Source organism: Populus trichocarpa, chromosome 7 (genome assembly GCF_000002775.5).
Source record: "Populus trichocarpa isolate Nisqually-1 chromosome 7, P.trichocarpa_v4.1, whole genome shotgun sequence".
Classification (NCBI taxonomy): Eukaryota; Viridiplantae; Streptophyta; class Magnoliopsida; order Malpighiales; family Salicaceae; genus Populus; species Populus trichocarpa.
In genome coordinates, this window is record NC_037291.2 from 214,948 (window position 1) to 322,899 (window position 107,952).

Below are 107,952 nucleotides of genomic sequence, written 5' to 3' on the forward strand. Positions count from 1 at the left end.
ACATTTTCAAAAAAAAAAAACAAATAAAATAAGAGGGAGTGGGAGCTGGTATATTGGAGGTGACACCAATCAGAGACAGGCACTGGCGATGACGAGGGAACCTAGGAACGGTCAAGAAATGAGCATGGAGGAGTGAGCGATTGAAGCCAGTTAAGAGTGTGATTTTGGGTATTAATTAGATAAGTTGATAAAGAAGTTCACGTTGTTTTTGTGTTTTAAAAGTGTTTTTAAAAATTAAATTTTTTTAATATTTTAAAATGATATGTTAATTTTAAAAATAATTTTTAAAAATAAAAAATATTATTTTAATATATTTTTAAATAAAAAATAATTTAAAAAACAACCTCAACAATATTTACCATCAGTCTAATCAATAATCAATAATAGAAGTAACTAACAAGTGGCAATTGCTTGTCGACGTTTCTTGGGTTAGAAAACAAATGTTACGGGGCCCACATCTCTTTTTTTAATCATTTTTGGAATTGCGTATCGCTTTTGATCATCGTTATCATCATTGGATACACGTACTGTTTGCATTAATATTTCAAGAGTGTTTTTAAAAATAAATTTAAAAAATAAAAAAATATTATTTTAAAAAAATCTAAGAAAATATCTGAATCGAGTACAGTCCAGCGATGTAAGAAACTGTGATGTTTTCACGTGAAGAAGACCTTGGATCTATCTAGCTATTTGATTTACCGAGACCGACCATGTCATGGCAGGAATACACGTGGTCTGATAACTTTAAATGTAACCATGGTTGTTAAATCTAGAATATCGTAACGGGTTGATTTAGAATTTAGATCGGTTTAAATAAATAAAAATATAATATAATTTATTGGCCTGTTTTAAAATTTAAGTTGATCCATTGACCCGATTAAAATCTAATCGTCAACATGTTATTTATTTCTTGAATTTTTTTATAAAAAAAAAATATTGATTTGATTCTTTTAATTTTTTATATTTATGGATCGGCTATGTGTTTTATTTAATATAATGAATTCATGGAAGATCGGAAAGGCCACGTAGTAATTCGCTTGCCTGGCGCCCTCGGTCAAGGAGGAATACTTTTATCGTCGTCGTGGGAGATTCACCGGTGGTGTTAAGGTCAAACCATGAATTTATTTTGTCTGCTGTAAATCGTACATCACAGTACTGCATGCCGTAGGGTTTCCAAAAATAGTTTAATTTACGAAAGGAAAACAATACCTTAGTTTATTTTTGCAGTGTTTTCAAGAATTAAAATTTATATTCTAAATCTTGCTAAACGGGTAATAATTTATATTACATACCTTTATATAATTTAATCTATTTTACATTTATAAATTCTAATTCTTTATAACACGAAGGATAAGTGTAAAACAACTAAATTAATTATAAAATGAGCGAAGTAATTTTACTTTATAAAAATATATTTTTAAATTAAATCAATTTGAATAAAACACAAGTTACATACAACTTCCTAATCACTCCAATCTTATTTGTCTAGACTATAAGATTTTTATAATTCTTTTATCGTAGGTTTTAAACTACAATTTCTTAATTTAAAGATTATTTTTTCATGAATGATTTATGGTAAGAATAAGTCAAGAACAAATGCATGTAGTATACACTACGTAATAATATAATTAAATAAAAAAATTGACTCAATTTTATAACAATTTTTTAATTTAAATTATAAGTTATTTATAATCAAACATGCTGATGACCTTATTTAATTAAAAGTTTTAAAAAATAGCTTAAATCAATCTGCAAAAATCATGTTTAATATAACCACAACTTATAACTATAAGGGATTTAACTTAGTGTATGTCGCTTATAGGTGTGGTGGTTTTTTTCAGAGGTACAAATATAATCCTCTTAAAACACAAACTACACCTCACAAAAATAAAAAAAAAATATATTTTTTATATGAATACCGTAAAAAAAATCAACCATACCTTCAAACCAAATATCCCCTTGATAATCAGCGACAATTGCTATTTTTTTAAAAAACAATTAAATCTTGAACCTAATATCTAGAATAATTTATTAAGCCTTTCTAAATATACAAGAAATTAATATAGAAAGCATGTTTTTAAAAGGTACTAAAAAAAACCTTAATTTCGATTGCCATACAATCTGCCCCAATATATCTTTATTCAGCAAAAATAAAAAATAAAAAAAAATCACATATTGCTTAGTTACTGGACAGACAGATTTTTTTGCACTCATGGAAAAAGTAAAAAGGATAGCAACAAAGTGGTAAGAAGTGAAAATGGCAGATGTCAATGGGAAGTAGACGAGGATGAGATAGGTGAGTCCAACAAAGGGGGAAGCAGTAAAAGATAGAGCGACACACGAAGTACAAAACACAACAACACAGTGAAATCAAGAGGATGGTGATGAGCTCAGCTAAGCCTCACAAAAAGTTTCTAATTTTAGATGATGGAATAAAGATCCCACAGGCACAGGTAAACCCCACTTCAGAAAAGACAGACCACCAGGATTCACCTGCCATTGGTGCGTGTATCTCACTCACTCCCACGGCCTGTGAACCTCTGTAATCTCCACAAGGCAATCAATCATCATCTCAACTTGTTGTTTCTTTCTCCACTTAAAAACTGATTCCCCGCAGCCAAATCTCTCTCAAATACTTCACCCCTGCCTCCAGTTTCTTTAGGATTCTAGTTTAGCCTGTGTTTTGTATCCTTTTTTTCTCTCCCTAGGACAGAATACAACGTTAGATTCAAAGCGCCTTAACATTGTTGTTTGTATATCTGTCAGTCCGTCTTAATTTCTTCCTTCAGCAAGCATAACGAAAACAGGAGAGAAAAAAAGATCCCATAATCTCAGGTGATTTTTTGATGAACGTTTCTTTTTCTTGCTTGTGACATAGATGGATGCATGGAATCTTACCACCTGCTTTTGAGGATTCTTTGTCTGATTTCTTCTACGTGTATGACTCACTATCATGACATTTTGTCTTTCAACTCTGTCTTTGTGAGTTTTTTTCTTGCTTATTAATTGGTGCCCTTTTGAATTCCTTTTCTGTTATATGAGTTTAATTCTATTTGGGTTTCTCTCATTTTGAGTGTTTATGCTTTTTTTATTTTGGTTTTTGAGTTATTGTTTTAGAAGAAGAAATCTTTTCTTATCTTTAGTGGTGTGAGAAAGTTGGGGGTCTGTTTTATTGATACATGTCTATCAGGTTAATATTTAGGTCTGTCCTTTTATCTTAACTAAATAAGAAATATAAAATAATTTTAAAGCTTTTGGTATATGCTGACATGGTGGAGAAGAAGGTGGCGGTTTTGCTCAGAGTCGCAGTTAAAAACTGTGTTGGAGCTTGGTGAGTTGGTTCCTACGTGCTTGTTTAGTGGCAGTTGTCATGGGATTTAAGCTTTAACAGATACCGATAACGATACAGGTTGTCGTTGCTGTGTTTGCTACAATCTGAAATGAAATTTAACAAAAAAAAGTGTTTTATGCTGGTGAAGAGGCAAAGTAAAACTAGCGACTGTCTTTGAGCTGGGAAGTCTGCTGGTGGTGGCTGAGTTGGTTGGGGGTGGGGCTAATGCTCTTCACTTTATAGGCTGGCAGTGGTAGTAGCCGAGGCGCCTTGATTATGCTGGTGGCAGGGGCCAAGCAACACCGGTCACTGTAGCCAATGCTACAGTGACCGGTGTCTGTTTTATTCATCTGTCAGTCGTGTGCTGTTACAAATGTCCAGGTAACAGGCTCGTGTTTGTCAAAGTGAGGAATCATTAACATCTCCAATTTTCAAGCAAATTAAAGCAAGGACTTGGAGTATGTTGTCCTTAACTATTATCACAAATTGGTTTTAATAGAGACATTCTCAAAGGATTTGGAATGTGTCCATACAAAATCCTTTGGAGAACCCTTTCTAGTTTTTTTCTGCAACCAGTTTATGGACCGTGCTGGTGCTGGAGATGCTTACATTAGTGTGACAAGAATCCTTATGGAGGGAGGATGTCTGAAAAGGACATGATACTTGAGATACCTTAGTTGTGGATGTGTAATCATAGAACTCAGGACAGCAGAAAAGCCGAGATTGCTCTGCTGCTTAGTTTTTTTCTTCCTATTCAGTCTTAATTCCTTGTCTAATGTAGTACCAATATACTTGGTTGTTTTAGTTTAGGGTTCTGGTAGGAGTTCACAATGACAAATAATTTCCGATGCTTAGAAGTCTTATGGTGGGCTCCTATAATGAGTCTGTTGTTGGTCTTTGATGTACAGGTGATTCTAGATATTATTTCGTGATGGAACTGTACTATGCCCTGTAACTTGGAGGCAGCTTGGGCATGCTGTACTTGCTAATTACTGATGTGGCTATTTTGTCCGTGTTTAAATTACTGTTCTATAACTATGCTATATAATCGATTGCCCATCAAATAACAATTCAGAACTCTATAAATGTCTCTGCTAAGCTAGGAAAAATGGATTCTCATGGGTTTTTAACAGTCTAGTGGCTGCATTGTTTTATAACTTGTATACAGTTTTTTTGTTCTAGTGTTGATCGATGCACTGCTTGTCTGGTTTGCAGGTTTCTCAGCAGAAAATTGTTTGCTATTGATTTAGCTAGAGACTTCATGGAGATGCATCCACTTCAAGATCTGTGTGGATCATGTGGCTTAACTGCCTGTAAAATTTAGCAGATAACTGATTGGCAGATCTTGTTACTGGAATGAGCTTACAATCATAAACATACGATTTCTGAAGCTAATTTTTGTTACAGAAATGTAACACCCCAGTGCTGATCGAAGAGAGAAAAGTGTTCCGGACATAAACATTACTAAAATTCCAACCCTGCATCTCTAGTTCTATCGTTTCCATCCGTAAAGCTTTTCTCCCGGATTGTGGGGTATGGTATATGATTGTTTGAAAGGTAGATGAAGTTTGGGCTATCATCATGAATCAGCATGCTGTCGTATCGGTAACAAAAAGTGAGACAAGTAAAGGAGTCACACAGCCATTTTGCACAACCTTATTTCCAATCCAGAATTCTTCTAGCAGCAAATCAGATTGTCAAACTTCATTGACAGGTGAATCTTCTTCTCCACGCCCATCCCCGTTGATACGGACAGAATCTCTCGGTTCTCCAAGTAAAATGCAACTTTCTACAGCCCAACATCAAATGTGTTGTCTGAAATTTGGACCAGACAGCCCTCTTTCCCCTACTTCCCATGTCCAAAGTTCTAAGAGCACATTTCAACGCTCTTCTGTCTTCTGTACAAGTTTATACCTGTCATCTTCATCGATCTCTGAAACTAATCGACAGCTTGGAAATTTGCCGTTTCTCCCACATCCTCCAACATACAGCCACTCCGTTTCTGCCACTGATTCAACAAAATCTCCTCTGCTTTTCAGTGAGGATTTAAGCAATCAGTGCGACGAGGAGCATTCAGATGCTTTTATGAAAGACTTTCTTAATTTGTCTGGAAATGCTTCTGAGGGTAGTTTTCATGGTATGAACTATACAGGTGGCAATTTAGAACTAACAGAGCAATTGGAGCTGCAATTTTTGTCTGACGAACTTGAAATAGCTATCACAGACCATGGAGAAAACCCCGGGCTTGATGTAAGTGGATTATAGCAATCATCAATCAGATTCTGGTTATGTTGAATGCACTGAAAGTACTTTTATTGTACTGTAATTGTATCGTCAACCAGAGGAATCATCTATATTTTAAGGGTCTATTTTCTTTCCAAACTTCACACACCTTAAAGTTGATAAGATAGGACCAAAAAAGAAATTCTCGAGGTGTTTGTACTCATTATAGTTAGAATTGAATAGATTGAGTATTCCCCCTATCAATATCTTAAATCAATATTGGGTTCTGTTGGTTGACTACATGCTTTTCTGCTAATTAAAGAAAAATGGATGACTTAAGATGAGATTTTCTGCAGTTTTAAAAAATAAATAAATAGATTTTCTCTTTTTTATGCAAGTTCTCCGAATTGAATGCAGCAAACAGGGTCCTTTTTTACTTTTTTTACATTTAGACACGCCTATGATGGACTGCTGCATCATCTTCTACTAACTTATGCCTCTCTTTGGATCTGTTTTCTAGGAAATATATGGAACTCATGAAACTTCATCAAAACCAGCCACAGGATTCGCATGCAACCAGGATTCTCCTTCCGTTGACGCACTTTCAAGCCACCCTTCCCCTGGTTCATCCACTGCACACAAGCCAAGGATGAGATGGACGCCTGAGCTTCACGAACGCTTTGTAGAGGCTGTCAATAAGCTTGATGGGGCTGAAAGTGAGTAACCTGTGTTGCCTATTCTACCAAAAGATTTAGGCTTTGTTCTTTTCATTCAAAGGTCTCTATTGTGATAGGAGGCTTGAACCACTGAATTATTTGAACCATGACAACACCTCAACGGGCTCTTTGGATTTATTTTTATATATAAGGTTTCATTGTTGCTTTAAAATGTAGAGGCTACTCCAAAGGGTGTGTTAAAGCTTATGAACGTTAAAGGTTTGACCATCTATCATGTGAAAAGCCACTTACAGGTATTCAATCTATGTTATATTTAGACTTGTCCATCCAATCTGAATTAGTCATTGTGAACTTAGTTGCGCATGCTTTAATTGTAAAGTTTTTTACCTTCCCTTGTTGTTTTTTGTTTTTCAGAAATACCGACTTGCCAAGTATTTGCCGGAAAAGAAGGAAGGTGATGAATCCATAATCTTACAGAAGTCATGCTTATCATTGCCATCATCATCATTACCAAAATCCTCTTAAGGAATAACTCAATATGTGCATGATTCTGTGCCATTGTTGATTATGTGCTATAGTTAAATGGCAATTTTTGTGGGTTCTTTGATCTGTTTTTGCTTTTATATATGCATGCAAGGATAATTATTTTTTTTTTCCAATTTTCTTTCTGAATTGTTGAGATTTCCCCCCTTTCTGTACAGAGAAGAAAGCTTCTTGCTCTGAAGAAAAGAAAGTGGCTTCAATCAACATTGACGGTGATGTGAAGAAAAAAGGGTTAGTACTAGTCTATTTTGCCTTATCAATTTCACGTGGACATCTTGGCATTTTGTTCTGTCAAACAATGTGTAGAAATTTTACCCTCTTTTCATGTCTAGGACAATTCAAATCACTGAAGCTCTTCGCATGCAAATGGAAGTCCAGAAGCAGCTACATGAACAACTTGAGGTATGTTATGCACCTCACTTGTGACTACCGTTTGGTTTCTATCTTCTTTCTCTCTTAGGTGATCCCATAAATATACTTTATTCTCTGTGGTCCTGGGACTATCCATTCTTCTTTCCTCGTTGTCAGGACAACACTGAAATAATCGCTTGATTACTTTTGGGGAAAGCTTTGGGTTGAGGCCATTACCTCATTGTAGTTGTTCATCCTTCCCTTCCCGAACCTCTTCCTTGTTTGCTTTTGTCCTCCCTTCCCTCATACGAGCAGATCAATATTCCCTGTTGTAAACTAATTCTTGTAGTGTCATGTCTGAGTTTTCATTGTAAACTTACTTTGATGGCGAAAATAACTTATTTGTTTTGTTTTAATGAAGAATCGGATCTCAAACTAGAATATACAGGACAATATAAATGCAGCTTTAAGGCAATTTCTCGAACAAGATTTTGACCTGGGCTGGGGATAAGTTTGCTTTTACCTTTATTCATACAAGCAGATCAGTCCTCTTTGTGGTGTATGGATTTGTTCTCATAATTTCCATAGACATGCATTGAATGCAGATCTTTGATCTTCCCCTTTGGGATAACTTGTTCTTTGTTCCTATATTCTTTACGCAGGTACAGAGAACTCTGCAGTTACGGATAGAGGAACATGCTAGGTATTTGCAAAAGATAATAGAGCAGCAGAATGCTGGCAGTGCCTTACTTTCTCCCAAAAGCTTGTCAGCATCAACCAATCCACCTAAAGATTCTGAGCTGCCACCTCCTTCCCCGTCAGCTGTTGCTGAGTCTAAAACTGACTTGTCATCACCCCTGCCTTCATCAAAGCATAAAGCAGCTGACAGTGATAATTTTGAAAAACAAACATCCGAGAAAAGGATCCGTCTTGAAGAAAAGTCAGAATCAGCATCAGAAGATGCCGTGGTTGAAGATCCTCCTGTATAACAACATTGGCCTTGCTGCGGCTACCAGTACTTGGTGGTCTCTATTGTTCGGAAGTTTCCAAGATAATACAAGTCTTGTAGGCCTTCAATCCCTTGTAAAATAGTATAATTGAATTGAGAGTTGCTTGATTTGTATCTCTTGACATTTTAGCTGTTTGAATCAAACGAAAAACTAGCATTTCGAATTGCTGGAGCCTGTTAGATATCCCTGGTTGCTGCCATGGTAACTTTGAGCGCTAACTATTATGGGTTGTAATATGTTTCTCGCATAAACGCAATCTGTTGCTTTTTTTTTTTTCCTATTTTGAACATGGTTTTTTTAGTTGATTATAGATAATTTGATATTTTAATAAATATAAAATATAATTTTAAAATTAAAAGTAGCTATCGTATGCAACATATACATCAACATGTGAGATACACTCATATTTTTCGGGCGGCACATGAGAGGTTGCACCTGGCTCTAGGGATAAGTAAAAAAACCGAAAAACTGATTAAACTGAGAAAACTAGAAAAAAAATAATTGAAAAAACCGAATCGAAAAAAAATACTGATTAAAATTTTGAAAAAACCGGCCGGTTCGGTTCGGTTTCGGTTTTATAAGCAGAAAACCGAAAAAACCGAAACCGGAAAAAAAACCCAAGCCAAACCGAAAAAATCGAGCCAAAACCGAGAAAAACCGGTTGCAAACCGGTTTTTGCCCTAAAAACCGAACCGAACCGAAACCGATCGGTTTGACCCGGTTTCAGTTTTTTTTTTAAAAAATTCAGTTTGGTTGTTTTTTTTGATAAAAACCAAACCGAACCGAAAATAATCACCCCTACCTAGATCTTTCAAGTAGTGGAGTGTGTTTTGATAGAAGATAGAAAGTGTGGCTCAAGCTATTTTCTTCTCCTTTTTTTTTTTTTTATTATTATTGTTTCAAGTTTTGTATTTGCCCTTCTAAAAACTAAATGTATCTTTTTAGTTTGTATTTATATCAATTTTAATTTTCATCATTTTGATTGCTATTTATTTTGCTTATAATGTTTTTAAAAGTTGATTTTATTTTTCATTTCTCAACATTTGAATTCATTTAATTTTTGTATTCAATTTGATAATCATTCTTTTGATTACTATTATTTTATTTTATTTTATTTTATCTTTTTCTTGATTTATTTTAGTTTTTCAATTCCATCCCTCATTGTTTTATTTCATTTATTTTTTATATTATATTTGGTTCTAGTTTTTTTTATTGCTATTTATTTTGTTTTTTTAATCATTTTCAAGATTGATTTTTTTTTTCAATTTCATCACTCGATACTTGGATGATTGAGAATTTTGATTTTTTTTTTCAATTTCATCACTCGATACTTGGATGATTGAGAATTTTGCTTCATGATTTTTTTATGTTTGCTTTATATGGAATAATCTCAGTCTTATTACCTACGTCACGAGTTTCAAAGATTAACTTGATTTGACTTCGGTTTTTTTTAGCTTTTTTTTTTTAAATTATTTTTTTTTCAATTTTATCTATCGACATTAGGTTATTGGACCTTGAGTTTAGTGATTTTTTTTACTTTCCTTTCAATTTTATCCCGATCTCATATCTCGGGTCATGGGTTAATCAAGTTAACCCGGATCAATTCGAGTTTTTTTGACATTTTTTAATTGATTTTTTACCAGTTTCGCCTTTATTTAGTTTACTTGAAAGCTGACCTCTATTGTTTTATTCAATTTCTTTCATATATGATTATTTTAGTTTCATGACGAGGTTACGAATTTAGCATGCCGACTCCAATCGATTTATTTTATTCCTTTTTAAAATTTATTTTCTGATTGGTCTGTTCTTCAGTGCTTAATTTGCTCGTAATTGAGCTTTAATCTATTTTTTTTTAAGAATATTTTGTTCTTATTTAATTTTTATTTTATTATCAAATAAAATATTGATATATTTTAATAATATTTAGATGATATTTTTCAAAAAAAATCTAATCTAGCTTGTGGTGTCATGCGGGCAACGCCTCGGGCCACCTATTTATGTACGATATGGGCTTGATGCTGCTGGAGGCTTGATGTGTCTATTATCATTGCAGGCTTTCTCACAGGCACTACTTTCTGGTAAGTTTCCCACCATTTTGAAGTGAACTAGTTCCTTCCATACCGAGCTTCATACAAGTCATTCGGACCTAACTTTTTAGTTCGGTGCTAATCCCATGCAACTGAAAAGAAAAAAAAGAGAAAGCAATCGAACCATTGCATCTAATTTTGTTAGCTGTGGCTGATCCTTGTCAATCCTGCACCTATATAATGCTAGTGCCATCTCGGAAACAGGGACTGCTAGGGGATGCGGGTGGCAATATCGTATCAAAAGGGAATCAAATGAAGATCTCTCAACATCATCACTAATTTTTAATTCTCCTTGGACATAAATAATGCAGGCAGGCAACCAAGGGAAGGGATGGGATCCTTGAGGGGTCATTTCTCAATGGATGTTAGTATTGCTTTAGTTATTTAATTACTCTTGTGAAACTACTGGTTCCAATTAGTACGTTGCCTGCAGAAACGTTATCTTTTGGGTTTAACTATCTTGAGTTCCTCCTAGCAGTTTTGTTCCTTCTCATGATTCAGTTTCATTGTCTAAGAATATCGTTTCTGATTTCTGAGGCCATTGGGATACAAAGCCAGCCTCACCAACAAGGTAGGAAGGGAGAACTAGCTTATAATGAGATGAACTGGTAAGAAAAAATATGTACCAAAACAAAAGATATATCAGGTCTGTAACTGTATAAACATGATTATTCAACCACCCTGTTAATTCTAGCTATGTTTTATTTATGTATATTGCATAGTAAAGGGCCTTATTTTAGCATTTCTTTCAAAAAGTAGTGTCGCTTGTGCTGTTTGTTACACACGGCACCTGCCAATTGCCATGATCAAACCGCAGCGCCTCCAAATGGCAACACCTCATCAGCACCTCCATCAACTGGTCTGGTGGCGCGTTAATCTTATTCGAGTGGAGTTGGGTTAGGGCTTAATGACAGAACATAATTCAACATAGATTCAAGCACGTGTCTTCAATGCCCTCGGGATTCTCAGTCGAAACCATTTTACAGTTACAGACTAGAGAACACGCAGAAATGAGAGAGAGAGAAGCTGCAAATGAAAGAAAAGCCGACTGAGTGATAGATTCTTGGAGATAAATTCTCAGTCTTCCTTCTTTGTGAGTATTTCCCACTCTCTTAGCTTTCGAAGTCTGGACTCTAAAAGGTACCTTTTTTTTTCCCACTCTCTCTGTTGTTTTGGTCTCTTGAATGTGTAAAACCATGCTGTTTCTTCTCATTTGTACATATTTTCTGGTGGGTAAGCTTTAATCTTAGTTATTGTTAGCCCCAAAAGGCTTTTTTCTTCTACTTTCACTCTCTGATGTGTAAAGTTTAGGCCTTTATGTCTAAAGATGAAAATTTTCTTCTTTGGTCTAAATTCTTATGTGCTTTACCAAATGGGCTTTACTTGACAGGTCTATTGATTTCTGCAATTGTATTCCCTTGAGTTGTTTTGTGTGGATTTGCAGCGGAAGCTTGCTGAGAACACTTTGCACATATTGAGGGCTCTCTGCTAAATTCAGATTGTGCAATTTTAAGAATTTCCTTCTTCTCTTAAATTTAGCGTGATGACTGCTGGTGAAGTGTCCATTAATATTCATGATCATGGTGCTGCTCTTGATGAGAAAAAGAAAAGAGTTCAATGCAATTACTGTGGTAAAGTACTGAGTGGTTTCTCCCGTCTTAAGTACCACGTAGGAGGTATACGAGGGGATGTAGTGCCATGTGAAAAGGTCGCTGAAAATGTGAGGGAATCATTCAGAAGCATGTTGTTAGAAAATAAAAGAGCGAGTCGTGACAATGAAGTTCAGAATCTGTATCCCCCAGATCTCCCTTGGAAGAGATATTGCTCCCCTGACTTGAATGCTGCTAAGCGTAAGAAGCGGGATGCCAATCAAACCACAGGTTGTGGGAGTGGAATGCATGCAGAGATGCACTCTGTGGTAGAAGATGATATGACTGAACATGTTTCAGTTAATAATAGAAGAAGAGCCATGAGTAGTGGACCAAAGGAAAATGTAATGTCAAGGCAAGCTCAAAGATGCATTGGCAGATTCTTTTACGAAACGGGTTTTGATTTCAGTGCTTCCACTTTGCCTAGCTTCCAGAGAATGATAAATGCCACTCTTGATGATGGTCATTCAGAGTATAAGGTTCCTTCTTTACAAGATTTGAAAGGGTGGATCCTCCATGATGAAGTAGAGGAGATAAAAACATATGTGAACGAGATTAGTCATTCATGGGCAAGCACTGGGTGCAGTGTTTTGCTGGATGGATGGGTTGATGAGAAGGGTCGCAACCTGGTTAGTTTTGTTGTGGAATGCCCTGGGGGTCCAACTTATCTCCGCTCAGCTGATGTTTCAGCTATCATTGATGATGTGAATGCCTTACAGTTGTTGCTGGAAGGAGTTATTGAGGAGGTTGGGATTGACAACGTAGTTCAAATTGTAGCTTTTTCTACAGTAGGCTGGGTGGGGGCTGTAGGCGAGCAGTTTATGCAAAGATATTGGTGTGTGTTCTGGTGTGTGAGTGCATCTCATTGCATTGAGCTCATGCTGGAAAAAATCGGGGCAATGGATTCCATCAGAAGAACACTGGAAAAGGCAAAGATCATTACGAAGTTCATCTATGGACATAAAAAAGTTTTGAAACTTATGAGAAATCATATAGATGACTACGACTTGATAAAGCCCTCCAAGATGAAGTTGGCTATGCCTTTCTTCACCTTGGAGAATATTCTATCAGAAAAGAAGAACTTGGAGGAAATGTTTGATTCATTTGAGTGGAAGACCTCAGTCTGGTCTTCCACTGTGGAGGGAATGCGAGTGGCTCATCTGGTTGGGGATCACTCTTTCTGGAGTGGAGCTGAGATGGCCTCAAAAGCAACCGTGCCACTGCTGCGTGTTCTTTGCTTGGTTAATGAGGGAGATAAACCGCAAGTGGGATTCATATATGAAACCATGGATCAAGTAAAAGAGACAATTAAAAAGGAATTCAAAAACAAGAAATCAGATTATACACCTTTTTGGACAGCAATAGATGACATCTGGGATACGCGTCTCCATAGCCCTCTACATGCAGCTGGTTATTATTTGAACCCATGTCTGTTCTATTCATCTGATTTCTACAGTGACCCAGAGGTTACATTTGGGCTGTTATGTTGCGTTGTTCGTATGGTGGCAGACCAGCGCACTCAACTAAAAATAACATTTCAGCTTGACGAGTATAGACATGCTAGAGGTGCTTTTCAAGAGGGAAAAGCAATTGTCAAAAGAACCAATATTTCTCCAGGTAAAGGCTATTCCTTCGTTTTGTTTCCTTTTACCCCCTTCCCTCTAATCTTGATTGCTTCATTGAGGTGGCCATGAACTAAGTTTTTAACTTCGACGCCCCTGTAAATTTGAATGCAGCTCAATGGTGGTGTACCTATGGGAAACAATGTCCTGAGCTGCAAAGATTTGCCGTCAGAATTCTGAGCCAAACCTGTGATGGCGCATCTAGGTATGGCCTGAAGAGGAGTATGGCTGAGAAGCTCCTCACGGATAGAAGGAACCCTATCGAGCAACAAAGACTGAGGGACTTAACGTTCGTTCATTACAACTTGCAGGTGCAAAACAAGCGATCTGGTTTCAGAAGCGATGTTATTAGTGAAGAGATTGATCCAATGGATGACCGGGTTGTGGACGAAGCACCACAGGAGGTTGTGCCTGAAAATGGTGACCGTGGATTGATGGACTCAGATGGCAGTGAAGCTGAAGGACATTGTGGAATTCAAGCAAAGGAGGAGCCCATTGAAGATGCATGACCACAAAAATGTAGTGGTAGCTCTCTCGTTTTTTGTTTTTTTGGCTCTTGTATGGGATAGAACCATCATATCCTTTTTGTAATAAGCCTTCTGTTTCTGAAGTCTTTATATCTAAATATAATGTAGGATGTTTATATTTTTTTCTTCTCCTCCGTTTTTTTCCACTAATTAATTTTGATGGCATGGAATACATTATATAAGAGAAATACTGTCTTAATGGTTCCAAAACCAATGAAATTAGAACTGATTGAAATATTGTATTAAAATAAGAGAATATTGAGTTCTTAATCCCTATGAATTGTCCACCAGAAGGCAATTGTCCCCACCATGCAAATATAAAAGTTCAAGCTATTTATTATTTGATTATCATCACATCTCTTTTCAATTGCTAATTCAACAATGGCCCAACTTTTATTCAAAAAATTTCTAGATGCCCTTCACAAAATGACAATTAAGGCTTGAGATTTTGGTTCGTATTTGCAAATGCCACGCTCCTGTATTGCATATTTGTGATGCTTTCTTGCAAAACCGTGCACTTAGTTTCTCCCTTCGCAACTTCTCTAATGAGGATCTATAATCTTTCAAGCATTACTCAATGACATAATTTATATCACGCATGGTTTAGCCTTGTAGAAGTAAATGGTGACTCATGGTTGGTTCTTGGATTCCTTTTTTCCCTTCTTTTTCTTGGATCATCTTTTTCCCAACATACCTATTTGTTTATTTGGATCATCTGTTGTGCCATGTAATTGTTCTGTGTGTTGTTTGTAATCCTTGACTTCCTTGGTGCCGCATGAAACTAAGCTCCTAGAAGACAACCTGGCTGTTCCTGAGTTCTCCATCCATCTCTTCCAACTTTGCTTCAAGTGGAGATGAGTTTGTTGATTCAGATGGCCATGCAAACAGTCGTCCGCGTAGCAGACCTGCTGCGTTTCAAAATTCACCTGCGACAGATTCCAAGCTGCTTGCAGTTCCTACAGCAGGCGTTAAGCAAGAGTTCAGACGCCCACTTGGATGGTTCATAAAGCGGTAAAGGCATGGATTCTCTTGTGAAACAGATATCCCATCTCTCCCAGAAGCAGTACTAATCACAATAAATAGTTAATTAGTATCTTGTACTAACCAATAAGTTGATGATAAATTGTTCTTCCATTTGTCCTTTCTTGAGCACGAGATATGCTGTTAAAGTTTCTTATATTTATGAGTAAATGCGGGACTCTCTTGAGCCAGTGCTGTTGTTCACGAAGCCTCTGGTTCCAGTAAAGTTGGCAGCTGCGGGCATTGTACCACCTGTAGATTCTTCAATGAAGGATGATACATCGACGCCGCCTTGTAGATTCCATGGATTAAGGCCCTTCAATCAAAGAAGTCGAAGAACCTCTGGCAACATTAACCAAAACCATCTCAACCTCAACTTGTTTGTGCCCATGTTGCCAGGCTACACAAAAACCCACAACTATGTGTCAGAAATATTTGATTTGATTAAAATATTTTTAGTTTTTATTAATTAATGACTAAAATATAAATTTTAATATCTTTTCCAAAATCGAAATTTAAATGCCTATTTTTATGGAAAAAGCTAACGAGCGCTCCTGGAATGCTGCTAAACATTATCTAAATACATTTATTGTGCTTCATTTTATTGGTGGATTATGATTAAAAAAGGAATAAAAAACAAATACTTGAATAAAAACAAATGATATTGTTTATAAATATTCAATAGGTTTTAATTTATATGGTAATATCTTAAGGCGTTGACGATAAATTCTATAACAAAAGTGATGATTAATTTAAAGATATAATAGCGTGTTTGAAGTGTAATTGCGGTTGTTTTTTAAAATGCTTTTCACTTAGAAAAGTATGCTAATAATATTTTTTTTATTTTTTAAAATTATTTTTGAGACCAGCATATCAAAATAATTTAAAAACATAAAAAACATATTAATTTAAAAAAAATTAATTTCTTTTAAAAATATTTTTGAAATGAAGTGACAAACAAACCCAAATCATTTGCCAGATCCTATTTTTATTTATTTTCCATACGAAGCTAATTATCAGTAGCTGTATTACCTTTTCTATAATTAATTATCCTTCATTAATCAATTATTACCTTTCTATGATTTCATGTCTTCTCTCTATTCTCTCTCCACATAAAATATTAGGATAATTATTAAACCTTCTTTGAATAAAATTCTTATCTAAAAAACCCATCAATATATTTTTTTAATTACCCATCTAGCCCCGAATTAAAATATTCATTTTAAAAAATACAGAAATATTTAATGATTTTATGTAGAAAATATTTTATAAGATTATATATCTCTAATGTTACATTTTCAATTTTTATGCTATGTATACAGTTGTGTTTTATAATATAAATTATACTTAAATATATGATTCAATAATCTTTTTTTTTTCTTTAAACTAATCAAATACAACTACAACTAGAAAAAAAAAGTGTCTTCTTAAATAATTGTCTGAATAATGGTTGCAATTTGAAGGGAAACCAATTATTATATATTATATAATATTATTGTGTGTCTATATATATATATATATATATATATATATATGTTAGTTAGCCAAGACTCCATGAAACCTAACAAGAAATGGTTTCAAGATGAAGGAGAAAATGGAATGAGTCTATTAATAATAAAAAAAGAAAAAAACATTAGAGCTTTTGCTTTTATTTTAGGGTGCCTTTTAAATTTAAAAATACATCAAATTACTTTTTTTAAAATATTTTTAATTTATTTATATAAAAAATATAAAATATAAAAGAATATTTTCAAATGAAAAATATTTTAAAAAACACTTTATATTACCATCTCAAACATACTCTAAATACTATAAAACCTAACAAGAAATGGTTTCAAGATGAAGGAGAAAATGGAATGAGTCTATTAATAATAAAAAAAGAAAAAAACATTAGAGCTTTTGCTTTTTATTTTTGGGTGCCTTTTAAATTTAAAAATTACTTTTTTTAAAATATTTTTAATTTATTAATATAAAAAATATAAAATATAAAAAATATTTTCAAATAAAAAATATTTTGAAAAACAATTTATATTACAATCTCAAACATACTCTAAATACTATAAAAAATCAGGAATAAATGGATTTTTATTAATAATTACTTTGCTCGATTTATATTTTTTTAAAAATTCTTCAAATTTAAAAGGATTATAAATACAATAATGTAAAAGAATGAACGCATCAAACTAATCATATGATTTCATATTTACTGATTATATTTCTTGACTCAATCGATATAATCTCATAAATCATGCATCGTTTCCCTCCCATGGAAAATAAGCAAAGGCACACGGCAGAAAAATGATACAAAGTCAAAGTATTAGATTAGAAAGAAGAAGTTAATGATTCCATGTTTTTTTTTTAAATTTAATTTTTTTTATTTTTTTTTATTTTTAAATTATGCTAATATTAAAAATAATTTTTAAAAAATAAAAAATATCTCATCTAAATATTTTTTTTTAATTAACATCAATATCTAGATTAACATTCGAATACTTTAATTAATCCAATAAATTTTAAAATTAATAATCATATAAATATCGATTGCCAATCTTGTTAGCTGATCCAAACATTCTTGAACATATGAAAAAGAAGTGTAGTGAAAATTAAAGATAAATGGAGGGGCACTAACGTCACTTCCCACCATCATGGTTTATCCTCTAGACCACAAGAGTTCCTGTCTTCTTTAATTAAATAAACTCCCATTTTTATTTCTTTCTTCTATTTTCGCAACCCTAAAAAACAGAAGAAAAACAAACCCTCTGTGCCGGGTGTCGTCTGTCTCTCTTCATCGCTTCTTAAAAAAAAAAAGAAAAAGAAAAAGAAAAAGGAAAAAGAAAAGAAAGAAAATTCAACTCAGCCTGCCTTTCTTCCTTCCTCGCCCAAACGAACGAAAAACCAAACTGAATCTCTGTCCATGTCCATGTCCATGTCCATGTTTTGGTGTCTTGTCTTGTCTTATTATTATTATTTTTGAATTAAATCAATAATCTTAATTCTCCGATTGATTGATTTCCATCTTCGTCCTTCGTTCTTTAAAAAAACTAAAATTAAAACTAAAAAAAAATTCGAATTTGTCGCGCGATTGGACGATCAGTTATCGAGTTCCAATTCGAAGGTTAAAGCTTCGCTTTGCTTGCGATCTCTCTCCCTCTTTCCGTCAATTTCAGGTTTGCTAGGGTTTCTAAAATTTGATCGATTCGATTCAATTACCTAATTGTTTAATTGTTTTAGGGTTTTTCTTGCTTACCATTTCAATTCACTTTCTATTCATTCAATTTTCTATCTTCAATTCAATTCACTTTGCTTATTATTATTATTTTTAAAAATCAATTCCATCAAATTACCCTAATTTCAATTTCATCATTTTTATGTGATCAATCAATGTAGTGAGTAGTGGGCGATTCAAAGTAGTGATTTTTTCTTTCTTTTTTAATGTTTTAAAGTCGTTTCCTTTTTGATTTGTTGTTTTGTTTGTTTGGCTGTTGCAGTTGGAGAGCATGATAATTACAAGTAGTAGTGGTTGTAGTAAAAGTAATAGTCAGTTATTGGTGTAAAAAAAAGGAGAAGGAGATGAATGTGCAAGCGCATCTGTCCGGGCAAATCTCCGGGCAGGTTCAGAATCAGTTACAGCCCCAGCAAAATGGGAATCAACAGATGCAGAATTTATCAGCTCCTACCACTGGAGGTGTTGCTGCTGCCGGTGCTCATTCTGTTAATGTATACAATGCTGAACCTGAGCTTCATAGATATCGCTTGTATATGCAACAAAAAATGTAAGACTGTCAGTTTCACCTTTACTTCCCATATTAGTTCAACTTGAGCTATTTCAGTAATATCTGAATTTGATTGCTATTGATGTATATGTTCATGTCCGTTGTATTTGCTATTTATAGAAGCATGGTTTAACACACTAAGCTCTGTTTGGTAATGTGTTTTGCTTGGAAAAAGCATTATGTTTCTCAAAAGCGAAAGCACCTGCACCGCTTTACCAAACACTTATGGCTATTGAGATATAGGAAATGACAATTCTAGTTTTTTATTCTAGTACCCAACTTTACATCTATACCCTTTTATTATTATTTTTTTTTATCTCCGAGATGGGAATATCCATGCCTTCTATTACTGACCCTTTTCCTTTATTTTTTACTGTCTTTCTAGATTTTCAATTATATTGCAGAAGCAGTCTCAGCCGGTTGGCGATCAACAGAAACAAAGGTTTAAGGAATTCGCCAAACGATTAGAGGAGGGTCTATTTAAAGCTGCTCAGACAAAGGTTTTTCTCATTCTCTATCTAACCCTTTATTTATGCGTGTATTTAGACTGTTATTTTTGTGTCCCCATTGTCGAGTCCAGAGATATAACTTCATGCTACTTCTTGTAAGAAAGAGGATAAATTGATCACTGAAATAGTGTTCTACTCAAAAAGGCTGAATTTTTGTATCCTAAGAATTGCCTTAAATGTAAACCGCTATACGATTTTTATACAAATTTGCTGGATTTCATTCCTTGATTGTTCTTCAGTTTTTTTTTTCTTTCTTTCAATTTACACTGCAATCAAATCTTTGTTGTAGGATGATTATTTGAACATGAATACCCTAGAGAGTCGTCTGAGTAGTCTGCTCAAGCGCCCCCCTGCGAATAGTCAAAACCAACGGCATCCACAGCTCGTTAATTCTTCCTCATCCATTGGTACCATGATACCAACTCCTGGTATGTCAAATAGTGGGAATTCGAATATGATGACTTCTTCTGTAGATACCATGATGATCTCTTCCAGTGGATGTGATAGCATAGCACCTATAGCTGCCAACACAGGGGGCCTGTTGCCATCTAGTGGCATGCACAATGGTTCCTTTGGTAGACCAGATGGTAATTTGAAGCCTTGTGGCACCTGTAATCTTCCTTGTTAATTGTTGCTTTGTTTACTTTGCGCGACCATGTCACACAATCTATGCTTGCAGGAAATCTGTCTAATGGCTATCAGCAGTCACCCGCCAATTTTTCCATTAGTTCTGGTGGAAATATGTCATCTATGGGTGTGCAAAGAATGGAAAGCCAAATGATTCCAACTCCTGGATTTAGCAACAACAACAACAACAACAACAACAACAACAATCAGTCTTACATGAATGTGGAATCTTCTAATATCAGTGGTGGTTTTTCGACTGCTGACTCTGCCATGGTATCACAGACACAGCAGCCAAAGCAGTACATTGGCAGTCAGAACAGTCGCATACTGGCGAATTTTGGCAGCCAAATGGGTAGCAATATTAGGACTGGTTTGCAGCAGAAATCTTATGGATTTGCAAATGGGCCCTAAATGGTGGTATGGGGATGATGGGGAATAATATACCGCTTGCTAATGAGCCTGGTACCTCTGAGGGCTATATGACTTCCACACATTATGTGAATTCGCCTAAACCATTGCCACAGCAGTTTGATCAACATCAGCGACAACTAATGCAAGGTAACCTTCCTCTCCACTTCATCCTCATTTTGAAGTTTTATCATGTCATAGTAACTTCAGAAATTGTTATTTATTTATTTTTTTAATCTTTTTTTTTTGGAAAAAAGAAACATCTAATGGCAGATGAATCTCTTACCAGGTGATGGATATGGGATGAGTAATGCTGATTCTCTTGGATCTGGAAACATATATGGTGCTGTAACATCTGTTGGATCAATGATGAATGCCCAGTCTATGTCCAAAACTAACTCTTCTCTTGTAAATAATCAGTCTAATTTGCATGCCCTGCATCAAGCTGGACATATAAAGCTTCAATCACTTGATCAGTCTGAAAAGATGAATTTCCAGTCTTCACTTCAACAGCAGCAACTTCAACAACATCCTCACCAACAGCAACAACTTCAGCAGCATCCTCATCAATTTCAACAGCAGCAACTTGTTCAACAGCAACGTTTACAGAAGCAGCAAAGTCAGCAGCATCAGCATCTGCTGAACAATGATGCTTTTGGTCAGTCTCTGCTCATATCTGATCCTAGCAGTCAAGTAAAGCGTGAGCCTGGAATGGAGCACCATAATGATGTTTTGCACTCACAAACCTCAGACCACTTCCAAATATCTGAATTGCAAAACCAATTCCAGCAAAATGTGCTTGGAGACCATTCTAGGAATGCGCAGAATCCCCCTCATCCAGACCGACAGCATGACATGAGCTCATCATTGACACAAAATTCACAGCAAATGCAACAGATGTTGCATCCACATCAGTTGGTTTCAGAGTCTCAAAATAATTTTAATGGCCTTTCTGTTGGGACACAATCAGATTCAGCATTGCCAGGTCAATGGTATCCACAATCTCAGGACCGGACTCGCATGCCAGGGAGCAATTCACATGAGCAGCATGTCCAAGAGGATTTCCTCCAGAGAATATCCGGGCAAGGTGAAGCTCAGTGTAATAATTTAGCTTCAGAAGGATCCATTGTCAGCCAAACAGTACCTCCTAGAAGCACATCAGAGCCCCAAAATTCAAATGGTGTCACCTATAGATCTGGAAACGCTAACCGTGACCGGCAATTTAGAAATCAACAGAAGTGGCTTTTGTTCTTGCGGCATGCCCGGCGATGTCCTGCCCCAGAAGGTCAATGTCCTGACCCCAACTGCACTACTGTCCAAAAGCTGTTGAGGCACATGGACAGATGCAACTCCACTCCATGCTCATATCCCCGATGCCAGCATACCAGGATATTGATTCATCACTTTAAGCACTGCAGAGATTCAGGTTGCCCTGTTTGTATTCCTGTTAGAAATTATCTAGAGGCACAAATAAAGATACAAATGAAGGCCCGCACTCTTCCAGCCTTAGATTCTGGTTTGCCAAGCAAAGGCAGTGATACTGGAGACAATGCAGCCCGATTGATTTCAAGAACTCCATCAATTGTTGAAAGCTCTGAAAATCTACAACCTTCTCTAAAACGCATGAAGATTGAGCAATCTTCCCAAACTCTTAAACCTGAGATTGAAGTTTCTGTCATATCAGCATCTGCAGTCAGTGATGCTCATATAACCCTGGATGTCCAGCACCAAGATCACAAGCATGGTGATAATTGTCCGCTGGTTAAGTCTGAGTACATGGAAGTGAAGTTGGAAGTACCTGCAATTTCTAGACAAGGAAGTCCTAGTAATAGTGAGATGAAAAAGGATAACGTGGATGATGTCAGCAGCCAAATGCCTGCAGATGAATCCATGGTACATGATGAGCCTGCCAGTTTAGCTAAGCAGGACAACGTTAAAGTTGAGAAAGAAGCTCATCTACTTAAGCAAGAAAATGCTACGCACCCTGCTGAAAATGCAGCTGGAACCAAGTCTGGGAAGCCAAAAATAAAGGGGGTATCATTGACTGAACTGTTCACGCCTGAACAAGTGAGGGAGCATATTATAGGCCTCAGGCAGTGGGTTGGCCAGGTAAGCTTATGCATCTGTTTTTATTCTTCTCATTCCATTCTTTCGAACTTCATCATTGGGATGATCTCTACAGTAAATAGCGTTTTCCCAGACAAGTGTGATATTTTTGTTTAAGCATGAAGCTAGAAGCTACATTACAAAGCTATAATTACCTTCCCGCTATATTTTATGGTGTATTTTAATATTCAGATCTTTAATCTGTCTTCCCATTTTGTCAATGGGAACTGTACTGTTCAGGAATATTTGGTCCTGAATGCTGTCGAGAACTTAGTTATGTTTATGTCTATGTTCATAGTGAATGAGTCTAAGCTCTTTGTATTTACTCAATGTGTGATCTTTTTGAAATTTCTTGTTTTCTGCTTCATGTGCTACAAACCTTCTGTTTTGCCCACAAACTTTTCATAACCAAATATTTGATCTAACCTACAGGATCTTGTACTGTTAGTAATATGGTTCTCTTTTGCATGTACAAGGGATTTAAAATTACCATCTGTGCCGAGTAAATATATTGGTTGGATGATAACAGTTTTTGTTTTTCACTTTGATTTGTACAGAGTAAGTCAAAGGCAGAAAAGAATCAAGCAATGGAGCATTCAATGAGTGAGAACTCTTGTCAATTGTGTGCAGTTGAAAAGCTTACTTTTGAACCACCACCAATATACTGTACACCCTGTGGTGCTCGCATTAAGCGGAATGCAATGTTTTATACTATGGGAGCTGGTGATACACGACACTATTTCTGTATTCCATGCTATAATGAGGCTCGTGGGGACACTATTGTTGCTGATGGGAATGCTATTCCAAAGGCAAGACTCGAGAAGAAGAAAAATGATGAGGAGACTGAAGAATGGGTGCGTTTATCTTTTGTCTTGTATCTGTCCTCCTGCTACATGACAGTCTCAAACAATTGCTTTTACAATGTACTCTTTGATTCTTGTGCAGTGGGTTCAATGTGACAAATGTGAAGCTTGGCAACACCAAATTTGTGCTTTATTTAATGGTAGAAGGAATGATGGTGGGCAAGCTGAATATACTTGCCCTAATTGCTACATAACAGAGGTTGAAAGAGGAGAGCGCAAGCCTTTACCACAAAGTGCAGTTCTGGGGGCTAAAGATCTACCTAGAACAATACTCAGTGATCATATAGAGCAGAGGTTATTTAGGACACTGAAGCAGGAAAGACAGGATAGGGCCAGGGCACAGGGGAAAAGTTTTGATGATGTGAGTTACACATCATGCTGTGTCCCGTGATGTTTCTTCTAGTAGCTGATTTTTAAAATCAACTGAGTTTATTTTTATACTGCTAACATATGGACTAGTAATAATGAAATTATGATTGCAGTGCATGTTATATTGAAAGAAGTTTAACTTAAATAGGTATGCTTATGAAATTGTCGTGGTTTATACTTTGTTTCTGATAAAAAAAAAATGAGCATGCAAGAAGATTGTTACACCAAGAGTAAAGAGAATCTTGATTTTGGTGCAAGTACTTCATCAGATTTCTATTTGAGTTCCCATGCTCCAATTATTTTTTATATGAATTCCTATACTCTTAAAAAATGACCATGGAGTCCTATATTCTTAAAGACCATTAATGCATGGCTGTTGGTGCAATCTAATTTCTTTTACCAATCTGTATCTTAGGTTCCTGGAGCAGAATCACTTGTAGTCCGAGTTGTTTCATCAGTTGACAAAAAGTTGGAAGTGAAGCAGCGATTTCTTGAGATATTTCGGGAGGAGAATTATCCAACTGAATTCCCGTATAAGTCTAAGGTTTGCAGGATACCATGTTTGAGTTAAATGTACAGGCATAAGCTTCAGAAAAGCATTGGGTGTTAGTATTGCAGAAATTATTCACTGAAAATTTTCTTTCAGGTAGTTTTGCTGTTTCAGAAGATTGAAGGTGTTGAGGTATGCCTATTTGGCATGTATGTTCAAGAATTCGGATCAGAAGCTCACTTTCCAAATCAGCGTCGTGTCTATCTTTCATATCTGGATTCTGTGAAGTACTTCAGACCTGAGATTAAAGCAGTGACTGGAGAGGCTCTCCGTACATTTGTTTACCATGAAATTTTGGTTAGTTTTAATTAGTTATTTATCTTATTTTCAAATGATCTGAGGATATGAACAGTTCATTTAGTTAGGAATTGTAATTGGAGTTGTTGGCTATTATCCTGTTTTATTCCACAGATTGGATACCTTGAATACTGCAAGAAAAGGGGTTTTACAAGCTGCTACATATGGGCTTGCCCTCCGTTAAAGGGTGAGGATTATATATTGTATTGCCATCCAGAAATCCAGAAAACACCAAAATCTGACAAGCTCCGGGAATGGTGAGCAAAATACTTTCTAACTAGAGATTCCATAGGTTGTTTTACTATTTTTCCTGACTTTTTAGTGTGCTTCACTGAATGTCTATTTCTTTACAGGTATTTAGTGATGTTACGAAAAGCAGCCAAGGAAAATGTTGTTGTTGACCTCACTAATTTGTATGACCATTTCTTCATATCTACTGGTGAATGTAAGGCAAAGGTCACAGCAGCTAGGCTACCCTACTTTGATGGGGATTATTGGCCTGGTGCTGCAGAGGATTTAATCTATCAGCTTAATCAAGATGAAGATGGGAGAAAACAAAATAAGAAGGGAAGTACCAAAAAGACCATTACAAAAAGGGCTCTAAAAGCATCTGGCCAGGCAGATCTTTCTGGTAATGCATCGAAGGATCTGCTACTGATGCATAAAGTAATTCCTATCCTCTATATCTTACAGCTTAATATCATTTTCCAATCAACTGCTGTTTATCATATGTTATTGTATGTGTTACTCTACAATTCCTGCTACCAGACCCTTGGAGCTTGTTATGATGTTCTTATATTAAGCAATTATAATTGATTTTCTTCTTACAAAACTCTATCTCCAGCTTGGTGAGACAATTTGCCCTATGAAGGAAGACTTTATCATGGTTCACTTGCAGCCTTGCTGTTCTCATTGTTGTATTCTTATGGTATTGGGCACCCATTGGGTTTGCAACCAGTGCAAAAACTTTCAGATTTGTGACAAGTAAGAATCTTCAATCTTCACCTGCATTACTGTCTGGTGAAAAATTTATGTAAAATTATTGCATTTTTTTTGTGTAACAGTAAACAAGAATCTACTGTAACTACTTAAATGAATAAATGCAGATTTAGAGTAGCATAATTCCTCATAAGCTCTCTCTATATATGTATACAAGCTATTTAAGGGCTTAGTAAACAACCTTTCTTTGAAAGGCGTTGGTACAAGTGATTTGGAAATCTACTTATGTGTGTGTTACAACTTAACATGAAGGAAATTAGGGGTCTAGGGTTTTCAATTGAAGAGAGTCTTCTCTGTTTTCAATTGATGGCTCTTAAAAAAGTGCTTTACATTTCCTAATTATATGTTCTTTTAGTGATTTTAAAACTACCGATTTCCGTGCTTGTGTTTCCTAAGGTGTTATGAAGTAGAACAGAAACGTGAAGAAAGAGAGCGACATCCCATCAACCAAAGGGAAAAACATGCATTCTATCATGTAAGCTGCTTGGTCCTAGAAACACTTTTATTCAATGTATATTAAAAGGTCCTTATTTGAAGCTCAGTTTTGGTGCTGAGTAGAAGCATTTTCCTTTTCTTTAACTATGAAACAACACTGTTAAATTCTGCAGGTTGAAATCACTGATGTACCTGCTGACACAAAGGATAAAGATGAAATTCTCGAGAGTGAATTTTTTGACACGAGACAGGCATTTTTGAGTCTTTGTCAAGGAAACCATTATCAATATGACACTTTACGCCGGGCTAAACATTCCTCAATGATGGTCCTTTACCATCTCCATAATCCAACTGCTCCTGCATTTGTGACAACATGCAATATATGTCATCTTGACATCGAAACGGGTCAAGGTTGGCGTTGTGAGGTTTGCCCTGATTATGATGTATGCAATTCTTGTTATCAGAAGGATGGGGGTATGGATCATCCTCATAAGTTGACGAATCATCCATCCCTGGCAGAGCGCGATGCACAGAACAAGGAAGCTAGGCAACAGAGGGTTCTGCAGGTACAATACATTTTCTCTGTTCTTTTTTATACCTTTGACTCTTATCTTGAAAATATAATTGCATGTTCTCGGTAAATCTTGCTGCTTCATCATTTGTTAATTTGTTATATATAAAGACCTGTGAACCTGTTGCTTTACTTAATTATATGAAAAGAGTAATGGAATATGCTGTGAAGTTTTTGTGCATTTTCACGTACCTATTTACAAGTGATTGCAATTTTTCTACTCTTAATAAATTATGTAGACTTCCCTACGCCATCAAATGGTCTATATATTATTTCACGAAGTTACTGCTACTCTTGGTTGGTTCACAACCTAAAGAATCTAAACCAAGAAAGTTCCTGACCTCATCTATGTGTTATGAGCATTTTCTTTCACAAATTGTTCTGTGGAAATATATGAGAAGTTATGGAATTGATAATTCCTCAATGTTCAAGAATCAATGTTAGGATGACTATTTTGAAACTTGATGATTTAACACTACATTTTTTCATCAGCATCTGTACCAAGCCAATAGGATCTAATGTAATTGTTTATTTGACATTGCAGCTAAGGAAAATGCTTGATCTTCTGGTACATGCATCACAATGCCGTTCTCCACATTGCCAATATCCTAATTGTCGCAAGGTGAAAGGTCTTTTCCGGCATGGGATACAGTGCAAAACTCGTGCATCTGGAGGCTGTGTCCTGTGTAAAAAGATGTGGTATCTCCTTCAACTTCATGCTCGGGCATGCAAAGAATCAGAATGCCATGTTCCACGCTGCAGGTTTATGCATCAACCTTATCTTAAAATCTTTAACTTCGTTGGGGTGATATTATATTATAAATTCTCATATATGCATGCGTTTTTCCAGGGACTTGAAAGAACATTTGAGGAGACTTCAGCAGCAGTCTGATTCACGACGAAGGGCTGCTGTGATGGAGATGATGAGGCAGAGAGCTGCTGAGGTTGCTGGCAATACTGGGTAACCTTTTTGTATATAATATGGTTGTTTTTGGAGAAAAGGGGGCAATAGATGAAGTGCTGCTTTGAGGGTGCACCCTGCTTGAAAGGAGGCAGTGACCGAAAATTTTCCAATATAGGTGGTGGTTCATAAGGGGAAAAATATACAATAGTACAACATATTGGTTTATCATCACAGCTGTTAGGGAATGATTCTTTTATTCATGCTTGGATGACTCTTACTTTCATTTCCCTGTGGAGAAAGCAAGTGAAATTCACTGGACTTGAAAGTTTTCCCAGTTCAGCAGCAGCAACAGCTAACTATTTCCCTGCGTCAGAATATATAGGAGTACTGATGCGTGTTAGTCAGTGGCCCAATTTGGTGATTCTTTCATTTTATAATCGATGTATTTTGTTTATGCCATTCTTGTTGGCGAGTGTACTGTACTATGTAATTGTTCTAATCTATTTAAAATGCTTTTCTTACAAAGGAATTGGGGGGGCGGAGATTAGCTTCAAAATCACTAGTCTCCTCTTCTGCTCACCATTTACATGCTTATCCCTTGTTTTCCCCTTGATAGTTCAGATACTTGACCTCCCTTTACTTTTTGGAAGAAGTAGAATTCTCCAATTCTTTATTTACTTTCCTTTTTGGTTATTTCCATTCTGATTTAGCTGCAGTACTGACAAGGGCTCTTATGCATTTATTGGCCCATCAACAGCTGACGTTTCACTCTCTGCAAGCTAAGGCCATTTGAGAAAATTCGTTAAAAAAGAAAGTCACTCGAGAAAAGCAATTCAATGAAATAATGAAGGGAAATGCTAGCAGTTGGATACGAAGTGCCTAAAGGAATGGGAGGGAATTGGGATGTGAACGTGGCAGATTTGGTAGCTCTAAGTGCAGCTGCTGGAAAACCTCGAATAATATCCCGTGGCCTTTATCCTTTCTTTCTTCTTGTCATTTGTCCTTGTGATTTGCCTCAAATATGAAACAGCAAGCAACCATTAATCTTTTTTGACTTCCTCTCTTCCTAATTTATCATCATTCTCGTCACAATTATCCACTCGTATCAAGAATTAAGAAGAAAAGATGAGAGCAGCAAGTGCGAGTCCAACAACAAATGCAAGTGCCAGTTTAAGGAACACCAATCACTTCAATTTCACATCTCTCCCTCTCTCATCCGTGAAGAACAACAACAACAAGAAGATCACATTAGTAGTGGTGAGAGCCATCCAGGACAGGAAAGAGGGTGTGAATGAATATAACAAGGAAAGCACAGCAAAGCAGCAGCAACCTCTGAGTTTGGAGGATGTGAACCCAGTTGGACTCGGAAGGAAGTCGAGGCAGATATTTGATGAGGTGTGGAGGAAGTTCTCAGGGTTGGGGCAGATATCAAGAACAACACGTGCAGATGACAAGGAAGCTCTTGATGCATTGCTCATCAGAGAAGGTCCCATGTGCGAGTTTGCTATCCCTGGTGCCCAGAACACCACTGTTCTTGTTGTTGGTGCCACCAGTCGCATTGGCCGCATTGTTGTTAGGAAACTTATGCTCAGGGGTTACACTGTCAAGGTCTTTTTTCTCCTTTCTTTCTTTAATTCTTTAATTATCATTACTTTTGGGTTTAATATTCCTGATTCCTTGATTCTTGGTGTATGAATTATTTAATGCAGGCTCTGGTGAGGAAGGCAGATGAAGAAGTGTTGTACAAGCTTCCAAGGTCAGTGGAGATAATGATAGGGGATGTGGGTGATCCCTCAACCCTCAAGGAAGCAGTGGAAGGCTGCAACAAAATTATATATTGTGCTACTGCTCGTTCTTCCATCACTGGAGATCTTTTCAGAGTTGATCACCAAGGGGTTTCTAACCTCACCAAAGCCCTTCAGGTAATGACTCAAATTCATTTTTCAACTGAATTGAAATTCCCTTGTCATGTCTATTATCAATTACACAAAACAAAATTGCAGGACTATAACAACAAACTAGCACAACTACGAGCTGGAAAAAGCAGCAAAAGCAAGCTCTTGCTCGCAAAGTTCAAATCTGCACATTCATTGAATGGCTGGGAAGTCCGTCAAGGAACTTACTTCCAGGATGCAGTTGCTTCAAAGTATGATGCAGGAATGGATGCTAAATTTGAGTTCACCGAGGCTGGAGAAGCAGTTTTTTCAGGTGAAATATGTTTTGACCTAGTTGAGAGACTGCATTTTCCCTTTACATGTAGTGAAGTGTTGTGTCCTTTCTTTAACTCTGTTATTCATGTTGCCTATAGGGTATGTTTTCACTAGGGGAGGCTATGTTGAAATTTCAAAAAAGCTATCACTTCCTCTGGGTTACACTCTTGACAGGTACATGATACATAAATATTAATAGCCCCTTTTATCACTAGAAGCTTGCTAGATTTCCTGTTAGCTTATTCTTTTGCATCCACCTTGAATGCTTATCCCGCTCCTAAGATAAAATTTTCCTTGATGTTAGGTATGAAGGTCTAGTGCTCTGTGTTGGTGGAAATGGAAGATCTTATGTTTTAATACTCGAAGCTGGTCCTTCAGCTGATGCAACTCAATGCAATTTGTATTTTGCAAGAATTAGCACCAAAGTAGGATTTTGCAGGGTAAGCATCTCTCGTACCTTACTCAAGAAGCAATAGGTTTTTTAGTGCTATACAGACCCAGTTTCCATTTTCTTCTTTTAGCAGCTTCTGTTTTGTGTAAATGACAGGTAAGAGTGCCATTTTCTTCTTTCCGCCCAGTAAAACCAGATTATCCACCACTGGATCCATTTCTTGTACACACAATGACCCTCCGCTTTGAGCCCCGACGACAGGTTTGTCTATCAGTAGATTGTGAAACTACTAAAGAAATATCATGCTCTTTCATTTTAGAATGCAAAGTTAAATTAGTAGCATGAGATTTCTTCTTCCATTTGCTTTAATTGGCTGTGGTTGTGAGATGATGGTTGTTTTATTTATTTGCCTTGGGCCTTGATCTCTTGATCCCAGGTTGGATTTTGATTGACTGAGCTGGGTGAGATGCCATTCATAATTATTAAGATTGCCCAAAACTAGATAAAAAAATTGTTAAAGCAACCATGAAACAAGATTTCGTGGAACATCATGATGAACTAGCTATAACTGTTATGAGTAACTATTACACAGAAATCCCTTTTCCATTGAGGAGAATTCTTCATTTTTAAAATTCCTCTGGAAACATGCTGAAATACTTGACAGGTTCGAGAATTTACATTTTGGTTTTCGCTACATAATTGGTTAAGAAGTTGCTTGAGAATTCAGTCTAAAAGCTTAAGCCATAGGCCAACAGATACACTTACATACTTCGTGCACGACTAGTATGTGTTAACAATGTCATCTTTGCTAGTTATGGCTTCCTTTTCAAGTCCTATGACATTGTTATATTTCCTTCACGGAATTGTTTATTAGTATGACTCTGAGCATTGTTATCACTATGATTTGGTTTTACCATTACAATAATTTTTTTATAGTGAATGTTCTAGTTCTTTTGTTTTTTTTTTTTGCAAGAATTGGAACATTGCTGTTAGATTTTCTATTTCTTGCATGGATTGAAAAATTGGGTTTTCCAAAAAAGATGCTGTCTAAAGGATTTTTTATGGTGTGGTTTACAAGTGAGCACCTTGTGGAGTTGCATTTTTTTTTGTCCAGCTATGCTGATTCTATTCAATGCGCAGAGACCTGTTGAAGGACCTGCAGGAGTGAAGCAAGACCTGAGAAGCTTTAAGCTTATATTGGAATATATAAAAGCATTGCCTGTAAGTGCTGCTGTCTGCTGCTCGAAAAACATTTAGATAATCTTTTCTGTTCTAAGAGATATACATGGGGAGTGAAGTTTTTCCCTATTTATTAATACTATTATAAACGTTGTGCAGACTGGGCAAGAAACAGACTTCATCTTAGTTTCATGTACAGGATTAGGTGTAGAACCCACAAGAAGGGAGCAAGTTCTGAAGGCCAAGAGGGTTAGCACTATTTTCTGATCTTGTTCTTTCTGTTTCTTTTCTTGCCTAGTCACGTTTGTGATCAAACATTTCCAGGCCGGGGAAGACTCACTGAGGAGATCAGGACTTGGATACACAATCATTCGCCCTGGTCCCCTAAAGGTAAATCTAACATTCATTTGCCACTGCGTGAGGGAAAGAGGAAGAAAAATAAAAAGACAGCAGTGGATGATTGGCTGCTTTTGAGATCAATAGTACCGGCATTGCTGATATACTTTTTCTTGGTAGCTTAATGTTGATATCCTACAACCTCGTAACTCAATATCAAAATACCTAGTGGTACTTTGACATCGTGCCTAAAGTTTTCCTAAAGAAATCTCAGTGGACAATTACTGGTAGTTATCGAAGTAAAATTTATAATGAATAGTTATTCAAGTTGCTTTATCTTTAGCAAATTAGATGTTTGAACCGTCCTAGCCCAGCCTCAACATTGACAAACATAATGAAAGGTTACTTTTCGCAGGAGGAGCCAGGTGGTCAACGTGCACTCATATTTGATCAAGGAAACAGGATTTCTCAAGTGAGAATTAATTACCCTTCTGCATAAAAGAGTACATTATTGAACTTAAAAGGCCCATTTGTGTACGCAGCCAACCACGTTTCAATCTTCGGCTGGCATCAAAAAGCACAAAAAATGATGTTTTTTTGCAGCCAATGGCAGTTTGAAACGCGGTTGGGCACATAGACAAACACACACTTCAAGACCCTAATAAGTTTCCCTGGATCAGGGAATTAGCTGTGTTGACGTGGCTGATATCTGCGTGAAGGCATTGCATGATTCGACCGCAAGAAACAAGAGCTTTGATGTGGGTAACATTCAGTTTAGGTTTGATATTTGCTAAAGTGAGATGGAATACTGAATTCTGATTGTGCAGGTCTGTTATGAATACGTCTCTGAACAAGGGAGGGAGCTCTATGAACTTGTAAGGAACATATAACTATAAATCATAATAGCTTTTTAATGCCAGAAAATAAAACTATCACACACACGCACACGTACTTTTTTTCCTGGGAGAGAATTTAACGATAACATGTGTATTTCTTGTGCAGGTGGCACATTTACCTGACAAAGCAAACAACTATTTGACACCAGCACTGTCTGTCTTGGAGAAGAACACTTGATTGAATATGCTCCATCCAAGGAAATACCATACCAGTTCCATACTTGCTCCCAGTCTTGAGGATTTTTTTTTCTTGTCCAACATCTGTTTACTTGTAATAAAAACATATCCATTTCTGTTTCCTTTGCTATGATTCGTGACTGACTGCCATAACAGTTTTCTTACTGTATATTCGTGTATAGACCCGGCAGATATAGTAAAATGTATATTTCAGGGCTAAATGATGTGCAAGCTGATGATCTTGATTGATAAAGCAATGCAAAAACATTGATGGTTCATTTGATGGATAGGGTAGATAATGCACAAAATAAATATCCCGATTTCTGACAGAATCATCGACTACTCAGATTTTGTGAAAAAAAACTTGTTCAAGTAATAGTTTGCTGACCAGGGAGGGGAAGGGTCAGTTAACTGGACAGGTAAGCTTGGCTTGTTTCTGTGCACTACAAAACTTAAACCGGCCGGTAAACCCTAGTGAAATGGAACAGGAACATGTTATATATTCTGTAGCCATGTTATGAAATGGGGTTAACTCAAGTCAGTCTTGCTTTACATGACTTTTAACTAACAAGACACAAAATAGACAAAGTGGAATTAATGGCAGGAGGATCAGTGCCATTTCCAGGCCACAGAAATTTTGACAGGTGGATCCGACGGGGACACAGGATTAGTGTTGAGAAAGCACCCCACATAGCCAACACTATCTTATATTGTAATTGTAAGTTGTAGATAAGGAAAATTTGAGACGGCTTGGCTTAGAAGTGGATGGTCTCATCAAAATTGACTGTATGTGTATGTGCATCAAGATCAGAAGGGTAGCTAGTTAGCATAATGCTAATTTATGCCCCAAGTCCAGTGGTTTTTAATACAACAAGCACATCATCCTATATTCTTGCCGGAGCTGTCAAAAGCAGTAGCAATATAAACAAGAGCACAGGCTATATCACCAGAGGCAGCAGCAGATTCAGCATGACCATTACGAGCTTGTTTGCTGCTGGCGCAGTTTTAGCCTCAGCAGCTGCAGGAGCAAGTATTGAGGCACCCCAACAACAACAACAACAACAAGCAGAGACAGAGACTCTATCAAACATACCACAAACACTGTCAGGTGGGGAGTGTGCATCAGTATCTCCTAAGGATTGCAAGAAGGCTAGGATCCAACGGCCCAAGTCAAGGAAAGCAGAGTCATGCACTATCAAGTGTGTCACCACTTGTATCCGGGGCGGTGAAGGCTCCCCTGGAGAAGGCCCTCTCAATGTTAGAAGGTTTGTTCTACTTAGTTTTCGATTACTGTAAAGAATTTACTTACCTACTGCTTGACATTTTAGGTTAAAATAGTTTCAATCTTTTGCAGGCCTATAGTGGTTTTCAAGCAAGGATTCCGAAGCCGTAATTACTGGTAAATGCTGAACATAACAATGAATATTTTAATTTGTTCTTGTTTAACCTCTAACAGTAATACAATACACATTTAGTAGAGTTTTATTGAATTGATTAAAATTAACTTTTGATTTTGCATTCTTTCAAGTAGTAGCATTTTTTATGTGTCTTCCCTGTTGTGCAGTTTGGTGGAGTGCTCCGATATTTGTAATTTGATCGGAGATGCAGATGATGGACCTTAATTTGTAAATTCCTTTCTCTCAATTTGAAATACACTCGAGTCTTCTTCTTTTTCTTTCAATATACAGAGGTAGAACTAGAAGCTTATGTTCATGTTTCATATTTATGTTCATTCAAGCTCTCTATCTCAATTTCAACAAAAGATGTTTAGGTTAATCTAGATGTATCATCTTCCTTACTATTTAGGAAGATTTCTTGAGTTTGAATGACATAATAGCAGTTTTTCTTGAAGATATTGCAAATGACACAATAATTTAGGAACTAGCGAAAATCAATATGAAAATTGGAAGTGGAATCACCTGTTCATTTTCAATCCGGCTGAGTTAAGGGAAGAAGAGTGTCACGACCCGGTTCCCGGATCCATGACCGGCATATAGGCAAGGTTCCCCTCCAAGGTTCCATACCTATGCGAACCCAAACTTACATACAAACTTCTCATAACTCAATCAGAGTTCAACACAACAGTAACAGCAAAATCAACTTCATAATATAATTGAATTGTCTTAATGCAAGAGTTTATATAAGTTCAGAGTTTTGGAGCACTAACTAGACATAAAGGGAAAGCAACCAAAAAAACAGGTTCTGAAGGTCCAACAAAAGTGACCTGCTATCAAGCTATAAGCCTGAAAAGGATAAATAATGAGATGGTGAGTTCAACAACTCAGTGAGTAGATAACGTTCAATATACATACCCGAGGTAATACAATAATGAGAAATATATATACAAGTATGACTTTAGGTTCTTATGGAAGTGTTCTCAAATTGGCCATAACAAGAAGATCATATGGTAAAACTCGTCAGAAAATCAAAATGCAATGAGCATGAGGCTCCGTACTGTGGGATGATCAGTCCACACAGGTTGATGACTCCCCCGACCAACTAGGGTTCAGATACGATGTGCACAAAGACTAACACTACCCTGTTAGCATGGGTATTCTAACTGACATACCATAGGTTCATAATCATAATCAAACAGACATATTCATATCTCAAGGCTCAACTCATGACATTAATCAAATGAGGAGCTATCAATTCAGAAGTCAATTTAAAATATATATTGGTTTATATCAAGAATTCAGATTCAACAATTGATCATGCTTTATCATAACAAGGATAATAATCAACATATATATTATCAAGAAGCATGATCCAATTCATATTAACAAATCAAATATTTATAATATTTCTCATGCATATGAAAAATTATCCACTCACCTGACTCAAAGCAAACAACACTCAAAAGCTGATACCGAAGGAAATCTTACTTACGTCCCACCGGTAGAATATCAGGATTATCTGAATACAAAGAGGACATATTCAAGAATGACTCAAAAGAGCATATAACCTATTTAATACACTTATCTAACGGTACATTCCATAACCCTATATGTTTTTGAACTAACTAGTTATTTTTTCTAAAAACCCAAAATTTAACGGTTTTCCCGAAATCTAATCCATAATAAAACAAATAATAAAATTTGTAATAATTCACTAAATAACCCTCAATTATTCATCAAACCAATCTGAAAAAGCTAATATTACAACTAGGGACCAATATGTAATTTATCATATTTTTAAGGGTCAAATTGTAACTTTGTCAAATTGGAGGACCAAACTAAAATTGTCATAAATCCATGACTATACTGAAATTATGACCATAATTAATCCTCATTTATGTCCAGAATATCTCATTATGCTCGAGGGACCATTCTTGAATTTTACCAAATTTTTAGGGTCAAATTGTAATTTTTGTCAAATTGAAGGACTAAATTGAAAGTGTTAAAATTTCATAACTATACAGGAATTCTGCCCATAATTCATCTTTTATTCTGTTCAGAATCTCGGAATAGGCTACAGGGACCAATCTGTAAAGTTTTCAAAGTTTAGGGACTAAACTGTAATTTCCACAAATTGAGGGACCAAATTGAATTTTCATCATCTTCAACCTCCAACCCAGAATTTCAACAGAAAACCTACTGTTCTCTCCAAATTTCTAACACAAATTCACCGTTCAAACAAAACCATAACTCAAAATCATCATTTTTATCTTCAATCTCTCAAATTCAACTTAACAATCCATTACCCACAACAATCAACCTTATAACATTCAATTTAATTCATCAATTAAACCCAAAACACAAATTTTCATAACCCTAACATTCATCAAAACTGAAATTAAAGCTAAAGAAAACATATTATACACATTTAAGCATAATCTTACCCTTTTTACTTATTTCCTCCAACTCCTTTCTATCTCCCTTCTAATTTCCCTCTTTTCTCTTCTTCTTCTTCTTCCTCCCTTTCTCTCCTGCCGGTTTGCTCTCTTAATTTCAGATCTCTCTCTCTCTCTTTTACTTCCTATTTATATTTATCAAGTTTTGTTGAATTACCACACTACCCCTCATTTAATTATACTTACTCTTTAAGCCTCCAAGGGCTTTGTTGCCATTTCCTCTCTCTTTAATTCAAAACGTTACAAAGAGTTTGGCATGCAGGTCAACCAAGTTGCTCATTGCCTCACCACACCCTGTATATAAGAGGTGGAAGACATTGATTCTATCACAGAGTCCTTATTAAAGACTTCAAATTTCTAAAAATTTGTCAGTCTTTTTGGTTTTTTTCGCACTTGCGGGTGCGCGTAACAAAAAATCAGGATAGAGAACTTGCCATCTAACTGTTTGGTTTATAGTCACTAAAAGATTTAAGTAGACTAGTCTTATATGAAAATTTAAGGTAAAAGACTGGTTGTGGTTAGAGAAGGTATTAACACTTCCAGTGCATCCTACTTGAGGTAGGCTGTATTATGTGGTCTATAGCTCAGAATAAGGATTTATTCTAACAAATAAATCTGACATTTCAAATTTATTATAAGCTCGTATGTCCAAATAAATTCTTATGGGAAGAATTCATGTAGGTGTCTTGACAGAGTTTACCTATCCTGGAAGGCGAAAGAGTTTTCTACAACTCATATATTATGATAAAAAATACTCCCAATTAAGATTGATGAATACCCAAAATAATTTTAAAAATTTTCTAGTTAATTTCTGATATTTAAATATCAGCTTACTTGTAGGTCTAATATTTATACTAGAATGTTGATAATTAATTTTCAGTAATTAAATTTTTTAGGGTTATTGAAATATTAGCCAAATCCTTAAGGAATTTTATGACCTTGTTATAAATTCCACAAAAAATACAAAGAAATATAAAAATTTTCTAAAACAATGCTAAAAACATTTTTTCCCTCTTTTTTTATAAATAAAATGCAATTTTTGTAGGGATTGAGCTGCATGTAATAAGTAAAAATTATTTTTTTTGGTCATATGCAATTAAAACATTGGATTAATTAATTTTTAATTTTTTCTTTTTTTAACAATTATTTAACACAAAAAAAATGCAAACACACACACACACACACCCTTTTCTTCACTAATTACTCACACATAAAAAAATTACACATGTTTACAAACCATCAAGAATTCAAATTATAACAATAATTTAAAAACACGCTAAAAATTCAAAAATTAGCAAAATGGTCCTCCTAAGGGTTGGAAAACAAATGGAGATATTGTTGGAAACATAGGAAGCACACTGGAAGATTATGGGATAGTCAAAACAATGGCGATGCGCGGGTCTCACGCGCCAGCGCCATTGGCGGTGTGTGCAGGTAATGCTTCGCTGTCTTGGGAAGCGCGTGATGGCATGGATTAGGAAGCTCTTCCTCCCCTCTTCACTCCTATACTGATGGTCTAACAAAAAGGAACCTGTAAAAGAAGAAACAAACACAACAAACTTCAATTCTTTTTTCCTTCTTTTCTCTTTTTTAGATCTGCTTATCTCTCATTATTTTTTCTTCAAATGATCATTGCCGCTGCCAACTCAGGTGGAGCATCGTGTGTGGAGAGGGCTAGTTCGGTGGTTGTTGATAGGTCATCGATTCATAGTTGGAAAGAGAGAAGAAACCATTGGCGGTGGTATTCATAGCGGCGATGCTGCTGGAGCTAGCATTGTTGGATTTGTTGTTGGCGGAGGTTGCTGTGATGTTGAGGAGCTGATGCTTGCTGGTGGAGGAATGTGGTCGACGGTGATGGTGGGTTGATTTGTTGTGGCTTCAAATGGATAAATGAGAGGAGAACACCATGAGTTAAAGGTTTGCACAATAGGGGGCTATTCACGATGGTTGTGAGTTGTGGTAAAGAGGATAAATGGCTATTAGTAGCTCACACTAGAGGTTGGCAGTCGTGGGTTGCTAAAGAAGATGGTGGAGGAGACACCAATTTTGTGTGCCTGGTGTTGTTGAGCTTTTTTCTGACGCTGCTCCTCTACTGGCATTGTGGAGAGAAAAAAATAAGGGTCACAAATTGAAGTTGCTGGTGATGGCTTTAAGGTTAGATTGTCGCTGGTTTTGGTTTAAGAGAGGAAGGAAACGGGTCTATGGAAGTGTAGTTTTTTACTTGTGTAACTGCAGGCTAGGTTGAGGTATAATAGGGCTTGGGTTTTTTTGGTGTATGTGGGGATTTGAAGAGTGTGTGAGCTAGATAAAGTTTTTTTTTGGTATTTTTTTGTTAGTTTTTTATCCTCTCTCCTAAATATTCCCCCTTTTTTGTGTGTGTATAACCATCTATTTATTGATATTTTTTTTTGTCTTTTCCCCTCAATTGCTTGGTCCCCAAGCAATCTAAATTTTCTTTGGTATCTTATTTTCTTCATTTTCACTTCTGGTCCCTTTGCTTATTTATTATATTTTTTTTATTCTTATTCTTTTGTATTTTGATTTTTTTTAAAAGGACAACATCAACGTTAACTCAAAAAGCACGTTAACAACTAAACATATTGAAAGTAGATTTTATTTTTTTTAATTTTAAATTCTTTGAAAAAGACATTGAAAATGATGCAATATGCCAGAACATGTTTTTTTAGGTTTTTGTTGTTTTTTTTTTTGAAAAATTTCAAAAACAAAATGGTCAAAAATTAGGTTGCAACAATTTTGATGATGAAACCAAACAAACAAATAAACAACAACAACAACCATTATCCAGATAGCCAAAGGACAATATGAAGAGTGTATTGCTGCCTCCAACAATCTAGTAGATAAAATGACAAGAAACCTAAAAAATGATGTACTTCTAACTAATGTTGATTAATGTGTGGAGAAGATTAACCATAATCGTCCATTTTATATGGAAAGCAACGTGAATAATTCCTTTTGATGAGTCAAAATATTTGGTTAAGATTTTTATAAATAGAATTTTTTTTAAAAAAATCAAATGGGTCTAACCCAATCTTAAAGAGAAGAAATCTAAGTACTCAAGCTTGACTGACTACCAAGTCCAAGTTCTTTGAGTAACATATTTGCCAAATCCATTTTTGTTTTTTAAGATTTTTTATATTTATAAAAATCTATAACAAAAAATATTGACTCATCAATTACATGGATAAAAATGAGATCAGGGGCTTGTTAATTAATAATTAACTTGAGCCTTGATAATGACTTTAGTGAAGCAAATGAGGAAGAAGTTAGTGATACATAAGGTTCCTTTTGTTGAATGCCTTTATCTTTTTCATATTGTTCATGATTGGATTCTCCCTTTTCCTTAGCCTCTTTTGCAGCCTCATCCACCATTTGCATACATGTACATAAACGTTAAACCATCTTCTAAAAACACGTGTGTGTGTGTGTGTGTGTAGACATTCATTAAGATTATGATTCAACTGCCGAAGAAGTTAATATAGTAATAAAACAAGAATTCGAGAGACTTGTAGTAGAAAGATTAATGATCATGATTAATGCACTTACATTTGTAGTGACGGCAGACAAGAGTAAATAAGGCATAATATCAATAATATGAGTCTTGATGTGATTCAAGGCATCCTTGGTGAGGCCATGAGCAGCAAAAGTTGCATCTTTAACTACAATCTTCAATAAGTGACGAGTAGTTTCCAAGGCATCAGCTGGGACTGTAGCAACACTCAACTTCTCCAATAACCTCTTATTTACCACTCCAAAATGTCTTTTGTATCTGCACTGTTTGAGAAATTAGTGTAGTAGAAGCTTATGGACAACAATGCAAAATAACAAAACTAAAAAACAAGAAGAAAATTTGAGAGGAAGGAATATTTCATTAAGTTTTTTCTCTTCTATACACATTTTCTTTCTATTACACTTATGCTCTATGCTTCTGATTACAAGCGTATTTATAGATCTAAAGTCCTAGACAATTAAGGAATTATAAGAAGCAAAGGAAATCCTATCCTGAATAGGAAAATTAATTCTGCCGACTTAATCGGTTGACCGGTTCTTAACCAGTAGATCGATTCATTTAATTTAACTGGTCGATCATTTCTTAACCGATAGACCAATTCCTCTATTTTTTAGAAAAACTAGAAATCATGTTTATGTTTAACATCCCCTCTTAAACTTGATTTCACATATCTCTTAACATATCTCTCAGTTTGGCAAAAACATCATGTTTGAGTGGTTTAGTCAAAATGTCTGTGACTTGGTCTTGGGTGTTCACATACTTGACTTTAACTTTCTTATTTGTAATGCAATCTCATAGGTAATGAAATCTTATGTCGATGTGCTTACTTCTATCATGAAACACAAGATTCTTTGCTAAGGCAATGACTGATGAGTTATTCATATAAATTTCTATAGGCTTCTCTTGTGACATTCATAATTTTTTCAATAATATTTTTAGCTATATAGGATGAAAAACACATGTTGTAACAACTATTTATTCAGCTTCACAAGTTGATAATATGATTATAGATTTCTTTTTTGAACTCAATGTGAATGTTGTGTCTCTAATATAGAAGACAAAACCTATAATGTTTTTTTTATCATCCAAATCTCCATCCAAATCATTATCACTATAATATACAAGATCAAATTTGTTAGAGTAACCATAGAATAAACCAAAATCTATGGTACCTTTGATATATTAAAGAATTCACTTCAAAGCTTTGAGATGTGTCATAGTTGGTATCTCTATGAATATGCTCATAAGTCCTTATCCAAAGAGAATATCCGAACAAATACATGTCAAATATCTCAAACTCTCAACTAGGCTCTTGAATATTATAGAGTTTATCTTCTCTCCTTCATCATTATTTGACATATTTACTCTACACTCAATTAGAGTGTTCATTTTTACATAATTCTCCATCTTGAACTTCTTGAGAATATTTTTTGCAAACTTCTTTTGACTCATAAAGATTCCATCCTCTCTTTGTTTGATCTTAATCCCTAGGTAAAAGGTCAAGACCAATATCTGTCATCTCAAACTCCTTAAACATTGATTGTTTGAAGTCTCCAAACATCTTTGGATTATTGCCTGTAAAGATCAAGTCAAATACAAGCGTATAATAAGAGTATCACCACTCTCTTTTATCTTCATATAGATAGCATATTCATGGGGGCATTTTACAAACCCATTCTTCAAGAAACAACTATCAATTCGACTATACCAAGCTCTAACCCATGGGTTGCTTCAATCTATACAAGGTTTTGCTCAACTTTAATATATTGTCTTCATGTCCCTTCACTTCATAACTCATGGGTTGCTCAATGTAGACCTCATCTTCAAGAAAGCAATTTAGAAAGGCTGACTTGACATCCATTTGGTAGATCTTTCATTTATGTTAGGCAGCTGTGGTGATTATTAATCAAATGACCTCTAATCTAGCAACTGAGACAGAAACTTCATCATAGTCAATCCCTCGCTTTTGATTATAGATTTTTGTTACCGATCTCGTTTTATACCTCTCCATTTCTTTAGCATTCTTTTTTTTATATAGATCCACTTGAGACCTATTAACTTCTTTTTATTTGGTTTATAACCAACTTTCAAGTGTCATTTTCCTCAATTAATGCAATCTTCTAATTCATAGCAATTCTTTACTTTTCATCTTTTATTGCCTTTTCAAATATTATAGATTCACATGTGGTAAGATGACAATATAGAGTTAAATTATCATATATTGGATTGGTTACCTCATATAAGTCATCAAAGCTACTCATCTTTCTTGGTGGACTAGGTGAGGGGTGCTACTATTTGAACTTCAACTAGAAGAAGAAGATAAAGGTGAAGTTGAGTTCATTGGTGATTGTGGAGGTGTAACTAATTCTTAATTATCGTCATCCCTCTCTTTATCTTCATCAAAAACTAGTAAAAAATCATACTTCTCACCATCTTCTACCTTCCAATTCCATGCTCATTCTTCATCAAATTCGACACCCTTACTAATAACTATCTTTTCTTCATTGGGGTTGTAAAGCTTGTATTATTTGGACTTTTGATAATCATCCATAAAAATCATCCTTTTGCTTTTGTCATCTAGTTTGGTTATTGCTTGATCATTTACATGCATATAACCAATGCTCTCAAACACCTTCAAGTGAGTAGCATTTGGCTTTCTTCCATTCCATGTCTCTTATGAAGTCATGCCATTCAAGGCTTTCGTAAGACACCTATTTGACAAGTAAACATCACAATCTATAGCTTCATCTCAATACTTCTTTGGCATCGTTTTGGTTTTGAGTATGTTTTTTGTTATATTAAGGATGTTATCATGCTTCTATTCTTTCTTTCCATCATGCCATTTTGTTGTGAAGATCTAAACATCGCTAAGAAATTTTTTTTGATATCATGATCTTCACAAAACTAATTAAACTTATTAGAACAAAATTCACCCCTTATCTGTCCTAAGTGATTTTATAGAATAACAACCTTTTTTTCCCAATTAATGTCTTCTTAAAATAGTTAAATACATTAGACTTTTGTTTTAAGAAATATACCTATATTCTTCTACTATGATCATCAATAAAAAAGTAGAAAATATCAATTTTTACCGAATGAGCATTGTTGAATAGGACCACATACATTTGCATATATCTCTTGTAAGGGTTGACTTGCTCTAGATGTAGACTACTTTAGAAAGCTCTTACAGAATTGTTTGCCCATTAAACATCCTTTACACAATTGATTTGGATGTTCAATAAATGATAGACCTTTTAACATATCTTTTTGCTCTATTTTCAAGCTGTCAAAGTTTACATACCCAAGTCTCATATGTCAAAGCAAGTCTCATCTTTCACACATGCTTTTAAGCATTTAGGCACATCCATCTCTATGTTTAGCAAAAATATTTTGTTCTGTCATGGTTACTTTTGCAATCATAGTTTCATAAGTATTAAGTAATGTCAAAATACGATCTTTCATCTTAATCTTATAACCCTTCTCCAATAATTATCTCAAACTCAATATATTGATTTTTACAGTTGGGACATAATAAACATCACCAATAAATTGATGACTATTATTTTTCAATTTAATAAGAATCGTACTGTCCCTTTGATGAAAACCTTTGAATGATCCATGAAGGTTACATTACCTTTAATTCATTCATCAAGCTATATAAACTTGTTTTTATCTCCACACATGTGATTGATGGCACTATTTTCTAGATACCACATGTGTTTTTTAGGTTGCATTTATTCATCATGGACTAGTAATAAGATGGCTTCTTTCTCCTCTTCTATAACAAGATTGACATTCTTTTCAACCATTTTGGTTGGATTCCAACAATCCCTGATATAATGACCTATCTTTTCATAGTTGTAACATTTAGCTTTTTTTTTCTTTTTGTCAAACTTGGGTCTCAAATTGTGACCTGTCCAACTCAGATGTCTGACCAAGCTGGGCGTATCAGCCGAAAGACCTTGTGACCCGTCCAATTTTTTTTTGAAATTACACCCCTTTTTGTATGTATACAATGGGGTATTTCTTCCTTTTCCAAGGATTCATGAGAGAAGTGTTCAGATATTACTAGATAGGTCTAGACGAATTGCATTCACATAGGTGGATCACTTTGTCTATCTTTTATAAGTTCTGTAGGCTCGTTAGAATCAAGCCTTTAGTCAATGACTTCAGAAGTTGCTGACATCGATGATGACAACATGTGTTGGTTTTTCACCTTCACCAACAGACCCACAAGAGCCATGAAGGGAACTCTATGTGGGAAGCCTATGCAAGTTAAAAAATAGAGGGGGAGATGACCGATAATGAGGTAACGTGAACCAGTCAACCCCAAAGGTGGTGTCGCAGGGGTGTGAGCCGACGCGACGTCAACTAGCGACGGCTGAGGCTTTTTGTCGTGCCTCCTGTGTGAGGTGTTGTGTGTTGGAAATGGTTTTTGGATTTAATCATAAAATTATGATTAATGTTTAGGAGTCGCCACCTAGTATTATGGTCACTAGGAACCTATGATCTGCAAGAGTCTGAGTAAGAGACTGGTTGTGCAAGGGGAAGACGCATCACCCCCAGTGCACCCTACCTAAAGTAAGCTGCATTGTTGTTTGATTGTTTTTTCTAAGTCGGGTTTCTATTCGTTGGTCTTTTCTAAGGTTCAAGGCAGATCTCTCTTAATGAGAAAGTCTCTACCTTATTGGGTTAAATCCTAACCATGCTAAAGTCTGAATTTTAGCATTGCATTTATTTACACCTTGTATCTTTAATACCTGAGGGTATACTTTATCGTGTAATTTTACACCCCACAAACATTAAAGTCTACATTTGGACCTTAAAAAAATTGGAAAAAGGTTTTTGATACTTTGGTCAAACCCTAATGGATGATCATAAACTGGTTATGATATCTATTTTTTTGGATTTTCAAAACATGAGAAAGATGCAATCTTTTAATGAAAATATGCTTGGGAAATTTTTAGGACTTGGTTGTATGCATGAAAACAATATATGTATATGTATATATATAGGGAAATTGATTTAAAAGTTTTTGAGATTTTTTTTTGAAAATGTTTTGAAATTTTTTTTTTGAAATATTTCAGAGAAAACCAGGTATTTTAATACCGGATTTGTATTTTATAGTGTAAATATACAACCCGATATTATGCAAAATTGGTAGAAAAATATTTGAGAAAATCACAATTTTTTCAAAGGATTTTTGAATTTTTTTTGAAAATTTTTGTTTTTTTAAAGAAATATAATAATATAATATAATATAATATATATTATATAATAGGAAATATGTGGGCTGGGCCGAAATCCCCATAAAATTGGCTCTTTTAGGGGTGAGCCGGACCAACCCAATCACTTGGGCTGGGTTGGAATAGGTCCAGCCCATCCCAAAGATTATTATGTGCAGAACGTGAATAGTAGTTCACGTTCTGCATGCAGTCGAAATGGTTGCAGAAATGGAGGTCGATGAAGGAGCGGCTCACTTGACAAAGAAGTCTCGGCTGTGATCAGGAGGTTTAGCTGATGGTTTCGGTGGCGTCGCTGGGAGGAACGGTGGCCAAAGTCGATCACGAGGGAAGGAAGAAGGATTTTGCAGAGGTGAGAGAGAGGAAGAAACAGTGATTGTTTCAGGAGTAGGGATGGTCGGCTTGTGGTTGGGCTAGCTACCTGTGGTGGAGCTAGTGGTGCAGAAGCTGGTGGTGGCTGGAAAGGCGGGGAGAGAGAGGGAGAGAAAAACTATAGAAACGGGGGCAGTGGGGCTGGTTTTTGGCCGACTTTGGACCCTATTTTCTCCTCCCTTAGGTCATCAACGAAGCCTCTATTTATAGGAGGTCGAAGAGGGTAATCTCATCTACACCGGGGTAAAATTTCAGCCCTTGATTTGGTTGGGAAGGAACCCAACCGTTGGTTCAAAGTAGCCTCCCTGAGTTGTCAAATTTGCAGGAAAAGGCTGTCTGAGTTAACCTCTTTACGTTGTCGCCGGTGTCGCCGTGCTGTCATTCATCCTGAAATGTTCACATGGGGTTGTAGGGATCCTTTTTGTGCAAGTTTTGTTCGATTTGATGGAGAAATCAAGCATTAAATTCACCTGCAAATAAGGCTCCCACGCTGTTTTTTCGGGTAAAATGGGGAAGACAATGAACAATGATTAGACGACGCGTCGTCTGATCCTCTTATTTTTTTTAAAATACTCAAAACGGCGCCGTTTTGGATTGAATTAGGGATTTTAACTGATTTTCAATTTAGTCCTCCAACTTTCAATTGGTTTCAAATGAACCCCTAATTGACCCTAAACTTTTGATTTAATACAATTAGGTCCCTGCAGAACTTCAACTTCAACCCTGGATTTACGCGTCTTTCGCAATTTGGTCCTTGGTCTTGGATTTATGCAATTTAACCCCTAAATGACCATTAAACTTTCAAATTCTTTAATTTCACCCCCAGTTTTTGTCAATTAAGCCCTTATAGTGTGGTGCCTTTCTCAGATTGGTCCTTGGCTGCGAATTTCTTCAATTTAGCCCCTAATTGACCCCAAAACTTCAATTTTCTTGCAATTTGGCCCCTAATTTCAATCAATTAACTTGGTAAAAATTAAATTTGATCTCTTAAAATTTCAATCTTCTCAATTAAGCCCAAATTAGGCTTCCAAACTTAATTTTTCACCAATTAAGCCCCAAATAAAATTAATTTGACCCATTTAAAGTATAATTAAGTCATTGCACTTAATTAAATTCTTCAATTAGACCCAAATTAATTCTTAAACATAATTAAAATTCAATTTGGCCCATGATTAAATCAAATTGGCCTATTAAAAATTTAATTATATCCTTGGACTTAATTTTTATGCAAATTCATCCAATAATCATTTAATTTGACCTTGAATTTGCATTTTCTCCATTTTTGGGCATAATGGGGTACAATTAAGCTTTAAAATTTCCTTCAAAAATTACAGCTTGATTTCCCGACCTACTTTCTCCACATTGTCAACCTTTATTTTATTTTTTATTTTTATTTTGAAAAAAAAATTGATTTTTGGGGAATAACCCAGAAATGGGTTATGACAGGTGGAATGGAATAAATTTAAGGTTTTTCTTATTATTGAAGGGTTCCTTCCCCTTATGTAAATCTCAAGCCTCGTCTGAGCTTGGACGAGGAGAAAATTTGTTACGTTGTCCTAGACTTTGACTAAGTATAAAGTCAATAGGAAACTAAATGATATTATTAGGCTGCTTTGCGAAGTATATAGCTTTTTTATTCTTTTATTTCTTTATTGATAAGTTTATTACTAACTTTTTTTTTCTTTTTATAGGGCTAACAACTGAATGAGAGGGAGAAACTCCAGCAAGGTTTGTAGTTCATTAAAAAAGTCTTCGTTGTTTGTCATGATTGGAGGCAGGGCTGAAGAAGTGATGGAGGATTACCCCATCATTGTTGATGAACTCTCTATTCTTGAGTAAACAGCAGTGGGAGTCAAAAATCTCGTAGAAAAATAAAGTTGGGGGTAGTCGTTTTCCACTATCTAGGGGTCAAGTAGATTTTACTCCTCCTAAAGTGATAATGGGCACTGCCATAAGCTTTAAGAGGATTAGGGTTTCCACCCCTGTGGCATTTCCTCTGCTTTAACTCCTAGCTCTATCAGCAGAGGCTGCAACAACTAGGCCTTCTACTCAAATTGTTCCTGATGGAGCTGAGTCTGAAAATGCTTTTGCTATTTTTGCTCTTGGCTTAACTCCCTTCAATTTTTCTATCTTGACTGCAAAGGAGAGGCAACTTATGAAGGTTATTATTAGTAGAAGTTCAGGCATTTGAGAGGTTCGCCTTGAGGTGGTGAGACTGCTGGAAATGATTCTCATCATCCCATCAGATATCTCAATGATGTTTGATGAAGGCTATAACCATCATTTGGATTTAACTTGTCAAATGGTGTTTAATGTAAGGAACCTTCTCGTTCACTGTGACTATTATTCCTAACACTTTTTTTTTGGCAGATTTTCATGATGTGTGCCCATCCTAGAAGGCATTGGGTGACTGAGAGGAATCATGTAAGGGGGGACATTGCCATAGACAAGGTGAACCAAGTTGAAAAACCATACTAACTTAAGATGATCAAATTACTGCATAGCTTTTCCTTCTTATTGAAGAGTTGTTGAAGTTCTAATAGAACATGTGTGCCAACAACTATAGAAAGGCTCATGAAATGTCCCATTCCAGGAGTATTTTAATTATCTATCTTTAATGGTGATTGAGGACGTCAATAAACCAATTTTGGAAGAACTATCAGTGACTTTTTGATTAGTTTTCCACAGACAATGTCATTGAGGATGTTCAGAAATTCCAAGTAGCTTAAGAATAAGGCTTATGTGTTGGATAATCAATTATTACTTGGTTCTAGCAATCTGATTCATTCTTGTTTACCAAAGTGGCTAGCAGTTGGTGCTTGATACTTGTAAAAGATTCCCTTTTGTGGGTTCAGGAACTCTCTGATGCTTAAATAATTTTTTTTAAAGAAAATACCATGATATTTTAGAGAGATACTCTAAAAATAAACATGCAATAGAGAAGAGAGATTAAGAACCTCATTTTCTAATGATCTAATGGGTCTTTATAGCTCATCCTCACCTTTTTCTTGATCACATTCCCACTTCCACTTGATTAAAGGAAAAATATCTTTATATGTTTAGGTTCAGTGTTTGACTAAGTCTAGAGGTGTTGAATCTGACAGATTGCCAAACTCATGCATGCTTGGGCTTAACTAAGAGTGTTGGGTCTGACAGTTCGTCATATACATACTTGCTTGAGTTTAATGTTTGGATGAGTTTAGAAATGTTGGATTATCACGTAATCTCTGGTTCCTCTAAATGAGAATCCAAATAAACAAAAATAAAGACAAAACATGTTGATGCAGTTAACAAAAATATATGTCTTAATATAATGAATAAATATATGTTTTTTTTTATAGAAAATCATTGTTAGTATTCATTTAAATATTATTTTGTTTTGTTCTGTTTTAGTTTTTTTTATTTTTTTTAATATAATGAATAAATATATTCCTTGAATACTTTATTTTAGCATGACACCATCACCATCCTCTCTGCCAAGCAAAAAAAGAAAATTTAACGTTCGCGTCTCGATCTTCGATATATATTTCAAATTCACTATTTCTAGTAAAATTCGTTAATTTGAACCACACCATATTCAAACCGTTCTCTGTCCAGATGCCCCGCAGCAGTTACCCCCACCAAACTTAATGTTGATTTGATGGGTTTGTGCAAGGAAGGAAAGGTCAGGAAGCCACAAAGTTCATGGGTGGTGATCAAAATGTATCTGCTGAATGTGGGCTTTTTGTTGCTCTTTTGGATTCCTCTGCGAATTTGAAGCGCTTGATCTGGGTAAAAAGGCAAATGGGTTGTTGAAACGCTCGCTTTCGCTTTCGATGTTCAATTGAATAATCAAATGGTTGAAAAGTATGGCGCACGCGTGTTTGATAGAATGAGTGAAAGAAACAAGAGGTCTTTGTAATCGTGAATAAAAGCATATGCCGATTGTGATAAATTGGAAGAACATCCGATCTATCTATGTCCAACTTACTAAACATCCTCACTCTGTTAGTATTAGATGCCCAACTGACCATATTGCGTCAGTTTTGATATTCTCTAGTCTCACGATTTGAAGATTCAAGCATTAACTTAAAAGAACTAAAGAGATAGTGTATTCTTATTAAAAAAAGAAAAAAAGAAAAAAAAATAGTGGTGCACTATGAGACTCGTAATTAATATTAAATATTTGAATTACCATATTAAATAATTATTTGAATTAGAATTTAAATTGTTAAATAAAATTTAAAAATAATAGTTTATACTAATCAAAAGCTTGTACGAATTACCAATGATGCATATATGTTGTTGAATAGTATACCAGCTTTGATTTTTCTTTGTGGAATTATTGTCGGTTACTTTTCCAATGATGCATGCATTTAATTCATTTTTTCCAGACCAGACGGAAAGTATACCACTATAATGTAGAAATAGAGGTAATTACTGCAAATTAAAAAAAAAGACATGTTGGTATGGATCAACATGTTTTATTTTTATTTTTATTTATTTGGATTCCAAATCAACCCAGCATCTTTATCTCTGAGTCCAAGTCAAGTATTGAATCCAAACATGTATGAATCTAGTGATTTGTCAGACCCAACACTTTTGAACTAAGCCAAATATTGAGCCCACACGTATATATAGATATTTTCTCTCTGATAAAGTTAGAAATATTTTTCCTCAGATTAAGTCATGGATATTTTTCTCTTTGACATAGAAGAGGTTGGAATGCGCTCAAGAAAAAGGTGAGTATGAGCTATAAAGACCTATTGAATCCTTAGAAGAGAGGGTTTTCAATCTCCATTATCTACTGTATATTAATTTTCAGAGTCTCTCTCTAAAATATCATTGTCTTTTGTAAATTCCTTGGAAAAAGAAATGGGGTTAAATTAAGATTTATAAAAAAAATAAATTTTTATATCAAAAGTGAAAAAAAAAACATATTATACTTAAGGAGGGGTAAAAGGGTAAATTATCATAGAAAAGAGTATAAAAAGAGTGGGGATTTTCTTCTCTTCAAGCCGTCAGCTACGAACAAAGGAGAAGGGAGGGAATTTTCAATTTTTCTCACCAAAAATCTTAGAGAAAACCAAGGGATTTAGGGAAGAATTGAGGGAAACACATACACACACATGTAAACACTTGATTAAGAAGGAAAGAGAAGCAAAATAATTAAGAAGAGGGGTTGCACATTCATGGCAGCAAGGAAGAAAAAAAAAGGATTAAAAAAAATTTGACTGGTTGAGATTCGAAGACTTGAATAACATTTGGTAAGGAATTCTGGATATACTCTAGTAATTTCATGCAATTTGAATAACATTTGAGGTAGAAATCATGAATTTTAGATTAAGATTTATAGAAAATTTTTTGGGAAAATGCAAATTGACTATGAATTTATCAAATTTAGTTAGATTAGGTTGTATTGAGTGTTAAATTTAGTAGAATTGATGAAGAAAAATATAGGGTCCTTAAGAACCCAAGTGGCCAGCCAAAGAGGAAAGTTAGGCTCGTGATATATAATTGCATGTAATTAAGTGAAATTGTTGTGAACTCATATATATTTATATGGGGAAATGATTTATGAAATAATTAAATTATAATTTGAAATTTTGATTGAAATGTGACAGTGTAGTCAGAGATTTTGTTAACATGAATGTTACGTAAATTGACTTTAGATGCTTGAATAAAGATTTAAAATTTAAAGGAGCATGAAGGCTTTTAGAGAATTGGAATTAATGATATTGCAATATATATATATATATATATATATATATATATATATATATATATTTGGAAATGATAATTTATTTGGTAATGAATATAAGAAGGAAATTTGATATACCTGTTGATACAAAAGAGGTTTCGTGAGCTGTGCTGCAACACAGAGGCACTTCAAAATCTTTGATAGTAAGTAGGTGTTCCATACCTTAACATTTTCTTTTGTAAGATTATCGTTATAATATGTTCAATATGTTTTGTTATTTTATTTTTAATAAGTAAAACATATAATGGAAGAAAGTAATTTTCTAGTGATGGGATTAATATTCGGTAAAGGAAAATGAAATTAATTTTGGTGAAGGGATTAATGACTGGTAAGGGGCTGAAGAAATTAGTCCTGGTGAAGAGATTAATACATGGTAAGGGGCAGAAGAATTAAGACCGTGATAAATCTATAGAAAAAAAAAATAAAAAAGTAATAATTATGAAACTCAATTCTCAATTAACCTAATGTTGAAGCATTAAATTGAAAAAAAATCTAATAAAAAAAAGAATAAAAAAAACAACTTGAGTTAACCCGAGTTAACATATCAAACATGTGTCAGGAGATTGGGATAACCCTATATAAAGCAAATCAAAACAAATTATAAAATCTAATTTCCAATCAATCCAATGTTGAAGCATGAACTTAAAAATGTCCAATTAAAAAGAACAAAAAAATCAAAATCAACTTGGCTAACCCACAAAACACGTGACCCAAGTCATGAGGTCGCGATAACCCCATAGGAAAAAAAATTTAAAAAAAATATGTAGATCAATTCTCAATCAATCCAATGTTGAAAGATAAAGTTGAGAAAAAAACAATTAAAAAAACAATAAAAAATTACTTGAGTCAACACAACTAGCTCATTACCCAAGTCATAAGACCAAAACGCAAATCAAAATAAATTATAAAGTCTAATACTCAATAAACCCAATGTTAAGAAAAAAATTTAAGAAATAATCCTAAAAACATTTAAGGATAAAAGTGAAAAAAAAACCTTGTCATTTCACTCTTCATTGCTATAGTAAAATCTCAAGCACTAATTTTATATATGTTAATAATCTTCTCTTTCTCTCTAGGAATGTGAATGAAAATGGTGAAAACCAAGAAAAATGCTAACTCTTAACCTTATATAGGTTAGCCAACATGGCCAACCATCTTTAACTGATTGGATGATTCAACTCAATTATCTCTTGACCCATACAACACCAATAAGAGACGTGATAAAGAGATTGTGGGAATTCAAAATTTTTAAAAGGCATCAATCCTTAGCCTTCATTTACTTTCTAGATTATTTTTTTACTTTAGCACTTTAAAAGAAAACGGATAAAATAACACAATATAAAAAATATTTAGAAAAGTAGCACAATTTAAAGAGTTATAAATGACATTTGTGACTTATGAACCACAAGTTTCATCTGTGACTCTCTCCAAAGTTAAAAATAGGCTGACACATTTTACAATAAAGAGAGAACACAGAGGAGAGAAAGAAAAGCAAGAAAAGAAAGAAAAAGACCCTGAATACACATTGAAACTCCAATAACAACACCATTGGTATCATTGGAAGGATATCGATAAGACAAATCCAACGACAAGAATGCCACGAACGGTGACTTGAGTGGGCCACACGAGTAGTCTAAAGTGTCGGGGCTTATTTTTCTTTGGACAGCTTGTATGGAACATTCCTGTCACTGTTTGTGACCTTCTTTGATGTCGTTGGATTCGTCTCATTGAGATCTTCTCAACAGTACTAGCAGTGTCATCATCAGAGCTTCGATGTGCCTCTGGGTTCTTTTTATATATTTTTTCTACCTTTTTCTCTCCCCCCTCTCTTCATAAATTACAAGAGGAGAGAAAGAAAAAACAAAGAAATAAAAAAAGACCTCAGAGGCACACCAAAGTTTTGACAATGAGACAACCAATATTGTTGGAAAGATCTCAACGAGATGAATCCAACGACATCAAGGAAGGTCACCAATGGTGACTGGAGTGTGCTACACAAGCTGTTCGAAGACAAATGAGCTCTGGCATATTTGGATGACCCGTGTGGCCCACTCCAATCACTGTTCATAACCTTCTTTAACGTTGTTGGATTCGTCTCGTTGATATCTTTCCAACAGTACCAGTGGTATCGCTTTAGTGTGTCTTCAAGGTCTTTTTATTTCTTTCTTTCCTTATTTTTCTCTCTCACCTCTCACTTATTTCTTTATTGTAAAATGTATTAGTGTATTTTTAATTTTGGAGAGAGTCGTAGATGACAGTTATGACTTACGAGTCGAAGATGCCATTTGCGACTCTCTAAACTATGCTACTTTTCTAAATATTTTTTGTATTATGCTATTTTATCCCTTTTTTTATGTGCTGAAAACCAAAAAAAATTTCATTTTCTGCACATGAATTGTCATATGATCTCAAACCTCAAAGCTTACCACCATAATCACACATTTGGTGAAATAAGATGATAAGACAGTTAAAAGGGATACATGTGAAAAGACTAATAAGGTCCACCCTTCCTATAAAGAGTTTTTTTTTTTCTTTTTAAGTTAGAACATTAACTTAAAAGTTTTGGCAGAATAATACTATTTGAAAAAGATTTGATGAAATAGTATACTTTCACCTTGTCGCACTTAAGAATAGTGATATTTAATAAATGTCGCTATTCTTAAACGTGACAACTATCTTGTCACCCTTTTAAAGCGCGACAACTTAACATGTATCCTCACTAACAAGCCTTTGGTTCAACCGATCGGTTGGTTGATCCCAGTTGTATGAATCGATCGACCGTTTCACATAAAAACCATAATATACATATGTTTTATGAGTCAAAATATATATCTTTGTCTAACTTGTGGACTCAAAAAAAGACTCCAATTAAAATCTAAAAAAGTTATTGTTCATTCAATACTTTTCCTCAGTTTTTCAGTGTCAATGATGCAGTCAGACTTGGGATAACAGGTAATTTTGAACAATTTAATGTAGATCTGTCACAACCAAATGAGGATCTCCGCAGATAGATTATGTAGATGGCCTAGTATATGCATTTATGAACCAGTGAGATAAGTTTAGGTCTAAGAGTAACTGGGTCTAGTCGTGCCAGACTAGAATGATGGCCCAAGAAAACTATAACTTTTCATCTGATCATTATCATTGAATCACTCTTAAATTTTTACAGAAATTTTTTGAGGCTATTTTCATCGTAGGACTTACTTTGTAAGTGCTTCGGTTATCCTGACCCATGTTATGCCTTTCTGACCCGGTCTCTTATGCCTTCCAGCTCATAACAACTTTAGAAAGAACATATATAGTGTTTGAGAGATTTCTAACAACCTCATCACTTTAATTAAATGGGTGTTTAAGAGTGTGGTAGTGGTTGTTTTTTAAAGTGTTTTTTGCTCATAAATGTATCAAAATAATTTTTTTTATTTTAAAAAAAAATTATTTTTGACATCAGCACATCAAAATAATCTGAAAATATAAAAAAATATATTAATTTGAAGCAAAGAAAAAAATAAAAAAATTTAAATTTTTTTAAAAATATATTTTAAACACAAAAATAAACAGCCATTAGGATTTCATATAATCATCCATCTAGAGGTATGTTATCTATGTATGATATATGGGAATTAGCCAATATGGCACCCAAATTAATAAGTGGCAGTACCGAGTTAGTTGCTAAACATTCTTTAATTAATAATTTTTGTAAAAACATACTTTATTTTCTTTTTTTATATATAATAATAAATTTATTCATCAACCCAAACTAAAGATCTATTTGGGTTTTAAAAAGTTATAAATTATAGTTTTTGAAAAAAACACATGGAAAAAGCTGTTGAATCAACTTTCAAAGTATTACTAGACGTTTAAAAACCACAAGCAAAACCAGATTTTTTTTTTCTTACAGGGTACCTTCTGAGCAACTACTCCAATATTTGCCTATAAATATTACGCCTATCTCAACTCCCTAAACCATCTCTCAAACACTCCTAGAACTAGAATACCCACAAGCTAGCTATCATTCACCTTTCTTTCTTGCTCTCTATATACTATTATATATATTATTTCTTATAGCTAGCAAGCTAAGGAAACAAATATACATAGAAATATATGGGTGCTACTGGAGGAGATGATCATCAGGCGGCCGGCATGTTCTCAGTGACCGTGACCGAGAAGGAGGTGGTGGCAGCAGTGCTACCACTGCACGAACATTGGCTGCCACTCTCCAACCTTGACTTGCTTCTTCCTCCACTTGATGTGGGTGTTTTCTTTTGTTACAAGAGACCAACGTCGTCGACCTTGACGATCAGCTCATCCTCACCAGCTACTAATTCTTACAATTTTCGGTCCATGGTTGGTGTTCTGAAAAAGGCCATGGCCCAAGTTCTGGTGTCTTACTACGCCTTTGCCGGAGAGGTTGTGGCTAACTCTGTGGGTGAGCCTGAGCTGCTGTGCAACAACCGAGGCGTGGACTTTTTTGAAGCAGTTGCAGATATTGAGCTTATGGACCTCAATTTGTATAACCCTGATGATAGCATTGAGGGGAAGCTCGTGCCCAGAAAGAAGAATGGGGTCCTTGCTGTCCAGGTCTGTTCTATACGTACACACGCCTCTACTTTTTGTTTCTGTCGGATATGTTGGATTCTTTTTATAATTGACTTGTACTTTTTTTTTTTTGAAGATATAATTTATAAGAAAAGAACCTCACTTCCATATATAATCCAGGAAACTATGCATAAATTACTAAAACTGCTCTTTGTTGATGCGTATAACATCAACCGTGAGTAAGTTGTTTTCTACCATAAATTAAAACATAATTTCGATCCTTTTATGTTCTTAAGAAAACACAATCGCTCATGTTTCAAATCTCATTATTAATGTTGAAATCAATGATTTAATTTTGAAAGAAATAAAATATTAAGGAGTTAAGTTGTTTTTGTTTTTATGTATTAAATTATGATTATTCAATGATTCAGATTCTATAAACATGATGGACGTCATAGATATCGTTTAATTACTTTCTTTTTTAGCATAAAAAGTTATATTCTTTTAGATTGCATTTGTTTTTTTTTTTTTTTTGAAATAGAAAAAACAAAGTCAATGAGAATAAAAAAGCATGATTATATTATGTTTCAATTCTCATAAAAACACAAAACTAGTTAGCGCTTGGTTTGCCTGGTAAACCTGGACCTTGACATGCCTAAGTCTCCGGAGATGGATCCGGCATGGTCGAGTCATCGCGTCACGACAAGCGATAAAGAATAAAAAAAAAATTATAATTGAACAGTGGACATATTAATTGCACAATGCTCCATATGTGTGTGGTTTTGCAAATTAAAGGTTTCTTCGCTGCAAATTTGCAGACCATTCATGAAAAGCAAAATTCTAACGGTAAAGAAGGGGGGAATTTGTATATTTCATTTGAGCTTGCTGCGCGCAAAGGTTCACGCAGACATTGACATACAGGGCTCTAGAAATTTATGCGCTTTAACCTCACGAACTAATTACATTACAAACTATATATATTTTCAGGCAACACAACTGAAATGTGGCGGTTTAGTGGTGGCGTGCACGTTTGATCATCGCATTGCAGATGCCTACTCGGCCAACATGTTTTTGGTGTCATGGGCAGAGACAGCTCAATCTAAACCAATATCACTGCTTCCATCGTTCAGAAGATCCTTGCTAAACCCAAGACGACCTAGTTGCGTGGACGCTTCTTTGGACAACATGTACGTGCCCGTCTCCACACTGTCACCTCCCAAAGAGCCTGCACCTGATGCTGATCAACTCGTAAGTCGCATATACTATGTGAAAGCAGATGACCTAAATCAACTACAATCCCTTGCTAGCTCCAAAGGGAACAAGAGGACAAAAATGGAATCATTTAGTGGATTCTTGTGGCAATTGGTTGCCAAGTATTGTGCTATAAAAGATGATGATGATGATGATGATAACATTAACAATGCCTGCAAGAAGATATCAAAAATGGGCATCGTTGTGGATGGAAGGACTAGGTTAAGTAGTGATCTTGAAAGAGGGGATGTAATGGAAGCATACTTTGGAAATGTGCTATCCATCCCCTATGGTGGCAAGACAGTCCGTGAACTAATTGAAAATCCATTGAGTTGGGTTGCAAATGAGGTCCATGATTTCTTGGAAAATGCAGTGACCAAGGAGCATTTCTTAGGGCTGATTGATTGGGTGGAGGCTCGGAGGCCAGAGCCAGCTGTGGCCAAGATATATTGTGGTGGTGGTGATAGCGACGGGCCGGCTTTCGTCGTCTCCTCCGGGCAAAGATTCCCGGTCTCGAAGGTGGATTTCGGCTGGGGTGTGCCTCTTTTCGGGTCGTATCATTTTCCGTGGGGTGGAACTGCTGGGTACGTGATGCCCATGCCAAATCCAGCAGGTAATGGTGATTGGATGGTGTACATGCACCTGTTCAGAGGGCAGCTGGAGTTCATCGAGACAGAAGCTTCCAATTTCCTTAGGCCCTTGACTTGCAATTATCTACGTTGCCTATCTGCATCATCAAACTAGCTAGATAGCAGCTATCGATCTGGCTACGATGTTGTAATTAATTATTATTACCATGCTTGGATGGATTGTGCTCCCTGCCTGAATTCAATATCACCACCCGTTGGCTTTCTTAATTTGTCACTAAATTTATATATAGCTATTTAATATTTGCCTTATTTTTCAGCTAATTCTAAGGGATCGATGGTCAAGTAATTAAAAAGCTTTATCCATTCTTTAATTTATTAAATATATCTAAGAAATCTCATTAAATATATCTTGATTGATGTGAATAATGTATTTTTAAAAGTATTCAAGAAAAAACTAATTCCAACTAGTATAAAAACTAGCTTCAAAAAACACCTAATTAATTTATCATCGATAAATTTTTTAATGCCAACAATTTGGGTTGGCCCGATCGATGCGTGAGTGTGTCTATATACATGGACGCGTCTGATCAATAAACTATGTGTATACACACACACACACACACACTACCTAGCTATACGTAACCTTAATTTATCTTCAATTTGTTAATATAACAAATCAAAGCAGTCTGGCTCGGATATTTTAGATCTCTCTAGAAGAAAAGGAAGAGCATAAATATATTTAATTATTATTTGGACACTCCTCAGATCCCTCAAACTCCAAATTAATCATTACTTGTAACTTCGATCACAATCAACAACCTAAAGAAACGCCGGCATATCATTTACATGTGTGTCTAATATTTTATATAGTTATTGGTTAGGATTTATACGTACTATAATATAATATAATATAATATGAACATGCATGATTGATATAATATTTTGTGAATGTATAGCTTTTCTTTTGAGGGAAAAGAAAGAGATAGGGATATCTATCTATATTAATATTAATTTGTGAGATTTGTGAATATATATACTAATTTATGTTCTTGGAAACCTATCATCATACTTCACAAATTAGCAAGGTTTTTTTTATTGTTTTAATTAAGTAGAGTACTAACTTGCTAGATGATAGTCTGCCATCTAGTTGAGCTGTTGTTGTCGCAGCCAATATTACTTTTCTTTTTTCTTTTATCTTTTCAATGTAATCAGCAATGGATGAGATCAACTAGCTAGTTAAAGAATTGTACTGAATAACAATGCTCGAGCTGCCTCTATATATATATATATAAGTGAGAATCTTTGATAATTAATTAATTCTCTTTGATCTTTCCTTCAAGATCCAACATCCCATTTGGAAAATAATTACATGAAAAGAAAGTCGGTCCTTTGGTTTTTAATCTTTTATATTGTTTTATTATCTTACACAGACGACATCTATATATATAGTTTTTCTAACCATAGGAAAGATATTCATATGTTGTATTAATTATTGCTAGTTTACAGGAAATTAAACACATTGAAAAATAGTAATAAAAACTGGACAGAACGGAGTTTGGCTTGACGCTAATGCATGCAATAGTTATTGATAAGTTCGCAAGAAATTAGATAAGAAAAAACAGCGTGATGGAAATTAATTAATATTATATATAATTAATTAGGTGAACATAACTAGAGTCAGATCTCGTCAACAATCCGTTGAAATTAATATGTGGATAATAAAAATAATTGGACCCCTCAAAAAATAATCTTCTTTTGTGGGTTGGATTCACCAAACCATAGTTTAAAGCTAGCGTCACACGCACCAATAAGGCACTGCCAGGACTTAATTTGAAACAAAATATATAATGACTGCTAGTCGTCCACCATATCCACCTCGTGACCTCTTACAGACCAATTCATCAGTTTGGATGGAAGATGATGATGAGCATAACTTGTCTCCAAAACAAACAAACTACTATATATAATTTAATCAAATATTATATTCCCATACATATATAGTGAGCAAAGAAATCGAGATAGAATTAATCCTTGGCCACACACAAAAATATTTGTTTTTATTATATATCAAGTAAAAAATTGTGTAAGAATTATATATATATATACTGTGGAAGAATTAGTATAATTCTTAATTGGATGCCCTGCCGAAACCTTCTTGAAGTAATGTCTACAAGTTCCAACGCCCACATCAATCCTTCAAGATGGTGTTCATTAATGGCAGAACCCAATTGGCCAGAGGAACGATAATTAGCTATCTGCAGAGCCTAGGTTTTGAATAATATTCAATGGATGATATTGTGGTGTGATCTTTGTGGCAGTTATTACACAAGTTTTCTTAAAGTCAGCACAAGTGATGTCTTTAGTGCAACTACCCGGTCCTTCCAAACGTCTTTTTTTATATGCATGGTAGACAAACATGCACGCTAGCTCTCTTTTACTAGACTCACGGAGTAAAACAAAGGAGTAGTTGATCGTAATGACAAATATTAGGAAATGTATGAAAGAGAAGACTGAATGGTTTTATTATCATTGAATGTCGACGTTGGCTATATAATAGCCTTACATAACAGATTAATTAACTAGAAATGTGCAGCCCACGATTTAACAACTCCTGTAAACATGGTAAGATTAAATCAAATAATAACAGCACAGTAGGGATTTATTTAGAGATCAAATCAACATTGCCTCCCTTAAACTGAATGCTATAAGCATCAGTTTATATCATTCTCAAAACAAACTCCTAATTAATAATGCTCGCAGCTTCAAAAAAACATCTAGTTTGAGTGGTTTTTTCATTATATCAGCTATTTGATCTTGTGTGTTGCAGTAAATTAATTCCACAGTACCAGCCTTAGTAAGCTCCCGAAGAAAATGAAAACACACGTCGATATGCTTACTACGACCATGCATTACTAGATTTTTCAAAAGCTTGATTACGGAACTACTATCGCCATGAATAATTAATTTCCAGAACATGGTAAGACTAAATCAAATAATAACAGCACCCTTCACCGTAGAGATTTATTTAGACTAAGCAATAATGTACCAAATCAACACGGAAGAGCAGCAGCCGCCACCAACGACAGCAGCAATAATAATTTGACTCTTAAGTACTTTTACAAAGATTTAAGTTGATTTTTCCCTGGTTGATCGTCTACTTCTGACCTGTTCCATTCCCGATATTTTTCTGTGGGTGTCAATAACACACACACACACACACACACAGAGTAGGGCATAAGAAGGAGCCTTTGGCAAGAGAAAAACGAAAGAGAATGAATATAATCTTAGTGATCTTAGTGTATATTCATGGTATCTGAGAGGTACGCGCCACTGCATGCATTCAATATACATAAGAGTAGTGTGGCATTGAAGAAAATCAACTTCCACTGACAACATATCTAAACCGCCATCCATGCTTTCATTAGAAGATAATTAAGCTTGATTGATATTATCTTCTTTTTTTTCTTTTTTTATAAAAATCGATGTATTATTGAATTGTTGTCATGACTTGTGCGCGCCTTTTAATAGCGTATTTGTCAATAATTCAATCTCTTTTGTTTTTTTAAAGTGTTTGTCAAGTATTTATCTTGACAGAGATGAGAGGGCATGGAAAACTTGAGACCATATTAATTAATTAATTACTAGCTGGTCTTGCAGGTGAGGTGGTCATGACTACTTGTGCTTTTGACTTGTGCGTTTGGAAATGCAGTTCCACCTGTTCCACCTCTCATATTATAATTTGCTTGTAATTAAGAAGTTCATGTATTTAGGTTGACAGGTTTTCTGGGCATGCATGGACAAAAAGGTTAAAGTAATTCATGATCAAGACTTGTACAGACAAAAGTATTCGAAAAAACGCATGACAAGACTTGTACAGACAAAAGTATTCGAAAAAACGCATGATATATATATATATATATATATATATCTGACCTAGCGATACAGTAAAAGAATTATTGGAGTTTTTCAAGTTCTAATATTATAATTTTAAATTATAAAGAAAATCCCAGAATTAGAATTTCTCTATAAATTACTGGATAATCAATCTATTTTAATCTCTTCTAAAAAATAAATCAGGTAATTCTATTAATTTATACTATTCCTAGACCTAAATCCTAATACAAAAATGATTTATTATTTAGCATTACAACTCCTGGAGTAAATAAAACAAGTAAAATAAAAAATAAAAGTAATAGAACGCAGATTCATTGCATCATGGATTGCAACAATATTATAATGGCTAATTTACTTTTTTTCTTATGCTTAGAATTGTCAAGATCCTCCACCTGAGAAAAACTCAACCTCAAGTTCACAATTAAAAGGTCAAACCCTTACATTATAAAAAAATAAATAGTTAGAATAGAATAGAAGTAGCATGTCTTTACTTGTTAACTTTGAAATCTAATTTATGGTGTGAAAAAGCTAAAGAAAAATTCATATCTATTATTTTACTTTTATTTATATTAAGTCTATTTAGAGTCCCTTCACACATTCATCTACTTCAAATTTAACCTCTTCATCAGATGTTAGTCGAGGGGCATCTAGCATTAGAATCTTCAATATGATAGGCTAACTTTGAAATTTCAAAGCTAGAAAACTTTTGTATCTAATTCTTCATTTTTTACTCTCTCTAGTTCATCACCTTGCAGGACAGCTTCTGCTTCCATCATCTCGTCATTCTAAAAAAACATTGTTTTATACTACATCATTATTCAAACTCACGAGCTTTGTTTATTGATCTTAAATAACCATTGATCATTCTTGAATGATGTTTAATCGCTGACCAAACTAGCTCCATTTGTAAGACATAATGTTAAATATTCATGGTTGTTGTCTCATCATAAAATAAAATTCTTCTATTGCATGGAATTGCTTTATTCTTGACTTGAATAATTGCCTCCTCAAGCTACATCTCCTTTAGGTTTTGCCACTTGCTATTTGAGAAGGTTGAACATAAAGAAATATAAAATCTATTTGTAATAATCTTGTACAAATTCTAAAATTAATAATTTTCTCATAATTTATCATGATGGAAGTACAAGCATACCATCACGAACTCTATCGTCTACGAACTCTATCGTCTAGAATATCATACCATTAATTTTCATCAATATAAATATATATCCTGTAGATTTTATATTATGATAACTAGAAATCTTATTTGATAGAAAATAAGCTTCCAACTCTATCGACCATCTAGTAATTATTTTCTTTGAAAAACTCTCGTCAAAGAAAGGTATTTCATAAAAATTAGGAATGTGTTTACGAAAAAAGTGACTATGAGTTAAGTTTTTAGTGCTTCTTGGTCTATTGTAAACATCAATGCCTATATAGGTTTGCATGAATATATTCAAGGTTTGGTTCACTTCGAGATAAGTCTTTATGAACATCCATCATAGGTTTGCATGAATAGATTCAAGGTTTGGCTCACTTCGAGATAAGTCTTTATGAACGTCCATCATCTCATCATGATCCTTGTTTGTGCTTTCCCTTGAAAGTTGATCAAACCAATCAAATTCATATGATAGGATTCTGCACGTTACCTTTCAAGCCTTCATAATGCTCTATATAGCCACTGCTCCTTCAACGCAAGGTGGGAGGATGTTGCCAGTATCCTTGTCTATCAAATTGGTAAACTTGTTTTAATATCAATTGACATAGCATAGAGTAAAAGAAAGAACAAGAATATCTCAAACCCTATGATTACAACCCTAAATTGTAAAGAAAACTCTTTATTGAAAAGTTCCGGATAAATTTTTGAATAATTAATTTGTTTTAAACTTTTCTAAAAAATAAACCCTATTTATAACCTAAATCCTTATTAAAAAAATGATTTTTTTATTGAAAGTTACATGGTTAATAGAATTCATCAGGATTTCTAAATGAGATTAAAAAATTTAACTAAAAAATATAAATCAAATCTTTATAGAATCCATCTAGTATAGAATGTAAAGGCAGCCCAATAGCTTGCTAGACCCCAGAAGTTGAAATTTCCTGGACTTATCATGTAAGGCCGGGATTGCATGATTTTCCTGCTACAATTCTGTTAACCACATCTTTTCAGTTTGAAATCAAAACTTCGAGTATTTAGTGCAGCACATCATACACTAGCAGCAACTAAAAGTCAACCTGTCTTGAATTTGTGTTTCTGTTGTCGCCAGGGGTGTGTGTGTGTGTGTGTGTGTGTAATCTCATTCCTTTTCTTTTACATATATTATTTGTTGAATGTATAAGTGAATAATAAATATCTCGTAATGGTTAGAAGTGAGAAAAAGTAGATGCTGCTGTATATCAGATGCACGGGACTGCGTAGTCGACTTTCAAAGACAGTGTTCGTTGCTGACTGTTGTATGTTGGCTTTAATGAAACACACACACACTTTTATTCCTTTTCTGAATGCAAGTTGATGGTGATATTCTAGTGTGTGCGCTTAACATGGCAGCCAGATGTGGGCTGTGTTTGCTAGGTGCTGGTTTCCCATTGATCTTTGACAGACGCAGAGTACCCATAAAAAATTGTGCTACACCAGGCCAAGGGATAGCAGGTTTGTAAGCAAGAACCATTCAGAAAAACTGCTTCCATCCTCACTGTTATCAAGAAAGGTCGCGTCATTAACAAGGGGGTGCAACCTAATTATGTTAGCAACATTTGGAACCTAACATTAATCCTGTATTGAATTTCCCAGATACAGGCAGATTTTAGGTGCGGTTAGTATTAACATCATCATCAACGTGAAGTTTTGTCGGGCAGGAAAAGGTAACGGAAACGAGAATCGAAGGGAAGAATGCCACAATTACGTGAGCCAAGAAGGCTTTGTCGCCTTTGTGAAATGCATTGCTCTACAAAGGCAGCCTGATTGGGTGGAAGGTAATGTGATATCCATACTGCCAAATTCGTATCGTCCACAAAGCCTTTAGCAAAACAATGGAGCATTTTCGGCACCAACAGCTTCCCTTTGTTGCTAACTCCAGCTGAAGCTCGAATGAAATCATGTTGAGCTTCTTGAAGTTCTTCTCTCACATTCTTAGCAGTGAACACCCTTACCTGCATTTTTCATTCATCAGAATATCATCCAAATATAACTAAATATACATAATAAACACGACCTCTGAAAGATAAAATATACTTCATCAATATATAGCACATGAAATATTCTTACTGCTGGTGACGAGTACATTCCACAGCTTAGGGCAAATGCTACAAGAGGTTCATGTGCATCAATCACAGACTTCTGCTGTTCCTCTGATAGCCTCAACTTGTGAAGTGCAAGAAGTAAAGCCTGGCAATTGTGTGGAGTAGAAATGTTAACCAGGGTATGAAGTTCAACATGTGCACAAAAACAGAGAACTTGTTTATAAGATAAAAGGGAGGGGGGGGGGGGGCGTACAATTTGTGGCCTGTGGAGAGGTGGTTTCATCTTCAAAATCACATACTCAATGGCAGCTGCACTAAAATAATGTCCTCCAATAGTGTATGCGGCCTGGAAATATCAACCAAATCGCATCAATGACACTCATCAAGTGCAAAAACCAGAAAACAATCAATCAAACACATGAATACATTATCTGCCAGGAACCACTACATCAAGAATGTTACAGATACTAAAGAATCTCGCTATGTTTGGTGTGGAGATTTATCTAACTCAATTATTTGTCACTATCCAGATAACTACATGAATCCATTGCCTTTTAATACCATAACACATGCCTACAACAGCAATTCCCTTCAAGAGCAATAATCTATTTTATCCTATTAGAGTTACTGGAAACCAGAGGCCACTTACAACAACCTATTACATAATGCTGACTACTTGGAGCTTTTGAACTACATATGATGATGACAAGAAACTATCTTTACAACAAATTACCGAGGAGGAGAAAAAAGTAGATGTTTAGTCAAGAATCAAACCTTTTGCATCAACGAGAAGAGCTTCAAGTCACTCCTTGGGACTCCATATGCCAAGTACGCCTGTTTAACAATAGAAATTTAAGAACATAAACTTTAAAGTGATGAAATGACCCACATTGCACCATGTAATTTTAGCACATTACACATGTGATACAAGTGAAGACACTCACATGCATAATCAAAGCATTGTACAGATTGATCCAGAAAGCAAGCTTCTCATTGGAGCTCAAATGGATAGGGTTCACCTTGGCGAGTTGCTCAACAAGTGTTCTGTCCCCCAAGTTTCAAACAAGAAAACAAAACAACATTTATCAGATCTGATCCCAGATAACCACACAAACATTCATGTTAAAAAAGAATAAATATATTAAAGTAATGGGAGCATAAGTTCATTAGAACCGAAGTATTCTATGTTTTTAGACCTGTTTGATTCAACTTACAAAATAAAATGCAAAGCTCAAACAAATGGCTCACTTAAAACTCTTATACCTGAATTTCCTTAATGCCCCCGATGCATATTCTAGTTGCTTCTTTCCAACTGACATCCAAGAAACTTCAGTTGCTAAACCATAGTTTCCAATGTCTGCCCAACTCAACTTGCCATGCACTTTGTAGGGATCAAAGACACTGCCCAATGCCAACACTTCAGAGTTACTTTGTATGTCAATCTGGGGGCTCTGCACCCATGATGAAATCATTGAGCGCTCAGATGAAGACCACCATGATGAACTGGACAGATGTCCTCTCGGTGACACAGGTGAGGATTGGCTCTCTAAAGCAGAGGACATGGATGGCACAGCAGAATCTGCCAGAGACAGGAAAATATTTTTCATACATCTTACCATCTCCTCTGAAAGTTGATTAGGGTAGTCCCAAAGGCCCTTAGGCGGCATTCCTTTTGGAAGCCTCATGAGCTCTGCGGGTTGAGTGGGTTTGGCATCTGTCTGCACGGATACTTTCTTCTCATGGAAAAGCTCTGGTGCCTTCATTGAATCCTGATCCAAGTACCACAAATCAAATGCCTAATACTGTGACTAGGAATTTCTGGAAAGGAGTTATCACTACCATTTACAATAATTCATCTATTAGTACAAGTAATAGACAGGAAAGATTTATTAGATAGAGAGTTGGAAGGGAGGGAGGAACAGGAGCATATGCATGCAAGAGATAAAATGTAGAATAACCAGCAGTACAACCTTAAATTGTCCAAGAATTGTTCAGAAAATGGACTTCTGAGTATGTATAGATTAAGGAGCTTTGGATGTTGAACACCATCTGGACTCAACATTTTGCTTAATGGTTACAAACTGTGACCTTGATCCCTCATTTATGTTTAGACTAAACCATTTTCTTAGCTGGTGTATGTGCAAATAATTTTAGCTTTTCAAAGTGAGAAAATGACATCCTTCCACCACAGATGCATCTAAATCATATTACCATATCTCCCTGAATACAAGCTGCATATTCTCACTTAAAGCAAATATTTGTCATGTATGCTTTAAATTATTCATGGAACAGTTTTGCCTCTTTATCAACAACATACATAGACCAAAACAGTCATCACAGACTCAAACAAGAAAGAAACTAACTACTTAAGGAATCAATTCTACAAGTACACTAGACTACAGCTGTCACATGAACATAAATCAAAAAGCTCTACAAGCAAAGCGAAACCAGCAGATACCTCCGTCAAAGACTGAGCACTAGATGTTTCACCAGTAGATTCAGATGCTTGGTGTTTGCATGAGTTATTCTTCTCTGATTGGTGCAGTTCATAATCTGAATGCTTCAGACTCCTCGAAGAAGAAGAAATCTGGAAAAGCATAGAAAGTTACATTGCAGTAAATTTTCCATATAAAGGCTAGCATGCCACATGTTAACATAGATATTTCAAAAGAATATGTTTATTTAAGACATGCAATGCTTAGCTAGATCAAAATATATGCAAGTTACGAAAGTCTTATATAAAGTACAAATAAAATATACTCATACAGGCAATGGAAAACTCCTCTAATGACAAGTATAAAGTTTGTTGATAAGAAAAAGATTCATTGCTTCATTGAAGTGAATAAAAACAGTTGATGTTCATGGATGCAGGACAATGATAGAATGACTTGATAGCAAATGACCACCACCACTGCAGAGACAGCAATAATGAGAAGCTGTCAAATGTGATTTACATGAAGATGTTTGCATAATGTGAAAGATAAGAAACTTTGGTCAAATAAGGAAGAAGCACATAAATTTCTTTACTCAGGAGAAGCCATGTGTGAAAAGAAATATGATAAGTACCTCTTCTTTCATGCTATCAAAGGAGTAAGCAGATAATGATTGAGAAGCTGACTGCCTCAAACGATATTCAGCAAGCCTTCGCTCATTTCTCTCTTGACTTAGTTGGAAATGCAAAGAAACAATCTCTTGTTCAAGCTTTGTAACTGTGACCTCCAGTACTGCAATAGTGGACAGAAGCTCCTGAGCCTGTTCAAACTGAAGAAAGAGGATTTTACAACAAGTTAAAACCCCTAGAAAGGTGGACCTTCAAATTTACAATAGAGTCAAATATGGATAGGATGTACTAACTACAAAATGATACTGTCACATATGCTTGATATCTCTTGACATCAAGAATCAACAGGAAACAGAGATATTATTAATGAAGAATTCTAAGCACTTAACCGCAATTGCTCACCTGACTGCTCAGCAGCATATGAAAATGCACATATAAAAGAGACTTTAGAAAGAAAACAACGTACATGGTGTGGGAGGCATGATGGACTAAATAATTTTACTGTATTTTTCTCAATAGCACTTTCCAGAATAGCATGCATTTCCATCTCATCTTGCAACTGCTGTTGTAATCTCCGTACCTGTTATAGAGGCCCATCCGTAAGCATAAGGTAGCTATGATCCAACAACAATTAACTGAATTTCTATGTACACATCAACAAGATTAGATACAATATGATGCAGTAAGATGCTCTCTCACTTCAATTTAAGTCACCATATGATAGCTAAGAGGCAATTGAAGATAGCAAGCAGATACCATTTCAAAGCATGATGCCTCACTTAGAAGAGTACAGGATGGATAGTGGCGTGTAAGTACTTTCCATGGACTGCAAAAAAGCTATCTGGAGTGCACTTTTACAGACAACACACTAAATCATTTGCAAAACTCACCCTTTAGACATTCTACGCTTCAAACTCAACATAAAGCAAAATATCAGTCCTACAGGGCCACTACAAATTTCTTTTATTCGCCGATACTTTCCTTGTCATGAAGGCAGAACTTAAATGTCATCAACTGTTATTTCTCAAAAACCATCAATGCAGTTGTGGAATCACCCCCCTGCCTTTATAAAAATGCACCGGTTTTGAAGTCATAAGCATCCTCTAAGCATATTTAGCACAACCATCACAAGTCACGTTCCACAGCCTAATAATACAGACAAAAGTTCAGCATGAAATGCCTATAGCAAAGCCTCTAGTAAACTGTTGGAACCGTGAGATACTATCCGGATGAATCACAACAAGGGTGTTTTTCTCAGCCAATTAGAAGCCCGTTACCAGCTATGTTTCCACTTAAGGGGTCATGAGAGGGTCAATTTCTACTTTGGAGACGGTACAATTCTTCAATGGTTTCTATTAAGTGTCTACTCTCAAGACATGAACCTGCAACTTTGTGGTTGAAAGCCCAAGACTATTATCACTGCATCAGAAAACAATGGAGCACTGGGAAAATTGGAGTATAAAAGCACTATTTGGAGCAATAATGAAAAAGCCCCTTGCTTTAGGTGCTGGGGATCATGGAACTGGCTTAACTCGAGGTCATTCAAATATCTAGTTTTATGCCATCCATCAAAGGCATACATAACACAGATAGTGCTCTTTTGTGCATTTTCCGATGCATCATATTTTATAGCTGTCATCAATTATTGACTACCAGCTCAAAAGAATCTCAATTTGTTTTCTATAACAAAAGCATTTCAGATCTATTGTCAACACTCTATGCATATTAAAATCCCTTGGTTTCACAAACAAATGCATAAGAAATGCAAGTCAGAGACCAAAACTCAACAAAATAACAGTGTGACTGTGAGGCTTGCAGGAGGAGAGATCTTACATCCCGTTCAAGTTGGATTCTATAAGGATAAGGATTGCTGCTTCTAATGCACGATGCAAAACTTCCAGCCTCTTCATTCACATTGTTTGCCTGCAAAACATCAAAATCCACATGAATTGCATTTTTGAACTATAAAAACAGATTAAATGAATGAGCAAGAAAATAGTACCTCCAAAAGTGTCAAGAAGATGAAACATAACTATCAAATTAAAGACCAATTACTATAAAGCCGAGTGTTGTGCTACAAAAGCTTATGCCTTTGGATCCAAGACAGATAATTTACAGGAACTTTCCAGTCAAAGTTACCCTTTTCAGATTTAATTAAGCTGTCATAGTTTAAAGGTCTACATACAAATGACAAATTAAGTGCTTCCGTTGACAACTACAGTAAAAATTGAAGAAATTAATATCAAAAGAAAGCACCAAATGAGCTGAATTATGAGAGCAAAATTGAGCAACCAATCGTCCCCAAAATGGATAAGTTAAAGTGCATTTTTTGTTCAACATTTTGTTGTTATAGAACCCAATCCTTCTTCCAATGCCTCCCACCACCCCAAGTGAAAATGAAAAGTCAGCCAGTACCGACCTCCAATGAAGAGCTGGTGCTCCAGACTTCATCTGCAAGATCTTCCTGAGTTTTTGAATTGTCATAGGTCACCTCAGAATACAGAATTTTAGAGGTAGAATCACTTCTGCAGATTTTGCCAGTAAAAAGTTGAAGAAAGCATTCGAAGTGAGCATTAAAGCAGGGTTCCAATTATAACCGGAGAAATGAACCAGCAGCAAAGGTGGGGGGGGGGGGACTTACTGGCTGAGCATAACTGGAGAGTCACACATCCTGCGATCACAGGGCTTGGCACGTTCTAAAATCCCCCAAGCATCTTGGCTTCTGTACGCAGATAGGATTTATGCCATGTACAAACAAGTATTAAAGTGGTAACCTAAGAAAGGGTTTTAGCCAACATGATCAATCTTAGGATAATATAAAAGACAAAGGCACAATGAGATGCATAATTAGAGAAAAAACTGTGCAACCTGTGAAGTGTGAACATATAATGAGGACAAAAAAATTCATGAATGCCACAGCTACTAGTCATTGTCAACACAACCAAACAAAAACAATTAACACAAGTGTGAGCTCGGGCAGCTTCTGTTTCTAGCGAAAGACCATACCGATACAACTTGAAAAGGAAGGCCATAAAAAGAGAAAGGGGGGAAAAAAGAGCAAGTAGAATCGCTTGTGTGGGTGGTGAGTTTCTTTCACCAAACCAATTGTATTGTTTTCACCACATGAAAATCAGAGCAGAGGAAAAAGGCAGTAGATTCTGTAAATCATGACCATATGAATGACTGGCTCCAAAAAGAGAAACGAAAATCTAACAAGTCAAAGTAAAGGGCTTAAAAAAAGAAAAGCAAAAACAGCTCCACAAGGAGGAAAAGTAGAGGGGAAAGTGGGGTACCTCCCTAACAGTCATGGAAGACAAAAGTTGTTTCCTTTGTTAGTAAGAACTACGGCATTCCACAAACCACACACCCTTGAAAGGTTTTCAAATGAAGTTGATTCACTCTTTGTTTCATTCCAATTCTTAATCGAAAAAGAAATTAGTGATGGGTCATAGGTCATGGGCCAAAAACATTGGGATTTGTATTTAAAAGAGAAAAGGAGAGGAGAGGGGGGCAAGAAGCAGCAATGGATTGACTAATGGAGTAGAGGGGGTTTTGGTATGCAAGAGTTACAATCCATAGGACAATGAGGAAGTGAATCAATGAAGCAAAAGAACAATCTCAAGGACGGGTTATTAGCAGTGGTCCCTCTCTCCCTGTCTCTCCTTTTCAATTTTCAAACAAAGCAGGTATTTTTCTCTCTTCCTCCCTCCTGACCAAGTCCATCAACATTTCAAACTCGACCCAAAAAACAAACAGAAGAAAACAACAGGAAAGATACCCATTTTCAGATTTCAAATATCCCAAACAAAGAGAGATATGCATGCAGGAATGTAATTCAAAATGGTATGGAGCAGACAAATTATAATAGAGAGAAAGAGAGAGAGAGAAACCTTGAAGGAAGGAACATTGAGAATGATGATGATGATGATGATGATGATTAAGAGGCACTGAAAGACCCCATTTTCTTTTCTTGAAAAGCAAAAGATTAAGTCGAAGCCAAACTTGAAAATGCTTGTATTACTAGTATCTATTTTGTGCCTCCTCTCTTGAGTTGAGAAGAAAGTCAGAAACTTGAAAAGGAAATGTCGTAGAAGCAGTATCAGTCCAACACTACTAGCTGCAGCAGCAGTGCCTCTCTCTTTTCTTCTGGCTGAAAGGATGATTCAAAAATCTTCGCTTTCTTTCACTAAAAAACGGGAACAAAGACAAAAAGAAGACAAAGATACAGCTGAGCTACTAGCCATTAGCCAAGCAAGGAAACTATTTATTTTTTTCCAAGAATCAAGAGAGAGAGGGGGGGGAGGGAGGGAGAATCTAGTTCAAAAATTACGAAAATAAATGTTTGGTTAAGATATATTATTTATTTAATTTGATTGTGCTACAAGAGAACAAAAGAGTGGGTGTGGAGTCACGGGGCTCTGTGTCTGTTTTTACGTACAGTTACAGAACATGTCAATTAATGTAATGAAGTCAAGTAATTAATTATTTAATTATTCTTTTGAATTTTGAAGTTAACAATTCTTCCATAGAAATGTTTTTTTAATTATCTTTGATCCATCAAATACGTCGATTAAATTTATTTATTTTTGGTATGGTTTTAAAAACGCGAAAGATGCATTAAAGAAATTTAATGGTTTCTTTTAAATGTTTAATTTAAGGTTTTAATAACACAAGTAAAAAAAAGAATCTGATCTCCTTACTGCCAAGTCAATTCCTTAAGGCCCCGTTTATTTGCTGGAAAGTAGTTTTTTTTTGGAAAGTGAATTCCAGGGAAAGTGAATTCCGGAAAAGTATTTTCCGATATTTGGTAGTGTAATGGAAAATAAGTTGGAAAACACTTTTCAGTATTTGGTTATGTCATGGAAAATGAGCTGGAAAATAACTTATTAATGTTTTATTTTTCTCAAGTTTATTAAAATAATAAGGAACAAATTTTACAAATTAAAAAGTTGAATGAGAATGAAATTGAAAAAAAATATAATTTCATAAATTATCTCAAATAAAATAAATAATAATCAAAATAATAGAGATCAAATCTAAAAAATTAAAAAAAAATGAAAGGTGAAGAAATTAAAATAATAATAATTAACATTTCATAAATTATTTCAAATAAAATAAGTAACAATCAAAAGAATGAGTACCAAATTTGATAGATAAAAAATTTTAATAAAAAAATAATAAGGAAAAAACAAATAGCAATTATAAAAATAAGGACCAAAATTAATATAAAAATTAAATTTTAAGAGATGGAATTGAAAAATAAATATTCAAAACAAATTATATATAGCAATCAAAAGTTTGAGGATCAAATTTGATATAATCAGCAAATAATGACATTTCTAAATTTTTCACAACTTCCGGAAAGTGTTTTCCGCCCAAATTTTCCAGGAAAACACTTTCCTGAAAACCAAGCCAAATTTTCCTTTGACTGGAAAGTGTTTTCCGTTGACCAACTTTTCTAATGGCAAATAAACACAGGAAAGTTTGGAAAATAGTTTCCTGGAAACCACTTTCCAGAAAACAAACATAGCTAAAAGGGAAAACACTTTTCTGGAAACCAAACCAAATTTTTCTTTAACCGGAAAGTGTTTCTGTTGACCGGAAAGTGTTTTCCGTTAACCAACTTTCCTAATGGCAAACAAATACAGGAAAGTTTGGAAAGTAGTTTCCCGGAAAGTGAATTCCAGGAAACAAACAAGGCCTAAATTTTCTCAAATGAAAATGTTGTTCTGTTATAGGATTAAGGTAAGAGAGAATTAAGTATAGCACTAATAATAATAATTATTGTGATTAATTTTAATAAAATATAATTAATTTATGTAAAGTAGAAAGCAAAGGGATAAAAAAAATTTTCATTATTTGATATTCTTACTTCAAGAATCAAACCATTAAATATATAATGTCATTTGATGAATCTATATCAAATCTTTTTTCACTGTTTAAAAAAATATATATTAGGCTGGGCTGGAGTCAAGCCTGATAAGTCGGGCTAGACCCGTTTCAACTCAGTCTGCTGGGTCGTGTCTAGCTCAATATATATTTAATAATAAAATAATATTAATATTAAAAAATCAAAATTTTCAAGTAGTATTCTAAAAATATTTGTGGATCCCTACACATTTTTCTATTAATTTTATATGATATTAGGTTGTAGATTTACATTATAAGATATAAATCTAGTATTAAAAATACCTGATTTTCTCTAAAACTTAAAAAAAAAATCAAAAATTTCAACAAAAAAAAATCAATTTTCTATTTCCAAAAAAAATATGTTTTTTCTTTGTGCATATGGTTAGATCCTAAAAGTTTCTCAAGTATATTTTCTAAAAAAAGATAAAATCATTTTTATCATGTTTTTTTTTAAATACAAAATGAATATTATCCATTAGAGTTTGGTCAAAATATAAAAAATCTCATTATAATTAGTTTGTCATTCGAAATGCTAGGACTTAGTTATTTCTAAGAAATAAATAAGTTTGATCTTTAGAATGGTTAGTATTTAACCTAATAAGGTAGAGATTTTTTCCCGAAAAGAGATATACCTTAAACCTTAAACAAGATTAATAAATAAAAATACTATTTAAAATAACAATAAAGACTCTCTCCTTCTTCTTACACAATCTATCCCTTATCAAGATTCTCACATATCATTAGATTTCTTTAGCTATTCATGAAACTTATAATTATAATTTCATGACTAAATTCTAAACCTTTTTTCAGCACATTCAAGAAGCAGCAATGCACGGCACGACTGGATGGCGGGATAAAAACTTCTCTCCAGCCAGGCAAGCAAAAATGTGAAGAATAGTAAGTGCAGAAACAGTATCACAGCTGTGCATCCGCAACAGGCTGTCCGAAGCCTGACAAAGGAAATCCAATGTTGTCAATTGCTGCACATATTGATGCTCCCTGCCACCAAAAGATTGGATGTAGCTGATTCGGAGGCAGATTTTATATTTACACCACCCAGAAGGATGTCTATCATCGAATCACCTCCACTCAATGGTTCAGAAAGTAGCTCTGCATACACCATCGATTTCCCACCTAGGACGAATTCTTCAACGAGGCAGAGCAGCTCATCCGAGCAACATGCTTCTGCAAACAAGTTTCTTGCCTCAACATCAGAAACAACTGCATTTATCTCTCTGGCAAAAGAATCTAAGCCGAGGAGAAAATCCGGATCCGAAAAGCTTCGAAATTTCCCCCAACGGCAAGCAGAGAAATTCAGCAGCAGTAAAGTGAAAAATGTGCAAGCCTTCTCCTTGGGTAATATTTTCCCTTCCATTTTAAGAGCACGCAAGATCTTTTGAGCCATACAATCTGCTTGAATGTCCAAAGAACAGCGAGCCAAACAAGTTCATGTGTAGAACCAAGTTCACCTTCAATTGGAAACTTCAGGCCCTCATATCTAGAACTAGGTATGTTCAGCATCTCAGTGTCCAAATCAGATCCAGGATCCCTGGTCCGACCATCAGAAACTTTTCCAGAATCCATGGTGTTACAGGTGCCTCTTCTATTGCCTAGAATATCAAAGGAATCTGCAGGACCTTCATCTTCATGCAGTAAATCAACACGGGAAATTCCAAAGGATCTGTCTTTCAGTTGATTGGAACTAATTTCTACATCAATGGCATCTGAGCTAGAAGAAGTCACTATAGATTCCTTTCCATTCGGTAAACGTCCAAGGGAGGTTTCAACAAGTAAGGGTTTATTAGCAGATATTTCGGCACCTGAAGACCCTATCTCATGAAGAGTTGGGGACATAGGCATTTCCATTGCTCCTGTAACACTCCTCGTCTGCAGAGTTATCCAAGTCCAGCAATTTCATGTAATCCCCATTGGCTACTTCCTCAAAACTTACCATATCTTCGGGGCTACTTTCAAAAGAATCCCTCAAATCTCTCTTCGAGATTTTACCTCGGCGATAGTGATGTCCCTCTCCAATAACTAAGAATTTCTCATATTTTTCATATAAACTCTCACATATTTACAATTGTATGATTTTTGTTTACATTCTCTCTTGATATGGATAATATAATTGAAACTTGTGTATAGATCACTCACTCATACGTAGGATATTTAAAAGTGTTTTAAGTATAGTAAGTATAAGAATAAATTATAAAATTATATTCTAGTCTTAGAATATAAAAGTATAAATTATCCCAACTTAGAGTATAATAAAATCAATGATTTCCGGTATGTATTTTAATTGAAATAGTTTCTCACAACTTAGTGTTTAAGAGTCATCTAGGATATTCTTTCATTTTCATTTTTGCAAGAATGAAAGCTATTTATAAGATTTTAAAAGAAACAAGTTGTTTCTGACTATTGAAATACCACTGATGACTAAAGTGGTCGATTGATTCAGATTGATCAAGTCAATTAATTGATCAATTCCTATAAATTTCTAGGCGTTCATCTCTGATAAATAAAAGGTCAACCGGTTCCCGTAAATTTTAAGATTTGACATATTTTCATTTAGAGAATTCTTAGACCAATAACAATCTTATTGATGCATGAATGATAAAGTATTTGAGTTCATTTTAATAGCTGGTATCAGGATAAGATATAAGGATTTATGTAAGCACTAAAATGAACATTTAATTCTAAGTTTTTATTTGCTTTGCATCCTAGACATTTTCATTAATTTCTTCATAAAATATGCTTGTTAATGTGATACTTATATAAACTTGTTTGAAACTTATTCTCAATCAAGCATGTTATTAGTCTAATTTTTCATTTTATTGTTATCATTAAAATATATAAAGATATAAATATATGACCGAAAGGTTAATAAAATTGAGTGTAATGTTTATATTAACTCATATCACTCTATAATAATAAGAAAGTTGTGTAATGTATTATGTTAATGTACATAGCATTGTTTTAAAACTTGATATAACAAGTTGATTCGTGATCCGAAGTCTAAATCGGGTTAGATTTCAATAAATCAGTTGGAGAATTGACTTGACATGATTTAGTCAAAACCTAAATTGATCTATAACATGCCAGTCTAAAAAAAAACCCAGTCAAAACAATATTATTTTTTTTCTTTTAATTTTTTTCTAAATAATACTACATTCACTTTTTTCTAAATAATTGATTAGTTGATTAACTGTTTTTGTGGTTCAATTTTCTTTTAAAATACTTTTGGTTGCATGAAAATTATTAAAATTGATGTTTTTTAGATATTTTTTAATGATTTTAATTTATTAATATTAAAAAATAGTAATTAAAAAATACAATGCATTACCGACTTAGTTTGTACAAAGAAGAAAGAGATCCACGAGAAGAAGGCTTGTGTTGAATTTATTTGGAAGCTGAAGAGAGGACAAATTGGGTAGTTTTTGTTTTGTCATTGGACATTGTCATTAATTTATGTGTGCAGATATCTAATTTAAGAAATAAAAATATGGAAATTAAGATGGACCGAGAAGCCCAACGTTAGTTAAGAGATTGGGCTGGGCTGGGCTGGGCTGCAGGACTTAGGACTTAGGACTTGAGTTATATGATGATGGGTCAAAATTAAATAGAGGAATCCAATCAAATCCAAACATTGGAGTCCTCAGCATATTATAGCGTTAGCATATTTGCTAGGGTTTAAAAAAAAGCAGTCAGAGGAGGAAGTGAAAGAGGAGGTGGAGGTGGAGATGATGACCCCAGAGGAGTTAGAGCGTAAAAAGAAGAAAGAAGAAAAAGCTAAGGAGAAGGAGCTCAAGAAACTTAAAGCTGCCGAGAAAGCTGCCAAATTCAAACAACAACAACAACAACAACAACAACAACAAAGTGATTCTTCTTCTGCTTCCAAAAAGAAGAAGAATTCGTCTAGGCGAGATGCCTCTGCCGCCGATGACAATCCTCTTGATTATGAAGATCCACCCACCCCTTTTGGTCAAAAGAAGTTGCTTTCCTCTCAAATGGCTAAACAGTACAATCCCACTGTTGTTGAGAAATCGTAATATCTTTCTCTTTTCTTATCATTTTTATGCTCCTTGATGATTTCTCAAAGGTAATTGCTTTCTTTCTTTCTTCCTTTCAATCAACACGGAAAACAAAGATGGTATGCCTGGTGGGAAAAGTCTGGATATTTTGTAGCTGATGCTAACAGCTCCAAACCCCCTTTCGCCATTGTAAGCTAACCTTTCTTTTTTTCATCATCATCATCGTTGCAGTTTTATTGGGTTGTAGACTATTTTATTATGAACTTTGATTTCTTTTCTCTGCAGGTGCTTCCCCCGCCAAATGTCACTGGAGCTCTTCATATTGGCCATGCCCTTACTGCTGCCATTGAGGTCTGCTACCACCTTTCTTCTTTCTCTTGTTTCCATTTTTTTACTGTACTTGTTAACAAATCTGCTTCTTGTTGTATACAGGATACTATCATTCGTTTCAAGAGGATGTCAGGGTTTAATGCCTTGTGGGTCCCCGGTGTGGACCATGCTGGGATAGCCACGCAGGTTATTCTCTCTCTATTTCCTTTCCTTGTTTGTTTATTTTATACGTGTGCTCATTGTTGATATGCTTGTATGATCGACAAAAATGTGACCTTCCTTGTTCGAATGAAGATTAACCTTTCAAATTATGTGAGCTGAGAAGCATGCTTTTGTGTATGGTAATCTGCAGGTAGTGGTAGAGAAGAAGCTAATGCGTGATCACCACTTAACCAGACATGATCTGGGTCGTGAAAAATTTGTATCTGAAGTAAGTTTGACTCGCTCTCATGCATGATTTCCTTGTCCTTTATCAAGCTTTCCATGCCCATTTAATGTCTTTTGACATTCTGATATGCAGGTTTGGAAGTGGAAGGATGAATATGGTGGTACCATATTAAAGCAGCTGCGCCGGTTGGGTGCATCTCTCGATTGGTCTCGTGAGGTAAAGGAGTATTATTTCAGTCTTTCATTTCAATCTAAGAAATTAATGTTACTTTGCTAAATCAATTTGTACCCTGGATAAAGTTATTACCAGCATTTCTTTTCCGAAGTTAACTTTCCTCCCTCCCATTCCCTTTTCAGTGTTTTACTATGGATGATAAAAGATCAAGGGCTGTGACAGAGGAATTTAATCGCCTGTACAAGGAAGGTCTCATCTATAGGTATTATTGCCAGGGTGAAACTTTGATTGTGAATAAAACAACTTGATGTCAGCAAATGGAGGCTGCTATCTAAATGAGCAATTGACTGGACTTCACCATAGCTTAACTATTTAATATTTATTTTGATATCTTCAGCTAAATAAGGGTTCATTGTCCAGCTGCATACTACATTGAAAAAATTCATGCTATTTATCTTTTCTTCTGCTCAATGGTTTGAGGTTTTCTCTCATGCAGGGATATTCGGCTAATAAATTGGGACTGCACCTTACGAACAGCTATATCTGATGTCGAAGTAAGCTATTTTTGTTTATTGAAGTGTGGGTATATTTTTTTGTGTGATGTTCTAATCATCTAGAAATTGCCTTTCTGTTGTAGGTAGATTATGTGGATATCAAAGAAAGGAAGTTGCAAACTGTTCCTGGAAACAAGGAACCAGTGGAATTTGGTGTTTTGACCTCATTTGCCTATCCTCTGGAGGGAGATCTGGGTGAAATAGTGGTTGCCACAACTCGGCTGGAAACTATGCTGGGTGATACGGCTGTTGCTATACATCCTGATGACCCAAGGTACAGCCATCTGCATGGAAAATTCGCAACTCACCCATTTAATGGAAGAAAACTTCCAATAATTTGTGATGCTATTCTTGTTGATCCTAATTTCGGGACTGGTGCTGTTAAGGTAAGACTGCATCCTGGAACTTAGAATGTCAAATTTGATTTTTTTTAAATCTCTCTGTGGTATAATATTTTATGATGGTTTGCAGATCACTCCTGCACACGATCCAAATGATTTTGAGGTTGGGAAGCGTCATGATCTGGAATTTATTAACATCTTCACTGATGATGGGAGGATCAATAGTCTTGGCTCAGAGTTTGCAGGGATGCCACGGTTTGAGGCTCGTGAGGCAGTGAAGGAAGCATTACAGAAAAAAGTATGATCGCTGTGTCATATAACTGTTTTTGTTCAGTTTGATATAAAATTTAATGGATGTCAAGTAGAATGACTTTGTCAAATAAATAACCTCTCTCTCTCCCAAAACAATTTTTCATAAATAGATATGCAATCTGTTTATTTTGCTTTGCATCCCTTCAGATACAGCTCAAGGGAAATACATACCACGTACATGCTCCTATCTTTTGATTCTTTTCCCTGTCATTATGCTAATTCCTTGTTTTGCCTATTTATGGCAGTAAAGGTTGATTCGGTAAACATATTTATTCATTGTAGGGATTGTATAGAGGTGCTAAAAACAATGAGATGCGACTTGGTTTCTCTTCAAGAAGCAATGATGTTGTAGAGCCAATGATTAAGCCCCAATGGTTTGTTAACTGCCAAAGTATGGCAAAGCAGGCTCTCGAAGTGGCAATGGATGGAGAAATTCCAAGGCTTGAATTTATTCCAAAACAATATTTGGCTGAATGGAAAAGGTTCTCTTATGTCTTCTTTTTGCTCTTTATAAGTTTGTTAAGAACAGAGTATGCATCTCAGGAGATTAAAAATAGGGGAAAGAAAAGCTGGTTATGAGCAGAGGATCCTTAAGCTTTGCTTTTGATATCATCTTTTATTGGTGTTTGTTCAGGACTAGTCCTTTCTATTCCTTGTACACATGTTATGTTACAACTTGCATTGTGATTGCTTTAATGTCGTGATGCCTCTAGCTAATCTTTTATACCACATTTTGCATTTTAACTTTGTAGCTCAGTCCATTGCCTTTGTTATGTTTATATATCTATATGGCTGTGACAGATGGCTTGAGAATATACGCGACTGGTGCATCTCAAGGCAACTTTGGTGGGGCCATCGTATTCCTGCATGGTATGTTACACTTGATGACGATGAAATGAAGGAAATTGGTTCCTACCATGACCACTGGGTTGTGGCTAGAAACGAGGAGGATGCTCTTGCAGAGGCTAGTCAGAAGTTTTCTGGGAAGAAGTTTCAGATGATCCAGGATCCAGATGTACTGGACACTTGGTTCTCCTCTGGTTTATTTCCATTATCAGTGTTGGGGTGGCCAGATGATACTGATGATTTAAGAGCGTTCTATCCGACTTCAGTTCTTGAAACTGGGCATGACATTTTATTCTTTTGGGTTGCTCGGATGGTGATGTTAGGAATTAAACTGGGAGGTGATGTACCTTTTAGGAAGGTCAGTAAATAAGATATCTAAAATTTCATTTGAGTTTGTAATGGTTGTTATTCTTCTGCCAAATCGCTTTACTTCTGAGGTATATATTGATTATTTGTTTTCCATGCAGGTTTACCTGCATCCTATGATTCGGGATGCACATGGCCGTAAGATGTCGAAGTCTTTGGGAAATGTTGTTGACCCACTTGAAGTAATAAATGGGGTAAGCCTCGAAGGCCTGCACAAGAGGCTTGAGGAAGGTAACTTGGATCCAAAGGAGCTGGATGTGGCAAAAGCAGGACAGAAGCAAGATTTCCCTAATGGTATAGCTGAATGCGGTGCAGATGCTCTTCGATTTGCTCTCGTCTGTTATACCGCTCAGGTTCACGCTTTGCATATTGATATGTTTGTGATTTAGCTCCTATTATTTGAATAGTTGTTATTGTCACCTCCATACTTTGCTGATCTGGTTTCATCATTTTCTATTTCCAGTCCGACAAAATAAATTTGGACATTCTACGAGTTGTTGGATATCGTCAGTGGTGTAACAAACTGTGGAATGCTGTTCGATTTGCAATGAGCAAACTCGACACTGATTACACTCCTCCACTGACATTACCGCTGGAGGCAATGCCTTCAAGCTGCAAGTGGATACTCTCTGTACTTAACAAGGCTATATTCAAAACTGTGTCAGCTATGAACTCTTATGAATTTTCAGATGCTGCCAGTACTGTGTATTCATGGTGGCAATATCAGTTTTGTGATGTTTTTATTGAAGCAATCAAACCTTACTTTTCTGGTGATGGGCCATCATTTGCTGCCGAGAGGAGTTCTGCACAAGATACTCTTTGGGTATGCCTGGACAATGGACTGCGATTGCTTCACCCCTTGATGCCGTTTGTTACTGAAGAGTTGTGGCAACGCCTTCCTCCAGCCAGGGGCCACACAAGAAAAGAGTCAATTATGATATCCGAATACCCTAAAGTTGAAGATGTGAGTTCTAGTTGTACTTTACTGGTGCTCACAATGATGATAAATGTGGGACCAACACCATACTTTTAATGTTAAGTCAGTTTTCTCTGATGATTTGCCCTCTTTTCCACTCTATAGGCTTGGAAAAATGAAGAGGTAGAATATGAAATGGACCTTGTTGAGTCCACTGTTAAATGTCTGAGGTCCTTGAGGGCTAAGGTGCTTGGGAAGCAAAAAAATGAAAGGTGATCATTCAAAATAATTTCTACTGTGCATGCAAGTTTAGTTTATTGTTCCCCTTTGTGTTTAAGACTAGTTTAATTGTGTGTATAGGGTGATTTGGTTTGAATAGTGTTGTTCCTCTGTTTGTTTGGGATTTCTCTAATATGAAAATAAGACTTTTGTTTGGTAGTGTCTTAGTAAGTTTTTTCTATTTTATTTGAAAATGTCAGTCTTTGTTCTATAATAATTTGTTTTATTTCCAGGCTACCAGCTTTTGCTTTTTGCCTGAATGAAGATATCTCGAAGGTCATTACAAGCTACCAATTGGAGATTTTAACCCTTGCGACTTTATCAACTATGAAGGTACACCATCACTTTCGCTTTATGTTAGTCTCCTGATATTTACCTTATTGTTTATAGTGTTGTGATTCTTCAATCCCCTGCCCTTTTTTGGCTCAAGATAGGAGCAGTCCTTCCACACATGTTATCACTTTTGGAACTTAAGCATATAGCTAGTGAGTTTTTAAGTTACTAACCAGGAGTTTGAAATTACTGTTAGGCTTTTGACCACAACCTTTATGCAAGCCAAGAAGTACCTTTGTGAAGACTCTTTTTTGGTGTTGTACTATAGTTCTTGATGGAAATTATCATAGTATATTTCTATTCTCTTTGGCTTTACAAGAGTTAAGAAGTAAAGATTTTTTCCAAGTGAGAAGCAATGAAGAATTCAGATTACTTAATAAAGGTGCTAAGAATTCCAACCCATTTTTATGTTCCATTGTTACCTCAATTAAATTAATAGATGTAATTAATTCGGATTAATTGCTGATGTAAGAATGTTGGAAGCCACCCTAATTCTTGCACCATATCAAGTTGCAAAAACAAAGTGAGGAAGCAGAAAAAAAGGCTAGTCTAGTTTTCATTTTGAATTCCTACCAACTGTGCTGCATGGTTTGAAGTTTCATATGGCACTCTCATGAAACTTACCAACCTACCACTCTAAAAATGTCCTGTGTAATGGTATCATTTCATTGCTGATGAGCATGCCTGAAGCTCTGCTTGCAAAGTTGGTTGCTTCATTCAAATATTCATCATTTTTGAAACAAAATATCCTGCAGGTTCTATTGAGTGAGAAAGATGCCCCTCCAGCTGGATGTGCATTTGAGAATGTTAATGAGAATCTTGCAGTCTATCTCCAGGCTGAAGGAAAAGTTGATGCAGAAGCAGAGCTTGAGAAGATGAGAAACAAAATGGACGAGATACAAAAGTAAGTCTTGTCTTCTCAACAAAAACTATGTTTCTATTTAGAAATGCACACGGATATACTTCCATATACGTACGAATAGGTGTATGTGCACGTCATTTTTTTGTGTGTGCAGGACAGCCTGTCATTGATGTCTGTATGTGTATTTCTTCTTGGTGCTTCTAGATGCACTTATGATTTGTCACTCTGTGCTGTATAAGCCTGTTGTAATAAACCTTCAGGAATGTTCATAACTGTAAAGTTTGAAGTAAATAGGAAGTGGAGTTTACACAAGAATTAACAAGTCGAAAAAAACAATGCTGGCATGGATTTCTACAAATATTTAATCTATTACTCTTGGCTATTCAAAGTCAACAAGGAACACTTTTAGGAAACCCAAATATGAAAAGATTTGACATTTTTATAGTGCTGGAATTTAGCCGACCCTGACTACTTCGGCATTTGAGGCTTGGTTGTGCTGCTGCTGATTGGTCATGGTTGATTTTTGTAGTTTCACTTGACCTTATTAGATGTAGATGGGAAAAAAGATTGTATTGAGAGACTACTGTCTTTTGTCATTTGATGGAATCTTCATGTCCATTCCCTTTTTTTGAAACTTTCAACAGACAACAAGAGAAATTGGAGAAGATGATCAACGCATCTGGCTATAAAGAAAAGGTGCCCTCCCATATTCAGGATGAGAATGTCGAAAAGCTGACTAAACTATTTCAAGAAATGGAATTCTTCAAGAAAGAGAGTGAACGGCTGGAAGCCGAGAAGAACACTAAACTGTAAATTAGGGTCTTCAAAATTCATTTCTTTCCTCTCCAAAGGGTGATTAAAATGTGAAGGTCCTGCATGAGTCGGAAAAACCAATTCAATAGGAGTGGATGAGTGATTCACTGAGCAGAGCATTTTTTTGTCTTGGGTTCAACTGTGCCGCAGGACTTCGATTTCCTGAGTTTGCTTTATTTATGTATGCGTCAATTTATATCGACTTTATCCACCAAATAAGTTTCAACTCTTGATGACCAGCATATCCTTCCTTTTTTTTGCCTTTAAAAAAAAAACGTTCTGTTGAGTTTTTAGCCTACGAGTTCAACATGGAAGAAATATAAATATCAGAATTATGATGAGAAGCAAATGCAGAGTGCACCAATGTTTGAGCAGAGCAGAGTGTAAGAGAGCAAATTCTTTGAACTTTAAATTTCATTATCTATTTCTCTTCCCAGTATTCTCGTTTTATTTTTCCTTTTCTATTTCTGTACAGCTAATCAAACATGTATCTCTTCTGTTGCTATTGCATCTCGAAACAGACTGTGATGAAGTATTTCAAGGAAAATTTGATGGTGTGAATTTGAGGAAGTATCTAATAGATTGCAAGTATTTACTCTCTAAATTGTTTTGCTTCATATCTTAGGAAAAACTCTTTCGAAGGTGCACGTGTGTTGTATCATTAGAACCTCAAGAAAGTACAAATAACACAGAGGTTAAGGTGTCAAGAAATTCCCACCAACAATAATATAATCTCAATGGAATCACACGGTAACTACGAGCAATTCTCAAAATATAATCACTACAATATCATAACATAGATAAAGGTTAGAAGATATTCCTATTCGTCACAGTAATCATTTGTTCTTGCGGTGCACCGCAATACCAAATCGTAGCTTGGGCTTGGTAGTGAACTTTTTGTATTGCGTTGAAGACTTGGCTTTTCACTCTTGTCCGCTCGAGAGAACCTTTTTAATATAGAATTTCATTATTATCAATATAACAAGAGAAATTGAGGCATGTTAATTTTTCCCCCATCAAAACACCGGGGAAGATCAAAAGGAACATGCATGCTAGCTAGATATCAGATTTCCGTGTATTCAAGAGAGCTTTTGTAGGCCCTGCAGACAACATTGAAGAGTTCGTAGAGCAGCTGCTGCATGAACACTGAGTTTGATATCTCTCGGAGTCAGCTGTGATGCCAGATGATGTGTAGGAGAACTTGCACATACTCATGGGAGGAGCATAGTACATTGGAACAGGCAATTTTGAAGGAAGCGTAGGCAATGGAGCTTCAAAATTAAGAACATTTATCACTTGCCTTATAGATGGACGAAGGGTGTAATCTGGATGGCAGCACCATAATCCCACAATCATCAAACACTCCATCTGCCGCTCATCGAAATCTGTACACAACATCTTGTCAACAGCATCAAGAAGTTGCCCTTCGCCGTAGAGGTTCCATACCCACTCCACGAGCCTTACTTTACTTGGTTCTTGCCTGGTTTCTACTGGCCTTCTTCCACATGTGATTTCAAGGGCGACAACACCAAAGCTATAGACATCTGATTCTTTGCTAGCCTTGCCTGTCGTTACACATTCGGGAGCTAAATAGCCCATGGTGCCGGCCAAAACAGTTGTTTGTGATCCCAATTCATGGTCTACAAGCCTTGCCAGACCAAAATCACCAAGTTTGGCATTGAAATTCGAATCTAACATAACGTTGCTAGACTTGATATCTCTATGCACTACACATTGTTCCCATTCTTCGTGAAGGTACAATAGGGCAGAAGCTAAGCCAAGGGCTATTTTGTACCTTAGGTTCCAGACTAACATGACTTGTCCTCCAAAGAGATGCGAATCAAGGCTTCCATTGAGCATGAACTCGTAGACTAGAAGAAGCTCACCCCTTTCATGGCACCAACCAATGAGTTGAACCAAATTTCTGTGCCTCAAACGACTGATGATCTTTACTTCTGACACGTACTCCTTTTTACCTTGCTTCGATCCTCTTGACACCCTCTTAACTGCAACTTCTGTGTTGGTACCTTCGTTCAACAATCCCTTGTAAACACCTCCAAATCCTCCTTCTCCGAGCTTTCCCCCCTCCGCAAAGTTGTTGGTTGCCCGAATTAGTTCACGGTAAGTGAACCTCTTAGGCCCAGTCCCCTTCTCAAACTCATCGTCCATGGAGACATCGATGGCCTCATTGTCCTTTTCACAGCGTGTCCTATTTTTTCTCCAGCAGAGAACAAAACATAACACACCTATCCCAAAAGTAGTCAGAACTCCAATACCCACAGCTAAACCAACAACTAATCCTGTTTTCTTCTTATCACTAACTTCCAAGCTTGATTCAAACGTCCAAGATAAAATGTTATGTATTTCAACCCAATCACCTGTGGAAGCAGAGAAACCTATCCTGACCCATTCAGGCAAAAACTCCCTAAGATCAATAATATAATGAAGGGTAGAGTTCCCACCGAACTCAGGGTTTTCAGCATAAGTTAGAAAGACGCTCAAGTTTTTGGTAGTGGAGTTGTAACTTACCCATGCATTTGCCTTTGATCCAGTTTTAATGCTGCTTTTCCAATCGACACTAGCCACGGACACAATGGAGTTCACATCAATGCCTACATGATTATCACTAGGATCCCATTCAATATCTTTTTTGCTATCAAACTCAACAGCAACAATTTGATTTTCTTTGGAGGCACTTAAAGCAGTATGAGGACTAAATAATGCAAGGAGCCCACCACTTGAATCCTGCGGGATCGGAGAGTCTAGTGGTGCAATGAAAAAAGACATCCCATCGCCATACCTTCCCGAGTCTACTGCTTTCATGACGAAGGTGAAATGGGTGGTGAAGTCTGTAAGCCTTCGTGTCTTGGCATCCCAGAGACGGACAGGCTTATAATACGAAGCTCGCCCGGCACTGCCAGTGAGGTTAATATCTTTAGCATTCTTTGTGAGTTGGAGAACATCGCTGGATGAAAACGCATCGCCTTGGAAGAATATGTTGGCCATGTTGGGACTGAAACTGGTGAAGTTGAAGGAAAGTGAGTTTGCATATAGGAACAAGGTGGAGATTGCAAACACAAGAGTAGGGATTTTCTGAGATTGAACAAGGCATGGAATTGAGTTAGGAAGAGCCATCATGATCGAAAAGCATAGACAAAGAGGATGAATGAAGGTGTGATTTGCAAGAAGAGACCTGTGACTCGTTCGACTTTGTGCTTGTCCTCATTATATTTGTTGAATTTTATATTAACTAGTAACGTACCATACTAGGTCAAATTATTTTGACATCTTCTCATTTTAAATTTATTTATTTATTTATTTTATATAAAAAATGTTAGAAATAGACTATCTTCCAGATAAAACACTAATTTTTATACTATATTTTTATAGATTATATCTATAATTTTAAAATCTGATTAAAAAATAATTTAAAACAACATCCAAATAACAAGATATAATATATTTTTATAAAAAGAATCAAAATGATATCATTTTAATAATTTTTTTTATATATAAAAAATCAACAACTTGATAAATAGATTTTGAGTGATTTAGGTTTGTGTGGAGTTATTCACATATTCAATTCAAAGTTTTTACTGGTTTAATTAATTTTTTTTTAAATTTTTTTTTAAACTGAACTAGTCTTCTGAATCATCTATCCAAGTTTTAAATAAAATGATGATGGTTACATGTGTTCTTCTCATGGTACTTAGTTATACTTATTGTTGTAATATTTAAGCTCGGAAATAACTTAAAGGATGAAGACTTAGTACATTACGCGTATCTTTGGATGCATTAATAGAGTAATTAGTGGAATTAAGTATGTGAAGGTTCTCAACATGGATGAATTTAATTCCAAACTACTAGCTGACAGGTTTCCTCGAAGAAATCTCCAATCCTACCTCTCTAATTAATTAATTAATACTCTAAAGCCGACCCTTAATTTATTTTTAATTTGTATTGAATATAGAAGTGTTTGGCCGGCATGCAACTTGTTTATTTGGTGATATCATTTTGACATGGTAAATGTTTTTTAATTAAAAATATATTAAAATAATATTTGTTTAGATTGTTTTTTTATTTTTGATATTAGTATATTAAAATTATAAAAAAATCATTTAAAAAACATTAATTTAATAATTTTTCAAGTAGAAAACAATTTGGAGAAATAAAAAAAACATGGAGATGCTAATTAATTGACATTTTTGTTTTTTGAAACGATCATGCTTCTGTGTTTGACATATGGAACATCCACCAAATCTTTATTTTATTATAGTAATTGTTGTGTTTTGTTCCTTTCATTTGGACATATATAATAAGGTAAAAGGTTGTTGAAACATCCAAAGAACATTGCTAGTTAATTAGAGGGATGAGTTGATTCTGTCTTAAGAAACAAAAACTATATATATATATGGATTATATATATAGTAGTGGTCTTAAACAATCAAATAAATTAATAAATAAATAAATATAGATCATATATCATGAAGACAGGCAAATCGCTTGCATTAATTTTGGATTTTTTTTCCATGTTTCTAAAAAAAAAAAGAGGATTTAAAATCCTGCCATGTTATTTGGAATTAACATAATCAACGCGTAATTTAAATTAGCATGACAAGTCATATCTTAATCAACGCGTAATTCTTTTTCATACACTAAATTATAATCGTTTAATTAATTTAAATTTAATGAATAAATATAAAGATATATTTGCCGTCTATGATAACAACCCTTTTGTGTTGTGGGAGGAAAATCAAGTGTAAAAACCTTGATGCTGAATATATAATGGAAACGGAACTTAATCAATGACAAGGAAATCTCAAGCAGCACAGTACAGTCCCCAACAACTATATACTCATAAGGCCTTGTTAAAATAAAGATTAATTTAAATTTTATTTCGATACAATTTAACTCTTATATTCCAATTAAAAGATACAAATGATACCATGTATGCCATGAAAATTTGTCCTTCAAAGATGAATTGAAATTAATCCTTAAAAGATGAGAAAATTAGCTAGGAAATAAGTGGTTTTGAGATTTTAGATATAAAAAACATGAAGTACAACGTCAAAATTATGGTGATCGATCGATCAGTAAGTGCAAGCTGCTGGGCACTCAACGCCCTCCTGCTTCGAGGCTAGTATTTGTTATGGAAGAAGGCTTGCTAGAAGTAAATAATGGCAGAGGCACATGAAACACAGGAACAGGCATCTTTAGAGGCAGATCTGGTATTGCAGCCTCAAGATTTAAAACATGAATTGCCTGTCGAATTGATGGCCTCAAATTGTGGTCGGGATGGGCACACCATAATCCAACAATCATCAAACACTCTGCTTGTTTCTCATCATCAAAATCCTTAATATCAAGTCTCTTGTCAACAGCCAAATTAAGATCTCCACATCCATATAGATCCCAAATCCACTCAACCAAGCTCATTTCAGGATTCTGATCAACAAGATCATTTGCCTTTCTTCCAGTAGCAATCTCTAAGGCCACCACTCCAAAGCTATACACATCAGACTCTTTACTAGCCCTCCTTGTGCTTATGTATTCTGGAGCCATGTAACCGAAAGTTCCTGCTAACCCAGTTGTTGTGGGACCAGGTTCATCATGGTCCATGAACCTTGCCAACCCAAAGTCACCAAGCTTGACATTAAAACTAGAATCCAACATTATGTTACTTGACTTGACATCTCGATGCACAACACACCGCTCCCACTCTTCATGAAGATAAAGCAGTGCCGAGGCCAGGCCAAGAGATATCTTGTATCTCACGGCCCAACTTAGAGGACTCATCTTCTTCTTGCCAAAGAGATGAGAATCGAGGCTGCCATTTGACATGAACTCATATACCACCATAAACTCACCTTTATCATGGCACCAGCCTAAGAGTTGCACCAGATTACGGTGTCTCAACTGGCTAATGGTCTTCACCTCAGTGATGTACTCTTTCTTACCTTGTCTAGAACTTCTTGAAATCTTCTTCACTGCAATTTCCATGTCCATATCATTTAAGTATCCCCTATAAACAGCACCAAACCCCCCTTCGCCTAGCTTCCTCTGGTCTGAGAAGTTGTTTGTAGCTGAAACTAGATCATCATAAGAGAACCTTCTTGGCCCTGCTCCTCTTTCAAGGTCTTCATTAATCGACGTCACGTTTATTATCTCTGTTGCTCCTTTTCTTGTCATCATTTGTTTCCTCCTCCACAAAATCACAACTGCTGTAGTCGCCCCAGCTATCAGAACAAGCACCGAAACGGTGACACCAATTATAATCCTGCTCTTCTTATCTTTCATGTCCTTAACGTTCAAACTTGAATTGAACTCCCAAGATAAAAGTCTTTGTTGTTCTACATTAGAGCCTGTAGCCGCTGAGAAGCCAACAGTGACCCACTCAGGCAAAAACTTACTGAGATCGATTATGTAAAACAGACTAGAATTCTCTCCAGGATTTGAGGTTGTTTGGTACTTCCAAAACACACTCAAATTTTGATTAGTAGAATTATAGGTAATCCATGCCTCAGCAGTATCTTCACTGTGGAAGCTTGCATTCCAAGGTGTATATACAGCTGAGCTAATAGAGTTTTTATTGATCCCAACATGCCCAACTTTTGGATCCCATCCATCATTTGGATAAGAATCAAACTCCACAGAAACAATTTGACTCTGAGGGGATTTCATGGTTGTAGTGTTGAAAAGGCCTAAGAAGCCACCAGCAGAATTAGGTGGGATTTGAAAACCAACAGGAGCAAGGAAGAAAGCAATTCCATGACCATAATTGGTTGCACCTTGGGTATTAATGGTGAAGGAGAAATGAGATGTGAAATCAGAAAGCTGCCCTGAACTCGAGTCCCAGAGCCGCACCCTTTCAGGATAGGTTGCCCAACCAACACGATTTATATAATCAACAAGGTTGAATTCAATATGTCCACCAAAAGGCACTGCATCGCCTTGATAATACATGTTGGTGTCGTTAAACTGAGATATTTGAAAATAAACTGAATTGGCAGAGGGAAGAAGGAGAAGCGGGAGAAGGAAGGAGATGTACAAAGAGGTGAGCATAATGATAGAGAAAGGGAAAGAACAAGAAGCAGCAGCAGCAGCAGCAGCTATAGAAATCGTATGAAAACTGCAGCCTAAACAAAATTAATATAATGCAAAATGGCGCAAGCAATCTACAGAGGCCATTATCCTTATTGGTCTAAACCTTGACTCTTGTTGCGATGTCGCGGTCGCACAAATTAATTACCCTAGCTTCAAACACAACACACGAGATAGTATAGAGCAAGCAAGGAGTCGATTCCATGAAAAAGATTCAAGTCAGATTTTTATGTTAGATGATATGCAATTTGAGGGGGTTTGGACGTTATCTAGGCTAAAGCAAAAGAAAACAGAAAACTATCAAACGAAATTTAATAAAATCAGAAAATTATCAAGAGAACAAACCTTGGTCACAAGCACACATCCACCTACAGAAATCAGAACTGATCATGGAAACGAAACATCAATTTATATTATGAATATTTATCTCTTCTTAACATTGGTTAGTTAACGAATCCGCCGTATAACTAGCCCTAACCATCAAACAACTACAGTGTCCGCACTAGTAATTTAATTCAATTGCAGCCTTAAGAACTAGATAAGTTGATTAATCAAGAAAACATAACTGTCCGCAGTCTATGTTTGATTTGATTGAATGTTCTCCCTAAGATTAATAACGTAGATCCGCCACAATTATTAAACTCAGTTGCTTCACAAGTTCATATACCACAACTCCGGTTTTGATATCAAACTTAGCAATAGATTGTCTACAATAATAACTTAGAGTTCGCTCTAGCAATTAAAATAAACAATCATAGAAAAATAAGCATAGGAGAACAAACATATTCATCATATAAACTGAAAAGAAAAGGTAAAATAAATCTCACAGTTCTTGAAATCCAAAGGTTTCCGTGTCCTTGCAACCAAGAAAAAGTGTTTAGCCTTGCATGTTTGTTGAACAACTAATCAAAAAGAAGGAAGAATGCATAATTTAGGGTTTCTTAGAGGAAAGGGGTGTTTTTCTATTCTTGGCTGGCTGCCCCCCTTCTCTTCTCTCATTTTTTTTATATCTTAGGAAACCCAAGGTCTCTATTTTACAAAATAGTCCTCCATTAAGTAGACTGTTTACATTTAAGTACTTCAATAACTATTTTCCTAAAAACGGAGAAATAGCCTTGCATGAAATCTTCAAGCTTTGACTTAGAGGAGCTAAATTGCTGAAATAAAAACTTGGATATCGGTTTAGATGCTTCGGAACGTAATATGAACTCGTTTCTTCAAGAAACCTGTTTGCTGGCAGAATTCAGATGTCATCTTTGAAAAATCATATCTCCCTCATATGACATCGGTTTTGGCTAAAATTTGGAGCGTTTATAGACCTTTGAGTCATGAATCCAAAAACATTGAGTTTTTATCAATTGGACTTCTGTAGATCCAGATATTCAAGTTGGAATGGCCAAAGGTCAACACTGACAGATTGCGAGATTTGACTTTGAAGGCTGCGATTTCCATGCTCTTCCTTATTTTATTTTCTTGCCTTAGATTTCCAGAAAGGTATGGATGTTATCTTTTTAATGCCACTGGAATCACTTCATTTCAACCTCTAGAGCTCACGCTCTGCACAAAACATCGACTGAAGGTCAAATCTGCCAATTATCTCCAATTTACTCCTTTTTGCATCTTTCATCCAAAAGTGCATTCAAAACATAAAACAAAGAATATCAAGGCATTTTATATATAAAACATAGGCAAAACACTAGTTAAATGTGGGTGAAACTATTGAATAATATGGTTGCATCAACTCTCAAGTTACACATTTATTTTATGCCCAAAGTAAGAAGCTTCGTAGGAAGGAATTTATAGTCTACAAATCCGCTGGCGACCGGAACAACCGATCGAGTCGCCTCGAGATATATAAACCAGGTCTTGGTGTGATAAGTGATGGTCTTAAACAACAAGAAGATTAATATATTATTATGCAATCCAATATATAGTTGATTAAGAAGAAAACAATGAATATTGGATGGTTAGTTAGTAGTTAACATGGATTATTATTAATTAATTAATTGAATCATGGCTGAAATTATATATATATTGAAAAAAAACGTAGTAATAACTACAGAGAAACTAGCTCCCATGTCACTCAAATTATATAAATCAAAGACTCCTTTTCTTTTTATTTTTTCCCATTACGTACAGTCTTTAATTAAAAAAATATAAACCTTAAACAGGAAAAATAAAATAAAAATAGAGTCCTAGAGCACTGGTTTAATTTCTAGCAACACTTGTCTGATAAAATCAAAGGTAATTTAATTCTAAAAAATCTTAACAATTAAATAAATCAAAATAATTAAATCATATCTTAATTATGCCATCTTTTCCTTTCATGTACTGTCCAATACATATACATCAAACTCTTTTGAGTTACGAGAAGTCAGAATGCATCAACTTGTTCTATGCAAATGAGGTCTTTTTTCTCGGTCAATGGCTATTTATAGTCAAAGTATCACTTCATTCAATTCAACTAATGCAGCATTAGACACTACAACCAATGACAGGCACCAACCAAATAATCTTGTATTAACTCCATATCATACAAATAATTAATTTTTATCTCAATACCCCCATCATTTCCTCTTCTATCACCGCTATTGAAAAATATTTTATATATAAAATATTTTAGGGGAAAACATTTTAATTATGAAATATTTTTTATTTGTATATTTTACTGAAAATAAACAAACACTGGATATATGTTATTTTATACTTTGAAAAAAATCTTCAGCCAGCATGGCCTCTAATCTCTTATTAAAATAAAGGTTAATTTCAAGATTTTAGACACATTTAATTTCTCTTTTCGAGGTTTTGATTTTAATGTCCTTCATAAAGTTTTAATCAACTATCATTATTCACCATTAGGTTACACAAAAAGAGAAAAAGCTTTACTGAACTTTTGAAATTTGATTAAATATCTCTTGGATTTTTAATTGGTTTGAATAAAATATTATAATCCAATTAAAAAATCTAAATGTATATCATTTATATTTAAAATAAAAAAAATAAAGTAATATTTTTTATTATTGTCTACAAATAAAGAAAAAAACATAAAAACTAAAAAAATTAAATTAAATCAACTCAGGTTTTTTACTAGTTCAATTATGTTTTTTTTCCCGTGTTTCTTCTCACACATTCTCTCTTTTTTTCTCTCTCCCATATTTTTTGCCTCTTTTTCTTTTTTGTTCACCACATGTCTATTACATACATACTAAACTTTTTTCAAGTTATGCGAAGTTAAAATGCAACACCATGCACAAACTTTTCTATGTATTTATTTACATATTTTTTACAAGTATATTTTTTTATGACACTACATTTTTAGTCAATGGTCGTGGTGCATCATGCATCATGTTCTATACAAATCTGTTATTTTTTTTTTCAATCAATAGCTATTTTAGTTAATGTGTTACTGACATTCACCAACCTTTCTATCAATGAGAGTGTAAGACACTACAACCAATGGCGAACACCAATATTACCACAAATCGTGAAACTCTCTACATTCCGAGGTGAGCGTGACTAAGATTTATAAATACCTTGAGTTATCAGATAAACACAAGCTATAATTTTCTCACACTCAACATTTCTTTACATTTACATTTTGTCTCAATTTCCTTCCAATTTCTTTTCTTTAAATATATTGAAGCATTTGAGAATACTTGTTGAGACTTATTTTGTAGACAAACTTTCAATGATCAAGCTCAACGAGGAGTAAGCTTAGACATGAGGCTCATATCAAACTCATGCATCTTAGACTTAGATTGCAGTCCATGAAAAATCTATTTTTTATGTAAATTTTTTTCATGAATTCATTAATCAACCTGTGAAAAATAAGATCTTCTTGGCTCGGTGCAGGCAATCCAGTATTTAACTCCTTCATATCGCGCAAATCATTGACTGTCTTAGCTATTTCCTCAGCTTCCTTCTCTGCTTTCTTTGTAATGGTAGAATAAGGTCCAAAACCCTTGTCATGAAGCTGACCATCTTCAATGTTACGCAGCTGCCTTTGAACCTCACCAGGACCATGACCGTGTATATCATGTTACGCAGCTTCATGACATAATCCATCCCAATTACATTATTATAATAATTAACTTGTTATATGTGAACTGAAATTAATGTCCTTGACCTCTCAAACTGATACAAAGATTCATGCATATTTTAATTATATGTTTCATACAAAATGATACAAAGGTTTATTATAGCAGTAGAATATCGAAGTTATCCATGATGGATCGATGAGTAAGCACTGGCTGGGCCAGAAATAGTGCTCAACGCCCTCCTGCTTCGAGGCTAGTATTTGTTATGGAACAAGGCTGGCTAGAAGTTATTAGTGGCAGAGGCACATGAAACACAGGAACAGGCATCTTTGGAGGCAGATCTGGTATTGCAGCCTCGAGATTTAAAACATGAATTGCCTGTCGAATTGATGGCCTCAAATTGCGGTCGGGGTGGGCACACCATAATCCAACAATCATCAAACGCTCTGCTTGTTTCTCATCATCAAAATCCTTAATATCAAGTCTCTTGTCAACAGCCAAACTAAGATGTCCACATCCATATAGATCCCAAATCCACTCAACCAAGCTCATTTCAGGATTTTGATCAACGGGATCATTTGCCTTTCTTCCACTAGCAATCTCTAAGGCCACCACTCCAAAGCTATACACATCAGACTCTTTACCAGCCCTTCTTGTGCTTATGTATTCTGGAGCCATGTAACCGAAAGTTCCTGCTAGCCCGGTTGTTGTGGGACCAGGTTTATCATGGTCCATCAGCCTAGCCAACCCAAAGTCACCAAGCTTGAGATTAAAACTAGAATCCAGCATTATGTTACTTGATTTGACATCTCGATGCACAACACACCGCTCCCACTCTTCATGAAGATAAAGCAATGCCGAGGCCAGGCCAAGAGATATCTTGTATCTCACGACCCAACTTAGAGGATTCACCTTCTTCTTGCCAAAGAGATGAGAATCGAGGCTGCCATTTGACATGAACTCATATACCACCATAAACTCATCTTTATCATGGCACCAGCCTATGAGTTGCACCAGATTCCGGTGTCTCAACTGGCTAATGGTCTTCACCTCGGTGATGTACTCCTTTTTACCTTGTCTAGAACTTCTTGAAATCTTCTTCACTGCAATTTCCATGTCCATATCATTTAAGTATCCCCTATAAACAGCACCAAACCCCCCTTCGCCTAGCTTCCTCTGGTCTGAGAAGTTGTTTGTAGCTGAAACTAGATCATCATAAGAGAACCTTCTTGGCCCTGCTCCTCTTTCAAGGTCTTCATTAATCGACGTCACGTTCATTTTCTCTGCTGCTCTTTTTCTTGTCATCATTTGTTTCCTCCTCCACAAAATCACAAGTGCTGTAGTCGCCCCAGCTATCAGAACAAGTACCGGAACAATGACATCAATTTTGATCTTGCTCTTCTTTGAATTCTTATTACCTTTCATCTCCTTAACGTTCAAACTTGAATTAAACTCCCAAGATAGAAGTCTTTGTTGTTCTACATTAGAGCCTGTAGCCGCTGAGAAGCCAACAGTGACCCACTCAGGCAAAAACTTACTGAGATCGATTATGTAAAACAGACTGGAATTCTCTCGAGGATCTGAGGTTGTTTGGTACTCCCAAAACACACTCAAATTTCGATCAGTAGAATTATAGGTAATCCATGCCTCAGCAGTATCTCCACTGTGAAAGCTTGCATTCCAAGGTGTATATAAAGCTGAGCTAATAGAGTTGTTGTTGATCCCAACATGCCCAACTTTTGGATCCCATCCATAATTTGGAAAAGAATCAAACTCCACAGAAACAATTTGACTCTGAGGGGATTGCATGGTTGTAGTGTTGAAAAGGCCTAAGAAGCCACCAGCAGAATTAGGTGGGATTTGAAAACCAACAGGAGCAAGGAAGAAAGCAATTCCATGACCATAATTGGTTGCACCTTGGGTATTAATGGTGAAGGAGAAATGAGATGTGAAATCAGAAAGCTGCCCTGAACTCGAGTCCCAGAGCCGCACCCTTTCAGGATAGGTTGCCCAACCAACACGATTTATATAATCAACAAGGTTGAATTCAATATGTCCACCAAAAGGCACTGCATCGCCTTGATAATACATGTTGGTGTCGTTGAACTGAGATATTTGAAAATAAACTGAATTGGCAGAGGGAAGAAGGAGAAGCGGAAGAAGGAAGGAGAGGTAGAAATGATGAGGCATTCTTGTTATGTTGTAGAAAGAGGTGGGCACATCATGCTAGAGAAAGGGAAAGAACAAGCGGTAGGAGCAGCTACGAGTTGTGTACGAAAATGGCTGCCAAAACAAAATTATAGGATGCAATATGGTCCAAGCTAGCTACCTAGGCCGAAGTCTTTTATTAAGAAACTAATAATAATTCTAGAAGATGGGATGTGTCTAAAAATTCTAAAGTGTTTTTTTTCTTTTCTTTTAGATTAATTTCTAGATAAATAATTTTTTTTTCCTTTGTTTCTTTCTTGAGAAAGACAACGTGAAAATTGAAGTTTCGATGCAGCACCCATTAGTGTCCATGAATTCAACTATTAATATAAGCAGTGCTTTTTTTGTCCACTTTGATCATCAAACTCTTTGTTTTTTCAATTTCATCCTCCAAAATGCTAATATCATGGTTTCTTTTGTATGCACTTCTTTCAATTTGGATTATCTCTCATTTTCTGAGTTTCCAAAGATATTACAGATTAAAGGGGTTCTGATTTTGCAAAATCAAGATTTAATTAGGGTTGAAAATAGAAATTAAAAGAAATAGATCTAGATTTGACAAAAAAAGAAAAACACATGCCCCATTTATATTTTGATGTGGGAAACTTTAGTTCAATCCCTAAGCTTTCAAATCTTCTATCGTTTGGTCCCTAATGTTTTGAAGATTTATATTTTGATACCAAGTTTCATTTTGTTTTTCAATTTTGAATCTTTAAATATTAAGAGAACACGTATAAATAAGAAGGAATATTATAATATACTTTCTACCCATCTCCCTCGAGTAAACATTATGCAATTGGCCTTTGGTAAATAATTTTTTTTAAAAAAATAAAAAAAGATATTCAAATATTATTAACTTATTTATTTTAGCAGCAAGAAAAATTATAATCATGAATTTAAATTCTAATACATACAAATTAAATTATATTACGAGAAGCCCTTAATCTAGATGGAAAATATGAACAAGATTCATAGGTCAAGCAAATGGTAAACTCCATGTCATTTCAATTATACACTTTCCACACGCTTCCCTCCAGTAAACGTTAGAGCAATTGACCTAAAAAAAATTCTCATCTCTTATAAAAACAAGATTTATGGTGGCACTTTGCGAGCAAAATTAAAACAAATAAATAAATATGAAAAAAATATTCAATCATTATTAATATGTTTTTTTTAGTAACAAGAAAATTTTTAATCATGAACTAAAAATTTCATGTATATATTTAGTAAAATTAATTAAGGATTATATGTGTTAATAAGACAAATAAAGACAGCCTTTAAAGAATAAATTGAATATTTTTTTAAAGAATGCAATAATTTTTTTTTACTTATCGGTTAAGCCACACCTTTTTTAATAATGTTTTTTATAGAATTGCTTCACTCTTATTTTTGATCCATTTAGTTTGAACATTTAATATTTTGATATCAAATTTTATTTTATTTTCATATTTTAGTTTCTAGATTGGAGAGATAAAAAAAAAAAAGAGTAGTTAGAAAATGATGAATAAGAAAAGAAATTGCTCATTGATCATATTTTTGTAGTAAATAAAGTCAATCTTGATATCAAGTCGATCTTGGTATTGATGAGTTGTATTTGGCGAGAAAAATTCTATTAATGTATTTTAATTTTTAATAATTTGATAACAAATTCATGCATTGACTTAGTCAATTGGTGCATGTGGAGGCCAGGAATTTGTGGGTTCAAGAGTTGATGGACACATTTTCTCAAGTGTAATAGATGACTTGTTGTCTGTATTGTTTTTTGTTTTTTTTGTTTTGTTTTTTTTTTTTAATAAGAGGCAAATGCAGTGTTAGGCGCGTGTGATTAGCATGCTAAGATTGAGTAAGGCGCTGGGCTTGGCCCCTTGCTAGCTTTTTCATTTTTTTTTCTTTTATTTTCTTTACACTTACTTTTAAGTTTTGATATGGTTTTTAAATAATAATAATAAAAAATATTCATGAAAATTAGATTAAAATCAGTTTCTTATTATTAAAATTATTAAAAATATATTTTGAACATGTTTTATCACATATGTGATTTCTTTACCTTTTGATTACACAAAAGTTTTGTATTTTTGAAAATTAGATAAACAAGAGATACATTATTAGAAAATTTTATCTTGCTTTTAAAAAAAAATTCAAAATAATTGTATTTTTGAAATTTAATGATAATACTAAAACATTTATTGAGACCAATATATTTTTTATATATTTAAAAAATTAGAGTGCCCACAACATGTACCGAACATACAAACTAGTTATTTTTATTGACAAATAAATATTAGGGCAACAAGGATATGCTGGTCTTAAAGAATGAACAGAAGAAAGTGAAAGGAAAGAGAGGGGGAAATGATGGATGATTTACCATTGTTGGACTCACAAGAAAGTGGAAATATCATGTATAGAGCTAAGATAAACTGCGTTTTAAACAATATTTTTTAAATTTTAAATTTTTTTATTTAAAATTATTGTTTTATATATTTTTGGATTGTTTTAAAATAAATTTTAAACAATAAAAAACATATTATTTTAAAATATTTCTAAACAAAAAATATTTTAAAAAATAATCACTAGTCTACTCTTAAACTTCTTCATTGATTACTATAATATATTTCATAAAGTTTTAATCAATTATCATCATTCACCTTCATGTTATACAAAGTAAGGAAGAAAAAAGAGCTTTTTCAATCTCTAAATTTTTAAAATCTTATTAAATATCTCTTAAAATAATTTATTATAATAAAATCTTATACTCCAATTTAATAAAAAAAAGATCTAAATAATAGTGTGTGCATATTTTATATAAAAAATATATAAAAATAAAATTTATTTTTAAAAAATATGGTTTACATTGAGAAAACAAAAAAATAACATAAAAAAATAAATTAGAAAGATCATAAAAAATTAAAACCTTAAAACTAAAAACATAATGTCAAATAAAATTTCTAAACTTTTTGTATGGCTACAGCCTACAAGGTATAACATCAACTGCAAGAATATATTTAACAAAATGAATTAATATTTTTCTCGAAAGTGATGATTGCTTGACTATTCAAAGAATGAATAGAATCATTTTTTTTTATGAGCTATGTAGTTTAAACTTTATTTTTCATATCATTTTTAGTACTCTGTGATTGTGTGTATATATATATATATATATATATATTAAAACAAGTCGAATTTTTACTATATATTTATTATTATTTAAATTTTTTATTTAAAGTTTGGTCATGATTGTCAGACCCATTGTCTTGGGTTTGGCATGGCCGCGAGACCCAAGGTAATGGGTCTTGAAACCATGCCAGACGCAAATGCTTTTGGTCGGGCATGACCACTAGACCTAAGGTCGTTGGGTTTGCTATGACCGTCAGATCCAGGTGACATGAGTTAAAAAATATAAACCAAGACGCTTTAATTTGACATGGTTATTATAAAAATATAACTTTAAAGAGTGCAATTGAAAAGAAATAAAGCCATGTGACCAGTTAAAAAACTAAAAACCAAAATAATAGACAAACTTCCTCTCTTTTTATTTTGTTCTAAAGGCCTCTTTTAAATAATAAAATATAACTCTGATTTTTTTGTTATGTGTTTAATTTTTGGAGAGGTTTTTTTTGTTCGTCTATGGTTTTGTTTTTATTTTTTTTATATAAATAAACTATATTTTTGAAAATAAAAAAATATTTATTTTCAGATGATATTTTTAATACACGTAGCCTTACAAGTTTTTTTTTCTTTCTATTTTATTCAATCAATTTAATGTTTTGTTTTTCAAGATTAAATATCTTGATCTACATTTGTGTTTTTATTTTTCAAGTTTTATTTTTAGATGTCATTAATGATTTTTATTTATTTATTAGCGCATATAACTCTTAGTTTATTTGATTACATGTATGTATAAACTTTTTGATTTATTATATTTTTTGAACTACAAAAATACATTGAAAAAACCTGCATATATATTTTTTTATAAAAAATAAAAATATTTAACCTGTGGCGGAACACGGGTCACATAGCTTGTATTTTATAATTATAGTATCTGTATTTTTTTATATATATAAATTATCTATGTGACATCATTTAGACCTTTTGGAAAACGTCTATTTGGTCATAAAGAAAAATTTTTGCTATCACTCAAGAAAATTCTAGTGGAATTCGACTTTATATTTTTCTTAAAGTAAAAATCACAGATATACGAAAAGACTTTCTCACAAAGAATTTATTCATACACATAAGTGATATATTCGATTTATATAAGATTTCAATCATTGACTACTTTCATTATATTATATTATTCCCAACAAATATCACCTTTTTTTAATCTTTAAAATTTCATATATATTTTTTTTCATGTTCATTCCGATTCATTCCTGGAGTTAAATATCTCATTCAAGATTACATGTGGTGAAGTTTTATTTTAAGAGTATAAAATAGAATATTTGTCTACGATAGTTGTTTAGAATTATATATATAGACACACACACACACACACACCCACACACACTAACAAAATAGACTTAAAAGGTATGTTTGTCAAACATCTTTTTAGACCAAAAAATCCTTAACAAAAAGTTATCAAACAAAAAAACTTTAAGTACTTGACCCAAAACAAAACAAAATAGGTCGATCTAAAAATACTAGTTTAACCATAAACCGAACAAAAAACCAAGGTTTGAGCCATGAACTAAACCAAAACAAAGGTTTAAATTGAAATAAAATCAAAGTTGAAAAATTAACACACATCATAAAAAATTTCGCAGAAAAATAGATCAAACACTCAAATCGTGAAGGATACAAAAAACATTCATCAAGAACCCAACAAACACAAATATCAATCCAGACAAGTTTTCAGCAATCAAGGGCAAGGTTTTATTCAAAATTATACAAGGATTCATAATCTAGCATCCATTTACTTCAGTTATCAAAGAATCAACACAGTTTTGTCAAAATGGATTTTGGTTCAAAACCAAAACTCTAGGACTAAAACCACCAGAAACTTTTTATTGATACAAATAAATCCTAGATTATCTACTAGTCAAGTTGCCTGGATGGTTTAGTGCAAAGAAATGGACCAAAGTTGGTCCAAATCATAAGGCTAAGACAATATTCTTTCTAAGAACATGAAGAAACCGAACCCAGCAACCCATAAATTCCCACCCTACTGTTAGACCCAGAACTAGCCTCTTAGCTTTTGGTCCTTATAAACCACATTACCAATACTAAGCATAGTTGAATTCAAAGAACTAAAAAATAACATCAAATCATCAATAACATGTATGAAGTTCTAAATTTCAAAACTACCGAAACTAAATAGCAAACAAATTCATGCTATTTGGATTCAAAACTTGACATTTTTAACATCTATATGCCAAAACATACTTGTATAAACCATGAACTTGCACTAAAAGACATCAAATTGATCAACATGTTTCCAAAATTTTTAAACCACAAATAAAATCAACTTACTTTTTTTTTATTACAAAACATATTCAAACACAAATCAAAATACCACAAATACATCATCAACATGTTATTGGGCTAAAAACACAGAATCAAACAAGCATCAAAACCAAGAATCATGCATTTAGTGCAAGTCTCTCTAACACATTATTGACCAAAACTAAAACAAATTATTATAGCGAAAGTTTGAGCAAGCTAAAACATGTTTAAAACAAGAACAAAAACAATCAAACTTTACCAAAAAACATGAGATTATTCCAACGCTAAAATCAAACCAAAAAATACAAAATAAGCTCAAACAATGTCAAAAGAGGTTTAAACATTAAGAAAGCATGAATAAGCAAGTCACATAGATTTCACCCTTAAACTTTTACATGATTATACCTTCTCTAAGCTTGCTAGCTATGAACTGCTATTTTCCTTCTCTTATCTTTCCTTCTTTCCCTATCACTATCTTTTCCTTCCAAAGCTTATTAGACCTTTTATGTTAGGCTCTTGAACCTTCACATCAAGATCTTTTCATAGTGTGTTTCTCCATTGTTTTTACTCTCTCTCCTCTTTCTTCATTTTTCAGGGGGTATTTATAGAGTTTTGCTAGGGTTCTTGATGGATTCAAACATAGATTGATCAAAGTTTAACCCTCTGATCAAAATAAAAGGGTTTTGGATAAATATTAACAGTTGGAACCTCTGTCGTTCAATGGGTTTGGGATGGTGATTTAGTAACAAATTTGTTTATGTGGTTTTCTTTTGCTTGGAGACAAAGACATGCTCCCTCACCTTTTGATTTTCGATGAAAGATTTATGACCTTTGATAAGAACCCTCTGGAAATTTTTAAGTGTGAACACACAAAAAAGCTGAGTGATTTTGCACAAATGGGTATCTTAATCAAGACTGGTTGAGTTGACCAAATTTGAGGTTTCGCTGGAGCAACTTCGATGTAAACATCATTGGAGACTGCTTAAACTTGGTAGAGGATAAGCATCCCTTTCAATTGAATCTATTCTTGCTCAATTTAGAGGTCTGTAACTTTATATTCATTCGTTTGAAGCTGCCAACTCGATTAGCTGAGAATCTAAAAATACAGTGATGACTGATTAGGGATAAAATATTGTTGAGTTCATTAAAAAAAATGGGATGTAAATGTTTGATAGGAATAGTTGATCTTTGTAGATAGAGTGTTTCTCAGTTGAATGGTGGTGATTACAACCCTAAAGGTGATTGAAAACACCACATTTATTTGCCCGAAGGTGGCTACTCGATTAGCTAAAACTGCCAAAGAAGAAGCTAAACAGTGGCTGAACGATGCGTCGTCTAAGTTAAACCCTAAAAATTAGGGTTTTTAATTTGGAATTAAACAATATTCACTTTAGTCCCTGTTCTTCTAATTGCTTTTAATTGCACCCGTAATTGCCTCTCAAACTCTTAATTTTATGCAATTTCACCCATACTAAAATCAATCATCAACCCTAAAGTTCAGTTCTATTTTCATCTTGGTTCTTGGTTTCCGATTTATGCACTTAGACCCTTAATTTACCATCAAACTTTTAATTTTCTTTAATTTGGCCCATGATTTGGTCAATTCAATCCCTATAATCATGTGTGTTTTTTTTTAGTTTGGTAATTGATTTTGGATTTCTTCAATGAAGTCTTTAATTATTCATCAAACTTCAATATTTTTACAATCAAGCCCCTGATTCGTCTAATTAAACCTTTCAAAAAACCAATTAAGTCCTCAGACTTTAATTTATTCCTATTAACACTCAAATTGACTTCAAAAATTGATTTTCCTTGCAATCAATAACTACATAGAATAAAAGACCACGTAAAAACAAAGAACAACACAACACATGGCCATCATAACATAAACTCTCCTATGTTTTTATCCTTATTGTAATATATTATTTTCCTCCTATAATTTATTAACTTGAGGAACGAAAGGTTTCTTATCATATCTTGATAGAAAAATTGTTCTTGTAGGACAAAGTGAAACGATTAAATCCAGACACCTCATCCTAGAATAGCCGTGGAAATTAAGCACAAATTCAATCTGAATTTCTTACTACTTCATCACAATATATTTTAATTACACTACATATGAAAGGAACAAAGGCTTAGCGTAGCGGTAGAATATCGAAATTATGCATTGATGGATCGATGAGTAGTACAAGCCAGGATAGAAATAGTACTCAACGACCTGCATCAAGGCTAGTATTTGTTATGGAAGAAGGCTCACTAGAAGCAAGTGATGGCAGAGGCACATGAAACACAGGAACAGGCATCTTTGGAGGCAGATTTGGGATTGCAGCCTCAAAATTTAAAACATGAATTGCCTGTCGAATTGATGGCCTCAAATTTTGGTCGGGGTGGGCACACCATAATCCAACAATCATCAAACGCTCTGCTTGTTTCTCATCATCAAAATCCTTAATGTCAAGTCTCTTGTCAACAGCCAACCTAAGATTTCCATATCCATATAGATCCCAAATCCATTCAACCAAGCTCATTTCCGGATTTTGATCGACGAGATCGTTTGCCTTTCTTCCACTAGCAATTTCCAAGGCCACCACTCCAAAGCTGTACACATCAGACTCTTTACTAGCCCTTCTTGTGCTTATGTATTCCGGAGCCATGTAACCGAAAGTTCCTGCTAACCCAGTTGTTGTGGGACCAGGTTCATCATGGTCCATGAGCTTAGCCAACCCGAAGTCACCAAGCTTGACATTAAAACTAGAATCCAGCATTATATTACTTGACTTGACATCTCGATGCACAACACACCGCTCCCACTCTTCATGAAGATAAAGCAGTGCCGAGGCCAGGCCAAGAGATATCTTGTATCTCACGGCCCAACTTAGAGGACTCATCTTCTTCTTGCCAAAGAGATGAGAATCGAGGCTGCCATTTGACATGAACTCATATACCACCATAAACTCACCTTTATCATGGCACCAGCCTAAGAGTTGCACCAGATTACGGTGTCTCAACTGGCTAATGGTCTTCACCTCAGTGATGTACTCTTTCTTACCTTGTCTAGAACTTCTTGAAATCTTCTTCACTGCAATTTCCATGTCCATATCATTTAAGTATCCCCTGTAAACAGCACCAAACCCCCCTTCGCCTAGCTTCCTCTGGTCTGAGAAGTTGTTTGTAGCTGAAACTAGATCATCATAAGAGAACCTTCTTGGCCCTGCTCCTCTTTCAAGGGCTTCATTAATCGACGTCATTTTCTCTGCTGCTCTTTTTCTTGTTATCATTTGTTTCCTCCTCCACAAAATCACAAATGTTGTAGTCGCCCCAGCTATTAGAACAAGTACCGAAACAATGACGCCAATTATAATCTTGCTCTTCTTTGAATTCTTACCTTTCATCTCCTTAACGTGCAAGCTTGAATTGAACTCCCAAGATAGAAGTCTATGCCGTTCTAGATTCTGACCTGTAGCTGCTGAGAAGCCAACAGTGATCCACTCAGGCAAAAACTTACTGAGATCGATTATGTAAAACAGACTAGAATTGTCTCCAGGAATTGAGGTTGTTTGGTACTTCCAAAACACGCTCAAATTTCTATCAGTCGAATTATAGGTGATCCATGCCTCAGCAGTATCTCCACTGTGAAAGCTTGCATTCCAAGGTGTATATACAGCTGACATAATAGAGTTGTTGTTGATCCCCACATGCTCAACTTTTGGATCCCATTCTTCATTTGGATAAGAATCGAACTCCACCGAAACAATTTGATTCTGAGAGGATTTCATGGTAGTAGTGTTAAATAGGCCTAAGAAGCCACCAGCAGAATTAGGTGGGATTTGAAAACCAACAGGAGCGAGGAAGAAAGCAATTCCATGACCATAATTAGGTGCACCTTGGGTATCAATGGAGAAGGAGAAATGAGATGTGAAATCAGAAAGTTTTCCTGAACTCGAGTCCCAGAGCCGCACCCTTTCAGGATAGGTTGCCCAACCAACACGATTTATATAGTTCATAAGGTTGAATTCAATATGTCCACCAGAAGCCACTGCATCACCTTGATAATACATGTTGGTCTCGTTAAACTGAGATAATTGAAAATAAACTGAATTAGTAAAGGGAAGAATAAAAAGCGGGAGAAGGAAGGAGATGTAGAAAGAGGTGAGCATAATGATAGAGAAAGGGAAGGAAGATGAAGTGGTAGCAGCAGGGAAATGTATGGAAATGGCAGCCTAATCAAAACTACTATACTTAATGCAATACGGTCTCCAGCTCCCAAGCTAGCTAGCTAGGTATATATTATCCTGATGAGTACAAAGTAACCTTGGCTCTCAAGTTACATACATATTTTATATCCAAATCACGAAGCTTCGAAGGAAGGAAGAAGTCCATCTCTGATCATACATTGTCTACAAAGGTGTTGCCAAGCGGAACAGCCGGGTCAACTTGAAATTATAGATAAGAGTAAAATATAGTAAACAAAGGCTTAATGATGAATAATGATCTTAAACAGCAAGATTAAGATATCGAGCAATCCAGAAGATAACGACTGACATGTTATAAAAAAATTTGTATACAGCTTAAAATATTAATTTATTTTTTTAAATGCATGGTTTATATACATTACTTAAGACAATATTGTGCTTGATTAACTTGATGTTTAAAATTTTGGATCAAATCATTGACTGTGAACTTATTTAGATCATTAAGAAACAAAAAAAAATGCATATTTAGATCATTAAATACCTTCCAACATTGTTATTAAACTTTGTAGA

General features: G+C 34.9%; 11 protein-coding genes and 1 long non-coding RNA gene across 23 annotated transcripts; 7 read left to right on the forward strand and 5 right to left on the reverse strand.

Annotated features, from left to right (window-relative positions):
- Positions 1–2,592: 2,592 nt before the first annotated feature.
- Positions 2,593–8,409, forward strand: LOC7497753 (myb family transcription factor PHL6). 3 transcript variants are annotated; one of them, XM_024605647.2, is made up of 8 exons: positions 2,593–2,835; positions 4,547–5,581; positions 6,075–6,270; positions 6,448–6,524; positions 6,646–6,685; positions 6,933–7,005; positions 7,107–7,176; positions 7,788–8,409. In XM_024605647.2, the coding sequence occupies exons 2-8, from the start codon at positions 4,913–4,915 to the stop codon at positions 8,112–8,114; spliced, it is 1,452 nt and encodes a 483-aa protein (XP_024461415.1). In that variant the 5' UTR covers positions 2,593–2,835; positions 4,547–4,912; the 3' UTR covers positions 8,115–8,409. The 3 variants fall into 3 exon arrangements, with proteins under 3 accessions (XP_024461415.1, XP_052310517.1, XP_002310903.3); XM_052454557.1 differs by having other exon boundaries at positions 4,582–5,581; XM_002310867.4 differs by lacking the exon at positions 2,593–2,835 and adding an exon at positions 2,856–2,982.
- A 1,759-nt stretch (positions 8,410–10,168) lies between these two features.
- LOC112328187 (uncharacterized) lies at positions 10,169–14,149 on the forward strand. Of its 5 annotated transcripts, none has more exons than XM_024605198.2 (3): positions 10,169–10,213; positions 10,427–13,488; positions 13,608–14,149. In XM_024605198.2, exons 2-3 carry the CDS (start codon positions 11,766–11,768, stop codon positions 14,000–14,002), a joined length of 2,118 nt encoding a protein of 705 aa, XP_024460966.1. In that variant the 5' UTR covers positions 10,169–10,213; positions 10,427–11,765; the 3' UTR covers positions 14,003–14,149. The 5 variants fall into 5 exon arrangements, with proteins under 5 accessions (XP_024460966.1, XP_024460971.1, XP_024460967.1 ...); XM_024605203.2 differs by having other exon boundaries at positions 10,180–13,488; positions 13,608–13,698; positions 13,805–14,149; XM_024605199.2 differs by having other exon boundaries at positions 10,180–11,362; positions 11,613–13,488.
- A 3,638-nt stretch (positions 14,150–17,787) lies between these two features.
- LOC7497750 (histone acetyltransferase HAC1) lies at positions 17,788–27,976 on the forward strand. Its single transcript, XM_052454674.1, is given in 18 exon segments — positions 17,788–18,207; positions 18,529–18,813; positions 19,199–19,313; positions 19,612–19,909; positions 20,002–20,352; positions 20,355–20,507; positions 20,647–22,466; positions 23,021–23,317; positions 23,409–23,687; positions 24,111–24,239; positions 24,342–24,542; positions 24,657–24,799; positions 24,896–25,208; positions 25,387–25,526; positions 25,938–26,016; positions 26,150–26,542; positions 27,092–27,309; positions 27,398–27,976. Coding segments are annotated over 17 exon segments (5,247 nt in total). The 5' UTR covers positions 17,788–18,207; positions 18,529–18,610; the 3' UTR covers positions 27,513–27,976.
- A 298-nt stretch (positions 27,977–28,274) lies between these two features.
- On the forward strand, positions 28,275–32,918 carry LOC7497749 (protein HIGH CHLOROPHYLL FLUORESCENCE PHENOTYPE 173, chloroplastic). Its single transcript, XM_002310863.4, has 13 exons — positions 28,275–29,059; positions 29,161–29,373; positions 29,455–29,659; positions 29,760–29,835; positions 29,966–30,101; positions 30,209–30,313; positions 31,193–31,273; positions 31,391–31,480; positions 31,556–31,621; positions 31,983–32,039; positions 32,248–32,325; positions 32,395–32,442; positions 32,570–32,918. Exons 1-13 carry the CDS (start codon positions 28,577–28,579, stop codon positions 32,639–32,641), a joined length of 1,710 nt encoding a protein of 569 aa, XP_002310899.4. The 5' UTR covers positions 28,275–28,576; the 3' UTR covers positions 32,642–32,918.
- Positions 32,919–33,271: 353 nt separating this feature from the next.
- Positions 33,272–34,491, forward strand: LOC7497748 (uncharacterized). Its single transcript, XM_006380773.3, has 3 exons — positions 33,272–33,905; positions 33,995–34,039; positions 34,205–34,491. The coding sequence occupies exons 1-3, from the start codon at positions 33,472–33,474 to the stop codon at positions 34,260–34,262; spliced, it is 537 nt and encodes a 178-aa protein (XP_006380835.1). The 5' UTR covers positions 33,272–33,471; the 3' UTR covers positions 34,263–34,491.
- A 234-nt stretch (positions 34,492–34,725) lies between these two features.
- On the reverse strand, positions 34,726–36,586 carry LOC127905582 (uncharacterized). The gene is made up of 2 exons (XR_008059731.1): positions 36,482–36,586; positions 34,726–35,556 (listed from the first exon to the last, which is right to left on the reverse strand). It is a non-coding gene; the product is annotated as an uncharacterized LOC127905582 (long non-coding RNA).
- Positions 36,587–39,718: 3,132 nt separating this feature from the next.
- LOC18101250 (uncharacterized) lies at positions 39,719–42,033 on the reverse strand. The gene is made up of 3 exons (XM_052454586.1): positions 42,026–42,033; positions 40,058–40,280; positions 39,719–39,871 (listed from the first exon to the last, which is right to left on the reverse strand). Exons 1-3 carry the CDS (start codon positions 42,031–42,033, stop codon positions 39,719–39,721), a joined length of 384 nt encoding a protein of 127 aa, XP_052310546.1.
- Positions 42,034–55,301: 13,268 nt separating this feature from the next.
- Positions 55,302–58,015, forward strand: LOC7465572 (coniferyl alcohol acyltransferase). The gene is made up of 2 exons (XM_002310861.4): positions 55,302–55,955; positions 56,901–58,015. The coding sequence occupies exons 1-2, from the start codon at positions 55,479–55,481 to the stop codon at positions 57,906–57,908; spliced, it is 1,485 nt and encodes a 494-aa protein (XP_002310897.4). The 5' UTR covers positions 55,302–55,478; the 3' UTR covers positions 57,909–58,015.
- A 6,301-nt stretch (positions 58,016–64,316) lies between these two features.
- LOC7465571 (uncharacterized) lies at positions 64,317–72,215 on the reverse strand. 4 transcript variants are annotated; one of them, XM_024605049.2, is made up of 13 exons: positions 71,840–72,215; positions 70,591–70,671; positions 70,369–70,474; positions 69,783–69,872; positions 68,416–68,529; positions 67,955–68,149; positions 67,347–67,475; positions 66,152–66,657; positions 65,833–65,932; positions 65,663–65,722; positions 65,142–65,234; positions 64,914–65,033; positions 64,317–64,798 (listed from the first exon to the last, which is right to left on the reverse strand). In XM_024605049.2, the coding sequence occupies exons 1-13, from the start codon at positions 71,854–71,856 to the stop codon at positions 64,481–64,483; spliced, it is 1,929 nt and encodes a 642-aa protein (XP_024460817.2). In that variant the 5' UTR covers positions 71,857–72,215; the 3' UTR covers positions 64,317–64,480. The 4 variants fall into 4 exon arrangements, with proteins under 4 accessions (XP_024460817.2, XP_024460819.2, XP_024460816.2 ...); XM_024605051.2 differs by lacking the exon at positions 71,840–72,215 and adding an exon at positions 71,243–71,610; XM_024605048.2 differs by lacking the exon at positions 71,840–72,215 and adding an exon at positions 70,956–71,158.
- A 5,158-nt stretch (positions 72,216–77,373) lies between these two features.
- LOC7465570 (valine--tRNA ligase, mitochondrial 1) lies at positions 77,374–84,646 on the forward strand. The gene is made up of 19 exons (XM_002310860.4): positions 77,374–77,385; positions 77,483–77,904; positions 78,007–78,079; positions 78,176–78,241; positions 78,323–78,406; positions 78,573–78,650; positions 78,741–78,824; positions 78,965–79,044; positions 79,279–79,336; positions 79,420–79,722; positions 79,808–79,975; positions 80,272–80,471; positions 80,791–81,193; positions 81,303–81,554; positions 81,665–82,165; positions 82,283–82,389; positions 82,630–82,729; positions 83,485–83,633; positions 84,236–84,646. The coding sequence occupies exons 1-19, from the start codon at positions 77,374–77,376 to the stop codon at positions 84,402–84,404; spliced, it is 3,309 nt and encodes a 1,102-aa protein (XP_002310896.3). The 3' UTR covers positions 84,405–84,646.
- A 27-nt stretch (positions 84,647–84,673) lies between these two features.
- Positions 84,674–87,602, reverse strand: LOC7465569 (L-type lectin-domain containing receptor kinase IX.1). Its single transcript, XM_002310305.4, has one exon. It carries the CDS (start codon positions 87,540–87,542, stop codon positions 85,461–85,463), a length of 2,082 nt encoding a protein of 693 aa, XP_002310341.3. The 5' UTR covers positions 87,543–87,602; the 3' UTR covers positions 84,674–85,460.
- A 1,764-nt stretch (positions 87,603–89,366) lies between these two features.
- Positions 89,367–107,455, reverse strand: LOC7465568 (L-type lectin-domain containing receptor kinase IX.1). 3 transcript variants are annotated; one of them, XM_002310304.4, is made up of 3 exons: positions 107,235–107,455; positions 96,455–97,620; positions 89,367–90,200 (listed from the first exon to the last, which is right to left on the reverse strand). In XM_002310304.4, exons 1-3 carry the CDS (start codon positions 107,344–107,346, stop codon positions 89,520–89,522), a joined length of 1,959 nt encoding a protein of 652 aa, XP_002310340.4. In that variant the 5' UTR covers positions 107,347–107,455; the 3' UTR covers positions 89,367–89,519. The 3 variants fall into 3 exon arrangements, with proteins under 3 accessions (XP_002310340.4, XP_052310274.1, XP_024461050.2); XM_052454314.1 differs by having other exon boundaries at positions 96,455–96,767; positions 106,391–107,448; XM_024605282.2 differs by lacking the exon at positions 96,455–97,620 and having other exon boundaries at positions 89,367–90,513; positions 106,391–107,452.
- Positions 107,456–107,952: the final 497 nt, after the last annotated feature.

What these genes read in the sequence shown, in the direction of transcription:
- LOC7497753 (XM_024605647.2), top strand. Translation starts at nt 4,913, where the DNA reads ATGAATCAGCATGCTGTCGTATCGGTAACAAAAAGTGAGACAAGTAAA. An exon ending in TAAGCTTGATGGGGCTGAAA is followed by an intron (nt 6,271 to 6,447) that starts GTGAGTAACCTG and finishes TTTAAAATGTAG; the next exon opens with AGGCTACTCCAAAGGGTGTG. An exon ending in ATGTGAAAAGCCACTTACAG is followed by an intron (nt 6,525 to 6,645) that starts GTATTCAATCTA and finishes TTTGTTTTTCAG; the next exon opens with AAATACCGACTTGCCAAGTA.
- LOC112328187 (XM_024605198.2), top strand. Translation starts at nt 11,766, where the DNA reads ATGACTGCTGGTGAAGTGTCCATTAATATTCATGATCATGGTGCTGCT. An exon ending in AAGAACCAATATTTCTCCAG is followed by an intron (nt 13,489 to 13,607) that starts GTAAAGGCTATT and finishes ATTTGAATGCAG; the next exon opens with CTCAATGGTGGTGTACCTAT.
- LOC7497749 (XM_002310863.4), top strand. Translation starts at nt 28,577, where the DNA reads ATGAGAGCAGCAAGTGCGAGTCCAACAACAAATGCAAGTGCCAGTTTA. An exon ending in TTCGCCCTGGTCCCCTAAAG is followed by an intron (nt 31,622 to 31,982) that starts GTAAATCTAACA and finishes TACTTTTCGCAG; the next exon opens with GAGGAGCCAGGTGGTCAACG. An exon ending in GGAGGGAGCTCTATGAACTT is followed by an intron (nt 32,443 to 32,569) that starts GTAAGGAACATA and finishes TTTCTTGTGCAG; the next exon opens with GTGGCACATTTACCTGACAA.
- LOC7497748 (XM_006380773.3), top strand. Translation starts at nt 33,472, where the DNA reads ATGCTAATTTATGCCCCAAGTCCAGTGGTTTTTAATACAACAAGCACA. An exon ending in GGCCCTCTCAATGTTAGAAG is followed by an intron (nt 33,906 to 33,994) that starts GTTTGTTCTACT and finishes AATCTTTTGCAG; the next exon opens with GCCTATAGTGGTTTTCAAGC. An exon ending in TTCCGAAGCCGTAATTACTG is followed by an intron (nt 34,040 to 34,204) that starts GTAAATGCTGAA and finishes CCTGTTGTGCAG; the next exon opens with TTTGGTGGAGTGCTCCGATA.
- LOC18101250 (XM_052454586.1), bottom strand. An exon ending in TGTCTGCCGTCACTACAAAT is followed by an intron (nt 39,872 to 40,057) that starts GTAAGTGCATTA and finishes ATGGTGGATGAG; the next exon opens with GCTGCAAAAGAGGCTAAGGA.
- LOC7465572 (XM_002310861.4), top strand. Translation starts at nt 55,479, where the DNA reads ATGGGTGCTACTGGAGGAGATGATCATCAGGCGGCCGGCATGTTCTCA. An exon ending in ATGGGGTCCTTGCTGTCCAG is followed by an intron (nt 55,956 to 56,900) that starts GTCTGTTCTATA and finishes ATATATTTTCAG; the next exon opens with GCAACACAACTGAAATGTGG.
- LOC7465571 (XM_024605047.2), bottom strand. Translation starts at nt 70,879, where the DNA reads ATGACTAGTAGCTGTGGCATTCATGAATTTTTTTGTCCTCATTATATG. An exon ending in GCACCAGCTCTTCATTGGAG is followed by an intron (nt 69,873 to 70,368) that starts GTCGGTACTGGC and finishes GATGTTTTGCAG; the next exon opens with GCAAACAATGTGAATGAAGA. An exon ending in TTGATAGCATGAAAGAAGAG is followed by an intron (nt 67,476 to 67,954) that starts GTACTTATCATA and finishes ATGCTTTTCCAG; the next exon opens with ATTTCTTCTTCTTCGAGGAG.
- LOC7465570 (XM_002310860.4), top strand. An exon ending in CTCTCGATTGGTCTCGTGAG is followed by an intron (nt 78,825 to 78,964) that starts GTAAAGGAGTAT and finishes TTCCCTTTTCAG; the next exon opens with TGTTTTACTATGGATGATAA. An exon ending in TATTTGGCTGAATGGAAAAG is followed by an intron (nt 80,472 to 80,790) that starts GTTCTCTTATGT and finishes TGGCTGTGACAG; the next exon opens with ATGGCTTGAGAATATACGCG.
- LOC7465569 (XM_002310305.4), bottom strand. Translation starts at nt 87,542, where the DNA reads ATGATGGCTCTTCCTAACTCAATTCCATGCCTTGTTCAATCTCAGAAA.
- LOC7465568 (XM_002310304.4), bottom strand. Translation starts at nt 107,346, where the DNA reads ATGCTCACCTCTTTCTACATCTCCTTCCTTCTCCCGCTTTTTATTCTT. An exon ending in GACCAACATGTATTATCAAG is followed by an intron (nt 97,621 to 107,234) that starts GTGATGCAGTGG and finishes TGTATTATCAAG; the next exon opens with GCGATGCAGTGCCTTTTGGT. An exon ending in ATCTCTTTGGCAAGAAGAAG is followed by an intron (nt 90,201 to 96,454) that starts GTGAATCCTCTA and finishes GGCAAGAAGAAG; the next exon opens with ATGAGTCCTCTAAGTTGGGC.